Below are 144179 nucleotides of genomic sequence, written 5' to 3' on the forward strand. Positions count from 1 at the left end.
CAGGCTGAAGGGACTGCTTCAGGTTATATCTATCTTTTGTAGCTTTAACTGCACACGAGTGGCAAAGCCTGCATTAGCCTAGCATATAAGCCTCTTCTCCGTTGTTATCCAAACTGAGTTACACAAGTGGCTTTTCTACCCAGCCTGACTCTGAATAAAATTAGTTGCACTGTCAAAAGGATTTCAGTGGAGCATTTTACTCAGAGGGAGAATCTAGCACTAGTGCAGCACGCTCCCTATATTATCACCCACATATGTAACATATGTTATCCTATATATTATGCCGAGTGCTCTGCACTTATGCCAGGCTTCAGTTTCCAATCTGAAAGGCGAGGGGTTGAACTAGGTTATTTCACCTTACTATGCATCTTAAAGTTTTTTTTTCTAAACACATATCTATAAAACTATTAAAAACAGGAAGACAAATATGAGCAAATTTGCATATTACAAGGATGAATTTTCAAGGATTTCATAGTTAGATGGACATAAGACTAGAGGTCAGAAGACCACTTCAGAATCCCCCCCCCAAAAAAAAGAGATAAAATATGAGGTATTACTTTCAACCATTCAACCAGGGTGCAGAAGAGGGGTGTGACCAGGAGAAAGTCAGGAGAAAGATAATAAGCATATCTTGGTGCATGGAATACAGAAGATAAAACTGAGTAAGAATTCTTGGTCTCCAGCTCTTGGTTCCACCATGCCATAGGAAATAATGAAGGGAATGTATATGCTACAGCCAGAGCATCCCAAATAATATAAATACATTTGAAACTATACACAAATATATTGCATCACATCTTTGCAGCAATTCCTTTCCAAATCTGTACCACTGAAAAACATACGCCTTTTACTCGTAGTGTTAAAGAATTTAGATTGTTTCAAAGAACTAGTACTAAACGTTATCAAATATTTTGCATAATTAATTGATGAAATTATCTAATTATATTTTATGAATATTCTTAAATGGATCACCTATTCTTTTGTTCCTAGGGTAAATCATATATAGTCATAAATGAATAATTTTTAATGTAATTGGATTACACTTGATAGGGGTCTAAGTGCATTCCCATTACTTTAACAAAACGCTTGAGGCTGGGTACTTTAAATGAAAAATGTTAGCCAAAGCAAATCAATTGAATCCAAAGTCTGTATGGGGTGGTTCACTTTTTTTTTTTTCTCACAATTCTTGTGGACAGAGTTTCCAAACAATATGATGTCACGATGTGGTGAAGTAGAAGGGGATCATCCACCTGCAGAAAGGGCATATGTGAAAACACATTAGCTGGAAGACTCAGAAGTTGTCACTAGATCTGATGATGAGGGAGTCAATGATCACTTTCAACACAAAAGAAAGACCAAATTGCAAAGGCAGAATGAGCAGAAGAGAGGAACAGAAATAGGAAGAGGAATAGGACACAAATTATCTCCCTTTGAAAATTGCATTGGCAAGAAGTCATACTGAGCCAGTACCTTGTGGGAATTATGAGGTTGAGAATGATTTTCTTCTAAGTTAAGAATACCTTTGTATATTTTTAGACAAAATGAGCCAAAAGTGAGAGACTGGGTGTAAGGAATGGATAGTTGATGGGAAGCTCTGGGGAAGAGGAGAAAAGATTAAACAAATGTGCAGGGAGAATGCATAGATGATGGGAATATAGCACATTATAATTGTGATAGGAAAGAACATTAGATTTTTTAAAAAAGCTAAAATTAAGGCAAATAGGAAAATAGAAACTTTCTTTTGGTTGTTAGATGGGAGAAAATCTATGAGACATGGCATCAGAAGGCATTTATATCAATAAATTACTAATGAAGTCAAAGTCTAGTTTGGACGTTTGGGGATGGGATTGGGTATTTTGTGAATTATTTGTGCTTACAGATATGATTTCTTGATATTATTCAACGTTGTTGTTATTCTGCATAATATGGTAAGAACTGGTAGGTGATCAAATGAATGTGAGTATCTAGACTGCAAGTGAAGGTGGGTTGACAGGGCCATGCCTGGATTCCAGACCATGTAGAGATGGAAGCAATGTCAAAATGGGAAATTGTACAAATGGTAGGAAATGGAAGATGTGAAAAGATTATCATCTTGTGAGCAGAAATGAGTGCTCTGCCAGGTGCAGTGGTGCATGACTATGATCCCAGTGGCTTGGGAGACTATGGCAGGAGGATTCTGAGTTTAAAAGCCAGCCTCAGCAAAAAGTGAGGCACTATGCAACTTAGTGAGACCCTGTCTCTAAGCAAAATACCCAAGATGTGGCTAAGTGGTTAAGCGCCCCTGGGTTCAATCCCTGGTACCAAAAAAAAAAAAAAAGGAAAAAAAAAGAGCTCACTGTTCACGTGCCCATTTAAAAGTGCTTAGAAATGTAAGGGTTTATTTTAATAAAGATTTTCCAAGGTATTTCTCCTTCTTTCTCCTTCTTTTCTAGCAAGAATGATAGAAAACAAAAACTGAACAAACACTAATTTTCTCTGTTTTTTGTTGACTTTTTCTTTAGTGAATAGCCTACAGAATTCCTCTTTCACCACTAGATGACCACACTGCATTTGTAATGTGCTGTATTGATTGACTTCACAGTGGCCAGCTAGAAATAATGAAACTGACATGTAATGACACTGAAAAATTCAGTATATCAGGGACTAGAATAATCTGAACACAGATTTTGAAAATTGATAGAGGTCCAACTTAATAATAATTGACCCCAGGCAAGTTACTTAACCTCTATGAGACTCAATTTTCTCAGTTGTAAGTGGGAATAATATGAACTATCCTAAGGGGCTACTGTAAGAATCAGAAAAAGATAATATATGTAAATATTTAGCCTGGCTTCTGGAACTGAGTACACATTCTCTATATCATGCCCATTGTTAATTTTGTAGTTATTGTAGAACTACTTTCTTCATTTGTTAAATACTCAGGGACCTATTATATGTGAATTACTCTTCTATTTCTTAATATACAATGATGTGGTAGAATGAATGATTGATTCCAATTCATTACCATGTTCTTTATTCATCTTTTTGCTTTCTGTTTTTCTGTGTTTTCTGCTAAAGACAAAGCGAACCACCCCATACAGACTTTGGATTCAATTGATTTGCTTTGGCTAACAATGTGGGCTGAAGTGTCTGTGATCCAATTCCAATCCTAGACCTTTAGAGCATCATATGTTCTTACCTGCTCTTTTCTGCTTTTAATATAGTCGTAAGATGAGGATGCCCTGGACCCCAGGATACATTTCCATAAGGCAGATCTGAGAGCCCTACCTCCCCCCCCCACACACCGCCCCACAGCAGTCAAGTTGAATTAGACCCACTGCTTGAGGCAGAGGTGCCAGTTCAACACAGTCTAGATCAGGGAATAGTAAACTATGGCCCACAGATCAAATCCAGCCTGGGGATTGTTTGGGTATGGCTCACTATTTAAGAATGGCTTTCACATTTTTAAAGGGTCATTTATAAAAAGAAGACTGTGTTATAGACCATAGATGTCTTACATAGCCTCACACGTACTCTAAGCCCTGGTCTAAATCACCAGTACCCACAAACCAGTAAGTGACCCCTGAGATCAGCAGAGCTGTTTGGGTCAGCTTCAAGTCATGAGAAGAGGAAATGCCTGTTGTTGTACATCACTACAATTCATGGTTTTGCTGCATTATTGTTGCAAAAGCTAAGTTCCAGGCATACGGTATGAAAACAGATATGGTTCCTACCCTGATAGAGCTCATGTTTCTGTTGGGGAGATGAAGAGCTGCTAAATATAAATATATAAATTTAAAATTTTGATAAATGCTGTTAACAGAGACATGGGAGATTTGAGGTTGAAAATGGGAATTTTTTTTTAAACATTTACTGAAGTGAATGGAAAGGGAAATGATGAGAATGTACAGTAGGACTGTTTGACAGCATTGAAGGCCCAATCATTGGTGATGGTGAATTTAGAGAGCTCCCCTGCTTTCATGCCCTACTTCCTCCATAGTGGTCAGCTGGGGATGGGAAGGTCTGGGAGGGTAGGTGCATGGAAGTGCATCATGGGTTTCATCCAGGACTGAGTTTTACAACAAAGGTCTGATAACAGAACCAGCAGGTACAGGAATTAAATGTATTGTCAAGAGTTACAGGTATGAGAATGAAATCTGAGTCCCAAGTGAAGCACAGAGGGGTGGAGAATATGTGAAAACGTCAGTGACTTAAAAATACTAAAGAGTTTGAACACAGTATGAATAAGTGTGGCTCGCAATGAAGCCAAAAGAATATGAGTTTGTCAAAGCACGTTTGAAATTGATGACTTGTGGGATATACGTTTTAGAAACTTATTCATGGACACTCTCCCCTCTCTCCCTCTGTCCTTCACTCCTTTTCTCTCCTATTCCCTGTTTCCGTCCCCCCACCTCCTTCCTTTTTGAACATTAGAGGACATATATTTCTTGGAAGATCTTTACTTTGGGGGGTTGGTGAAAGGCTAAATAATGTCTTTCTTCATATTCAATTTTGTCACCCTAAATAATGTCTTTCTTCATATTCAATTTTGTCACCCTAGGAGTTCATCCTAGTTCACAATGTAAATTAACATATTAAAATTTTTAAGTCCTGCCTAAAAAGTCTGACAAAAACATAATTTAACTCAGTATGACTATCAAAATGTTTTATTGTTTAATGCCAACTAATATCCTAAAGAGGTAAATATTTTAGTATACAATCATGATAGCTAATCAATTGTATTAAAAAGTATCAGAGGAAACTGTGTCAACAGGAGGAAAAGGTTTCTCTTGGAGTCAAAAAGAGGATCTTTGGAGCAATTTGTTCACTGGTTCATGTATTCAACGTTTTCTGAGCCCCTTGCTATATGTCCTTCACTATAGAACACAAGATAAAATACAGTATTGCTTGGATCCACAGGCTTATTAAAGAGACAGAGGCAGAAGTAAACAAAATAAAAAATTACTACAGAGAATGGAGAGTTACATGGAGGGGCCTAGGCAAAGTTCTCTGCAAGCAAGGAGAGCTAAGTCTCTATCAGACTTGGTGATTGGCACAGGGTGGGACTGAATGAAATGTAAGAAAAAGCTTTGCAGGGTGATAACACATCAACTGGGTTGCATATCTATAATTTAGTTTAAAAATGCCTGGATACACACAGGGTAATACTAATTGCTGATGGGTGTAAGTTTCAATTTTGTATGAATAAGCCTTGGTAAGTATCCTCATTTTAGAGATGGTTATTTTCTTTAAAAGAGTACAATTCAGAGGTAGCTACTAAGTTTTCTGTTACCTATGTTTTTATAAGGTCATAAGCCCTACTGCTTAGCATAGCAAATATATTTATTACTGAATTTAGTGATTCCTATTTATCAGGAGGATCATGAGAAAGAGGCTCTCAGTGAAATTAATCTATTCAAGTTTGGCTGAAACATGTTAAAGACATTTCCCAAATTTTTTTCCATGGGAACAGAAATGTTTACACTTTGGAGTCAAATTTCTGATACTTTCCTATAGAAACCCTATGTCTTATCTCACTCACCTCTTACTTCTTTCTTGGTCTACCTCCAAGAGCCTATACTAGGCAAATCACAGGGTCTCAGTGTGTAATAAACTGTAAAACTGCAGTGGCATCTTTAAGAGAATTATAAATCAGCACTATAAAGTCAGGGAACTCTAGTGGTTTCACACAGAATAGAGGTGGAAGTGAATGGAAACTGGAAGCCATGAAGGCTCTAGTACTATCTATGTCAAGTTTGGTCTTGTTGATATTTGGACATATAATATATTTTTAGAAAGGCCAAAGACACATCAAGTTATAAAAATCTGATAAAAAATTCATTTAGGCTATCTTGTGACTTCCTTTGATTTGTATTTTGGATTCTCATATGAATTGTATTGAGGTGAGCAAATGTCCTCAACAGTTAACAATGATTAAAGTCACTTTGGAGGTCATATTACTCAATAAAATGTAACGCATTGACATTCAGGTTTATGTCCAATCTCTTTGGGGTGGTTAGTATGAAAAATTTCAATGATTCTAGTTAATTCAGTCTGCAAAAAAAAAAAAAAGTTTATGAACATGTGAAGCTGAGGGTCAGAACCTTGCTTATGTAACCTGCATTGCCCTGTGAGACTCTGCTTGAGTTCAATGACATCCCTCTGCTCACCCTCAACCCTTGAGACAACAGTTGAAACAGTGGGCAATGTAGGAGCTTTTACATAGACTAGGGGATTTGGTTGGTGAAGTGTGAGAAGTTTCTGTCGTTTGTTAAACAATAAAACTCAGTCTGAGAACATTGAGGAGGAAAATAGGTGAATGAAATATTTGTTTGAAAGTACTTGAGTCCTATTTTCTTTACATATATTTAAAGTGCAGAACTGTTGCCTAAAAAGATTCATGTTTTACTGTTTTGCAATTATTTGGTCAATTATAAACACACCAACCTTCCTTTCATTTAGTTGGGAAAAATCTCATGAACACCAAGAAATCTCAGAGTTATCCTGGAAAAGGCCAAAGGAACTAGAGAAAAAAGAATCTGAGAAAAGTTCAGAGAAACAAAAGTAAACTAAGGGTACCAAAGAACATTTAAATCCATATTGATTAAAAAAAATGAATTGAAGTAAAATGTTTCAGAGGACTTGTTAGCACTACTATTATTCTAGATCTGATTTCATAATTAATCAAAATACTACTAACGCTCACAAGTTGTTCATGGACTCAGAGTGTGAGCCAAGGTCTTTTATGCAAAACTATTTTTATAATAATGTCAAAATTTATCTCTCACACCTGTCCCAGCTTGTGGAGTAATTTCTTAGTCATTAGAGATGAGGAATAACAAAACTGTACATCATAATAATCTTTTTCTGATTAAACCTTAATATATAAAGAAGGGGAAGGAAGAAGGAGAGAAAGAAGTGTCAGCTAAACAATTGAAGCAAATTTAATAAAAATTTTAGAAATTTATACAGTCTAGTGCAGAAGGCACAAAGTGTAAGCCCAAGTCTCTTTATGTAGAACTATTTTCATAATAATACTAAGATATCATTTGCCTTTTTTTGTTTCCTCCTGAGTATAAAGAAGAATTTTCCAGAAACTCTATGATGCATGATATTGCAATAGAGTGAATGCAGAAGCAGATAATAAAATGAGCTATTTTCTATTAAACCAGATAGTAAAGAGATTCAAAAAAGGTAACACAAATGCTCTTCTTTTCATGAATGTTTTTTGTTTTAGAAAAATAGTCATTTTTCCATACAAACATGTTGCCTATAGTAACCTGTAATGGGTATGTTTCTGTTCTTAGGTGAAGTGATAAATAGAAATTTTAAACATTTTTAGTTTTAATTTTTAATATGGTAATCAATAGGCATAACTCAAATAAACCAAAGCTCTTTGACCTCTTCAGTAATTTCTAAGAAGTTAAGAGGTTTTGAGAACAAAGAGGATGAGAACTTCTGACCCAGTCAAATAGGGATTTCAATATTTGACACTATCCATTTATTTTCTTCTACCTAATATAAATTAAACCATAGGGGGAAAATTCAGTTTCATGTCTGTGCCTTAGCTCTTCCAGGCCAGCAGTTGATCTAAGAGGGTCAGAAAATATTAAGGAATTTACACTTTATTTTATTTGAATGAGATGGTGTCTTAATGCCACTAGTGTCGGTGGGAAGAAAGTCTTTGTACTCTTTCTACAGTGGTAAATTTCTCTTTCTGATGACGTAGCATGTCCAACATCTATTCCACATTTCAACTGCTGAAATGTGAAGGGACTTATGTTGATTGTGACTCAGAAGTAACTTGAAAAGTCACCACACATTTACATGACTAAGAACTGAGCTTTCAGAAAACGCCCTAAGGCTCCAGATCTCTGGGTCTTAAATCTTAATGGTAAATTTCTCCACAATGGCAGACGGTAAAACAGCACAGATATAAAATATGAGATCTGCCCAGATTGAAGTCAGTTCACTGAATGTAAGGCACAGGACTCCCTGCTCTGACTTATGTGGAGATTTCATGGTCATGCATTTGTTGACTGCCATCCAGAGAGCTGACAGCTGGATGGATCTCCCTGATCTTAATAGCCCACAAGTGCAAAAGAGCTATCCTGTATATTTTATTTAAACATGGGCTATTTCAGCAGAAAATAGTATAAAGCTTGTCTCCTCTTAGGATATATTTACCATTAAAATGACACAATAGAATTACACTAAAAATTGCTTCCCACCTGCCCTAACCTGCCCCAACTGTTTAAGATAAAGAAAAATAGAAAACATTACACCTAAATGATCTTTCCTTCATTAAGTTTTAATATATAAAAAGGGAGGGGGAGAGGGAAAGGGAGAGGGAGAGGGAGAGGAAGAGGGAGAGGGAGAGGGAGAGGGAGAGGGAGAGGAAGAGAGAGAGAGAGAGAGAGAGAGAGAGAGAGAGAGAGAGAGAGAGAGAGAGAGAGAGAGGGAGAGAGAGAGAACAACTAAAACGAATTTAATGTTTTTAAAATATTTTTTCCCATAGACCAGATTGCAATTTACAATCTTGCCATTCCATCAAATGCTATGACACTTCACAAAGCAGCCTAAATGCAAAATTGGCCAGGTTTAACATAATAGCTGGCTGCGTAAAACATGAGATTGCAAATGTCATGGGAAAGAGATGATGAATGGCTGTGGGATATTTATATACTGTGTATAGATATGTTGGCTAAACTGCTTGAAGGAAATCTGTTAAAACTGATTATTTCAGTTAACAGATTTGGATCAAAAATGACTTTTTGTAATGAAGGCATCTGGGATCCTAAGGTCTCCTGATGTGGCATCATTTCTCCTGTGCCAGGTCTCCTGACCCCCTGCCTCTGCCCCATAATCATTCTGTTTGCATCACTGCTGCCGTGTGCCCGAAGCAAGACCAAGATTCACATCAGGGCAGATGAGGGCACTGCTGAGAACTTGGCCTTTTCTTCTAGGTGACCTGCTCAGAAATTCTTCCTTTCCTATCGCCTCTGGGTCTAGAAGATTGCTGGACTTGGCCAGAAATCTGATGCCTTAATCATCTGCTGACTACTAAAGCATCTTCCAAGAAGCAGAGAAGACACAATCAGGATGTGAAAGTGTCAAGTGATCGTGGCACTACATTATACACTCGATCTCTTTCATTTTTCAGTTTTTGACTTAAAGGATAATAATCAAAATAAATTATTTCAATTTTACATCTGAGAAAGTAATTGGTAACAAAAAATCACTACATTTTACCAAACTAAGAAAGTGGAACACTTTCATACAGAATTTAATATTACGACAATAACTGTTAATACTTATATCATGCTTACTATGTACCAGATATTGCTACCATTTAACCCTTATATGCTCAGGATAGCCTCATAATTATATATATTTTAAAGATCAAGAAACTGAGAAACATACAAGTTAAGTAAGTTTACCAATGCCACACACTAACAAGTACAAGATCCAGGATTCACACTCACGTTGGCAGAATGAATGCTTTTAATTATAATGCTGTACTTCCTTGCCAATAAATAGTATAATATTAATATATGGTCATATTTGTAATACCACATACAGCCACCACTCTCATTTTTTTTAACTAAAAGTTTGAATGGATGATAATGTTTTACTGAAGGATGTGAGATTAGTACAAACTGAAATGTGATCAGATATAACAGAATGGGATAGGTTATGCAAAATTCAATTATCTCAATGGCTTAAAATAAATAAAAAAGTTTGATTTTACACCCATGGTCTATGTCTAACAAAGGCTAGCTGAGACTTTGTTCCATATTGCCATTGTCCTGATATTGGAACCCAGGATCGATTATGTCTTGGCACTTGCTCCATGTAACGTGATTGAAGAAAGAAAGAATTTAATAAAACACTTGGCAATTATGAAAGCTTCTGTGTTAAGCTGGTATATGTAATTTCCCTTCACATTTTTATGGTCAAAGACAATCACATTATCCCACCTACCTTTGAGGGGGCATAGCATTTCTATCTTCTGTGCCCAGAATGAAAAGAAAGTTAGGATCTAGGTTAATAGTCCTAAGGACTATCACAGCTGAGTCACGAGGTTGAGGAGATGGTAGTTGAGACAGTCTGGATATTAAGTGTCCCCCAAAGGTCCATGTGTTGAAGAATTGGCCCTTAGCCTGTGATGCTGTTGGGAGTTGTTAGAACCTTTTGGATTAGAACCTAGTTAGAGGAGTTAGGTCATTGGGGATACGCCAATAAAGGAATATTGGACCCTGGAACCTTTCTTTCTCTTTCTTTCTTCCTCTTCCTCCCTTCCCCCTGCCCCTCTTTCTCTCTCCCTCTCTCTGCTTCCTACTTGCCATGAGACGAAAATGCTTCTTCTGCCATGTACTCTTACCATGATGTACTGTGATACCACAGGCCCAAAGCAATGGAGTAAAGAAACCATGGACTAAAACCTTTAAAACTGTGAGTCCAAGTAAACCTTTTCTCTTTTTAAGTTGATTAATATCATGTCTCTCACAGTGGTAGAAATTTGACTAAGAGATGGCAAATGACTGTTGTGTACCAAGGGATATATATATATTGATCTAAGACATCTGAGTCTCATATCTTCAACTTCATTGGGACAATTTTTAATACCACTTGAAACTATGTTAGCAGCTCTGATATACATTCTCAAATCACATGCTTCCTCTTTCATTTCATCCATTATATGTGTGGTTATAATTTCCTTCAGAGGCTTCATTCTCTGCTCTGTGGTGGCAGAGAATGAAGTTTTTTTGGCCATTACTACATTCAAACATGCTTCACCTCATCCTGATACTTCAAGATTCAAATAAGTCCAATAAATTCTTATTAACCTAGTAAATACTCCCTAAGCTAGGGAATATTTTGAGCCAGTTTCTTGTTAGTATCTTAAAAGATTAACAGACCCATGCTCTTGGTCAGTCATTCTTAAGTCTAGAATAATTTCTGAGGCAAAGAGAAGGTTCCTTCTCCCTGTTTATAAACTCTTAAGGCATCTTGAAAGACAGATCAAATTTATCATTCTGCAAATAGATCTTAAAGGCATGCAAATATCTGGGAGAATTAACTTATCACCATGAATTGCAATCAAAGTAAATCTTCTCTAGATGGACAGGGATAGAGACTTAGAAAGTCAAAGGTAGCCCTTTTACAGGGAAGAGGAGACCAATGAAAGTAAACATGAAGTAGAAAAATGAGGTTGGAGGTGGGATGACTAACCTGGAACCTACAAATGTTGCTGGAAGCCTCAGCATGTATCATTCTATTCAACCAAAGTTCTCCCATTATGTCTTGATTATTTATTTTCTGCCCGTAATATCCTTAATACCTGCATGGGAACCATGGGCACTAAACATATATCAGGACTTAAACCTAATACAAGGAAACAAAAGCATTATATCTGGCCTTCTTTAAATAGCTTTATCACCTGTTATTCCCTCCCGTCTCTGCCCCCACCAAACAATCCCTACCACCACCATAAACTGTAGAAAGAAAGGTTCAGATTCAGACTATGTTCTCCTGGGAGAAAAGAGTTAATGGATTTTGAGGCACAAAGCATAATACACTGTCTCTTTTGTTTGATCTAAAAAGCAATGCATTCTATAACATGGGTTACTATCTTACATGCAAAGGATAGGATAATTTTTAATATTTAAAATCACATTTTTAGGATAATATTAAATCATAGCACCTTCATTTTTCATTAGAATGAGTTACTTTAGAAGTCTAATAGTACTAAGTCAAAGTTAATAAGGAGGGGGAAGACTTTCTAATAAGGAAGCCTCTTCTTTAGACGAATCACACACAAAAGAATAATGTAGGAAGCTTCTAGTTTTCTTAAAGCAGCAGTCAGGCATCATAAGTATGCTTCATGTCTGATCCAAATAAAGCAGGATTATCTCAGAGGAGAAGCAAAGTAAACAGTAGAAACAGATTACACAGAAGACTGCAAAACCTTCCAAGATTGGGAAAAAAAATCATTGATAATGCTGTTTAATTCTGCCTTCTTTTTCTATTAGAGTCTGAATTGTTTAAAGAAAGAGTACTAATTTGTTAAAAACTCAGTTATAGTAGCTTAGAGGCTTTCTTTTGTTTTTCTTAATCAGCAGAATCACTTGAACCAGAAGGGAGCCTTCTTCCTTAAACACAGTCAGAAAAGTTAGATTAACTTGAAAGAGAAGAAGTGTGCCTTTTTAGCTTGGGGTTCAAAGAAATCCATAACTCAGAATTTTTTCCTAGGGAAAGAAAAGCCACCTTTAGAAAAATCTATAATTCTTTGAGCCCTGAATATAAAAATTTTCAACATTAAGTTATATTTCTACTATGTGCTATTTGATTAAACAAGGAGTGGAGGTATTTCCTCACAATGAGATGTTCTCACCATTAGTTACTAGAAACAATGCTTAATAATACAAGAAAAGTCATCGAGCTATTTGCCACTGTTAATGTTATATGGGAATCTTCTGCACCTCATGTACAGTGATATGTGAGTGGTATTAATGTCTGAAGCAGCAGAGATGAGATCTTTTTTTCAAGTATTTATTAGTACTAAAGCATTGCCTTCTACAGGTTTACAACATATAAAATGCTTAATCTGTAATTCTTTGCCCAAAGTTTTAAATTAAAATTTAGACAGCTAAATTTTGATTGATTACATTGAGATTTAATTTACTTTAAAATGAAATCATTTTTGGTGGAGCTGAAGGAACACTTGATGTAGCCTGAAAGCTAGATTCTTACTCCAGCCTTGCCAATTACCAGATATAGGACCCTAAAAAACTAAAATATCATGAATTTCAGTTTTTAATCTGTAAAATATATAATAGCAAACTCAAGGAGTTTAATTTTACATTAATTATACCCTACGTATACCTTAAGAGTTTGCAGTGGCTGAGAGACATGCATGGAGTAACATTAATAGGTTTTCCAAAGAAAGGTGTAAATGATTAGGAATTCCATTGGTCTTTAAGTTTTCTGCAAATCAGGATACATATGGTATTAGGAAGAAAAATTAAGTAGCATATAGAATAATAAGAGTGTGAGATGGAAGTAAGCTAAACACAAGCCAATTTCTTGAAACATACAGATGTTTCCTATTAGCAGAGTCTACATTTTTACATAACAAATTGAATAGTATAATAGAAAAAATAATTGAGGCAAAACTGGAAGTAGTTTTTAGATGACTTTTCTATTGATAAAAGCCAAGGATTCCATTTGAAAAACTTAGTAAAGGTCAAACTGAGTGTGATTCAACTTGCTTTTGACTTAACACATCAGACACAGTATCAAGGCTATGGTGACACAGACATTTGCTTGACTTAACAAAGAGTCCTTTCTCTTCCTGATTTAGACAGGAGCTAAATAGAGGGTAATTTTTGTTCTTTAGTGAGAACACGTTGGTCTGTATACTTTGGAAATCAAACTAGATGTCTTGATAATGTAAATATCATAATTTTGTAATGCCTCCATATATATTTGAGGGTTTTTTTTTGTTGTTGTTGTTTTGAACTTTATTTCCTCCTAACTAGTCAATATCTTTTATTTACCTTTTGGAAAATTAGGGAACTTGAAGCAGAAATGCAAAGAGAAACAAGAAGTCAGTTGTAAGATTTGTATATATGAAAGAGGAACCTTTGGATCACAGAAATACATCATTTTAAACTACTTGATTTACACAAAGAAGACATGATTTTCCAAATTGTTCTAGTTGTTTGTCTCCATATTAAAAGCCAGTGCTTGTCAAATATATCATAGAGTTTTACTATATGGCAAAGGTAGAAAAACATCATTAAGTCTTGTCACAGAGAAACTTAGAGGGATTAAAGTCCACTTATTCAGCACTAGAGATTGTAAGACATAGCAGAGAGAGGCTGCCAGTCATGTCCAAAGTCCTAGAGGAGATAAGTATTTCATAGACCCAAAGGAAAACTAAGTGACAGGGGACTTTTGTCATGTTCTGTGCTCAGCATCTAGGGATTCACTACCATTCCACCTGGCATAGTTCTACACCAAAAGACTGTGAATGGGATTGAGTGATATGGAAGTTCCTATGTAGCCCCAGATGGGTCTAGAAAGAATCTGAGAGGTGTCACTGGAGGATTCACTGTGTCTGTATATGGCACTCATGGAAGCCAGGCTCAGGGGCACGTGCAGTGCAGGCAACAAGAAGTGATGGCCAATGGCCGATGTCCTTGAAGGCTTTGAGTTCTATCAGGCCAAGATTGAACAGATGCTGGCAGAATGCAGAGAAAGACCTCACCATCACCTTGGAAGTGAGACCAGCACAAGGACCAGTACGAAATCATAGTCCCCGCTGCCAACAGCATACCTGACCCCCTTTTATTTTGCCTCCCTGATGCTTAAAAGCCTGCTTGAGGACAGGAAAAAAAAGACGAAGAGAAATAGGGCTGACACTAACTCAAGCTTTGAATTGGCAAAAGTTTGACGTAATCTAAATTGCTTTTAACCAAAAGAAGATACCATTTATTGACAATTTTAAATTAAGAATTTTACCTTACTGTGGAAACAGGTGGACTATGTTCTGGGGCTCAGGAGGAAAGCTTGCATCAGTTATGGATAAAAATAAACTTGCATTTTTCTTACAATGTCTGGGTTGTATAAATAATATTTAGAGTCAGAAAACAAAAGAAGACTAGTAGAAGCTTCTGGATTCCAGTGGCAGGCAGGCCTCTTCCTCCTCTCAGCTGAGACATTTAACCAAGTCATTTACAGGCAGCTTAGGGTCCTTCTCCAGGATAAAGTTCAGCTCAGTTTAGGCTTTCAGATACATATTTGATTGCAGCTCTAAATTTACAGCAGAGAACCCAGTAGAAATGGTTTTGGCTTAAAAGCACTTCACTCTGGGAGAACAGTCCCCCACATTGGCAGTAGAAATGCTGCAGGAGAGTTTCTACAAATGTCAGATTTAGAGCAGCATTGATTCTCTGAGTGCTTGCCAGGATCAGATAGCTGTGAAACATCTATCTCCCTGGGAAAGAGATTGAGTCCGCTCAATTGATAAGAGTTATTTGGAATGGACCAATTACTTTTGAAAGACAGTTTAGCAAAGATAATCATCTTAGTTTTGCATTAATTAAAGTTGAGGTATTATTTCTGTCTATAACTATACACTAAGACCAACTACCTCTGGGGGATGCACTTGATTTATGGCAGCATAATTTTGTCACTGGTGTAAAGGAGAACTCTTTTCTTCCCATTTTTCTGTTGTAAGACATCACACTAGACTTATAGCATTCAGTGTTATGAGTATATGATAAAGAGAAGATGGACTCATTTTAATTTAATGGAATAATATTTTAGGAAGTGTCTGTCAAGATATACTCATTTCCCCACACCTCTCACAAGTAAACAATATTTAGAAACAAATTTTTTCTGTAATATGCATACAAAGATTTAGAGTTGGACAGACTAGGAATTGAATTAAGTCCTGCACATGACATTGGTCAATTTATTTCTCTGATGTAAATATACCTATGAAATGGGGTTAATGGTCCAATATCATATACCTCATTGGGTTTTGCAAAGATCAAGCCAGAAAAAAATATATAAAATGGCTATGTGTTTGGCATGAAGTATATGATCAATAAATACTATTGTGTCTTCATTATCTACTATGATGTACTTGGTCAAAATTCTAACAACATATATGAAATTTTTTGAGTCTCTGCCCACCAATGATTTATTGCTGAAATTAAAAACATTTTTCAAAGAGCTTTGAATTTCAAAAATTCTCCTCTACTTATTATTAAACATTATTGAGCACAAAATGTGTGTGTGTGTGTGGGCTAAGTTCTGCATATAATAGACATTTATGTTTCCTTAAAAAATTAAAGAGGGCATTTTTATTTTTTCTTTCAATGAAGAGCAGAAAAACAATTTAATTTTTTTCTTAATCCTGTTTACCCTCTAAAGTCCAGTCTTTATTTGAGCAGCTTGGAATAATGACAACAAAACAATAAAAGAATTCAGATAATGGTATCAGAGTAGCATTTCTTATAAATTAATATGATTATTAGTCAGATAAATATGTTTAGGGGCTAACTCTTATGCCTTCATTTAACCAGCACGATGTATAGGCTCTGCTCTCTAGACTAGGAAATGAGTGATGCATTTTCTTTCTTTTTCTATAAGCTTATGGCTCAACCCTGATACTCTGATTATCTGGGCTTCTTTGCTCCTCTTTGACAACAGGCATCAAGAAATTTTTTCTACTTACATATTTAACTCAGTAACTTCACTAACTTGGCTACACTAGCTGTGGATATTGGCAAATTCATTTAGCCTTTTTGGATCATTTTTTAATTCCTTTATAGAAAACAAAATGCCAGATTACATAGGTTTCAATGTCTCTTCCACATCTAAAATTTTATGAATCTCCATAGACTTGTGTATTGAAAGAAGTGGTCTAAGTTGGCAACCAACATAGATCAAAAAGGACATGAATTGAAGATGGCTCCAACTTGGCTAAACTTTGAATACCAGAGCAGTGCTTGCCTTACTTGCTCTGATTTAAATGTGTGATGTGTGTCAAACATTTGCCAAACTCTAGGAATCCAAGGCAGTCTTCACCCTCGTGGGCTTTGCTGTATAGTTGAGAGAGGCAGATATGAAACTAATAAATACCCTAAGGTATGAATATTATTTGGTTAAAGCACAGAAAGAAGTTGAGAATCATATTAGGGTTTTCACCAGGAGGTAAATAAAGTTAGAATTTCTGCATGTCAAGGAGTGTTTCTGGAAGGGAGCATTCTCTTTTCAGAGCTGATAATAGCGTTTTCAGGTTAGACCCACGTCCAGTGAACAGAGGGTAGATAAATCTGAGGCTTCTGTTCAATATGCTGTTGTGTAATGGGTCACGCTCAGTTTCTAATGATCATCAACTGAAAACCAACTTCATTAACCACTGAGTAATTACTAACACTCTCATGAATAATGGTCATGGTAATTTTAGAAACAGCCATTTAGCTGACACATCAAAGGTGACCAAACATGTCTCACAAAGTAATGACTCCGACCAGTGAAAAATTAAACCACATCCCGTCATCAATTTGTTTTCAAACAAATTAATGGAGTCTTCTACAGAATAGGTTTTATTTTTACTTTTCTGGCTCCATTTATCTGACCTTTACTGGGATAGAGGAAATATTTACAGATGAAGGATTGGCAATGATGCCATCAGTAAGTCTCACATTTGTTATTCTAGTGACCTTGTGAAAGTTCACCATGATCTCCAAAGCTTTAGATCACTGTTTCCTGGACAAGAGGAGATGTCTGTGATTTGGAAAGCAGGAATTTTGTATCTTTTTCTTGCTTCAAAGACTGAGGAAATGATTTTGTTTCCACTTGAAAAATGGCTATTGGGATTGGTAGAAAAGAAAGGTGAATGTTAGAGGTCACCACTTACATGAGATAGGAGGTCAACTGACAAAGTCAAGAGATGGAAAACCAGAGAATATGGCAACACTGCTGGTATTGACTCAATTTAAAGGAAAATGAAAGAACCCCTTACAAATGATCTACTCTTCTCAATTTTCTAGTCTTAGTTTCACTGTACTCAATTATATTATAGAAATGAATCCATTACTATAAACAAAACCCAGTTATTTTCTTGACACTAAACAGTATTAACAATATTTCTGCCGTTAGTCTGCTAAATTACATGAATCAAAACCATTACAATATTATGATCTTGGAATATTGACTTAGAAATACCTTTATCTTCCTTCTCAAATATAGTTACCAGCTAAAATCTAAGTTCTTGATTAGTCAAACTTATCTGCCTATTCCATGACTGTTCCAGAAAACTACACTGTCATAATTCATATTGATGACTCAAAATCCCCAAATGACAATTCACGATACAATTCATTCTCTATTATATTAGTTTCATCTCTCTAAAACCTTCTCTCTCCTCAAACTTCCATCACTCTCCTTCCCTTCACTCTTAACTAGTGATCTCAGCTAACATGCTTCATTAATAACACAAACAAAACAAATAGGAACTTTATAATTTTCTACCAAAATCAAAGTCTATTTTCATACGGACTAGGATCTTTATTTTTTCTTACAGTGAATTGTGTTCCAGTTTTTATCAAAGGTTGACACTTCTACTTGTGTACTAGAGTCCACCACCACCTCTTTCTCTAGCACTTTGTTTAAAAAAAATTACTATTTATGTATAAAAATTTTGCCCGCTTTTAAATCATTACCACTAACATACATGAATTCTTATTTTTCATCAGAAAAGCCCCTCTTGTGGCTAGAAGCAACTATACTGCAATAGTAATGGGCATAGCTAAGGCCAGATATAAGTTCCTAAATACTGTTTTTCAACTAAAAGAAAGGGGACCCCTTAGACAATAGATTGATTCCAGGGTTGAGTTAGGAGAATTATATGTTGAGAACTGTACGGTGCTGCAAAGTAAGAAAATGTACCCATATACATGCACAGAAAAAATAAATGAAAAATTGTAAGGTCAGAGGAGGCAACTGAAAGAGCTTCCAATGCCAAACTTAAAACACACTATGCAAGAGAATAAGCGATGATACTATAGATTATAAACAAAAGAGTACAAGAGAAACCCAAAATTTATTCTGATAAAAATAAGTAAGTGAAAAATTGAAAAAATAATTTAACTAAAAAAATGAGGGAGAAGTGACACCTTTTCTTTATGGAAGAATTGTCAATAATAAAAGTGGAATGAACGAACGAGGGAAATGAAAATGAGCAGTAGAATACTAGATGAATATTTTTTCCCAGTCAAGGTTCACCAAGGAAGCTAAAATTTATGGCCAAAAGTATAAGGAGAAACAGTTATCCTCACATGGTCTCAAAGTTTCGACTTCAAAGCATACATTAATTACAATAGAAGCCATAATAACTTTACAGTGGAGAATCATGACAGCAATCATGGTCAACATCATTAATCATGGACCCCTGACAGGAAGCACCGAGAAGGGAAGATCATCTTTACAGTACCCTTTTTGTTAATACATATCCTGTGTATAATCAAGAAAAATCATCAGACAAACCAAACCTGAGAGATACTCCACCAAATAACTCTTTTGTATTTTCAAAAGTGTGAAAGTTATGAAAGGCAAGGAAAGACTGAAGAACTGTCACAGACTTGAGGAGATTAGGATTTATGACAATTAAATAAAATGTGGGATCCTAAGTTCATTCCTGGAATAGAAAAAGAAAAAAAAATGAGTGGAAACTACAAAATAAGTTAATTACTATGTTTAAATAAGTTAGTTAGTAGTCTTGTACCCAAATCAATTTTTTTCTTTTGATAAATGTTCTATGGTTATATAAGATATTAGCATAGGGAGATTATGGGAGGAGAAATACAGAAAATCTGTGAGCGATTTTTGTAATTCTTCTGCACATCAAAGATTATCCCAAAATGTTAAAAAACAAAACAAAGCAAAACAAAAACAAAACAAAACAAAAACAAAAGCAAACAAAAACACTTGAACTCCTTTCTACTTCTGGCTATTATGTAGCAAAGCTTCTTGAGAATATTGTCTGTGGCTTCTCCTTCTCGCTCCTCACCTTACATTTTCCTTAGCACTTTGGTCTGGCTGTGGATACACTCTTTCCCTAAAACTGTCACCATCAGTTCCAAGTTGGCAATGCTGATGGTTCCTTCCTTATCCTAATCTACCTCCATCTTTCAGTAGTTTGCAAAGTTGGTAGCTCCCTTCTCCTGGAAACATTATCTTATCTCGGTTTCCCTGCAAAACACATTCCTGGTTTTGTATGTGATCTACTCTGTGCCCCTTCTTCTTCTCCTGTGATGCATTCTCCTCAGTAAAATCTGAGTTTCCAAAAAATCTAGTCTTTGGTTCTCTCTGTATGTGCTACCACTGTTCCCGTATCCATTTCCAGGACTTTAAAAGCTATATAGGTGTTTATATAGACAGCTCTGAGCTTTCCTCTTTATACCTGACAGTGACAATCTGATTGCTGGGAGGATTCTGCTTTTCTTCAACAATGAGGATAGGAAAAGGACAGAGGAGGACGTGATATTTGTGACTATATTTCTTTAATATGCACCATGTTGCCTTTTAGTTGAAGAGGAAAGATTGACTTGATTATCTCAGTATTTTCTAGAGTACATAGCCACTGTGAAATCTTAATTACAGTATCTGCCAAATCCAATAGATCTTTCACACACTAAATCCTATTATTGCTTCCTGTCACTGCATTTATAATTCAAAGAAATATATTCTTTCTTAATATATTTAGAATCCAAACCTACTAAAAGCACAAATTTGTAAAAAGTTGTATACAATTGAGTATGTATTTTAAGGATGAGATCATTTTTATTTTATTACCCAAGTGATCATTGATAGATATAATATAGACTGTACTGGAACCAACCCTTTAGAAAGCATCTCCTGCTTCCATAAGAAAGAAGAAATGTTACATGGTGCTATGGTTTAGCTATGATGTCCCTCCAAAACTCACTTGTAGACAACACAAGAAGGTTTTAAGGAGAAATGATTGGATTATAGTCTTGAGCCAATCAGATAATTAATTCCTGATGGGATTAACTGGATGGGAACTGGAGGCAGGTAGAAGTGGTTCATTGAGAGTGTGGCTATGGGATATATATTTTGTATCTCTCTCTCTCTCCTTCCTGATTATCGTGCTAGCTGCTTCCCTCTGCCACACTCTTCCTCCAGATTTTATCAGGTAATATACGATGTAGCTATTAGTTCATGTTTCATGCTAAGATTCTCTGAGGTGAATGGGGAGGGAGATATCTCTTTTTTTCTAGATCCTGGACAACTTGGGATCCTTCTTTAAGGACCTTTGAGCAGAACTTCAAGACATAGCCTTATTGTGATGTAAAGAGTAGTTACTCATCAAGTAAATATTCAGAAATTTTCTTAATTCTTGGTGAATATTGCCTGCATAGAACATATCACCAGTAACTGCTTGCCATGTTTAGGAACTTAAGGACCAAACTAATGGAACTGAGAAAGCCACACCAGTGTTGTAGTCTTCTGCTCCCATTCTATTAACCTTGCTTGTACTAAGTTCTATAGTCTCTGGCTCAAAAAATCAGAATTTTGATGTGAATGTTAGACTAATGGTATAAGTTGCACCTTGATGGTACTTTATTCTTTATGCCATTCTTTCTTTTTCTACACAATATCAAAACTTTAACCAGTAATAAGGATAAAAAGCAATCAGGAATCAAGAAATTGGTGATTTCTGTACTTTTACTCCCCCCCAGGAGTTCTTGTAAAAAATAGAACATTAAAAAAATTGAAGAATAGAGAGCAGTCTCTAAATGTTGCTATTTACTTATAATGTGTCATTAGAGTATACAGTATCTGTCACTAACATGGAGTCAAATAATCAAATTTCATGGCAGAATTCCTGAGACTAATGTTTGTGTCATTTCATTTTGTAGCTGTATTGCGGGTAAGTGAAAGCCAATTTTACCAATTATATTGCCATCATTTAGTACATTGCACATAAACAACTATATCAGTGTCATCAAGTAGTTAGCATTTGATGGGTGCATACACATGAAGGTAGAGAATCGAATATAACAATAATACATTATATAAATACACACATATCTTTGTATATGTGTGTGTGTATATATGTATATGTGTGTGTGTGTGTGTGTGTGTACCCTAGAGATACACTCATTTTACATGATTTACTTTATATTTGAGAAACTGAGAGAAGTATGTTATATGAGTTGATATAACATCATATTGGTCAAATAATAAACACTTAGAAAAAACAAAAATAAACCATGCTATGAACTGTCTTAGTTATCCACAGAACCTCACCATAAATTTCATTAATATAAATCTCCAACTTGGTGAAATATATTTATTGCTAACCTACCAATGATCTTAGCTCTTGTCTGAATTTAATCTACCACTTGTCTTATGGGCAAAGGACTTGTATATTTTAGCAGAAAAGGATGACATTCTGAAACTAGTTTTTCATTGTTTCTTATGAATGGAGCCTAGATTTCCTTCATTAGTAAGATTATTTTCAAGTCCGCTTTCAGCTTTCACTTAAAGAGCAAGTGCTTCAAATTTAAGTGGTTTGCAGGGCAGGCACTGGAGCAATTCTGCTTACACACAATGTGCTTTGAGTGAATTGCGTTCAGTCCTAGACCACTGGAGGCAATTCAGTTGATGTAAAATTTGAATACTTTCCTTCTCCCTTTAAATGAAGTGAAACCTTATAGTTTCATAATAGGAGAAGTGTTTTAAGTCACTGCCTGGAGAAGGAATAGTATTGACTCCTTTAGGTTTTGCTTGATTTACCATTTACAAATGTAAAGGGATCTACTCAAGCAACTCTTTGTCATCAGATTAGTTTTATCTCCATCTAGAGATACACACAAGAACTTTGGAAGGGTACAGAGTTTTAAAGTTTGGTTGAAAATGTTGGTTCTATTTCCTCACTGTCCTTAATTTAAAGGAAATAGTGAGTTTCAGGGAGCTTGAAATCACCAGCATCTATTATTTAAAAATATACACATAACAATTGCCCCTAAAATGTTGAATAGTATTAAATACTCACTGTATTTAATTAGATACCATCTACTTATTTATTTATTTTTTTCTCTTAACTTTGACTTAACATTTATTGAGATGGGAAACCATTCCCTGCCCCTGCATTAGAGCACAGGCTATTCTGTGACATTTCTGCTCTCTGTTAATTACTAAAAAGCTCACTCTAAGTGGTAAAACACAAACTCAATTCCATGATCAGAATGCCTAATTCCATATAAATTTCAAAAAACTTATATTTTATTCAGAATTGCTGCAGTTTCCACTTGCAATAGTGTTTCCTGCTGCAGGATAGAACCTGGGGTTGGTTAGGTGGAGGCATGGGGCAGGATAGTCCTTGTTTCACAGCTCCTCAGCCATCCTGCAGGGAGTTCTGCTGTTCTGTGGCCAGACATCTGGTTGGGAGGTGGTGGAGGGGTGGGGGAAAAGTAGGGAGGCTATAATCTGGCTGGCTTCCTGAACTGTGGGCCAGACTGGTACTTGGAGCTGCCTGGCTTTCTGGTGGGAGTCTCTATGAGTTTTACTTGATCAGTGTAAATGGATCCTATCCCATTGCAGGAATCTAATGACCCATGTGCAGTTCATTTTCTTTCAAGAACTGCAAACCACTAGGAGGCCTTATTTGATAAGGTTCTAACTTTCTCCTCAGTTGGCTTTCTCTGGTGGCTTGCCTGCAGCTGCTCCTAGGGATTTTGCTTCCACACATACTGGGGAAACAAGCTGATTTTAGTGTCAGGCAACTCTCCTCACTCTTTCCTCTGCACCATCTTGCTTATCTCTCTGCCTTTCAATTCCATTTAGGAGTCAGCTGGAGCTCAGTGTGCTCCCTCGTTGCTGAGTTCAGGGCTCAAAATCTCCTCCAAGCAGCCCAGTTGAAGGTCCTTCTTGTCTTTGGGAGTGCCACACCCTCCCTCAAGGACTTCACTCCTGACAGTAGTAGGTCGATACCCAAATCACCCTCATTCTCTTCTCTCAACTTGCATCATTTTATGTCCTTATTATCCACTTTGGGCAGATGAGAGGCTTTTCATAGTTTCTTTATAAATTCAGCAATAATCTCCCTCCATTCTAGAATTCATGTATTGATGCATGAGGCAACATTTCTAATTTAACACCCCATTACAACAATATTAATTTAAATCATGTAACACTGGTCAATGGCAACATTTTCCCCCTAAGAATTTTTATTAAACATCAAATTGGTTCATAGATTCATAGAATGTGTTTTGTTTTGAAGTTATATCTAATAAAGTAAACATTAGTTTTCTTATTATAATGAAGAACTTATTAAGTCTGTGAGTAATTAGTATTTAAATTAAGTATATAATGAGTTACTTACTAATATATATTTTATGATGTGCTTGTAAAGGTATTAATTATTTGGCTAGGTAGTGAAAGGATTAGTTGTAGTAACAGCTTGTAGAATTTCCCAATGAAAATTTAGCACTAACTTTGATTAAGATGACAAAACATCAATCACATTACTTAATTTTTAAATGGTTCATATTAAGTGTATATACTATTTAAATTCTATTAACTTTGTAAACATAGGGAAATATCTAGTAAAAAGAAATATTCCTTTGACTTCACAGTGGTGCTATGATTGTTTTTATTATTATTTAATATTCACCAAACAGCCATGCTGAGCACAGCTCTATTTCAATGTTTATCAAGTGTTTTAAAGTGTTTAAAGGGACCAATCTAGTAATATTGTATTTAGAAATTCAGGATACTATTCAGCAAAATGTTTGCTGAACATTGAGCTTTGTTTTTATGTTAATTTTTTATTCTTTTTTTTTTTTTTTTGGTAGAGGACTACCAGGGATTGAACTCAGGTGCACTCAGACACTGGGCCACATCCTCAGCCCTATTTAGAGACAGGATCTCACTGAGTTGCTTAGCACCTCCCTGTTGCTGAGGTTGGCTTAGAATTTACAATCCTCCTGCCTCAGTCTCCCAAGCCACTGGGATTATGGGCCTGCACCACTGTACCCAGCTTTTTTATTCTTTTAAAAGTTTGAAATATTATGAATATCATCCATTAGCTTTTTCTTTAGTTCATTGATTATTCATGATAAGAATTTTAATATTGATTACATTATAGTAATGAGCATGAATTCATGATGAAGAATTCTAAAGCCAAGGGCATCATTTTGGATTTTAGGCTTGTAAAGATCTGTTTTATAGTACTGGGGCTGAACTCAGATGCTAACCAAGTGCTCCACCACCAAGCTTCAGCCCTGTAAAGACCATTTTAATGTCATGCAAAATTGTCTCCTGCTTTTAGCACTATACATAAGCAATTCTGTTATTGCTCTGAGGATTGTAAGACAGAGAGCACTTTTAACTAATCTAAGCCAAGTTTATATGTTGTTTTCCATTTTACTTAGGTAGCTGTGAAGGTCTTTAAATAGTAAATACAATCAAGTGACCCAAGTTTGTGTTTCCACTCTGACATTTGCAAGTTAGCTGACACCTGAATATCTGTTTCTTTGGGTGAGGCTAAAAAGCAAACATTCAGAGAAATAAAGTGATTTTTGAGAAAACTCCATTGTATACCAAGGTTATGTATTGTTTCTTTCAAACACATAGCACCATACTATCTTCCTTGAACCCCACTTTTATGTATAACTATAAAATGGCAAATAAATACAAGGGGATTCAAGCAAGGGGATCAGGGGAGGGAGGAGGAGAGGAAGAGGGCAAGCACTAGGGATTGAAATTGAAAGTTATATCAGATGCATTTATGAATACATCCAAATGAATCCCATTATTATTTGCAACTATAATACACTAATAAATATATTTTAAGAGATAACAAGATAATTAGAGCATTTGGTCTTTTTAAATCTCAGTTTTATTTCACTCAAAATGAATGCTGTAGCTATAACAAAAAAACAAAGCAGTCCCTTAAAGACAGATAACAAAACTTTTATGTCTTCTCATTTTCCTTTGACCTAAAATTTACATCACAGTAGTTACATATTTATTTTTCTAAATCCACAGCCACTTTTATTTATACCTAAAATTTAAATTTTAGATCAATTTTTTAAATCAAAAAATAATTTACTGAATATAAATTGCCAAAGACATAATAGCCTCTTTTTATTCACTTCCTTCCAACATACTCTGTCCTTGTGTTTATATCATTAAAAAATGGACATAGACCTCAAGAAGCATTTATATATTACAAACAGGCTTAAAGATAGAATGGAATGTAAATGCCATAGTGACTAGAAATGAAATGTACCAATAAATGGATCACATATTTGTCATATCCAGATGCAACTTGAAAGATGTTAACACAAGTCTCTGATGGTTGTCTCCTAGGAGATGGATACCAGTGTTAAAAAAACAACTTCAACAACTGCTAACTGGGGTCTCTCTAATTTGTGTCACAGATGGGATTGGCAGAAAATATTGGTGGGTGTTTTAAAAACATGACCCAGTCTTTCCCTAGTTGAGGAGGTTTCTAATTGTGTAATAATTGGTTTTCACAGTTGAATGTCACAGCATTAAAGACGTTTGCCAAAGTATTAACTCTAACACCAAGGAAAGCGTACACTTTTCTCAAATGCATCTTTATACATTTTTCCAAAGTACGTTTTATAATAATGGTCACAATTATAGAAGGTCATATTAACTGAATATTGACTATGTTGCATACACTGAAATGACTGCTTATATCATTTCATTCACTCAGCAACTTATATGGTTCCATTATCCTTTTCCATGTAAGAATGAACAAATTGGGGCTTAGAGAAGTTAATTACTCATGATATCCTATATCTCATCCTGTGTATCTAACTGAAACACTCAAGACTATAAACTCTATCATATATAAACTGCCAGGTCAAAATACTGTATTATTCTTCTATGGATAAGTTTATAAGGAGCCAATAAGATGAAAGATTGTAAATAATCATTACTAACAGTAAAAATATTTTAGAAATATAAAAGGTATGTGTGTGTTCATGTGCGTGTGTGTGTGTTTAAAAGAAGAAATAATTCTGGAAAGAGCTAAGTAACATTTGGTGAGTACTAAATAAATGCTTTACAACACATCATATCCTTTTCTCTTCATAATAACACTATCAAGTATATATTCTTAGCCTGATTGACAGATATGAAATCCAAGGCTTAAAGGGTGGTGTCACTTACATACTTTGGCATAGCTTTTACAAGCTATTCTAGCATTAAAACCTGGGTCTGTTTGTCTGCAGTACTTTTATTCTCAACTAGCCTAGTCAACTGTATTTCCTTAAAAGGAGAAGAACATGGATCATTACAGATGTGCTGTGGAGGACAGGGAGCAAAAAAGCTTTATAAATGCTGGCATATTTAATTCAGGAAACTGGTTTTAAATAGAAAAAAGTAAATTACAAAATCAGCTGATTTAGACCCATGAGACTTAATTTCTTAATTTGATTTTTTTAATTGCCTATCTGTACATCAAAATTACTGGAGCTGTGCTCTGTGAGGAAGTTGCCTTGTCATGGGGAATTTGTCTGAAATTTAATTCATAAAACTTTTAAGTATTTGCACAAATTACTTAAATTGGTTTTTTTATAGCCTACTATATCCTGCTATGCTTTCTGGCTGCATCATTAATTTGCTTAGAAATCAAATGTAAAATCCACATCCTTTCTGTTACAGAAGACAGTGAGCATATTTAATGCATAAATATTTTAAAACCTTGGTGTTTAAATAACATCTTTAAGGTTGACTAGGATACAGCTTGAAAATCTATGATAGATCTATTTTCTTTCTTTAATCACTATTAAACATTTATTAAAATAATTGAGTGGATTAATTAAAACATAACTAAAATTATCCTTGCTGAATTTTAACAAGATATTTATTTTAAGGTAATAAACACATTATCTAGATTTAATTCAGGTTATAAATTTATTCTAGATGATGAATTTGATTAATTTGAGCATAAGTAAAAGAAAAATTCTAAAAATGAACGAGAGATACTTAAGTTTAGGGATAAAATGAATGGTTGTAAAAAAAATGGGTATTTTGAAGCAGAATAGAATAAAGGCAACAAGGCAGATGCTGTGTAATCTGAGAGCCAGTGATAACTTGGTCATGGAGTCCTTGTTTAACTTGGAGAAGTGATACCAGTTTTTCCGAGTGTCAGTACTCCCATCATTGCACAAGAGTAGTACTGAACATCATAATCTCTAAACTCTGAATGAACATTTAACATCTGTAACTGGACAAAAATTGAGCAATGACATATTAAATTACTATATATTTTTTTCTGAATCTCTACTAAGTGCCCAACATGTGCTACGTAATAAAAAATGTAGAAATTTAAGGTATGATCCTTGCCTTACCATTCATTCCAGGGGAAATTAATTTCCTGGAAAAGCCTGACACAGATTATGTAAAAGTATTTTTATTAAGCTTGATGCCATAAAACAAGAAATGACTTCCCTTAAAAAATGGAAATACTATAAAAAAGCAGAAATAAAATATGAACAATTGAGTATGAAAATATGCAATTAAATATTTTTGAAAGAGAAAAATATGCTCACTGAATAAAAAGGAACTAATTTTGGATTAAGTCTAGTTTAACTGAGCTGGTGAGAAAATTAATATATCAAAACCTCATACTGAAGAACTAATTCAGAAGGCAGTGCCTAAAGATACTATCATTAACATTGCACTAAAAAGCAATTAAGGGAAACAGTTTTTTCAAAGACAAAAAGTGAGTTCCCCATGAAGATAACAAAGGCCACAGCAGAGAAAATAATATCTGAAGAGTTGGAATTTAAAATCTTCCAAATGGGTATGGCCAGTTGTTTTTTAAGCATTAGGTGGATGCTATACCTAAACATAGCATAATGGCTTTTGGATTGAAACAAAAAAATAAATAAATCACTAACTAAATAAAAAAAATAGTTCTAAGATAGAAAGGACAAAGTGTTTGCAGAGACCATAATTAGACTGAGAACAGAATTTTTTTTCATATGCAACAACTGATGCTAGAAGAAAACAGTAATAGCTTCATTCTTTAAGTAAATATAGATGTTTGTAACCCATATAAACTCTGCTTAAGACAAAGTCAAAATAAAGGAAACCTTAGAAAGGCAGTACTATCTTACAGATGCTTTCTAAAAACAAAAATATTAATAAAAAGATGAACATACAAGCTCAATTTGCTAAATTAAATTAATTATTGTCTATAAAGTGATGGGAAACAGATGACAGTAGATAAGTTTTTGAAGTAGGTCAATCTATAGCTACAAAGACAAAAAATAAGATCAGATTAGGCTCACATTTGAAAGCAGAAATTATGAATAGATAAATAAGTGAGATATTATTCTGCATATACTGTTTAGAAGATACATATATTAAAAAAAGGTATATGAAAATACCAAAAGTAACTAAAAAGATTTACAAGAGAAATACTTAAGAGTAACAACAATATATAATGACCAGATGAAGCCATGTTATTCTCAGCTAACACAGAATTTCAGCAAGAAGTACCAATGGAGATAAAAAGACACATCATACAGGAATAAAAGGAAATATTCACCAGGCACATATGATAATAAAAGAATTTGCATGTAACTCTACAAATTGATGAGAAAGAGAGAGGCTGAGGGTGGGAGAAAAAAAGTAGGAAGGAACAGTCCAGCAGTTTTGACAAACCAATTGGCTAATTTCATAGTGAGAGTGTCAGAAACTGATAAATTAAGCACACACAACAGAGGAAAAACATATGGATTTGAATAACAAACTTGGTTAATACCTAGGGAAGTAGACATATACATATTGTAGGTGCACTGTGCCCTGCCAAGTAAAAATATATATTTTTATAAGTATAAATAAAACATTCACTTAGACCTCACATTTGAAATTAGAGATTATGAATAGATAGCAACACAGTTCATGGAGAAAAGAAACACTTATGGGGTTATATAACTGGAGGCACCAGTAATCAGATTTGACCAAGCAGAGGACTACGATGTGCTTGCGGCTATTAATTCCTTAAAATCAACCATTTTACGTGCAGAACAAGTTAAAACCAGGTCATCAGACTAACTCTCTAGTACCTGTTATGATTTCCATGACCTGGGTTTCCTCTTCCACCAGCTCTGATCTCCATTGAGTACCTTTTTTTTTTTAACCCTATGATTATCTTTATTTATTTTTTTGTATTGTAAGATTTTCTTTTTTTAATTAGTTGTTCAAAACATTACAAAGCTCTTGACATATCATATTTCATACATTTGATTCAAATGGATTATGAACTCCCATTTTTACCCCGTATACATATTGCAGATTCACATCGGTTATACATCCACTTTTTTACATATTGCCATATTAGTGTATATTGTATTCTGCTGCCTTTCCTATCTTCTACTATCCCCCTTCTCCTCCCTTCCCTTCCACTCCCATCTTCTCTCTCTACCCCATCTACTGTAATTCATTTCTATCTCTTGTTTTTTTCCCCTTTCTCCTCACTTCCTCTTATATGTAATTTTGTATAACAATGAGGGTCTCTTTCCTTTACCATGCAATTTCCCTTCTCTCTCTCTTTCCCTTCCCCCTCTTGTCCCTGTTTAATGGTGATCTTCTTCTCATGCTTTTCCTCCCTATTCTGTTCTTAGTTGCTCTCCTTATATCAAAGATGACATTTGACATTTGTTTTTTAGGGATTGGCTAGCTTCACTTAGCATAATCTGCTCTAATGCCATCCATTTCCCTGCAAATTCCATGATCAACTATCTTATATTTGATAAAGGGGCTAAAAGCATGCAATGGAGGAAGGATAGCATCTTCAACAAATGGTGCTGGGAAAACTGGAAATCCATATGCAACAAAATGAAACTGAATCCCCTTCTCTCGCCATTCACGAACGTTAACTCAAAATGGATCAAGGAGCTTGATATCAAATCAGAGATTCTGTGTGTGATAGAAGAAAAAGTTGGCTCCGATCTACATATTGTGGGGTCGGGCTCCAAATTCCTTAATAGGACACCCATAGCACAAGAGTTAAATACAAGAATCAACAAATGGGACTTACTTAAACTAAAAAGTTTTTTCTCAGCAAGAGAAACAATGAGAGAGGAAAATAGGGAGCCTACATCCTGGAAACAATTTTTTACTCCTCACACTTCAGATAGAGCCCTAATATCCAGAATATACAAAGAACTCAAAAAATTAAACAATAAGATAACAAATAACCCAATCAACAAATGGGCCAAGGACCTGAACAGACACTTCTCAGAGGAGGACATATAATCAACAAATACATAAAAAAATGCTCACCATCTCTAGCAGTCAGAGAAATGCAAATCAAAACCACCCTAAGATACCATCTCACTCCAGTAAGATTGGCAGCCATTATGAAGTCAAATAACAACAAGTGCTGGCGAGGATGTGGGGAAAAGGGTACACTTGTACATTGCTGGTGGGGCTGCAAATTGGTGTGGCCAATTTGGAAAGCAGTATGGAGATTCCTGGGAAAGCTGGGAATGGAACCACCATTTGACCCAGCTATTCCCCTTCTTGGACTATTCCCTAAAGACCTTAAAATAGCGTATTATAGGGATACTGCTACAACGATATTCATAGCAGCACAATTTACAATAGCTAGACTGTGGAACCAACCCAGATGCCCTTCAATAGACGAGTGGATAAAAAAAAATGTGGCATCTATACACAATGGAGTATTACTCTGCACTAAAAAATGACAAAACCATTGAGTACTTTCTGAGACATAATATATTGACAGGAAGGAAGCCCCAGTCCACTCAGCCAGTTCATGAATGGGGAGAATAGCACAGGGTTGAAAAGTAGAAACCTTGCTGTATTTTTTTTTCACTCTGAAGGAACCAATTGGTCCTTCCACCTTGTCACAAGGTAGCAGCTTCAACAGTTGTTGAAGCAGAGGTGGCTTGTCCAAGCCACAATTTTTCTCATGAAGTTGAAGTTTCAAGTCAACAAATATCACCCAGATTTCTGTCTGGGTGGACTTTGCTTTCAGTCATGCTTAGTTGCTTTTGTTTTTTCTTTCTGTTTGTTTCTTTGCCACATGGACCCCCACAGAGGAAGATATTTCATAGAAACAGAGAAAGAAGAAGAAGAGGAGGAGAAGGAGGAAGAGAAGGAGGAGGAGGAGAAGGAGGAAGAGGAGGAGGAGGAGGAGGAGGAACCAAATATCCTGAAAAGCAGCAAAGAAAGCTGCAAGAGATGTGATCATATGCAATTCCAGCCTGTGTTTGAAGCTAAGCAGCATTAAGCCCTTGAAGTGCATGAAACAGCCTTGCATCCTTATGACGAATTCTCCTTTTGGGTTAGCTAGTTCATGTATTTTTCTGATAGTAGCAATTGGGAGAATTCTAAACTAATTTAGATAGGTTCAAAAAGAACAAAAGTGAATGGGGTAGACGTGGTTGGAAAGGGTCAGGAGGTAGCCAAGGGCAAAGGCACTAGCACATCTGGAAGCATACTGACACAGCAGCACTTGGGTGTCCAGCTAGCAGCAGGAGGTCACTGAGGAAGCCTAACATGAACCCACATAAGGGAGCTGGGAAGGACACTGGAGGCTGTGATTTCTACTCTAGGAATTTTGCCCAGGGCTGGCCTGCTGAAGGTGCAAACAAATAAGCCACACATGAGAAAGACTCAGTTGCAAAGAATTTCAGAACAGAAAGAAGAAGCCTCCCTCAAGAGAAAACATGTCATATGTATATTTTTGCAATGCTTTTTCGTTTCCCTGTTCCCCATGTGTTTCTTGCGTTCAATAGTCATTACTTGGGAGTTTGAATTTTTTATTGAGAGATTTCTAGTTCAGTGGCTCTCTTCTGCTTGTGAAGTCCTGTGTTGCCCTCTTGCTGCATCTCTCCACAGAAGGGCTGTCTCCCCAGTTCTGCTCCCTGACCTGCCATGACCAGCTATGACCAGCGACCAGCGCAGCCCATCAGCAGTTTCTCATCAGCATCTTATGCCTTACCAGGAAAGTAAAACCATGACTTATTTTTTCCTTAAATCAGAACCGTTGCTTCATGCCTGAGGGAAGCAGTCAGAAGGAAGGGAGGGAATTCACAGTGTTGTCTGCCTGAACTGCTCCCGATTCCTCTTTACTAGGCCAGAAAAATAAACTTGTAGGCTGCTGTCAGTGAAGTGGGTTGAGCTCCAGGCGGCTCCCAGCAAAAATTGAACTTTCATCAGAAGCAAACTTACATGGCAATTATTTCAGGTCACTGGTGTTATCATTGTACTCTTCAGTGTAAACAGACACATGGAAGTGACAGTCAGGCTAATGAAGTATTGGTTTTAGAGCATTTAAACTGCAAAAAATCCAGTATTTCTTAAGGGCAACCTGGTGATTCATGTACTGTAATTTCAAAAGATTTCCAATTAAAGGAAGTCATTGGCTTTGTTTACTCTTTCATCCCACTAAAGGAATGTTTCAGAAACTCCACACTGCAACTGACATTCTGAAACATAATTGTCAGGTTTTAAAGGCCAGTGGTATAGTTGAAAAAGAAAACTACTGACTTGGGTACTGAACTACAAGTAAACAAGTAAATTGAACTACAAATGTAGAATTGCAATGTGATTTCATTAGGGAACCAACCCACCCAGTCTTTTGTCAGAGCCTCTTATAAACCCAGCAGTATGCTAACTGCTGTCCTAGATAAAGAATGGTTTGGGTGTGATCCCTTGCCCTAAGACAGCTTAAAATCTATTTGGAAAGAGATAATTAGTACAGGTAAAGCCTTAGAGAAAAAATAAGCCAAATGTCACAGGTAACATTTCCTGAAAGCTATCTATCCGGGCTTGGCAAAAAGAGAAAGTTCCATGAGGAAGGTGACCATAAAGGAGCAATTGGAAGGAACGAGACAAAGGGAGAAAGCAGGAGACTCTGCTGAAGTGATAATGTCAATGATCTCCAAGAATGTATCTTATGTATTCCAAAGTTTGCATCCTTGGACAAAATACTAAGGTGTCCTGAAATCGAAACCAACTGTCATTCTCAGACACATCTATCAACATTTGACATCACAGGCACCTAGTAAACAATATTGATACCTACAAAGCATTGGACTAATTTCAACTTGTCAAAGTACTAGAGAAATCAAAAACATGCATGCACCCCAGGAGCACTGACAGTTATTTATGCAAGGGTAATTATAATGATTCCTGCAAAGGACTGAAATGTTTGCATCTCCCCCAATGCATGTGTTGAAATCCTAGCCCTTGAGATGCTAGTCTTAGGAAGAGGAGTCTTTGAGAGGTAATTAGGTAGTAGGGGATTAAAATCTTTAAAAGAGAACCCAGAGAGCTTCCTCATCCCTTCCCCCATGTGAGGACACAGAAGATGGCTTACTATGAACCAGACGTGGCACTGAATCTGCCTGTACCCTGATCTCTGGCTTTTTAGCCTTCAGAACCATGAATAACAGGATTTGATGATTTGAACCACCCCGTCTATTGCAGTTTGTTAGGGCAGCCTGAACAGATAAGACAATCTGTAAATAAATACTGGGCATCTATGTGAATGCTGGGCTAAGTACTTCATATCCATTATCTGTATTTTACACCCTGAGCTAGGCACCCTTATTAGTTTCACTTACAGACAAAAATCCTGAGGTGCCAATTGGTATCACACAGACACTGAGAAATGGAAAAGGATATAAATCTTAGCCACCTCTCAGCTCCCTGAAGGAATATCAATTAATTAGCAGGAGCTTTTAAGCTGATTTTTTTTTGGGTGACATGAGCCACACGGTGAGATAGGAGGCCCCCAAGCATCCTCCTCCCTCAGACACCTGGAGTAAACACGTGGATCAGTTCTCTCCAAGAGAGAACTTTAATTCAGTAAAAAGACACCAACTCATCCAGCAACTGAGAAAACACCCATACCAAAACAGATAGTGATCCAGGCATGGTGGAGAATGTAATCTCAACGGGTCTGGAGGCTAGGCAGGAGCCAGTTCAAAGCCAGCCTCAGCAAAGGCACTAAGCAATTTAGCAAGACCTTGTCTCTAAATAAAATTTTTTAAAAAGGGGTAGGGTGGGGATGAGTGCTCCTGGACTAAATCCCCAGTACACACATACACACACACACAAAACAAACAAACAAACAAACAAACAAACAAACAAAAAACAGAGGAAGTGAGATAAACTCATGCACTAATCCCACCCTGAGCACAGCAGTTTATTATCAGAAAGGAAATCCCAACTGCAGCAGCTGCAGGCCTGGGGCCAGCCTACCTTCCAACACTCTGGAAGCAGTTTGGCCACTAGCTTTCCCAGTAGCTCCTTGACTTCTGACCTCCAACAAGTGAGTATCTGGGAGCCTATTTAGAAAATAACGAATGAACTCCCTGAAGCTCATGGGAAGCATTCCACCTGCTTTCTTTTTTCTCTGGCTTGCTTGGGCCACAATTCCAGCTCTATATTTTCTCTGAGAGAAGGGGTTGGAAGTCTTTGTCAGCAAGAATGGGAGGAATGGGACTCTTTAGACCTCTCCGCCATCTTTTTTCAGAGATAAATTTCTGCAATTCCTCATTAGAGGGAGGCTAGCACCCTCTCTGTGCTTGAAGGGCAAAACAGGCACTCCTGTACCTCCTTCTCTGGTTTGTTCCAGATGGAACTACAGACCAGAAGGCTCCCTCAGCAAAGAAGGTCCAAGACTTCTCCTGGCTTGAACAGGAGAGCGGGCACTTCTGTGGCTCCTTCCCACATTGCTACAGCCATAGTTCCAGCATTGCAATCTGTCCATGGAAAGAGGTTCCAAGCCTCTGCCATCCAAGTCAGAATAGACAACATTCCCTGCACCCTCTTCCACAGCTTTCCTAGGCATGAAGTCCTAGGAAAGGACTTCACTGGAAGGAAGCAATATGCTTGGAAGTGGAAGTGGGCACTCCTGTGCTTTTCTCCCTGGCTTGCTTTAGCCACAACTCCAGAGCACAGTCTCTCTAGCAGAAAACTGCTAGACCCTTGCCCAGCAGAAAACTGGATACACCCCTCAACTTTGTTCCTGGCTTGCTCCAGAAATTAATAACTCCAGATGTCCAGTCTCTCCTTTGAAGTTGTTTCTGCACATAGCCAGCGTCACAGGTTTTGCAGGTTTTCACACGTGGAACTGGCTCCTGAATCTCCAGGTTGTGGGAGTGGATGGAGATTTACTTTTGTAAACCTCTAAGAACACAAAGAATAGAAAGGTAACTTTTAAACTTGCAAACATTCAGTACCTCTGTCCTGAGATTCAAAGTGTGCAGATTGGATCAAGAATGCAGGCAACTTCTTCAGACCTTTACCTTCCTGTAAAGGAGACTATGTGGGTAATAACTATGGCTTTCAGTTTCTTTGTAAGGAAAGAAGCTAGAACACACCCCTAATACACCAACCTCTCCCTAAGTATACCTCAAAGGGACTGACTTCTATCTTTCTTCTTTCTTGGTGATAGCATTACTTGATACTGTCTACTTTTGCAGGGGGCAGTATAAACAAAGATGGTCAAATAGACAAGCATGGCATTCAGTGGCTCCTAGCATCTGTGGCCAGACTAATTGAGGAGGAATATTTCATACAGGAAATCAATAAAACTGGAATAGGGGGTTCTTTCATCCAATGCATGGAAAAACAGAGAAAGTCAAGGGAAATTAAAAAAAAACAAAACAGAAAAATACATTCAAAATAAGCAAGCATAATAAATCTCCAAAAACCAAGCCTAATGAAAAGGAAAAGATAACTTATCTGCCCCAGGATTCAAAAAGATAGGCATAAAGGTATTCCCTGAGGTAAGAGGTGTGACCCATAAGAAAAGTGAGAACTTCAGCAAAGAGACAGAAAATATCAGTGAGCAGTGGGACCAACAATTGGACTAAAAAATCCAACCGAGGGGTTCAACCAAAAACTAGGTCAGGCAGAAGAAAGCATTAACAAAATGGAGCAGAAAAAAAGATTGGCAAACATAAAGACATGTCATTGAAGAGGTAATTTATTTTAATTAACAAATAATAATTGTGCATATTTAGGATGTACAATGTGATATTTTGTATATGTGATACAAAGAGTCTATCAAGCTAATTGAAACTTATTACCTCACCAAATTATTTTGTGTGTGTGTTGAGAATGTTAAAAATCTATTCTTTTAGCCATTTTGAATTATATATACATTATTACAAACTGTGGTCATCTTTCAGTTCAATAGAATTTATTCCTTTGGCCTAACTGAAATTTTGTCCATTTGGATTAACATTTTACATTTCCCCACTAATGCTTTCCCCCATCTCCAGCTCCTGTTTTCCATCATTTTTCTCTCTTATGAGATTAACTTTTATGGATTCCACATATGAGATCAGACAGTATTTGTTTTTCTGTGCCTGGTTTATTTCACTTGTCATAATGTCCTCCAGTTCCATCCATGTTATCACAAATGACACAATTTCCTTCTATTTAAGGCCGTCTAGTATTCCATGTGTATATATACCACATTTTCTTTATCTATTCATTTTTAATGGGCATTTAGTAAACAGTTAACAAAGTGATAATAGTAACATTTTACCTATCAGTAATTACTTTGGATGCAAACTTGTAGGGATGGTTCCGGATTCAAGGCAGCACTTCTTCGTTGGTGCTCAGACCATTGCTCTCTTCTCTTTTCAGTGCTGGGCCTAGAACCTAGGGCCACCCACATGCTAGGCAAGCGCTCACCACTAAGCCCCACTCCCAGCCCCCTTTCCCATCTTGACAGGAAGTTGCATCACTGCCCAGGGACCCACAGTCCCAGTCCCCCCAGGGCAGAGACTGAGGAAGCGCATTATTAAAGGGTTGTGTCTCTTACCAGCAAGAAAATACAACAGTCAGCAGATCCTGGATATTGTCTTGATACCGAGCATCCTCTGGCTCCTAAGGGTCATCATCAGCATTCAGAGGTAAGGGGGCCGTGGCATGAGGTGGCTGCACTTGGGTGGTTCCCCAGGTCAAGCCGATGGAAAGCCGTCTTACGTGGGAGTTTCAAACACTCCCAACCTGGAACCAGGGATATAACTCATGTGAAGGGTGTGGGTTTCTCTGGGAACTGAGGAGGAGGGAAGCAGAGAGGAGCCAGAGGCTGGGTTAAGAGCACTCGGCTGTCAGCTTCCTGGGGACTCATGAGCCACTTTCATCCCTGAGCCTAGCCCTGCATGTGACAGCGTGAGAGTCGTCCTGCTGGTGGCTAATGCTAACCCAAGTGTGTTAACCATTCCTTATTAAATCCCACCCACAATCCTTGATGTAGGAGCTTTCTCTATCCCTAATTTATAGGTGGTGAGTTGAAGCATAGAGAAGTTAAGTCACTCTTCCAGTGATGCACAACCAAGGTGCATACCCAGGAGTTGGACCCCAAAGCCCTAGATAAACCCCAACCTCAGTTATTATTATTATTTTTTATACTGGGGGTGGAACCCAGAGCCCTACACATGTTACACTAAGTTACATCCACACCCCCTTTTTAAAAATGCTATTTTTAAAAAACTTTTTCTTAGTTGTAGAAGGACAATATTTAGTATTTAGTATTTTTTATCAGGTTCTGGGAATGAACCCAGTGCCTCATGTGTGCTAAGCAAACAGTCTACCACTGAGCCCCAACCCCAGCCCTAAAATGCGATTTTTAATAACATTTCAGTAAGGGGCTTTCTAAATTTCCCAGGCTGGCCTCAAACTTGTGATCCTCCTGCCTCAGCCTCCTGAGTAGCTGGGATTCCAGGCCTGTACCAGCACACCTGGCCTAGCCTCACTTTTTGATTTAGGGCAGCTGGCCTTCTGGGGATGCCTGGCAGCCACCTCTGTCCAGGACTGGCCTGCTCCTCCAGGACAGCTTTAAATGGGGTCAACTTTGGTGGAGAAAAGCAGATGAGGCCAAGCAGCTCTCTATTCCTCGTCCACCTGAGTCTCACTGGAGTTCTAGGTTATTATTGCTGCGGGAAGCTGCTCGTGACACCCATTCTGAGAACAGTTGCTGGCTTTGGTACACTAAAATAATTGATGTTTATTTGCTTTACAAATATTGAAAAACTATTCTGAAGTTTTCACCCGTGTGACATCTGTTCCCCTGCACTGAGTTAAGTTTATTCTTGACAGTGGTGGAATTGCTTGTTTCCTGGGAAACATTTTGAGTGTTGCCTTCACACCTGTGTGACAGGATTCACAAGGACTGGGTAGTGGGTGATAGCTCTTTCCCTTTTCTACAGGGGCATCCTCCATGTCTTTGTGTGGAACTGCTGTGTCCGGTAGTCGCCAGGGCTCAGGAGGGGCTGTGCCTGTGTGACTTGTGTCACTGACTTGCCTTGCAGCCTGGAGCTCCTCCCTGATCCCAGGAGTTGCAGTTTTCTGAATGTTCCTAAGGTCACTCTAGGAATTTACGTCCCAGGACAGTTTTCCTCCACAGGAAAGGTTGGAAGATGTGTTCTCTGTTCCCATGTTCAAACTGTACGGCCAACTGTTTTTCAGATGAATTTCCTCTGCTGACAACCAAACGTGTGTTCTGGAAGGGTGTTTTGGAGGAGTTGCCGTGGTTTATCAAGGTAAAGAAGCTGCTTCTGTTGAAAGTTGACGGTCTGTTTTCAACATAGAGAGGGTTTTTAAGAGTCCGATCATGTAACTCTTCGGCCCACAGCCCTTAGACATTATCCCTAGTAGTTCTCATTTTACTCAGTAAAAAGCAGAGTCCTTATCAGAGCGCCTTCCAGCTCTGGGAAATCTGCATCTCTGTACCATCCATCCTAACCCTCTTGCTTATCTTTGAGCACACTAGGACATTCCCACAGAGGCCTCTGGGACTTGCTTCCCACCCTCTAGAACCTTCTCCTCCACCCCCGTGGAGTGTGACTCCTTCACCTCCTTAAGTCTTTGCTCAGTGAGTCTCAGCCTCCCAGTCAAAGACTATAATTCTCCCCTGACTCCTGTATTTTTCTCGAGAGGGAACATCTGATGTGTAATGCCACAGTCTTTCCTCTCCACCCTGCCCCCATTGTGGGTAGGGGGATAACAGACAAATAAATAAGCTCCACAAGAGCAAAGAATTAGTCACTTTTTTGCTGTTGTTCCCCCAGGACCTGGAGCATAGACTGCCATGTGCTAGTCACTCAACATGTTTTGAATGCTGAAGAGAGCAAAAGGTAGTAGGTAGTTTGGAAAAGAGCTCGAGAGCCATGAGATGGGTGGCAGTGACACCAGGCTCCTCCTTGTATAGTGTCCTGGTCCAGAACCAGTGATATTCTGTCTAGTACTGACCAGAACCCTCTGAAGAGATGGGCTTGGTTCTAGGACAAGCTAGACATTTGGATCCCATCTATAAAGCTCTTGATGTGGCTTATATGATCTTGGGCCATCCAGGCAGACCTAGAAAGGGTTGACATTTGGCTTCAGTTCAGTCTTTCTCAGTTCTGTGTTCTTGGGGTGGGTTCTGTGTTGGTTTTTAAATGTCAGTGAACTTCTAAAATGCAACTTCAGAAATCTCAGGTCTTTTTTTTTTTTTTTAAACAGTACCGAGAATTGAACTCAGGGGCAGTCTACTACTGAACAACACCCCCAGCCCTATAGGAAAAGATTGGAGAGATGGATCCAAAGAAGGGGTCAGACCACCCTATCACCACCCTCCAAAAGTTAGGACTGGGTCCAGTCTGCTTACAGATAGTTCAGGCTTCACATGGACAGGATCAAGTGCCCGCCCTCCAGCGTGTCAGCATGGGCTAGAGGCTGAGTAGTGGGTGACTTTGGGGGCCTCAACCCAGATGGCTCAGAATTCACTTGTGTGCCTGTTATACTCTCATCTCTTTAGGGATCCACAAATGCGAAAGAACTGTCTTCCAAGGGAGTGAAAATCTGGGATGCCAATGGATCTCGAGGCTTTTTGGATGGCCTGGGATTATCCACCAGACAAGAAGGGGACCTGGGCCCAGTCTATGGCTTCCAGTGGAGACATTTTGGGGCAGAATACAAAGATATGGATTCAGGTGAGGAGACAGAGCAATTCCTCAGATTTCTCAAATGTTCTTCCTAGCGTGAGTTTGCTCCATTGTTTTGGATAAAGTCTAGGGCATAATGAATCAGCGTCAGCGTCGGGGCCGGGGTGTAGCTCTGTGGTAGAGTGCTTGCTTAGCATGTGTGAGGTCCTGGGTTCTGTCCCAGGAGCTGATATAGAACTTTGACATTTTGAGAGACAGTGCCCCATGAAGGTCAGATCACACTCTTGGTGATTTGCATTTATGGGGTTCTTATGAATTCTTGGAATTTTCCTTATCTGTGCCATCCTGTGTCGTTTGTTGGCAGATAGCTGCAGGATTGTTGTCCATGTTGGGGAATAGGGTAGGAAGAAAGTTCATCTGTGGGAGCTTATTTCTTCAGCTAGAGACTAAACCTCTAGCGTGCAGTAGGTGGTGTTGGTGTGATCCAGCATAGCATTGGGGTCCCCCTCCCCCACACTCTGCTGGAATAGAGGAAGGATGAAACATTTCACTCCAGGATTTCCTGTCCTGTTAGTGGCACCATTTGCTTGAGTCACAGAGCCCAACCCCCCTCCCACTCCTGCCTTTGGCTCTTTCTTTCTAGCTCACCTGTTCTTAGGATAGGGGTGGCCAAAGCAAACACCACCTGAGGGTGTATTTGTGTGTGTGTGTGCACACATGCAGGAGTAACAATTTCCTGGCTGGAGGGATTTGGGTCTGGTGTTAATTCCTCAGTGAAAGACTAAGTCTGCATTTATGTGCAGTCATAAGGCCTTTTTTGATGTTGGCAGTTTCAAGAATTAAAAAAAAATGCTGGAGGACTAGGAATGGGTGAATTTGAAGAGGGAGAAGGTAGAATGGTGGCTTGGGTTGTGGGGAAAATGGGAAGTTAGTGTTTGGGTATGCAATTTTAGTTTGGAAAGATGAAAATGTTCTAGAAGTGGATACTGTGTGGTTGTACAACAATAGGAATTACTTAATGCTGATGAATTGCATACTTAAAAATGGTTACAACAAGGGCTTGTCTAGCATGCGCAAGGCCAGACTTTCTGCAGGTGAATTATCAGTGGCTTCTTGGTATGTGATTGCTGACCTAGGGCTCCTTCCTGAAGATGTCAGGCTTCTCCCCTGGCTAGGGGTTTTACATCCTGCCTGGTGTTTCTTGTTGCTTAAGGGGCCAAGTCATAAAAGTATTGACTTAGTTGGATGAGTACAGGCTGCTAGATGTCAGCAGAGGAGTTTGTCATCTTTGATTCTGAGTTTTCATTTTGAAATAATTAGATTCACAGAAAATTGGGGGAAAAAAAGGTAGAGAGAATTCCTCTGTACCCTTCACCCTGTCCCCGCCCATAGTGATAGCTGCTGTTAATACTCTTACTTAAATTAACATTAGTACAATCCAGAGTTGATCAGTTAGAGGCCTTTATCCCACAAGATGTCAGAACTGTTGGTCTGGAACATTTCTCATCTGTTGGAATTTTAACTAGAGGACAGTCCGAAGCTCTCTGTCTCCATTAACAAATCACTTCTCAGCTTCCAGTTCCATCTCAGAAAGAAAGCAGGGAATCAAACTCCAGAAAACAGGATTGGGAGAAAAGAAAGATGATGTAATCATTATAGAGTTTTCCTATATTTATAGGAAATACCTGTTTAGCTGCTCAGTCTCGAGTATAGTTTGGGGTAGAAATGTGGCTAAGTTAGTGTCAAGGTCGTGGAAAGGAATCCATAGTCCCTTTGTAGTTGGAATGTGTATGCAATGCTATATTCTACTTCAGACTCAATATGTTCTGTGGGACAAGGATAAACCAGGTTGTGTCAGTTAAAGTGTGACAAGAAGGGTTGGTGGGTTAGAAGCTGAGTCCATGGGAAACATTGGAAAAATCTAAGATTACTGAGATAAGTGTATATGTCTTTGAGGGTTTTGTTTGTTTGTTTTTGTTTTAACTATGAACAACACACCCCAAAATGGATAATATTATAAAGGTTTATTTAGCTCCTGGTCCTGGAGGCTCAAGGACCCACATCTGGTGATGGCCTTCGTACAGTCTGAGTTCTGAGGTAGCTGGGAATTGCATGGCAAGAGATGAGAAGAGCACATACGTGTCCCTTTTGGTTTCTCTCCCTCTTATAAAATAAGCCACCAAGATTTAATCGTGGGGACTGTGCCCTGTGACATTTTAGTTTTCGGTGGACACATCTTCATTTTTTATGTGGTACTGAGGATCAAACCCAGCGCTCCGCGAATGCCCAGCAAGCTCGCCACTGCTCGAGCCACATCCCCAGCCCAACACATGAACCTTTGAGTGACACACTCAAACCATGTTTAAACCATAGCACTTAGCAGTGGAGGAAGGGAGGAGGAGGAGGAGGAGGTGACACTGTGATAGGACAAATATTTAAGGAATTCATGTATAGAAAACAGACTTTACTATGACTCCAGAGGACTAGAAGCTTAAGACCTCAAACTCGACCCAGAGAGAGATGAGAAATTTGCACAGAGTTCTGTGACCATGGGTCAAGAAGGGACATTGAGTGAAGGGTGTAATAGATGATGGCAGGGCCATCCCATGAGAGGCTCTGATTAATTTGTGTATGTGTCTTTAACAATTCTATAGATTATTCTGGTCAAGGAGTAGACCAACTGCAAAAAGTGCTTGACACCATCAAAACCAACCCTGATGACAGAAGGATCATCATGTGTGCCTGGAACCCAAAAGGTGAAACCATCCTGGTCATCCTCTTTTCTGTTAAGTGTATGGTCAGCACAAAACAAAGACATGTGACACTGCTGAGGCACCACGGGGAGGTGGGACCCGGAGAGGTGGGACCCTGGGAGCTCGTCCCAACCATGGGGTTTGTTGTTAACCTCAGCAAATCACAATTCATTTTCATTCTCGGATCATCAGGTTGAAAGCAGAGCATCTTAATTTGTGCATTTATACTTGTACTTTTTTCAAAAAAAGAGTTTTAAATTGCCTATGAAAATACACATAAAATCTTAACGTTTTATTTGGAGCAGATGACATTTCCGGTCACCACTACTCCACTCTCACTAATAATTTTACAACACAATTGTTAAAAATAAAGTCTACCCAGAATGGGATTTTGGATCTATAATGAAGACAGTAGGGTCTGCTGAAGGCACCAATATCCTGTGGTCCCTGCAAATGAAGTAATTCATTCCTCCTGTATTTGCAGTCTGGTGCCATAAAAATAGCATAGATCCTTAATTTCAGCTCGAATAGGAGAACATTGCTTCAGCATAGATAAATCTGCACAAATCTTCAGCTTCAGGCCACTGCTGCAAGGGGTAGGACAATGGTCTGATTTTTGTATGATGAAAAGGTCTGGGTTGCAGACTTCCCTGGGGCCTGATGGCTTTTTTCATGATCTCCAATGGTTTAACATGCTTTTAGCTGTGCTCTTTAAAACCATATACCCCTCCTTGTTCTCCTCTGCGCTGGTTCCTCAGATCTTCCTCTGATGGCACTGCCTCCATGCCATGCCCTCTGCCAGTTCTACGTGGTGAATGGGGAGCTGTCCTGCCAGCTGTACCAGAGATCAGGTGACATGGGCCTGGGCATGCCCTTCAACATCGCCAGCTATTCCCTGCTTACCTACATGATTGCACACATCACGGGCCTGCAGGTGAGCTGCCCTAGGAAAGCGCTCTTATAGCCAGCCTATTGCACTGAGCTCTTTGATTCTTTAATTTGGAAAAACTAGCAGGAGAATTCAGTCTCTGATTAGTATTAAAATCTGATATACGTAAGACAGATATAAACTGGCTTGCCTCGTGAGCCTTCATCGGGCTTTCCTGCCTTTGTTGTCTATGTAAACTTAAGTTCACGCAGGTTGTCTATATTGTAACTTTCCTAAATTAACTTTTCTCAAAAGCTGTACTGGTTAAATTCTTTATTTTTTTCAAAAGCCTTGGGATAGCTACATATTCTATAATGTGTTTTTAAGTGATGTGTTTAAAGGAATTGAAATAAAATCATTGATTGTTCTGAGGGATTTATTTAGCCAGGTGACTTTGTACATACTTTGGGAGATGCACATATTTACCTGAATCACATTGAGCCACTGAAAATTCAGGTAAGAATTATATCTAGTATACTTTTCAAAACTTGGTACTCAAAGGTTGATTTGTGGAGCATTCCTATATGACAGGCCCTCTGTGTGATGTCATGCTGAAGTAAAGAGGACATGCTCCAGTGTTTATGTGGGCAGGGATGATGTGATACTTGATGTGATAGGAGCTGTGAGGCACTAAGCACCTGTAACAGAAAGGAAGAGCCACACTCTGGGCAGGGAATTTGGGGCCTTCTTAACTCATTTTTTTAGTTTTCGATGGACCTTTATTTTATTTATTTATATGCAATGCTGAGACTCGAACCCAGTGCTTCACACATGCTAGGCAAGTGTTGTACACTGAGCCACAATCCCAACCTCCCCAATTCATTTTTACTTGAAGGGGAATTGAAGTGCATGTTTTCTCTTTATTTTATGCTAAATATAATGCTTAGATCTGAACTCTCAAAAGCCTAGTCTGTTCAAATCCCTATTACTGACCAACAGATGACTTGAAATGGAATAAAAATGTGACTGTGCCTTCATGAGCCCCAAGAAAAAAATAATTTTAGAACCCAAAACTTTTACTCTTATCCTATTCTAGATTAGATTGTAAGTTACTGCTTTTTCGGATCTTGGCCTAAATAGAGGGTGACCACAGGTTTATTCAGCTGCTTCTCTCTGCTGTCTGCACTTGTGTTGGACACAGATACTAAAGGTCATGACCTCTACATCCTCACTGCCACAAGTACTCATACTGGAGTCTGTGCTTGCCTTTTTCTGTAACTTGTCAAGAGATGCCATCTTTTGTTCCCCTTTCTGCCAGGGACATTTGGGTTAGGGACAGTGAAACTCAAGAAACTATACTGCATGTTACTATGAGGTATAGATGGAAAAGTAAAATAAAAGACTATGTCATAGTGTTAATAATTACCATGAATTACCATAACTCACACCTGATGGGCTACCAGGCACCTGGTGCTTTGTATTGGTACAAGATACCCTTTACACTTGATCTGTGCAACAGAAACAATTGGGCATGTTGAAGTAGTAGTGTATAACCAGGGTTAGGGCACCCACAGTACTAGACACTTGTAAAATAATATTTTGTTGATAAAAAAAAAAGAACACAGTATTTAAAGTATTTATTTATTTTTTAAGTTGTAGTTGGACACAATATCTTTATTTTATTTATTTATTTTATGTGGTGCTGAGGATCAAACCCAGGGCCTCGCACATGCTAGAAAAGCGCTGTACCACTGAGCCACAATCCCAGCCCAAATACTGTGTTCTTGTTCCATGGGAAGCAGAATTAAAAGCAGGTTGCACAAATATGGCAAAATAATGATCTGATTTTTTTTTTTAGCTTCAGCGAGAACCAAGACCTTTCCCAAAGCTCAAAATCCTTCGAAAGGTTGAGAAAATCGATGACTTCAAAGTTGAAGACTTTCAAATTGAGGGGTACAATCCACATCCAACTATTAAAATAGAAATGGCTGTTTAGAGTGCTTTCAAAGGAGTTGGAAAGGTTTTGTCACTTGTAGGGGTAGGCTGAATGCTCAGGTGAAAATTGTTTTTTTTTCTAAAGAAAAAGAAACTAGGTCAAAAAAATCAGTTACTATTCATTAGCTTTCAAGTATGTTTCCATTGGCAGATATAACTGTGCTGTATGTTTTAGCAGTCACATTTTGTTGACTGAGGGAGCACAAAATGCTGAGCAAAGAAAGTGGGAGTTTATATACTTTTAGCAAAAATACATAGCATTTCAGTCTCTTGGCTTCATTAAGACTTGTGAATTTCATTGTTTGTACAAGCTATTTATTCCCTTCAATTTTGAAGTAACCCATCCATCATAATATATGTGCATTATGAATGCTTATTTGTTTTATGTTTTTATAATAAAGAACTGTTTGCATTTGTCCATTTTTTTTTCATTCTGTATTGTCATTTATCTGCTCAGTGCCTGCCTAAAAGAGATTCACCCAAACAAACCCACCTAAGCCAAGCAAGCATGTGCTGGATTCTGGTTTAGATGCTGCTTAGAGGGTGAGAATATATATTAGAAATTCTGACTAAACTATATTTTGCCCTTTTTTTTCATGATTCATCTCATCCTAGACGCATTTTACATTAAAAGATAATTACCACTTAGGGGGCTGGGGCTGTAACTCAGTGGCAGAGTGTTTGACATCACATAACAAATAAAGGCATGCTGTCCAAAATAAATAAATAAAAAGATAAACACCACTTAGGACAGAGGTTTTTTTTTTTAAGGATTACAAAAATAATTCATGAAATACCATTTTGCTCCCATTTATGTTAGTGTGGTATGGATTCTCTAATATGTTTACTGATCAGGAAAAGGCTAGATCACATCAGGGCTAATAGTTTTTCCTTTGATGCAATAACAGATCCCCTGGAGTCCTGGAGAACTATTTTTATTCTGCTAGTTTATGACAAGTGTTAGAACAAATAAGGGATTGTTCCAACAAATTATGCAATGTGTTGCTTATTTTCAAAGTATGATTTAATGTCTGCAGACTGGCGCTTGATGGAAATTTTGGTAAGAATATCTTCCTGGGCTTTGGGTTAGGTAAATATAAATCTACTTAAGGATTAAATAGAATATATATTGGCTTGTTAAAATAATCAAATTGAAATGATGACTGGGCTAATTCTTGAGTGAAACTTGTCTTGATTAGTAGGATAAGATTTTTTTTCTTCTCTATTTTTATAAAACTACCCAGGAAATTTTAAGTCTTTTCACTTAAGAAAAAATGGTGTTAGGGCTAAATGAACACTTAGTTTTCTTGAGCAGCGAGGAGCTTCTTCCAGACATCGCCATCTGGATATTGGTGTTTCCTTACAGAGTCCTCCTTCATTTCTGTTGAGTAGCCAGTGTCCTAGCAAAGACGACAGAGTCACTTGTGTGGATAACCACCAGGAACAAAAATATATATGTTACTTATGCCTACTGTTCCTAATAGTGCCAGTAAGTCAGAAGCAATTCAATATTTTAAAAAGTTTTCAGACTGGGGGTTGGGGGGCATACTTTATTGGGTACTCAGTAGGATTAGTTACAGAAACTAATCAAATTTCCTTTGATAGCACAACCCCTATTGGTGAAAATAAGCCACAATCTGAACCTGACCAGGACAAATGGCCCAGGTAATACCATCGTAGTCAGAAACTTTTAGGTCACTAACTTGTAGATGGTACCAATTTTTGTTTTTTTAAAGAATCCTTGTCAAGCTATTTAACCTCCATGCTGACCTTCCGGTCTTAGGAATTTGATTCTGACCTCTTAAGGAGCCATTTGTTTCTAGATATGAAAATAAACTCTGGGGAGTTAGAGCTTTGTGCCCTATGTTCGTGGGCACATTAGTGGCTAGCAGCATCTAAGGTGTCCCAAGTCCCAGCTTACCTTAGGAGGCATGTAGAAAGCCTGCTTGATTACCACAGGATACTTGAAATGTTAATGCAGATGGTCCACATATTCACACATCCTAGAAGAGGGAATCAAATTGGGACAATAATGCCAGAAATCAGATAATGCTTTTCTTTTCTTTTTTTTTTTAAAGAGAGAGTGAGAAAGGAGAGAGAGAAGAATGTTTTAATATTTAGTTTTTAGTTCTTGGCAGACACAACATCTTTGTTGGTATGTGGTGCTGAGGATCGAACCCAGGCCGCATGCATGCCAGGCAAGCGCGCTACCGCTTAAGCCACATCCCCAGCCCCATATAATGCTTTTCTTAAGGCAGAGGGGGGACTTCCCTTAAAAAATGGACTCCATCATGGCTTAGCTGATTTCAAAGGCTTCTATGCAAAGCCCTTCTGTGCCCTGGATGCTTTTTATCTGTAAAACAGCCTTTTATCTGTAAAATGTAGGGGCTGAGGTGAATCACAAAGCCCCTGGTAACTAAAAGTTCTGTGATGCCCTAAAAGCATCAGTTTAGATTCCATGAAGTATCTGGAATCACCTGGGTGCCTATATCCCAAAGTTAGATGAATAGATTAAATCACCAAGTGAGTCTCTTTCCAGCTATGTAACTACTTTAGAAGAGTATAGGTGTGGGTCAGTCTGTCAGGCACTTTCTAGTTTTGTGGTGGGAGGGTGGGATGTGTTTAGTTTGGGGTGGAGGGGGATAGGTAACCTAAGCTGCTTTAGTCTCCTGATCATTAATAGCTGTGGCAGGCAGGCAGTGTGCAGCCTGGTGCTGGGACTGCATAAAGAAATTAGCAAATGAGTCTCATGATTTTGGTGGACACAAGCACTAAGCCACTGACTGTGCTGTGTCATGTGTTAAGAACAGGTTGTGGAGGAAGACAGCCACATGAGACAGCACAGTTGGGCCTTGAAAGATAAGCAGGGAATAGTTGTTCCCTGCAAAGAAGGACAAAGCATGTGGGGTTGTCGGGCACTGTCGGTGTGGTAGTGTATGGACATTCCCTCCAGCACTGCCAGTATTTCACCAGGAACTTCCTGCACTGAGGCACTGGTGGCACTCATTCTATCCCTCAAGACCCCTGGGACTTCTCATGGTTGGTCTGGACCGCCCTTGTTCCCAAGGGCAGGAACTGAAATGAGAGCAGCAAAAGCAACATAACCTAGAAGGTGGTTTTTCTGCATGCTAGAATCAGCCTATTCATTGGAGTGGGGATGACCTGGTGTCAACCTCCATCTTCCAGATGAACAGATGGGTTTAGTATAAAATTGTTTAGGCATATTAATAGGAAGTACCTGTGTACTCATTACTTTATTACTTATTTCTTTGGGAAATGCACTGAGCGATACTGAGGTGTCCCAAGTCAGCTACCAAGAGCTTACCTGAGTCACACTGAGCCACTGAAAATTCAGGTAAGAATGATATCTAGTATCCCTTTTTAAGCTTGGTACTCTCTTGATAAAGGTTGATGGTGGAGCATTCCTATGTGACAGACAGGCCCTCTGTGTAATGCCATGTTGGAGTAGAGAGGATATGCTCCAGTGTTTAGGGAAGGGTTCTGGGCAGGTGGGTGGGGATGAGTATATAAGTATATAAATTCCCACTTTCTTTGCTCAGCATTTTGTGCTCCCTCAGTCAACAAAATGTGACCACTAAAACAAACAGCACAGTTATATCTGCCAATGGAAACTTACTTAAAAGCTAATGAATAGTAACTGACTTTTTTGACCTAGTTCCTTTTTCTTAAGAAAAAAACAATTTTCACCTGGGTATTCGGCCTAACAATATAAGTGACAAAACCTTTGGAACTCACTCTAAATATTAAAGAAAGAAACCATTACAATTATAAAGGACCCCTGCTATGTGCCCAGATAGATCCCTTTATTTGGCTGGGAGGGTTACTGAGGATTGGGTGCCGCTGAGCCACATCCCCAGCCCTATTTTGTATTTTATTTAAATGAGTCGGGGTCTCACAGAGTTGCTTAGTGCCTCGCCATTGCTGAGGGTGGCTTTGAAACTCTGAACCTCCTGCCTCAGCCTCCTGAGCTGCTGGGATTACAGGCGTGCACTACTGTGCTGGCTCCATTTTGGTGTTTACCTTTCCAATGCCTGTTTTCATGCCCTCTCTGTGCATCATGTTAATTGAGCTTTCTTAAGACACCTTTAACTCTAGGAGACCAAAAAGCACAGTAAGCAAAGCTTTATGGATGCAGTTACTGGAAGGATCCTATCCCAGTTTCACCTGGGGGCTGAGGTTACAGTGGAGCACTTGTCTGGCAGGTGCAAAGCTTGGGGTTTGATACTCACCATGGCAAGATGATTAAGTTCCCCTGGGCATGCCGAGAAGATGAACTAACTACACAAAGCTGCAGCCAGGTGGTACAGGACTCCAGGGTCAGAAGAGGAGACTGGATGGAAGTGGAGAGTGCATGTGTGCTGAGAGCTGGCTTCAGAAAAAGGAGCTGGTTTTGAGAGAGGAGGTCTGGATTCAAACTCCACTCCCAACACACTTAGCAAAGTGAGTCAGCTACCAAGAGCTTACCTTTCAAGAAGGAACAATGACTCTGCACTGGTGGGTCTCCATTGTTATTGCCCCATGTGGAAAGTCAAGCAAGACTAAAAGCCTTTGTGTTATAGTTTGTGTTCAGTTTATGAACACAAAAAGTAAATGCTACTATGTTTGTTCACTTTGGAAGCTGGCTTTCTTAAAGCCATTTTAGGCCCTTGTAACACTGCACCAGGTTCTGAGTATTTCTGGTCTTGAGAGCAGAATCATAGAAGATGTGGCTTGAACCAAGGGGCACTACTCAGGGGCAAAGTGAGTTAATGGCACATTACTGACCTGTTTTTAAGGCTTGCAGAGACTGATATGTAGTCAAATATAATCAGGTGCTGCACCAGTTCACAGAGGCCAACTCCACCCGCATGGGGGCAAACAGGAACTAGAAGAAATTTCTATTTAATGCCAAAGGTAGCACAGAGAAAGGAAGGAATGAAAGAGAACCCTGTGGTTTTTATTAATACCCAAAGGTGATTAAACCATTCATTAATACTGAATGAAATTCCAGGATGAAAATCATTAAAGATTCCTTGATTAGGGCTAAATCAAGAGTTAGAAAGAAACCAACAAGGTAAACTACAGGCTTATGTGAATTGCAAAGACCCCCAAGAGAACCATGGGGTCTGATGGCAGGAGAAACAGGTCTGGCCTGCAGCCTCTGCAGGGCCCTTACTTCCAAACTTCTTGGCCATCAGTAATACTGAGAGGTTTTCATTGACACTTCCCAGTCTGCAGCTATCAATCTGGAGAAACTGCAGGGCATTCGCTTGTAGGAGTTGCTTAAATATCACTCTATTGTGGCACTGGAAATAGAATTAAAAATAACACAAAGAGTCAGCCTTAGCCCTCAGGATCCCTAAGCCTGGCAACGTGGTGATTCCATGCCAGCTGTGACTCATCAGAGGTCTTCAGCAAGCCTGGGCTGTATTATTCTCACTTGGCATGTGGTGGCCCTGACAGTGCAGGCAGGGACTTTGGGCTCACTTCTTTACAAATCTGCGAATGTGACAGTGTGAGTCAGGTACAGATCGCATCAGCCCGCCATTTATTAAGGAATAACTGCTGTGTCGATTGGCAAGTAGAAGTGAAGTGGAGCATCAGGATGAAGTACAGTAATAGCGATGAGCAGGTGGCACAATGACAAAATGGAACCATGGCAGAGCAGAATTGCTACTTTGCTGGGAGAACTGAGAATCTGTTCCTCACACTGCTTGGCTCGTGGGCTGGCTGCAGCAGGTGTTGGCAGGCACTTGAGCTTAGTTTATAAGCACAGAAAGCAAATACCATCATGTTTCTTCAATTTGGAAGCTGGCTTTCTTGAAGCCATTGTTTGCCCTTGTGATCATAACTTTAAATTGCTGCCTTGTCCATTCTGATGTGGAAAAAAATCAATGACCTTAGTCCCATGAATTATAGAAAAAGCTGCAACCTTTTGACTACATCTGACTGCAGACACTAAGGAACTGTTGATTTTTAAAATAACAAAAATTCCCAGCTCACAATGCAATAGGTATGGGAGCCTAATGTACAATGGGGTCCTCAGTCCGTGGTCAAGGACATGTCACTCACCTGCTCTCCAGTGGCGACGCCAATTCCTAATGGAACCAGTGCCTACAAGAGAAGCCAGTCTTGTGTCATTTTCATAAGATTTGAAACAACTCCTTGTGTTTAAAATATTTATAGCTGAAGAAGGAGACATCCTTGGGGTTGGACCATGGGAAGTTTAAAGACTGGCAGGAAGATATCCAGGGGAATGTGTGTGTGGAGGGACCAACGCATGTCCAGAGAGCAAAGGCAAGCACTGCTCACAGTTGCTATCAGTTCCCTTCCTGGCTCTCCTGCTCCAAGGCCTGTGCTGTGGTGTGGAACTGGGAGAAGACCTGGTCACTCAGCAGTGGCTCTTCATGGACACACAGGGTCCAACCTCTGCTTCCTGCAGGTTACCTCTCCCTTTCTCCTTTTTTCAGTGGTTATTCTAGAACCCTCTTGTGCCGCTGTCAATTCCAAAATCCTCTCCCTTCCAGGTATGTGGATGACTGAGATCCTACTTCACAGATAAGGCTGAGACCATTGCTCACCTGCGAACTCTTCACTTGGTGAGTTGCTGGAATCTTCCAAGACATGATGCTGCTACTCTATCCTCTTGCCTGGCCCTGGAAAGCTACCTCACTCACCAGCCACCGGGCCCTAAGCTGCTCCTCTGCACTGAACTAAGATTCTACAGTTGCCCACCTCAGACATCTTTGGCTCCTGTCCGGTCCCATCTCTTGATCACTGACACCCAGAGTCCATACTTTCTGAGCTCTTACTGCCTGTCAGGCACCATGTAAAATACTGACGTCAATCACTCCTAGTCACAACCCAGCGGGAGAGGAGCCATCAGTAGCCCCATTTTACAGGTGAAGAAAAAGAGGTGCAAGGTAAGAACTGTGCCCCAATCACAAAACTAGAATGATACAGCTGGTTTGAACTTTAGGCCAATTCCAGAGTCAGAGGAGGCTCTTTCTACTGCATTTGGCCTGAGATCTCACCCAACTTTACTTTATGTGTGAATCACTAGATTAAGCCAACTTCTCAGAAGAAATAGCCCTTATTTTAGAAGGCAGTGTCCCTTACTCTAGCACTTGTCCTGCCTTAAGCAGGATGTGTGAACTTGGCCAAGTTATGCACAAGTCACCTGAAGCTTTGGCTTCCTAATTGTAGCAGGTCTCAGTTTCAACAGATGGGTTCTCAAGAGCCTTTTCACACAATATTTTATGCTTCCTGAAGTTTCTAATTTAAGATTGCTTGGTTCTTTTATCTTAGAAGAGAGGGAGAAAAGGAAAGGTAAGGAGAGAAAACCATTTGAGTTACTCATTCTACCACTCTAAGACGGTCTATGTGTGGCACTGACTATGTACCAAGTTTTTGTACCTCTTTGTCACTAATTCCTGAGTCTGCTCTCTTCAACCTGCCCTACTCTACATCTCCCCTGGATGTAGCAAGAGCCTCCCAGTTCCCATCCTATTTCTTTTTTCCCATCCTTCGCCTTCCACAAATCCACCCCCAATTCACTTCTGTTGCCATACCAGTCCACTCGCCCTTTCCTCCAGCCATCACCGTGATCCTCCAGTGGCTCCCTCTGGCTGCATTCTCTGAGCAATGGACCCCATTGTCTGGCCCCAGCTACTGCATTCCCAGCACCTCCCCAGCATGCATCCTGCAATCCCTTAGGTATCTCCATACCACCCCTCCCTTGTAGCTGGCTCATTTGCCCCCTTCCTCTGATGCCTACTGAGGAAATGACATCCCCACACCTGTGTAGGCAAAACCTGGGAGGATCAAATTCCAGAAGAGCTTCTAAGGAGACCCTCCAGGTGGGCAGAGGTGGGGGCTGGAGGGCTGGGGCATACAGCATACATTAGGGTGCAGCAACCCTTAAAGAACTCTAAGAAGCAAAGGCAAGTGGGACTCAGGTGAAAAGTCTTGCTGTCCCATGACCTCTCATCCAGAGCTGCCCATTTCAGAACTATTCCTTGGAAAGTTTGGGTTTTCTTTAAACAAAGAGGCCCCAGTTGCTCCATGACTCTTGCTCTCATTCCCTCCCCTGTAGTGTGGTGTTCCCTACATTATCACTTCTGCTACCCACCCCAGCTGGTGAGTTGATTTTCTTTTATCCTCTTTCACATAAGACCACACTCATCATCCTTCTCCCACTTCTTTCTACTGCACTCGGCCCAGGATCCCATCCAACTTTACTTCATGTCTCAGGTTTTTCTCTTTCATGAGGCTCTAAGTAAGGAAAGGAGAGAATTCCTGAAACAGGTTTCTGATGAGTGTCCCACTTAAAGTAGATCATATGCTGATTTAGTGAGAAAACTGGAAGAACAGGTCTCTGAGCCTCTGACTTCATACACTTGTAAAACCTGTGAGTTTAGGTAGAAGTGTTCCTCCCAGAACCTGGAACTAAGACTACTCCATCACAGTTAGCTTTTTGCAGGGGGCAGAGGTTACTGGGGATTGAACACAGGGGGCACTCGACTACTGAGCCACACCTCCAGCCCTATTTTTGTATTTTATTTAGAGAGAGGGTCTCACTAAGTTGCTTAGCACCTCACTTTTTCTGAGGATGGCTTTGAATTTGTGATCCTCCTGCCTCAGCCTCCCGAACCACTGAGATTACATGTGTGCGCCACTGCACCTGGCTCAGAATTAACTTTTAATGATCAAATCCTAATAGGGGAGAGCAGAGTTATGCAAAGTCACCTCAGGGAGAAAAATGATTCCTAAGGGGGCAAGACTTGGCTGGAAACCAAATGAATGTAATAACTCAATAGCACAGGGTGCAGGGGAAAAGGGTTATTCGATGAAAACACAAGTCAGAGGCAAATGTTCCCAGGGGAAGAGACAAGGCTTGAGTCTCAATGTCTCTGCTGCCAGAAGCAAGTATATCAGCTTGGTGATAGCCATGCTGGGCCATTGTGGTCTGAAGCCAGCACATCTACAAATTCCACAGCCAGTCCTAGCCAGTATTCCATACTCATCCTGCAGCTCCGGCTTAATACAGCTTCTGACAGAGTTTGTGCTGGTTTGAGGATGAAAAACCTAAGAGTTCTAGTTCTCTTTATGAATTAACCAACTGGCATTCTCGCAAAGGTCAATGCTATAAATCTGAGCAAGCCCTCCAAAACAGACAAAACTTCTCGGATATCCTTATGTATGAGTTGTTGTTTCTTTCTTTTCTTTTAATATATGAGGTTCTTTCAGAACCTGAAAGGGAGTGGGGCTGGCTCCCAATTAGAGTGGATTTCTCTCAGGGGCTCTTGGAAAACACAGGAAACCTTCTCAGGGAGGCTTGACATTGACATTAACAAAGCACACCTTTCCTTCTGAGACATCCAGAGAAGTCTACACTTTTTGTTTCATTCTGGGTGAATGAGTGAGGATGCTCCTCACTTACAATAAGGATAATGAAAAACCCCATTGTAAGTGGAGAGGATACTAAGTAGAAAACTCATCAAACACCACCCATGGAACATACTAGCTTGGCAGCTCGGCACACTGCAGAGCACTGGTTATTTCCCCTAGTGATCGTGTGGATGAGTGGGAGCTGCTACTTGATTCTGCTTGCTCCTGCTCAGCATCGCAGGAGTGTTGTACTGCATATTGGAACCCTGGGAAAGGATGCAAATTCAAAACTTGAAGTCTAGTTTCTACTAAATGCCTATCACTTTTGCACCATCATAAAGTGGGGAAATCATATGTTGAGCCATTTTAAATCAATGACCATCTATATCTAAATATCAGTCATATTTCTATATTTATAAAGTATGAGAACCATATCTATTAATCTTCAGATGGCAGGTAGCCTTTCAACTTTCAGCAACTTTTTTTCTCAAACAAATGGAATTACAGTCTGCAGCTCCCATACTTACTTGTCACATGTTACAATTATTTCAAATATTCCATGAGGAAATGTAAAAGAGAAAATGCAAAGAAATTTTGGCATCTTCCATGACCCTTCTGGAAAACCAAACAAAAAAACTAAATGGCCAATGCGGCAGAAGCATCAGATTACCCACCCTGGAAGTGGCTGCGTGCCCCAGGATGTCATCAGGGGACGTTGGCTCTTCAATCCACAATGGCTTGAACTCAGCCAGCTTCGACATCCACTCCACTGCCTCAGGCACATCCCAACGCTGGTTGGCATCCATCTTCTGTAAGGAAAGGGCATTCATTCTGCTGCAGGAGTGACTCCCAACAAGGAGACATTGTCACTCAGTACCACCAACTGCTGAGGAAGATTCACCTGACATTTCCTTTTTTGAGGATAAGCACATGCAGCCCAAACAAAAAGAACCAAAGAGTAGCCACTGAAATTAGAACTCTGGCTCTAGATACTGTCTTATTTGAGGAGATGCAAATTGTTCATGAAGACCCTGGAATGTCTGAAAGTGCCCTGGGCTGGGTCACAAGAAGTACTTGCTAGACCCTGAAGCTCAGGCCCAGTTTACATTGAGATGCCCCCACACCCCCACAAATAGGTGTGTTTTGCAGTGTTGGTTAGATTGTTGGAACCATTTTATCATTCTGAATCATATGCACAGTCAATATTGAGTTTGCTCAAGAGTTATTTATTGACTACTACCAACCATGTGTCTGGCACATTAATAAATAACTACTTAATGAAATACCTGCTTCCCTGGGCACTTCATGGATTTTGTTTCATTTAATCCTTATAAAAACCCTACAAGGCAGTTCATATTAACCTATTATAAATAGAGAACTGAAATGCAGAGAAGTAACTTACTCAAGAACAGTAAGGTAAGTCAAGGGTGAATTCAGATCCAGGCCTCACTTTCCCAGCCCTGGATCTCTGTAGTGTGTGCTGCCACCCTGCCTGGAAGCCAGGGGCTGGGTGTGCAGCACTTGAGCAAGATCCTTCCACCCCAACTATCACCAGCCTTCCCATGCTTGGAGAAGACAGAAAAGGAAATCTATCTATAGAACATGCTAAGTGTGTGAGCTCCCTCACAACAAGGAGAGAAGCAGAAGACAGTACACTCAGGATCAATTTTCATCATAAATTATTTGGACGAGATTGACCTCATGAAACAAAAGCAGCTAAATTAACTCATGTATAAATAATGGGACTTCTGATTCTGCTGCCACTTCAAGGAATCCAAACTTCAATTTTAATGTATGAAACAAGCCTTTTAACTTTATAAAAAAAAGATTCGAGGTGGCTGGGGAGTGGCTCAGCGGAAGAGCACTTGCCTCCCATTTGTGAGGCACTGAGTTTGATCCTCAGCACCATATAAAGTAAATAAACAAAATAAAGATACTGTGTCCATGTATAACTAAAAAAAAAATTTAAAAAGAGATTCAATGGTGACCTCCTTTCATGAAAATATTTTACACATGATAACTGTTTCATAACAATAAGCAGTCAGGAATGACCAATCCTCACATTTATTTCTGCCAGAGTTTCAATACTTCTTCACACTAGTTCCCTGAGAGCCACCTAGCTGATGAGCTACGTAGGGAATTAATGACTGACACATCAGGGCACCAATGGGAGACCCATTTGCTTGAGTTTATTCATATTAGCAAGATGACCAATCTATCACCCTGGTATTATTTAGCTTGTTCCGCAGAATTCAAAAACGAAAAAGTATCAGCCTCCATTTTTTAAAAAGAGTTCACCTACTACATGGCCACAGAATCATAATTCCTCTGACAGTAAGTTTTAAAATTCCCACTGTTTTTAATTCTTGCTTGAAACGAGTTCTTGCTTGAAATGTGTTTTGGCCCTGAACAAAGTGGCAAGGTGGCCACTTCTTAGTGGTGTAAGAGGATATTTACAAAGTCTTCTCTGGTCCAATCATGTCTCTGATGAGGCGGCATCCACGCATGTCATCCTGGAGATTAGCCCCAACCTTTACTTTAAACCTATAAGTACATTTGGTTGGGTAGTTTGGATCTGTCTTCTGACTTGGCAAAAGCTCCTGGATTTTCTACAGAAGTGACTCTCTATGTCAATAATCCACAGACCACATTTTCCAGTAACCTCTTGGTATTTTCTAGTCAAACTTTAGACAAGCGGCTTGAAAATAAAACTGCAAACTGCATCTCTCAGTATCCAGGATCAGGGCAATGATTTTCAGTTACCTGCAGTTAAGGAACTGGAGAGAGAAGTTAAATCTCTAATATAATTAACTGAGTTTTTACTGTGTCATGAAAAGAAATTAAGAGCAAAAAGGAACAAAACTGGGTGTGTGTATGTGCTAAAGGCCGGGCCCCAGCCCCAGCCCTACTCTCTCATTCCACTCCCTAACTTTACCGCCACTACTACCTCCCTCCTCCCGGCTACCTTGTTGACCCAACACCACACCTCCTGACCTACCCAGCCTCACTTTCACTCTCAACCCTTCCCCTAGAACTACAAAATGTCACAGTCGGAATTGAAGAGGACAGTGGGGCTGATATGGTTTGCTAAGACAACCACCCTGAGAAATCACAAATCAAGAGTCTGATTTATAAAGCACCTACATTTGCTTGGCCCTTCCCACAGAGGGTCTTATCTTAAGAGAGGAAGGCCTTCGGGCTAGTCTGTTCCCTCTGGTGCAGGGGCCTAAGCCCCAGAGGGGAAAAAGGACTAGGCCACAGCACTGAGGAGCAGCAGAGTGTGGCCTCAGGCTCCCTGCAGAGATCTCCTTCACACCACATCTGACATTTGCAGGGAGCTCCCTAATCTGTCTTGAGGTTCAATTATGCTCTTGAAATAAAAGCCTCTACATTTGTTCCCTATGACTTTGCTGTCAGAAAAGTGTCATTGACCGGAATGTGGGCACTATCATATGGAGGAGGGGACATATTGCCAGGCCACTGGCAAGCTCTCTCGCTTATCAGCCTCTGCTTCCTGTGCAATCCTGGCATCAAGGCTGCACTCAGGGCCAGCAATGGCTGCTGGATGTTGCTCCAGACCGAGCCTGGACTGCCCAAGCTCCTTCCTCTGCTTCCCTAAGTGCCTACAAAAATCCCCAGCTCACACGCACCCATGCACTTATTGCCTTTTTCTTCCTGAGCGCAGTACTATACTCTCTAAAGACATTTCTACACACGTTGGAGCTTGACTACATGATCTGTGGTGCTTGAGAGAGGGCTGCTAGCCACAGCCTCTGCATGTCAGGCTTCTTGTGTTGGAAGGCCCATGAAATTTTCCTGGAGCCTGGCTGACTCACCAGATTCACTGCTCTGGACTCCTGAGTCTGGAGGAGGGCAGGAAGCCTGCATTGAGCACCTGCTCTGAATCTACCTTATGCTGTTCCTTGTCACATATGGCAACTTTGAGAACCATCAATTAATATTATTTCCATTTTATACAGAGAGAAAATGCAGTGGAGCAAGAGTAAGCAATTTGCTCAGAATCACACAGGTTTGTAGGGAATGAGGGGAAAAGGCAAGATTTGATTCCAGTTCTATCATATGCCAAAGTCTCTTTCTATTGCTTTATGCTGACTCCTTTATATCTTTAGCTGAGAAGTTAAAAAGAATCCATATTAGTGTGCACATCAATCACTTAGGGATCTTGTTATAATGCATTTTCAATGTAGCAGGACTGGGGAGAGGCCGGGACTCTGCATTTCTGACAAGCTCCCAAGCTCCCAGGTGCTCATGCACCATGAACCACACTTTGAGAATCTGCAGAGTTGGTAGCCACATCAATCACAAGCCAGGTAAAAGGTGCCACCTTGATCTACACTCATGGGCTTATAGTGGCTGGATCAAGAGGGAAGACAGTCTCTGCTTCCTACTCTATGTGAGGATTTGGAGTTATTTACAACCACAATTCATTCAGAGGAAGATCATAGGAGTCTCAGGGGTCCATAGTCATATATGAAGGAGGGAGAAGTGCAGGTGTTCCATCTGATCAGGAGGCAGTCTGGGGAAGGGAGGTTGTCACTCCAGTGGAAGAGGAGAAGCCTGTCTCCTGGAAACTCCATGAAGAACCAGGACCAGTGGCAGAAAGTTAGTTGGAAGTGAAGGGTTGCCAATATTCAAGACCTTTCTAATACTTAATGGCCTCAAGCAATGGAAAAGTGCTTTGTAAAGTTAAGCTGACTGCCTTGGGAGCTGTCCAGAAATGCTGAATCAAGTCTTGTGATTCAACTAATAGAATGGATTTCTATTCTCAATAGCTGCTTATAGTGGACAGTCTCCAAGTTCTATTTTATTCATGTGATGTTCTAACATTCTAACCGGGACTTATCTTTGGAGAATGAGCCTGGTCTACATTGGAGCTTTGGTGTGCCTATGTGCCATATTGCTTTTGGCCTTGTTGGTGCTGTTTAGTCCCTGGCTCTTCTCCAATGAGTCTCTTCCTGCTGATGAAAAGGTCAAGTCCACTACCACACAAATAACTTACCTGGTCTAGCCGTCCTTCAGCGCTGCGGCACAGAGCTATGGGGAAAGAGGAGTACCTGTTGGTACTGGCTCCTGGAAATGCCATGAAGAACCAGGACCTGGGCTGGGTTGTGGCTCAGCAGTAGAGCGCTCACCTTGCACGTGTGAGACCCTGGGTTCGATCCCCAGCACCACATACAAAAATAAACAAGTGAAATAAAGGTGTTGCTTCCAACTACAACTAAAAAAATAAATATTAAAAAAAAAAGAACCAAGACCAGTGGCAGAAAGTTAGTTGGGATGGAATAAGGTACTGAGCTCCCCTCACCTGACATTAGGCACCTCAGTCATTTCTGATCTGAGTTTCATAAACTTAACAGTCATAGCATAAATCAGAAAAACAATTATGTATTGTTAAAATTAAAAGGAGATGCAGTTTGGCCAACAGAGCATCATTCTTTCTAGTGGTAGTGATCCTTGTCTCTATTTCTCAAGCTGTCACAGCAATCCTGGAAGGGGAATATAGTATGAATGACCCTCTTTTTAGCCAGGATTTTCTGTTACGGCCATCGAACTAATGGATAAAAAGAGCAACAAACAAAAGCAGGCTCTGTCTCTTTCTCTCTCTCTCGACTCTAGGTGAGTACAATGTAATAAGAAAGAGTAGGGGCTGGGTTGTAGCTCAGCAGTGGAGCGTTTGACTCACACTTGTGAGGTACTGGTTCCATCCTCAGCACTATGTAATAAATAAATAAATAAAATATATTGTGTCCATCTTTTAAAAAACAAAAGAGTAATAAATGAATAATGTGCTATCTGTTTACCACACGTCAGCCATTGGATGCTAACCTACAGCTTTCCTCAAAACTGCCCCACTGAGACACAGGCTGTTATTTCCCTGTTTCACAGTGAGAAAACTGAGGCTCAGCAATAGGTAAGTCACCTGCACAATGGTACATGGTTCTATTAGTCTCTATTATCAATATTAGTCTCTCACCTTTTAGAATTTGAGCTAGGATGATTATGTCAGAGTCCCAGGGTCTGCAAGGTGAATGGCTTGACTTTCATTCATATTTAAGTACTTTCTGAAGGAAGCCTTGGATTGAGGATTTGGAAAACCTAATGATAAAATTGTAAATCTCTCCCAGGGAAGCCTGTGTGATTTGGTATCTGGCTCTTCCACTTCCCTGCCCCATTTTTCGAGCATACAGCTCCCCCAAACACAAGGGATCTCTTTAGTAGTGTCTTTTGTATGCTAATGACATGAACATCAGAGCTGATCACCAGAAAGACCAGGCCCTAATAAGGTGTTAGAACTTCCAACCCCCACCCTAGACCTCTAGAGAGGGGAAGGGATGAAAGTTGAGTTTACTGCCAATAGCCAATTATGTAATCAACATGCCTACTAAGTGAAGCCTCTAGAAGAACCCAAAAGGAAAGGGTCCAGAGAGCTTCAGAGTTGGTCTGGGTGCCCCTGACACATATTCTGCTCTGTATATCTCCTCTGCCTGGCTGTTCCTGCATTATATCTTTTATAATAAACCAGTAAATGTACGCAAATGTTTCCCTAAGTTCTGTGAGCCATTCTAGCAAATAATAAAATTCAAAGGCAGTGGAAGTAGGAGGTGGGTTGGTTGGGTTGTATAGAAACCTCCATTTTCTAGATGGTTGGTCAAAAGCTCAAGTGACAACTAGACTTGCATGACTGGCATCTGAAGTAGGGAAGTCCTGTGAGCCTGAGCCAATAACCTGTGGATTCTGATGCCAACTCCAGAGTTAGAATTAAGTTGTAGGCCACCCATGGTGCCCACGAGATTAGAGAATTGCTTGGTATAGAAGAAAACTGTCCACATCTGGTGTCAGAGGTGATGTATGACTGCAGAGGTGCGAGTGGAGACGGAAAGCCAGTTTACTTTTCCCCCTTCAGCTTGCCTGCAAAACCAGGTTAAAAAGCCCACCTGCTTTAGTGTGTCATCTGAGTACCCCAGCCAAGCGCATGATGTGGTGTAGGCAGGGTAGCCATGCATCAGCATTTGCTCTTCTGGAAAACACAACACTTGTCAACATCTTGCACCTTCAGGGAACTTTGGGTTCAAATTGTCTGCAGCTAAACTGTTGCCCAGAGAGTCCAGCTCTTCTGAGTGCCCTTCACATGCACCCTGCCACAAGTTCAGCCAATTGGGGTATCAATTCCAGGTGATCAAAATACCCTCTCTGAATGCCCTACTCCCCAAGGGTCCCCCTAACCTACAGTAGAACCCTAAAGTCAAACTTTCTGTGAGCAGTGGCTGAAGTGAACCCTGCAGCCAGAGGTCATACCTATGTGGCTTCTTCACCTAGACCCACAATTCTGATTGGGGCCTTGGTTGCTAGGCACAGTGCATCTGGCTGGCCTAGAGTTTGTGATCCTCATGCCTTAATCCCCCGAGTCACCCAGGTTGGCACAGTGCATCTGAGGATAATGTGTACCCATAGAAGACAGGGACACTCAAAAGTGAACAATGATAGAACAAGCAAGGAAGGAAATTTTCTTATAACCTACCTCTTTTTTTTTTTTTTACCAATTTGACCTTTCTTCAGTATTTCTGCAAAAAATAAAAATCATCACTCACTCCTTCATCCATCCAACAGGGCCTATGGCTGCTGTGTACACATTTCAGTAAACCAGGAAGCTTCCAGGCTCACTCCTTGCACATGACTCACCATAGGCATCCTCCTCAGTCAGGACATCAGTGATATACCTTAAATCAATGCAGGATAACAACGCCCTGGGATCCTGGCAGTGGGACAGGAAGAGGAAGGCCTCAATCAATTCACAGGCAGATTATGTTTCTAAGACGCTGCTTATTCTGATCTATCGGGCTCATCCTTTCCAGGAAGGGACCTTTGGGATTTGTGTAAAGTTGGTCCTGTCACTCCTTATGTGGAGTCCTTCAGAGGCTCACTGCTGGCCCTGGCAAGCCCTCAATCCCTCACGCCCTGATCCTTCCTTCCCTGCTTCTGCCTTGTTCTTTCCAAAAAACATGGCTTCCCAGCAAGAGGCCCTGGCACAAAATAAACACTTGGCACAACATAAACAAACAGACGGTACCTGACATCCCTCTATATACCTGTTCAACCCCTAGGCTGACTCTGCTGAGGGGATGAAGGTGGTCCTGGAGCAGGTTGGTATGGAGGAAAGAAAGCTGCTCTGAGAGCTGGGTCTCCAAAGGTCATCCGAGGCCCACTGCTCCTGCAGCCTTGGCAATCTCCTCTCCTGCCAAGTGGAGATAATTTTCTTCCCTGACAGCAAGACCTTCCTGGACAATGGCCAACTGTGCTCCAGATCAGCTTTTCTTCCTCTTCCGGCTCAGCGTTCTGGCCGCAGGTCAACTTAGGCCTCACACTGGGTCTTCTCCCGACCCCACCGAACAGTCAGGGGAAAAGGAACTAGCAGCTCTGTTCCCACTAATGTCATACAGTAATCATAATAATCCTCCAGAGCTGCTAAAAATCTAAAGCTCTTTCCCTGAGATTCTCTTTTGAACAGAGAAGTAGCATTGAAAAGGAGAACAGGTTCCAAAAAATGGAAAGTTCTCAGGTGGGATCTCAGGCACTTTTCTGGTACTCCTCAGATCCTTCTGTTTTGGTGGTCACTAAATACACCCTGGATGAAAGGCTGACCCTTGAGAGGGCCCCCATGCCACCCTTGACCATATCAGACGAATGTGACAGCCGCCTCTCTTCACCTGCCTCCAGAGGGAAACAAAGTCTCCTGGCCCAAATGTCTTCAAGGCCATTGTGTTCTTTGCTTTTCATTAATTTTCCTGCTAAATAATAATTTGTGGACCACCAGACATCACACTAAGGCAGCTGCAGCTCACAGTGGCTAATTAATACACTCAGGGTCACTCAGCTAGTTAGTAGTGAAAAACACACTCAGAGCTAGGTCTGCCTGGGTCAGAGGTTCACTCCCCTTTAACCTGCATGGAGTTTTCCTTCTCGGCAGCCAGGTGTTCACCCTGCTATAAACAGGTCAAGGAGAAAGAAAACACCAAGTGTGTAACTTCAGAATCAGTGTGAAGGTCCTTCCCTGCTGGAAATGCACAGCACAGGTTGCCATGATCTTGCTTTTGGGGTCAAAGTGACCAGATGATGTCTTAACAGTAGTACCTGGCTTTCAGGAGTTTAGGAGGTGCTCTTCTCATTTGGTCTTTAACTCAGGGACTTTGCAGAGGCTCTATGATCTTCTTCTCATAGTCCTCACAGGCAGTGGAGGTGGAGAGGATTTGCATCCCGTGTTATATGTCCCCAGCAGGGGAATACCTTAACTCCCTGCCTCCTGACGTACCACCCCACCTACATAAGCAGAACTGCTACTTCACATATCAGAAAGGGAATATTATATTTTACTGGTTTTTGCTTTATCATCAGTAATCTATAGACTATAGATCCATAGTTTTGAACATACTTACTGATTATCAAAAGGCAAATAATCCACAAAATCTATTTCATTTAGAAATGATTACAACATTAAAGAAACTACTTACCATATCCACAAGTAACTTCCACAGAGGCTTGAAGAAAAAAAAGAAAAGATATGTAAATCACATTCATAAAGTACCCATTTTTGTCCCATGTGCTTGTGGCAAACTCCCACTATCAGAGCTTCGGTTCCCCCAGCCACCGACTCACCTCTAATGCTACCCTTATCTCCTGCTGCCTCTTAACCTGTTCTCTTTGCTGTGCCTTTCCATCTTTCTTGGCCCTTTATAATCTAATCATATAATTTCCTAACTATTGCCAATATCACTCAGGGAAGAAAATAATCAAGTATCTCAGTATTTCCTTTTGGACACCTGTGTTGCACTTGACTTTGGTCTTCTGACGCTGCTTATAGAGAAAGTCACATGTCCTCCTGTGCCACAGAGTTACACATGTGCTTCGGAGATGACTTACCTTTCCTTCCTGCTTCGCGCACAGGTCCCACACCGCGTTCAGAATGGCTGCTGTTGCCAGGTGCACCACCCCTTTCTCTGGACCAATCTGGGAAGGAAAACATGGCAGCATTTCCTAGACATGAAAAAGACACTTAGGTCCTTTGGCCAGGGACACATTTCAAGAATGAAAAGACAGCAATGGAAATTCATTTAAAGGTTATGCTTTATAGAAAACAATTTTTCTTAGTATTGATTTTTTAGTTGTAGTTGGACATAATACCTTTATTATTTATTTTTATGTGGTGCTGAGGATCAAACCCAGGGCCTCACATGCGCAAGGAGAGTGCTATACTGCTGAACCAAATCCCCAGCCCCAAAAGAAATTTTTAACCAACAGAAAATTCGTGAAAGTATAAAAACTTGTCTTTTCATCTCTCTCTTTACTAAACCATTTGAGAGTAAAGTTTCAGATAGCTTGTTCTTTTACTCCTAAATACTTTGGTGTATAGTTCCAAAAAAACAAGGACATTCTTCTTTATAACCACAGCACAAGGGTCATATTCAGGAAATAAAATATTGATGGGATATTGGTATTTAAAAGATAGTCCATAATCATAATTCATAATCCATAATCAAATATCATCAATTTTCCCAATAGTACCTTATTTTACCTTGATCCATATCCAATCCTGGACCACGTATTGTATTCAGTTGTCATGGCTCTTTAATGTCTTTTTGTCTGGAACATTTTTTTTTTCTTTTGATGATATTGACATTTTAGAGTAGAGGCCATTTGATATTATCAAGTACCCCGCTATATGTGTCAGTCTGTAGTAACTTCATGATTAATTCAGTTTATTCTTTTTTTTTGGCGTAAATGCTGCATAAGTAATTATGTCATTTTGTTTTATTATTAGGGTTATTAACTTTCACCACTTGAGTAAGATAGTGTTCATTTGGTTTCTCTACTCTGAAGATACCAGTTTCCTTTTCTAAATAAGAAGATTACTATTGACCCCAAATTTAAGCATACACTTGTGACTCTTGCTTCAATTAACTGTGGGTATGATGGTTGAAATATGGTGATTTTCTAATGTTATCATTCATCTCACACTCGTTAGTTTATACTCTAATGATAAGTTTTCCTTTGCTTATTATCTGAATAGATTCATAGATTCTTATTTCACTCAGTGAGTTTAAATGACATTGCTATAGTATTTATTCTAATGTTACAGTTGTCCCACATTTGGCCAGTGGGAGCTTCTTCAAGATGACACCTTTCAAGGCAAGATACACTTGCTTTGCAGAAAGTAAAACATGAAACCCAAGGCAATATGGAAAGTGCATTCTCTTGTGCCCTTCTTGGTGCATGGATGGGAGACTAGCAGAGTTTGAACAAGACAAACCAGTCATCAGGAGACAAGGGCAAAGTCTAGATTACTGGCTTTATCTTACTGTGTTAAAAATCCTTACTCTAAAGCCAGACTCAGAAGGCAAAGAGTTGTATGTTTTCTCTTCTATGTGGAAGTTAGAGAGGAAAAAGGAAGAGAAAGGTATGGGGGAGAGGTGGGATCTCATAAAAATCGAAGGGAGAGGAAAGGGACCAGAAAGTGGGAGAAAGGGAAAGAGGTGGGAATTGCTGGGGAATGATTACTGGCCAAATTATAGTTATATCATATGCCTGAATGAATATGAAACAACAAATTCCATCACAACTATAATGTACCAATAAGAAGTGTCGAAACAGTAAAAAAAAAAAACAAAAAAACAAAACAAAAACAAAACAAAACAAAAAAAAAAACCTTCCTCTAGAAACTTAGTTTTTCATGCTTCAACAGCATTAAGCAGGCTAGGTACTATGGTATTCTTTATTTCTCTCTCTCTCCTCTCTTTTTCTTTTTTTTTTTTTTTTTTTTTTTTTTGGTACTGGGGATTGAACTCAGAAGCACTCAGCCACTGAGCCACATCCCTGGCCCTATTTTGTATTTTACAGACAGGGTCTGTAAATAAAAATGGACTGAGGCCCAGCCCATTTTTATTTTTTATTTTGAGATAGGGTTTCATTAAATTGCTTAGTGCCTTACTAAATTGCTAAGGCTTAGATTACAGGCGTGCACCACCACACCCTATTTTTTTTAACTTTGCTCTTATTTTACTTCTTAATAACCTCTGCCACAATACCAGAACTGTTCACATTCTCTCTTCCAAAAAAAAGGTTGCCCATTCAGCTCTTTATCCTCTAGACCACTGTTTCCAATCTAGGGCGTGGAAACTGAGGTAGATAAGAGCCAAAAAGCTTTAAGCCTTACAGAAAGGAACTGATTGCCTCAAAATACTGATTATCTAAATGACTGAAGCCCTAATTTATTTGAATGAAATGCTTTACTTAGAAATTGTACAGCCATTACTATTTTCACATTTGCTGCAATCAAAGGACATCTTAGACCATAGTAACTTATTTATAAAAGCTTTTTACAAAATTGGTCTCTTACCCATCTGAGCTGCCCATCACTGATGAGCTGCCTGTAGAAGCCTCTGAAGTCACTGACAATGTCCTGGAGGTACTTGTGAAGCACATGGTGGGCAAGGGCATTCACAGCACAGACAACTATTTTGAAAGAATTCCATTTTTATTGATGTTTATTAAAACATATTAGTGTATCCAATAAATTGAGAGGAAAATACCACAAACTAATGTAGACATTTTATGAAAAAAATTTAAAGTACCAAAGGTAAATGTTTTGTAAAATTGCTCCAAAAATGTGCATGTCTTATTCTGTGCTTGTCATAACTAATATTCCCCCAAAGCAAAATAGTTGAATCTACATATTGAGTTAAATTTCCTGAATACAGTAAATATGTTTGATTGATTGACATGGGCAAAAAAACCCCACAGATCTGTAATATTAAATGATGTTCTAAAAATTATTTTCCTATTCACTTTGTAAGGTGTTCAATCAGATTCAAAACCAAACCCTAGTACTTTATTGTTCCTAAGGAATAAGAACACCCTAATTTACAGAAATAAAAGAGAAAAAAAAAAGGAAATGCCTCTTCATTATTGACAAGTTTTGAAAATATCTTCAATTTATAAAATCATAATACACTACTAAAAATTAAATGAGGGCTGGGGTTGTGGCTCAGTGGTAGAGTACTTGCCTGGCATGTGTGAGGCACTGGGTTCGATCCCCAGCACCACATAAAAAAAAACTAAATAAACAAAATAAAGGTATTGTGTCCATCTACAACTAAAAATATTTTTTAAAAATTAAATGAATTTTTAACTAGTAAAATATTTATACATACATAAACACTGAATTTCTTATATTGGCTTATTTAGAATATACTATATTTTTCATACACAGTTTGAAGGTTAGACTTAATTTGGGTCAATAGTATCATCAATTATTTACTCTTGGTGCTTTAAAAAGCTTTGTTGTGGGGTTGGGGTTGTGGCTCAATGGTACAGTGTTCGCCTAGCACGTGAGGCACTGGGTTTGATCCTCAGCACCACATAAAAATAAAAATAGAGGGCTGGGGATGTGGCTCAAGCGGCTGGCATGCGTGCAGCCTGGGTTCGATCCTCAGCACCACATACAAACAAAGATGTTGTGTCCGCTGAAAACTAAAAAAAAAAATATATTAAAATTCTCTCTCTCTCTCTTTAAAAAAATAAAAATAGAGATATTGTGTCTACTTTTAAGAAACTAAAAAATAAATATTGAAAAAAGCTTTGTTATGTTATTTAAGCTGAAGAGGGGTTTCATACAAAGTAGATAAGTGGTATAGGGCCTGCCTAGCATGTGTGAGGCCTTGTATTTGATTACTAGCATCACCAAAAAAAGAAAAGATGAATAAATAACAAATTGTATAAGAAAAACCTTTCTTATCCTCTACTCATTCTATAAAACATAGTTTATATGTACATAACCAAGATAATCAACTCAAGTCATCAACTTAGCCCCAAAGCTATTAATTTATTACAGAACATTTTGACCAGTTAGTTTGGTATTGCTCTGCTTCCAATGGGAAAAAAAAAATTAGGTCATTTAATAGGATAGTTGAAGGGATGTGGGTTTACTATCAATCAGATCTTATGAGAAAGACATTCTGAAAGTAGTACCACATGCTCTTAGGATGTGCCTGGCCTGTGTGAGACAGCTCTCAGATGACTGCACATTGCTAATGGATATAGCATTTAGGGCTGAACTAGCCGTTCTGGGTTCTCTAGGGCTTTTGTTAATGGGATCCACAATCATTCCAGTTCAGATATTCCTTCCCTAGAATTGTAAGAAGACAGAATCTTCCTCATTCCTTGATGGATGAGGTTCTCGGATTTTTAAAAAATCTGAAGAGTAAGACAGTGACTCATAGTGAGGTATATTATTATCTACCTCAAACCTTGGCCTCATGTTTTTTATTGTTGCTATAATTCACTGACTAAAGGAGCCTGTGGTTTGCATCAAAACAGAAGATGCATATAACAAAAGCTAAGGATGAGCTCATCCTTTATGGTTCTAAAAGATGAGGCCACACTGAAATATTCAGCTATCTATGTGGATTTTTCTTGTTTGACATAAAGGCACTGTAAGAAGTTAACTCAAACTTGCTGCATTCAGTAGAAATTTGGGTTGTGATATTGCTGCTGGCTCCCTGACAGTGCAATGTCGCAGGAGACGGCAAACTTTGGAGAGGAGTGCTGCTAGAAGCAGCCTGCAAGAGCCAACAGCAGCCTAGTTGCCATCTGCCCTCTCCACACACCTCAAGAAAGGGCCTAAACACCAGGAGAGGGATTCCTTCTGGCCAAAGCAACCAGCTCAAAGTGTATCAAGTCTATACTAGCTCAAGGGAAGAATCTCTATCTACACTAGGTCAAGAGGAGCCAGTCCCCATCTATACTGGCTTGAGGCAAGTATCTCAACTGAACAGGAGAGGGGAGGCACAGTGGTCCAGGCCTTGCAGAGGACAGCTGCTGGGCTCCTGCCTTTGCCCTGAAGCTTCTCTCCTTTTTACCTCTCTTTAATCTGCCTTAAAAAAATCTCTGAAATGTCAATTTTACTATACAATTTGTAAGAAACATAAATTTATCAAGAAGCATCTTTGCTGTTCTAGAAGTATGGGAGAAAGGACAGAGAAGAGCAGGGCAGGAAGAAGTGTCCTAGGGAAAGTCTCTGATGGGGCTAGGGCTGTAGCTCAGTGGTAGAGCACTGAGCTACATGTGAGAGGCACTAGGTTCAATCTTCAGCACCACATATAAATAAATAAAGATATTGTGTCCATCTACAACTAAAAAAAAAGTCTCTGATGCCTCTCCCAGGTGGGGGCAGAGGAGACTTCTAGTGGATCCAGATGTGCTCCTGTCTAGAACCTGTGCAGAGAAGCCTGAGCCAGTTTGCACACCACACTCCTGCAGCTGTTTAGTCCACACAGATGCCAATGCCATGATGTCAGGATCACAGAGCACAGGGTCTTCTGGCTGTCTGTTGGCTTTGTCTATCTCAGCTCTCCATTTTCACTGGAGCCCACTCTGTTCCTGAATCTAGCCCATTTCTGCCCTTCTTACATTGGAACCACTTTTTTTCTGAATGCTGGCCCACAAGGCAGTTGCTGAGTGCAGGTGCAGTTCTTGTTGTTATAAGATTGCCCTGTGACCCACCTACTAAGTATCACCCAGGGGTTAGGCATGTGGCACACAGGGTCGCCCAGGGAGGCTGTGCTGGGAGAGGAGGTCTTTGCATATAGGAAGCAGGCATGCTGGCTTTCCCATTGCCCTACTGCCCTGCCTTCTTGGCCTGCGTAGGCAGCTGCTGCTCACAGGTAAGTTGAAGGTGGAAGGGCAGGCTGACTGGCATTCTTCTTTGGAAAGACACTGGAAGAAAAGTTCCCTGAGGCCCAGGCAAGGCCCAATCCTGTTGATGCACAGGCTTCACCAGGAACATGCAGCCTGCGCCCTGGGTTATCTGGTGCTGGAGTATCAGGTAGGAAGCTATCACCTCATCGTATTTTCAATTTTCCAGGGACACTCAGGTATTTTATGGGTCATAATCCATGTCAAAACTGATGATTACAATTGCAGAGTCTGGGTGTTAGGGGATTGGCTCACTAGAACAACTAGATGAATATTCTTCACCCTGGCTCAGTCATTGGTGCCCCATTATTTGCTCTACGGTGGGCCTCTGCATGGAGTCCACTGTCAGTATTTGTTGACAAGGCTCCATGCTCCTGTGGAAATATGCTGGGGAATGGTGCACCTTACATGCATGATTACCTCCTTCAGCTGCTTAGCAGTAGCTCCATACATAAATGGGCACATTGCTGGCACCATCAAGTACAAAAGACACCCAGGCTACAGATGTCCACCAGGGGGCCCCCATATTTTTTTCCCTCTAGATGACTTCAGCGGCAAGGTATTAGAGAGTGACCCAGAACTTGTTCAGCTTCTGCCCCATCATGAATCTGGTGCTCAGGCTGAAGTTCAAGAGTTTGCTGTTGCCTCTGGCGCCCACCAGCATGTTCTCTGCATTCAGATCTAGGTGCTCAATGCCCTTCTCAATCTCTCACAATCTGCCTGAATGGTCTCTTGGCCTCCTCCTGCATGCCATCAACATCCAGGATGAGGTGTATGCCATAGCTGTATGCCATAGCTGGATATTTTCAATGGTCTCAATGATCTGAAAGAGGTGGATCACACTTCGGCATTCCATGGCCATCAGCATATATAGTTTGGATGGGATGTTTTGCTCTAACTTTGGCAGAACTTTCACCGTCACCTCTGTCCTGGTGAGGAAGTGGTGGACTAGTTTCATTTGGGCAAAGCCACCCTGCCCGATGTCCATCAGGACCTGATAATAGTCTATGAAGGTGGTTTTATAGCAGGAGCTGGACCCCGGTAGTACTACACTACTCTGACTGCTCTCACTACACATCCCAAACAGGAACACCAACTAATGATACTAGCTGAAACAAAACAAAACCAAGCCAAAAAATAAACAAAAAACTACCAAAACAAAAAATCTCTCTCTCTCTCTCTCTCTCTCTCTCTCTCTCTCTCTCTCTCTCTCTCTCTCTCTTTATATATATATCTCAAAAGACCACAACCACCCATCACAAACCATCAAAGGTACTATCTGGGAGTCCAACAGATTACCACCAAAAACTTTCTGTACTTGTGGACAAAAACCCACCACAGTCAGCCTCTTATATAACTGATGCTTGAAATTCCCTTAAAATGGCTCCTTGGGTAGTCAGGACAAGAAATGGTGCAGTCACAATTGAACATAACTGCCAGTGGGCATCTCACTTTTTGACCTCCAGGACATTTTTGACTTTCATAAGAAGTATAAGAAAAGAGTCTGGAAGCTTTTTGTATCTGTGGGTTATGAAGACGGATATTTACTTGCTTAGAAATTAAAATCTGTGGGCTGGGGTTGTAGCTCAGTGGTAGAGCACTTGCCTAGTACGTGTGAGGCCCTGGGTTTGATCCTCAGCACCACATAAAAATAAATAAATAAAATAAAGGTGTTATATTCAACTACAACTAAAAAATAAATATTAAAAAATAAATAAATAAAATAGAGGTCCATCAACAACTAAATTTTTTAAAAAGTGTATGTATATAATAACAGAAAAAAGAAAATGAACAAAAAAGAAATTAAAATTTGTAGGATTAAAAAAAACTATAGTTTTATGAAGCATCAGTAGTGACTGATACTGATGTACTCAGGCAAAAACACTAATAAAAGGCAAGAGGAGGAAAAAAAGAAACTTGGATTGTAGTGGTCTGACTTCAGCATGGAGAAATTCAAGTTTGTGTGTCTAATGGGAAGGGTGGAAATTCATCTGGAAAAATTGGCCTTTGAAAGGCAGCTTCTTGCTGACTAAACCCAAGGGTTTTCTCCTAGACCTTGATTCTGTGGCAACCTCCAGCACTGGAAGTTCACTCAGCAAAGCTTGTGGATGACCATGGATGTCTGAGCCCAAGTGGTAGCATGACTGTATTTTTGTTTATTTACACTTTCCTGCTTTGGGCTGGGGCTCGGTGGTAGAGCACACGCAGGGCACGCGTGAGACACTAGTTCAATCCTCAGCACCACATAAAAATAAAATAAAGGTATTGTGTCCACATACAACTAAAAAATACATATTAAAAAAATTTCCTCCTTTTTAACCTCTCTTTCCTTTCCTATTTTTTTAATAGCTTGGTATTACATTATACACATCATTACACACTTATCTAAACCCACAGAATGTGCAATACCCAGTGTGAACCCCAATGTAAACTATATTCTTTTGGGGATCATGATGTGTCAATGTGGGTTCACTAATCATAACAAAGGTACCAATAACTCCAGCAGCACACAATGATAAGAGGGAGGCTGTGGGTGTGTGGGGCGGGTACACACAGCTTGATTTTGCTGTGAACCTAAGACCACTCTAAAAAAATTGTCATTTAAAAAAAAAAATATATATATATATAAAGAAAGCAGGAGACATTAATAATAATTAAGTAAATTTGATAAAAATATGAGTTAAAAACCACCCAAGAAAAACAACACTGATCTATTCTATACATTATAATACAACCTTTCCTCCCTACCTCTCACACACATGAACACTCTTTATGGGAACAAGAAAAATACTATTTTTTCCTTTTTGCTCTATTCTAAAAGAATGATTAGGCTGACTGACAGAGGCTGTGGGGAACGGAGATGAGCTAATGGAATTTTGCATCTTTAGTGCAAGGCCATGTAGCTTTTCGAATGAGACTGCAGTCAGTCATGTGAAATATATAGCAAGGTCAAAGTTAAAATGGGTTCTGTCCGGCTGTGGTCTGAAAAAGGGGGAAGCCAACAACATTAGCACATAAGAGCCATGCCATAAAGACAGGAGAGTTGACTCGCCGCTGCCCAAGATGTCCCTCAGGACAGCGGGTGGGGCTGAGAGTATGGGGGGATGTCAGGGAACAAACACTGAGCTCAGCAACACCCGAAAAGAGCTTCTTATTATCCCTGTGCTCACGGTCCTTCCATTGTGCACCTACCCACAGTAGCAAAACTCAAAGTCTTAGCTGTTAACAGAGAATGGTTCCAGGGGCCTGTCCCTATTTTGTAAGTTTACTGTGCATTTTACAAAACCTTCAGGGGCCATGCTTTGTAGTTTGTAGTATGAAGAATGACAGTAGCTTCATAAAGCGCTCAATGTACAGATAGCGATGATTAAAGTTTCAGAGGAGTAAAAATACAGCTTATAAATCTACCCTGAAACTGGGTTTGGTGGCACACACCTGTAATTCTAACAACTCAGGAGGCTGAGGCAGGAGGATTGTAAGTTCAAAGCCAGCCTCAGCAACTTAGTGAGGCCCTAAGCCTCAAAATAAAATAAAAAAGGGCTGGGGATGTGGCTCAGTTAAGCACTCTTGGGTTCAATCCCTGTTACGAAAAACCAACCAACCAATCAAAAAACCACCCTGGTCAGTGGTCACTGTCTTGGGGAAAACTTTTACACTAAATTGTTAATGGTGTGTGTGGAGGGAGGCAGATCATTGCCTGGTCTCTTCCATCTGCCTAGTAAGTGCCTATTTATTCTCAGAGCCTTTCCTCAAAGCATCACCTCTGCTCTGAAGCTTGCCCAAAGCCACCTGAGCAGAGCAAAGTAACCCCTTCACTTTGCAACAATCCTCACTCTGTACCATGATCCTATTTTTTTTTTTTTGTAGTACTGGGGAATAAAACCGGAGCACTCTTACCCATAAGCTACATCCCCAGCTCTTTTTATTTTGAGACAAGGTCTCACTAAGTTGCCTGAGCTGCCCTTGAATTTATGATCTTTTGTCTCAGTCTCCTGAGTAGATGGGATCACAGGTCTGTACCACTGCACCCAGCTGGATTTTGTCTTTTGTGACGGTTTCCTCAATAAATCTGTACACTTCTTGTCATTCACACACACACACACACACACACACTTCCTTCATCTGCTTGACAATATTAAAATCTTTCCGTAGGGCAAGACTTTTATCCTACAGCTACCTAGAATGCTAATGGTGTAAATAATCATGAGGGAAGAGTCATATTGCCACAAAAGTTAGATAACCTGTTTTACCCCTTTCCCTGATAGTTTCTCTTCACCCTATCATGATTTGGCTTCAGCCTCTAATGATCCACTGAAAATGATCTGGCAAAGGTCACCATTTTGTACTTCTTGAATTTTATAGCATGTGCATGTACGCATACAAAAAAGTTGCATTTAAATGTTCTAGAAAACAAGTGCTTTAGGAAGCAGCTGAGTAGCTCTCTGGGCCTCGGTTTCCTCATCTCTTAAAAAAAATAAGGGGGCTCAACATTGTCTCTAAGATCTTGGCCTGCTGAGAAAAGTTACATTATGTTCAGTGCCTTCAGTTTAGGAAAATGGGGAAGGGGAGAAGAATCACTTAAACATGGCTCAATATGCCCCACAAAGAACTGGCCCCTCAAAGCAACTTTGGGTAAAATATTTTGAAAACTAGGTAGTCTCACAGTGCACACCACAATAAACCTAGCTGTGTGAACTTACATCTGCTCCCTCCACCACCCTTGGTCACTTTCCTAGTATAGGTCCTCAAAGATCTACAGAAGCCAAAATTAAGAGCAGATGAATAGCATTCTGGTAGTCACCATTCAATACAGAGAAACAGATCCAGAGTCAAGGGTTTTTCCACAGTCTATAGATGGCTGTAAGAGGAGAGGCCAAATGCTGCACCTTTTAATTTCTCCCAGCAAAATAAGTATTGTTTTTAATCCCTTTAAGAAGTGTAAATACAGAAAAAAAAATAGGTCAGAACTGGAGTCTAAGTGAAAAACGAAGCATTCTAGAATCTCAAGAGAATCATCAACTCACCAACTTCAGTGCCTTTTCCCAGAGTGAAGGTAACTCCATATCCCTTGAGTCCATCTCCCGAATCAGTCTCCAGGACAACATAGGCAGCCAAGTAGTCAGGGTCTGTATGCTGCAGGAAAGGTGACCCATACCCCCCAAATGCAAATGTAAGAAACCCAGAAATAACCATGACAATGACACCTGAAACAGAAAATGCAATAAGGGACATGTCAAGAAGAGATCCAATCTGATGGAAGAGTTGACGAACCCCAAAGAAAATGCAGGAGATCTGAATGGACCAAAGGAAAGTCCTGAATGGTTCGAATCCGTTCAACAAATACAATGTATATTTTTTTCCTTTGGTGCTGGGGATAGAATACAGGTCCTGGAGCATACTAAAGCATACCCTGTACCACTGAGCTACACCTCTAGCCCCAGATGTACACATTTTTTAATGCCAATTTGCAATATAAAAAAATTGGTGTTCAGCTGGGTGTGATGATGCATGCCTGTAATCCCAGTGGCTCGGGAGGCTGAGGCAGAAAGATCGTAGGTCAGCCTCAGCAACTTGGCAAGGCTCTGAGTAACTTAATGAGACCCTGTCTCAAAATAAAAAAAAAAAGGTTAAATAAAGGGCTGGAGACATGGCTCAATGGTTGTGTGCCCTTGGGTTCAACGCCGGGTACAAGAAAAAAAAAAGTCATCTGCTCAATTTCATATTATTATCATTGACATTACCGTTATTTTCATTTGTGGTGCTGGTGATCAAACCCAGGGCTTCATACATGCTACCAAAGTGCTCTACCACTGTGCAATGTCTCCAGGTCTCAGTTCAATTTTAAACCCAAGAATTTCCAATCACAGCTCACTGAACAGAGTTATGTTGGCAAGTAGCTTAAAATTGAACAAGCCAAGGTTTCAGAAAGCTCCTACATAAAATTGGACTGATCTTCACTGCAATAGTTTATAGCAGGGATAATAAATATAACAGTGCAAGTTCAGAGACCACTGGCAGAAAAAGAAGTAAAGCTTCAAGACAAATTAACCCATTTTGTTGTTGTTGTTTTCTATTGTTTTTATTTTTTATGGTACTGGGGATTGAACCAGGGGTGTTTTATCTCTGAACTACATACCCAGCCCTTTTATTCTTTTATTTTGAGACAAAGTCTCACTAAGTCACCAAAGCTGGTCTTGAATTTGCAATTGATCCTCCTGCCTGGGCCTCCCAAGTCACTGGGATTACAAGTGGGTGCCATCAAGCCTAGCTAGAGAAGAGTCTTAATGGGAGTGTGCAGTGAGATGGGAAAGCCTTGGAGAGGGAAGAAGGGGGCCAGTGCAGGAAGAAGGAGTAGTCAGAAAGGCTGAGGCTGGGAGCTAGACAGATTCACAAGGAAGAGACAGCAGATGGTATGAAATGCATGGAGCATAAAGGTCACTGGAAGGAGAAAAAAACTGAAGGCAATTCCAAGAGAAGGAAAGAAAGAGTAGTCAATTTCAGATTAAGAAGGAAGGAGATGTAAAGGATAAGGCAACATACCTAGAGCAGGAAGTTTGGGGATGAGAGGAAGAAACCAAAAGGAGCTAGAAAGGTGTGAGGATCAAATTCAGACTCTTCTAAAGGGAAAGCTCTGTCCATGTGGGATGGAAGAGAACCAAAGGAAATAAGGAAGTACTGAAGGAAAAAGGGATATAAGTGGGAGCCTTGAGAATAAATAAGGGAAGGAGAATGGATTAGCTTTGGAGCAGGACATGATAAAGAATAAAGGGAAAGAGGAGAAGAGGTTGGTTTAGACACAGGTGTGCAGAGATGGGGCCAAGCGTATGACTGTCTTCAGTCTTCTCAGTGATGCAGTAGGCAACATCTTCTAACTGCTGGGAGGACAGGACTAGGGATTAAGGGAGCTCACAGATAAGGAGCAAATAAGAGGGAAAATACTGCAAGGAGGTGGCCAGTGGGCAGCTGAGCTGAGATGCAAGCTCACAGCTGTGGGGCTTTCTGGGTGCTTGATGAGTGTTGGGAAGCAAGAAATTAGTAAATACATGCAGGCTGAGTGCTCCATGTTTCCAATAAGGGCAGAAAGAAATGATCAGGAACTTCAGCTTTAACAGATTTTGAAGAGAGTTTCAGGACTTCTTTATAAAAATATCAGATTTCTCATCAGGATGTTTTGCTCTGCTAAATGCTGAAAAGAAGCTGAAGTGCTGAGTTCAGCATGGCCAGAGGGCAAATGAAGCAATCACGGTGGAGAACTGCAAAGCAGCGTGTTCTGCTAAACACTTGAGAGTCAGCACATAACATACACTCTATCTCCTGAGGAGAAATGCTTATGTGTTTATGAAATTGCAATACAGGTATCAGATAATTATTCCTCACCTAGGGGTCATACACCACTCAGTCCCAGAAACAAATGCTATTTCTTAAACCCTCCTATAATAAAATAGTTTATCATAACACTTCACAAATTCAAAGCTCAGGGCTAGGACAGAGTTCTTTCTGCTTTCAGTTTCCTCTTATGTAAATAGTAATTATAGCCAATTCTTATTGAGGACCTTCTCTCTGTCAGCTCTTTTCAGGTATCTCACTTTACATGCATGAAGTAGACACCACTGTACTCATTTTATAGATGAGAAAGCCTAGGCTTAGAATGTGTGGTTTACCCACAGCTGTCAAGCTTCAGAGGGGCAAATGCAGTAGCACTCAATTAAGTGTTTGCACTTTTACAAATCAGTAAAATTTCAAATATTTATTTGGAGGTCCACAGGGGATCATCAACTAGATTTACAAAAAGTCATTTATCATAATATCATTTGTGCACTTATTGCATAATAAGCACTCTCCCCTTTCCAAGAAAACGTGAATCAAAAAAGTAAAACCAAGACATTTCAAACGCAGGCAAATAAAATACGATAAATAAAGGGGGAAAAAAATAATCCGGAAAGGTGGAGAGTTTCTGGCTGCTTCCTCAGAGATAGAAAAAGCGTCCACCTTCCCCGCGCTTCCAGTTCCCACTGTACTGAAGCCAGGTAAAGCCCGCGACTCGCGGGCCTGGGTGTTGTCCCGGCGGTGCCTGAGGGCGGTCGGTCACGCTTACCTTGGCGTCTGAGCCTTGGCCCCCAGAGCGACGTGGGGAAGCGCATGTCCCGGACCGAGAGGCGGGAGATCCTGCCGCGCGCCATGTTGCCGGCGCCAGGGAGCCTTCCGCTGCGGTCGCGAAGCCGAGAGTCGCAGAAGAGCGGCGGGGCGAGGCAGCCTCGCGGAGAGGCGAGCGCTGATTGGTCACCCGTGGGGGGGGTGCGGCCGCGCACGTGGACTTGGCCTCGCGGGCGCTGCAATCAGCTCCCCCGGATTCGCCCGCTTTTCTTGGAGTTTGCGGTTCAGGCTGGCCTGCGCGGCCTATGCCGGGGTTCCCTCCCAGTCTAGATGGCGCCTGGGGGAGAAGGAGGTGCGTGTCCCACGGGCAGCCCAGCGCACACCTGCCCCGCCTGGACTGGAAGGGAAGGGACTTGCCAGGAGCCGCGCCCGAGAGGGAGAAACCAAGTGCGACCTGGAAGCAGGTGTGGGCCAGTGGCTCGGCCCCGCTCCAGACAGCACGTCCCCAGAAGGGTAGTGGACTAGAAAATACTATTTATTTATATGTGGTGCTGAGGATCGAACCCAGGGCCTTGAATGGGTGCTCTACCGCTGAGCCATATAACCCCAGTCCTCTTAGATCTCGTTAAACGCCCTCAGTCTTTTTGCCACCGGACAAATTAGAAGTTAGTAGGGATTACCTATTCCATTTACAGCTAGTGAAAGAAAGGCACCTGGTATTGGTTGTAAATATATATTGCCAACTCCAGGGCAGCTACTTAAAAAAGTGGGGAAGAAAAGTATAACTGGTATGTTAAGAGAATACAATCATGTAAAATCCTCAGTTCACAAAGGGCGGGAAAAGAATGGAAAGCAAAAATAGGAACAAAGAACAGAGAAAGGAATAAAAATAGTGACACATGTAGTAGATATTAATAAAAACTGAATATAAGTGGTCTACATGCACCAATTAAAAGACAGAAATGGCTATGTTAAAACAAATATAGATTACAAGTAAATGGTCTGTGTCCCCCCACCATGTTGAAATTTACTGATATGATAGTATTAAGACATGGGATTAGGAGGTTGTTAAAATCATGAGGGCTCTGCCTTCATGAGTAGAATTAGTAACCTTGTAAAAGGATGGGAAGGAATAGCATTCACAGCTTCTTGTGAGGGCAGTGTTCAAGAAGCTCTCTTGGGGCTGGGGATGTGGATCAAGCTGTAGCGCGCTCACTGGGCATGCATGCGGCCAGGTTTTAAAAATAAATAAATAAATAAAGAAGCTATCTTGGAAATAGAAACCATCATCCTCTCCAGATACCAAACTGACTAGTGCTTTTGTCTTGGATTTCCTAGCTCCCAGAACTGTGAGGAGATAAATTGTGTTCTTTGTAAATTATCCAATGTATGATATTTTGTAATAGCAACATAAACAGACTGAGACAGGTAGACAAAAAAAAAAAAAACATATTGGGCTGGGGCTGTGGCTCAGTGGTAGCACCACTTGCCTGGCATGTGTGAGGCACTGGGTTCGATTCTCAGCACCACATATAAATAAATAAATAACAGTCTATCAAAAACTTAAAAAAAACATTAAAAAATTTAACAAGTTACACCATATTAACTCTAATCAAAAGAAAGCAAGTAAGGCTATATTAATTTCAGTTAGAGTAGACTTCAAAGCAAAGAAAGATAGTCAAGGATAAAGCTTGAGGCCAGCCTCTGCAATTTAGGGACACCCTGTCTCAAAATAATAAAAAGGGATGGGGATATAGCACAGTGGTAAAATGGTCCTGGATTTAATCCCTAATCCCTAAAAATAAAATTAAACACTCCAACAATGAACAAAAGGAATTACAGACCTCAACCAAGTAGGCTTTATTCCAGGTGTGCAAGGCTAGTTCAATACTGGAAATCAATCCATCATTTAACAGGCTAAAGAAAAAAATCATGTGATAATAAATGTAGAATAAGCATTTGACAAATCTAATTTGACACTCATTCATAACAAAAACTCAGTAAACTAGGATTAGAGGTGAACTTCCATAAGTTGATACGGAATATCTACAAAAGCTCCTATAGCTAAAATCATATTTAGTGTTGAGAAGTTTTACCACCAAGATCAGGAAGGAGCAAGGCAAAAATGTCCCTTCTCATTGCTGCTTTCCAGCATAGTACTGGAAGACCTAGATAATCTAATAAGACATAAAAAGGAAATAGCAGGTATATGTGTTGGGAAGGAAGAAATAGAACTGTCTTTGTTCCACTGATGATGATTATCTATAGAAAAATTTGAGTCAAAAAACTACTGGAACTAATAAATGATTATTTTACATTTTAATGTCATATAAAGTTCACATATAAAGTCACTTTCTTATACACTTGTCCCAATGAACAAATGGAATGTGAAAATAAATACAACACAATTTACATTAGCACCTGAAAATTGAAATATGGAATGTTTTAATTTCCCTTAAAATCCTCTGTATTCTGCCTATTTATCCCTCCCTCTCTGCTAACCCCTGGCAACCACTGAACTTTGTCTTTTGTTATGTCTTTTCCAGGTCATATGGTCGAACATCCAGTACCTAGTCTCTTTCAGATTGGCTTCTTTCCTTAGTAATATACATCTGCATTCACTCTGTATTTGTTCCTGGCTTAATATTTCTCTTCTTTGATTTTTAATTTTTTTGGTGGTCGGGATTCAACAAAGGCCCTTATGCAGGCTAAGTGTGCATTCTGCCACTGAGCTATATTCCTGGTCCACTCATTTTTTTAATACTGATTAATAATTATCTGGATGTACAATGGTTTATCCATTCACCTACTGAAGGACATTGTGGTTGCTTCCAAGATTTGGTAATTATGAATAATGATACTACTTTAATCTGAACATGTACCTTCCAAAATTCAGATGTTGAAACTTAATGGCCAATGTGATGACCCCCAAGAGGTGGAGCCTCTAAGAGGTGATGAAGGTAATGAGGGCTCCTCTCTCATGAATGCAATTAAGGCTCTTAACAAAGAGGTTTCATGCAGCATTAGCCTGTCATACCTTTCTGCCTTTCACCATGTGGGGACACAGCCCTCCTCCCCTCTGGAGCATGCAGCAACAAAGCACCATCAGGGAAGCATCGAGCAGCCCTCATCAATGCTTTGGTCTTGGACTCTCAGCTTTTAAAACTGTGAGGAAGTACATTTTTGTTCTTTATAAATTACCCAGTCTGTGGTATTTTGTTATAGCCCCACAAATGGACTAGTACAACTGCTGTAAACATTCATGTGTCTGTGTTTGTGTGGATGAATATACATTTTCAACTCATATGGGCTTCTCAGTATTCACCAAGAAGCAAGATTTTTAGAGTACATGGAAAAAGTATGTTTCATTTGCAAGAAACCACCAAACTGTCAACTTGATTCTACCATTTTATATCCCATAAGCAATGAATGAAAATTCCTGTTGTTTTACATCTTCACCATCATTTGGTTGTATCAGTGTTTGGGGTTTTGGCCATTCCAATAGATATGTAGTGGTAACTTGTTTTATATTTCTCTGATCAGATATGTAGTGAAGCATTTTTTGCTATGCTTACCTATCATCTGTATATCTTCTTTAGTGAGCTATCTATTAAGGTCTTTTGCCATTTCTTAATATGGTTGGTTGTTTTCTTATTGTTGAATTTTAAGAGTTCTTTGTATATTTTGAATAACAAGCCTTTTATTAGATGTGTCTTTTGCAAATATTTTCTCCAAGTCAGTGACTTGTCTTTTTGTTTTCTTGGCAGTGTTTTTTGCAGAACAGAGATTTTACATTTTAATGTCATATATGGTTACAAATCCATAGAAAGTACAACACTAAAACTGAATCCTAACGTAAACTGTGGAAAATACAAGAGGAGGGACATCTCATTTTAAAAAAGAGGTTAAAAGACAATACTTTCAGGGATCATTTCAGTTTGTTTCTAGAGAAATTTGAATGTGTAGAGTATGGGAAATGACAAGAAAGAGATGAAGTGTCCTTTCCTGAGTGTGAAGCTGGCCCTTGCTTTATTCCAGCTGCTATTTGCCACTGCTGACCATTGTTCTCCCTTTGGGGGAATAACAGGAAGAGGACACCATCTGAGTGGTTTCTGTTATGATTTTGGTAAAAAGAAAAAAAACAAAGTAAAAAGAAGGTAGTATATTACCCTGATACTAAAACAAAGGTTACAAATAAAGCTACTAGAACTAATATTACGTTTAACAAGTTCACAAGATACAGGGTCTATTTATTTAGGGTTAGGGATTGAACTTAGGGCTTTTCCAATTAATATTTGATACACTAGTTATCAAGAATTGGAAATTGAAATAAGAACTTAATACATCAAGTCAGGTGTGGTGGGGTGTGTCTGCTGTTCTAGCTACTTGAGGGTCGGAGATAGAAGGATCACTTGAGTTCAAGGAGTTCAAGGCTAGCCTGGGCAACGTATTGAGACCCTGTCTTAAAAACAAAATCAAAACAGACGAAAACCAATGCCTCTTACAAGTGCATAAAAACTATGAAATACTTGGGACAAATTTAACAAAAAAATATGCAAGATCTGTATACTGGGCTGGGGATGTGGCTCAAGCGGTAGCATACTCGCCTGGCATGCATGCGGCCCGGGTTCGATCCTCAGCACCACATACAAACAACGATGTTGTGTCCGACAAAAAATGAAAAATAAATATTAAAATTCTCTCTCTCTCAAAAAAAATGTGTTCCTTCCTTTTTCTCTTCTCTACTTTCTTCCTTAAGAAAAAAAAAAGATCTGTATACTGAAAACTTTTTTTGCTGAGCAAAAAGAAGACCTAAACATGTGGAGAAATTTCATATTATTGGAAAATTCAGTATAGATTTAATGATATGATGCAATGTAATTGAATCTCCAGAAAAATTTTTGTTTGTTTTGGTGGTACTGGGGATTGAACTCTGGGGCTCAGGCATGCTGGGCAGGCCCTCTACCACTGATCTATATCCTCATCCCCTACTCAGGAGGGGTTTTAAACAAAAGTTGACATTTTAGTTAATTCTAAAATGTATATGGACAAAAATATGTGTGGAAATTTAAATAGCCAGTTTTCAAGAGGAACAAAGCTGAAGAACTTAAGCTATTTGATTTCAAGACTTACATGAAAAAATTTCTAAAAATGGAATACAAACTAAATCTCAGAGTTAAAATGATAAGACTTGTAGAGAAAGCATAAGAGAAAATCTGTGAATTTTTGTAATCCACGTTTTTTTTTTTTTTTTTTTGGTACCGGGGATTGATCCCAGGTGCACTCAACCACTGAGCCACATCCCCAGCCCTATTTTGTATTTTATTTAGAGACAGAGTCTCACTGAGTTGCTTAGCACCTCACTTTTGCTGAGACTGGCTTTGAACTCTTGATCCTCCTGCATCAGCCTCCTGAGTGGCTGGGATTACAGGTTGCACCACAGTGCCCCATTAAGCCACATTTTCTTTTCTTTCTTTTTTTTCTTTTTAATATTTTTTTGTAGTGCAAGGTGAGCACTCTACCGCTGAGCCATAACCCCAGCCCCAAGCCATATTTTCTTATGATACAAAAAGCATAACAGGAAAAATATGATAAATTAGACTTCATCAAAATTGTTTTCTTGTGTAAAAGTCAGGGTAAAATCAAGCTGCAGATTGGGATAAAAAGATTTGTAAAACATAATGTGATGAAGGACTTGTACCCAGAATGCTGAAATGACAACTCACTACCAAAAAATGGGTAAAATGTTTTAGAGACACCCCATCAAAAAAGATACATGAATTTGGGCTGGGGTTATGGCTCAGTGGTAGAGCACTTGCCTAGCACCTGTGAGGCACTGGGTTCAGTCCTCAGCACTGCATGTAAATGAATAAATAAAATAAAGGTCCATCCAACAACTAATAGAAATATTTTTTAAAAAGATACATGAATTCAAAATATGCTTAAGACTCTTAATATGTTAATCATTAGGAAAATTCACACTAAAACCACCATAACAATACTATCTCTACCAGAATGGTAACAATTAAAATGGCTAGCAAAAGCAGGTATTGACAAGCATGGGCTCTTATACATTTCTGATAGGAGTACAAAATGGCAGACTCTTCAGAACACAGGTTGGCAGTTTCTTACAAAAGTTAAAGTTAATTGCACCATACAACTTGGTAATCTTACTCCAAAGTATTCAAGAGAATTTAAAGCCTACATTTACAGTAAAAACTTACACTTGAATATCCATAGCAGCTTTATTCATGATAGCCTTAAACTGGTGAAACATTCACCGAGCATATGGATGAACCTCAAAAGTATTATGCTAAGTGAAAGACATCAGACATAGTGATTACATATTATTCCATTTGTATCCATAGTGACAAAGTACTCAGTGGTTGCCAGGGTTCAGAGGTGAATGGAGAAGACTCTAAAGCGACATGATGGAATTTTCTGCTATGACTGAAATGTTTTATATCACAATTGAATGGTAGTGGTTTTGTGACTGAAATATTTGTCAACTTATCTAAATGTGCACTTAAAATGATAAGTTTGGGGCTGGGGTTATGGCTCAGCAGTAGAGCGCTTGCCTCCCACATTCAAGGTCCTGGGTTCAATCCTCAGCACCATATAAAAACAAATAAATAAAAGTTATAAAAATGGTAAATTTTATCATATATAAATTATAAAAAAAATTTAAAGTTCTCTTAAGGATCCCTCAACCTCTTTGAATTTGCTCATTCTAAGTTTGAAATCTCTGGAATTGTACTTGAAGAATTTCCTCTTGTATTTTCTTAATACCTTTTTTTTTTTTTTTTTTAGGTTCTGGGGATTGAACCCAGGGTTACTTTACCACTGAGGCACATCCTCAACCCTTTTTGAGACAGTGTGTAACTAAGTTGCTGAGGCTGGCTTTTTGATCTTTCTGCCTCAGCCTCCTGGCAAGCCATTCCAGGCAAGCATCACTGCACCTGGCTTGTATTTTCTCTGGACTAGGTTTCTTTAGGCTCTAAGAGTTTCTTAAAATTTCTACCAGGCTGGTTCTACCCTTTTCTAATTTCTAGCAAGTTAATAACTACAGAAATAACCAATTATTACAGTTCAGATACGAAATGTCCTCCAAGGGCTCATGTGTTGAAAGTTTGCTTCCCACTCCACTACAGTGGTGGAACTTTTCAGAAGTGATTGGATCACAAGAGCTCTAATCTCATCAATAGATTAATCCATAGCTGAATGGACTACTGGGAGGTGGTGGAACCTGTAGGAGTGGGAAATAGTTGAACAGAATGGATCCTTGGGAGTGTGCCCTTGTGTTCTACATCTTTGCCCCAGTCCCTTCCTCCCTCTGCTTCCTGTCATTGAGGTGAGCAGCTTTGCTCCAGCATACTCTCTTTACCATGATGTTCTGCTTCACTGTAAGCCCACAGAGATGGGGCCAACAACTGTGGACTGAATCTCTGAAACCATGTGCAAAAATACATCTTTCCTTAAAATTGTTTTTCTTAGGTATTTTGTCACAGCAAGGCATATATTCACCTGCCATCTAGTTCCATAGTATATTCCCTAGTTTTAGGAGACTAAAGCTTCCTTGAAAATAGTACAATTATTAGTAAATGGAATTTGATAATCTTTAAGGAACACATCACTTTAAATATTAATTTTTATTAGGGTCACTGTCAATCATTTTGGCTGCCAACTTTTACCTCTTATTTCTGCCATCCCTATTATCAAAAATTGTCTAGAGGCACTTTTTTCCTTTGCATTTTCTAAGTCCTCTAGCTTCCTCAAATTAACTTGACCTTTAAGGTTTAAGTGAAGCTCTTCCATGTATGAGTGTTATCCAGTGTCCCATTAAGGATCTCTGAAAAGTACTTAATGAATTTCTTTTTCTCATACTCAATCAGCTTTTTTCTTTGCTGAATTGTTTATTTCTTCACTGCTTTTAAACTACGGCATGAAATCTACCCTTTCTTGTACTTAGTAATTCCGTTCCTGACCCATAACTTGTGTAGCCAATTTGAAGGAAGGAGTAAGGAAGACCCAGCATGCACCTTAAAATTGAATATTCAGCATCTCTTTCTTAGAGATCTGGGCCCCCTTTTTTTTGACCAATTTTAAGGGGCCCATTCTTGCGAATAATTTTTACACACCAAGATATATTTTTTCTTTTTATACCATTTCCTTTTCTTATCACCTCTACTTCCTATTCCTATTGTTTTCATCCATGAATTGAATAATTCATTCATTCTTTAATTGGAGTGGTACAGCTAATCAAATACTCTAATGGAGTTTTACCAGATTAAAAAATATATAAATGTAATTGAAAAATACTTTTTTGCTATTGTACTGAAAAATTTGCTGTTTTGTTTAATTTGCCACTTTTATAAAAATTAAGTTTCCTATTTTCTACTGATACCTGTGACAAATACCAGTCACGGATTGACTGGAATAGATGGCACACTCAAACTAAGGTAAATCAAAGATATTTATAAAGAGGTGGGCAGAATAGAGGAACAAGGACTCATGCAGTAAGTATAGTTAGTAGCAAAAACACTGTCAGATACAGAATTGTAGCTACCAGTCTCCAAAAGGAGACTGTATGGGGGAGGATGTATTGAGAGGAATCTTCGGCATCAGCCCAAATTTACAGGAAGGGAACCAGAGGAAAAAATACCTTGACCTTTCTTTCTAGCTTCCTCTTACCTTCCTCTTGTTGACTTGGCACAATAGGAATCCAGAGAGCAAGGAAATAGCCTAATAAGTACTGATCAGCCTTCCAGAAGTAGGGCAGTCCAAATGGTGAGGGAAAAGGGATGAATTTGACACACGTTGCAAATTTTTTTCCCTTGCTTTTAGTACAGGGGATTGAACCCTGGGGCACTTTTTACCACTGAGCTACATCCCATCTTTTCTTATTTTGAGATAAAGTTGTTGAAAGTCTCACTAAACTGCTGAGGTTGGCTTTGAACTTGTCATCCTTCTACCTGAGCCTCTGGTTGCTTATTTTAATCATGAGTATCTTTCTCTACTAATAATTTGAATCAGGACTATGGTTGCCAGTGACAAAAACTCAACTTGATGTAACAAAACAAAACAAAACACAAAAAAAGAGGAGAGTATATACTCTGGAGGAAGGGCAGAGAGGAGCTGATTTTGAGGAAATAAATACTATTGGGCCTTATGCACCGTCTCTGCATGTTGGTTTCTTTTGTAACAAGATAGGGATCTGGCTTTAGAGCAATTGGGTCAGACACTGGATGAGATTCTTCTTCTAATTCCTGAAAGAAAACTTGTAGGACTTAACTATAAGTGAAGATTCACATAAATGGGTTGGAAAGACTGAGCTGGAGGAGGCCAATTCTTATTAAACTAGTTTATAAACAATGTAATCCCAACCAATATCTCACCTGAATATTTTTGGAATGTGAATAAATGAAGTCTATGCTTTATCAAGAATTTATCAGGAAACCAAGATTAGAAAAAAAAAGAAAAATGAATACAAAAGGGAAGCTGCCTTACTGATTATTCAAATGTACTACCCAGTGAAAGGATTTAGAGGTTATGTGAATGGCAGTAATATTAAGTTAATTTGATAAAACAGATGTTTTAAATATGTATATATTCAAGGAAGGAACTCAAATGAGGTGTGAATAGATGAACCAATAGATTGGTGCTTGAAAAATTAATCATATGGGGAAAAGTTATTAAATCATAAAGACACATTTTTAAACTTAAATAACTTCCACAAGAATTGAAATTTAAAAAACAAAATCATAAATTGTAATATAAATGACATGAACATTTAAGTTGGGGTGGATTAAGTGTTTTCTAGCATAATAAATAGCTTTGACAACATACAAATGTACAACTTAAATGTCAGAAAGTACATTAAAATTAAAAGGCAAACAGCAAACTAGAAAACATCCTTAAGCTGAGGAACTATTACATATTACAAAAATAATGAATGTTTACTGAAGGAAGCATGTGTGCTGATTTAATGTTATTTTTTGAAAATCAGGAAAAAGGCCAATAACAATTTTAGATGACATGATAGTAATGGTAATTAACACAATTACAATACTGAAAAAACATAAATGCATTTGATTGGCCATTTACAATTATATAATTTTATTTTTGTTAAACCTGTAATAAAATAATTGCAAAATACACATGAATATACAGATTTTACATTTTTAAAAAATTAAGACCTTTACTGGTCAAAAGTGGTCATTCTGTACCCTTCACATAAGTTGTGAATAGCTTTACTCAAATTACTTAACATTTTTCTATGTAATACACTAACTGGGGATTGAATCCAGAGGTGCTTTACCACTGAGTTACATTCCCCAGCCCTTTTTATTTTTTATTTTGAGAAGGGATTTTGCTCTAAGTTGCTGAGGCTGGTCTTGAACATGCAATTCTCCTGCCTCAGCCCCCTAGGGTTGGTGGGATTTACAGGTGTTCCCCGTGCTGGTACAATTTTAAAACAAGAAAATATTTGTAAAAATGTCCCTCACCTGACATGGAAAACTAACCACATAGAATAGGTTCAGTAGTATTCTAAACTTAACAAAGAACTGATTTAACTCTGTTCAGGAATTACAAGTAATTGAACATTTTTCCCCAATGGAAGAATAAATTCAGAACATATCAATTTTTAAAAAATTAATGAGAAATATGAACAGCAATCGAAAAGATATGTAGGTGCATTCAACAAGAATTTTTATTTCATTTATCCACAAAACAATATTACAATACTTTATAAAAATATTAAGTTTTAGGCTACTATTCATTAAAAAGTGTTTGTTTTAGAAGGCTGTTTTTGCCAACTCCTTTTTTTTTTGGTAAGGGTTATATTAAGACATTGAAGATGAAAGCTGTTGGAAAAAAAAATTTTCAAGTTTACAAAACTGTTTTTCTTGGTAATTTAAAAATACATAACAATTTAAACTGAATACACATTAAGTTAGTGTTTTATCCTTACTATATAACTGTTATCATTAGGAACTATTTCATTTAGTTAAAATCTAATGAATACCATCAACTTCCTGGCTTATTTTTCTGATCAGAATTAGTACATGATTTTTGTTACCCTTTTTTAAAATACTTAGAAAAATTTCATCATAGTTCACATAAAGCCCTTTAAAAAACAAGTCACAGGTTGTTGATTTTAAGGATAATAATGAGGGCACTCTTCGCAGGAATGCCCTCTAGACACAGGGATTAATACTAAATAGGTTATGTAAAAAAAAACACAACCATAATTTTTAGTACCAGAATTATTGCCAACTTTCATGAAATTCGTTTGTCACATTTTAAAATGATTTGAATTTGAACATATAAACCATGGCACAGAATTTTAAATTTAATGATTAAATCAGGTTAAGTGATGATAGTTAAAACTGAAAATATGGGAACCTGATACAGTGTTTTAAAGTGAAACTATAGTATTTAAAGTGAAAATATAGTACAGTATTTCAAAATACAGATACTAGACTTCTACTTATCAGATTCAGTTTTTCCTTTGTTAGACTCTTTAGCCAGTAATGCTGCTATTGAAATTCATTCTTGGGAATTTTTTACAAGTTAAAAAAAAATCAGCTTTATTTTGTATTTTCACTTCTGCACTTTAAATGGGCAAAACTGTCCCCTTTTAATGATTGTTATTGTGCAGAATAAATTTTCCTCCCCAAATCAACTATATTCTAAAAGGAAAAATTGATAATCATTAAGTATAATTAAAAAGTGGAGATTTAAACATGGATTTGAAAACTCTAAAATTGCTCTGCATAAAAATTATGTCACTAGAATTAGTGTGAAGCCTTAACTTCATTATTTTGAGGATATAACTAACACTCACTTAATGTGTATGTTAAGAAAATTAGTTTTACAGTCATACTTTATAACTCTTGAAGTCTCAGAAACAGCTAAGTGAGGAGCTTTGAGTGCCAGCAAAGCCATTTTGCTACTCCATACAACAGCATTAAATATCACATTCCACCCCTCTTCCTGTAAAACTTTCACATTTTCTTTTCTCATATTTCTTTTAAATACATTTTCCTCTCTTAGTCTATATTCAATACAAGCAAAAGTGCGTTCAAGTCCCTGATCTAGTGATATTTTCTATTTGTGGCACCCATCACCATAAGAACATATTAGCAAATCTTACAGTACCAAGTCTATTTTTAAAAATGGACTGCTTAAATTCTGGGTCTCACTTTTCATGCTAAAGATTAAAAGATTTCCCCTTCGATTGGATAATAAAATTTCAATTACATATTGCCTTTGGGAAAAAAATGTAACCTTACAAAAGATGAGTTTACAGTTACTTTCATTTTCCTAAATGTGAATTATTTCAAAAATGAAGTGAGAAATTTCTTTTTCTACTTTCAAGTTCCATGAATCTGAGTATGAAAATAGTGCATTAATACTTTCAAATTCCACTGCTGAGGTCTAACATTTAATTAAGTTTTAGGTGTTAACCTTTTTGCTTTTGAAAATTATGGTCTATTTCCAAGCAAAAGGAGGCATATGTTAAGACTTATATCGACTGTTTCACATAGGAAGAAAAAAAAAAACCTTTGAGAATAATAAACACAAGAAAGTCTTCAAAACTGGAATGGAATCATTTGGTCCCACGACATTCCTTAATTTTAGATTTTAGTATGGTACAAGATTTTACCTCTCAATTTTTGTCTATAACAATAAATAATTTTCTCTTTTAACAATCTGAGTTTGGCGAAGAAAAGAGTAGCCTTGTTGTGCTTCCTTACCATGCTATTACCCATACTGTTCAGTATATTATCCCTAGATTTTCTTTGGACCCTGAAATAAGTTGGAAAATTTATCATTGGTACTTTAGAGTTTAACACTCAGGGGAAAAAAAAGTGGTTTTGTGCAACCATATCTGGAATTCCAGCTTACCATTAAAACATGCAGAGTGAAGATTTTCTTCTTTTGATTCCTGTACATAAAGTGAGGAATTCTACACAAGTCTTTACATTTTGGCAGACTTATGAATATAAAATAGGCTACTAGGATTATAATCCCCAGATTACAATCCAGATTATAAGTTTTCTCCTGGCTGGTACTGTGGCTCTGCAGCAGTGAAGTAGTCTTCCAGGAAAGACTGGATATATTCAAATTTTGGTCTTTCATCATGGTCCATCTTCCAGCAAAGATTCATCAATTCATGCAGAGATTCTGGACAGCCTTGAGGGCAGGGCATCCTATATCCTCGTTCCATCTGTTCCAGCTCTTCACGGTTTACCATACCTAACACACAACAATCAAAAGTTAAAGAAAAAAAATCCTGAAAAAAATGATCCTAACCATCACTAGCAAAACAGAATAAATCCCCTAACCACTAGCTGTATATCAAGGTATGTTAAGTTTATTTAGTAAAAGATTCTTTTAATAAAAAATACAATTTAGACATCAGAGTATATCCAGAGAAACTTAGAAAATGCTAACCTATATTTAAACATGTTCAATTTTTAATTCTGCCTAAAATTTTATTTTCAACACTAATTTCTTCAAAAGCCAATCCCATTTGGTTAATGAGAATTCAGGGTACCATTTTGAAGTAAGATAATTTCTGATATTAATGTTTAACAATGCCTAACTTGGGCACACTTGAAGAATGGAGGCCAGATGGTGTCTGAAAGAACTTTCAAATAGGAATTCCAAGAATTTCAGTCCTGGTTTTGCTAAATATACTAACTATATAATTATATTGAGTCACCTCCCTGAAACAGTTTCCCTTATCTCATATATCTGTTTGACTTTCTTCTTGTCATTACACACAGTTCCTTTCTTCTACTCCTTTGTAAACTTCCCTCTTCCACAACTGGCAACTCACCCCGTATTGGCAGAGGCTTGGCTGTCTCACCATGTCAGCAAACCCATCATTTCTCCTATCTCCCATATCACCCCCTCTTTTCTTCCTGTCCACAAGACAAGCTATTCCTCATATCTTCTGCAATATTAAACTGACTGTTAGCAATGAGATTTTTCATAGACTATGATTCCCTTAAAACAATGTAATGAGATTAAATTATTATCTCTATTTCTATTTTTAGTTATAATTTGAGGAACAAGTGATTCTTTAAAAAACTTTAAAAAAATATTAAAAGAAACTGCATAACTATTACTTTGGGGTCCAACACTTGAAAAAGAAGTTTTCTGTGATTTTCATATAAGTAAGCAGATTTTAATAACTGAAATCCACTATATTTTACCCAACACAGAAATATAAGCAGAAGTTCTTTGGGAGGAGGAGAAAAGGAGCAGGTACTTAACATTCAATGAGGGCTTACTTATAATTGGTGAACTTTCCCCCACTTCTAATCCTTTTTAAAAATTTTATGCTTAACAGATTGTTAAGATTAATCAATCTAAATAAGCCTGAACCTATACAAAAGTAACCTTCCATTACCAATAATTCTTTTTTTGTCAGGTGCTAAAGAATAAACCCTGGACCCTGCTCCTGCTAAGCATGTACTCTTAACATTAAGTTATATCCCCAGCCCTAATTATCAATAAACTCTTTCATTCAAAACTTTACCCTTCAGAATTTTCTGACAATCACAACTAATGAATTATTTTATGACAACAGTTACATAAGTACAATATGGCAGAAATGGCCTCTGGTAGAAATACTATCATCTTCAGGGGCCTGGGATTGTGGCTCAGAGGTAGAGTGCTCACCTAGCATGAATGGGGGTTCCATCCTCAGCACCACATAAATATAAAATAAAGACATTGTGTCCACCTATAACTAAAAAATAAATATAAAAAAATACTATCTTCAGCATGAGAATTATTTCCTGTAAAGGAATTTCTGAATTTCACAATGAAATACAACTCCCTGAACATAGCACAGAGTTCTTTCTCCCCAATATCTCAGTAAAAAAAGGAGATAGGAAGATTCTAAGATTGTTAATATTTAAAAGGAAATATTTAGCACTCTGTCAATAAATTTAAATATTTCATACTTGTTTGCCTTTGCCACAGTTTATTACAATCCTACAACAAGACTAGCAAACAAGCTGTCACTTTACAATGAACAGTCTGCTTTGAGAAGATCCTGCAGTGGATCGGTCTGTGTTACACGTGAATCCTCTTCAAATCATCCAAGACAATGATGCTTATATAGTGTCTTTTGCTTCTTTTTAAAGGCTGGCAGGCTGAGAATTGGGGTGTAGCTCAGTGGTAGAGAAAGTCCTCAGCATGCACAAGACCCTACGCTGATCCGAAGAAACATCAAAAAAAAAAAAAAAAAGACAATCTACAAATTGTATTTGGATTTTTGTCTGAACATTTAATTTAACCAGGATATCCCAACCATATTAATTTTTTATTATGTATTTTGTAGCTATGTAGTCAGCTGCAAACTCATTTTGGATTTTTATTCTTCCCTGTTGACCCTTTTCTCATCATGAATGCCCCTTTCTATCTCTACTAATATTTCTTGCCTTAAAGTCTACTGCTACACAGGCTATCTTTTGCTTAGCATTTATTTGCACAGTATAACTTTTTCTGTCCTTTAAAATCCAGACTTATCTGTCATTTAATTAAAATGTTTAGTGTACTTACACATTATGTAATTATGGACATAGGTAGTTTTAATTTTACCATTCTGTTATTTATTTACTTTTTTCCCATCTCTTTTTGTCTCTCTTGCTTTATATTTTGAGCAAGCAAGCAGTTTTCATATTTTCTTTTTACCCTCTTCTTTTAGCTTTTGTTTGGAGCTAGGAATTGAACCCAAGGCCTGGTGCATGCTAAATAGTACTCCATTACACCCTAGTCCTTTTCCTAGCTTTTTCCTTTACCTTTTCTTATTATATTAGTTGTCACTGTCAAGATAACATTTCTTTGGTTTATTATTCTTCATTCTAAATAAATACTCCGATGCTTTCCAAACAATGAAAGAAACTTAGAAGAGTCACCTGTTATTCCTTTACCTCTGCCCTGCCCCCTGTCCTCTGTGTGGTCATAGAATGTATTTTTTCATGCATTATAAAATCAGAAAGATACTTTTATTGTTGGTGTTTTATATCAGCAGTTTTCAAATACTTTGAAGCCATCATTTCATTCTTTCCTGGTTTCCATATCCTGACAGAGTTAGCTGCTGTGTAGATAATATACCACACATCTCTATGACTGTTTGGCTTTGATTTTAAAATTTGATCATGATATAATTATTTGAAGTTTACTGAGTTTATTTTAATTTATCCTGCTTAAGAATGACTAAGTTTATTAAATTTGTGGGTTGTGTCACCTACCTGCACTATCAGATTTATAAAGTTTTTGGCTATTATTTTTTCAAATATTGTTCTTCCACTTTTTCTCTCATCTCCTTCTGGGACTCCAATTACATATAAATTAGACCTGAAATTTCACTATGCCCCACTTTATTTCATTCACTTTGTTCTATTTTTTCCAAGCAGTTTATCTATGCATTACTTTGGATATTTTATATTAATGTACCTCCAAATCTACTAATCTTGTCTTCTATGTCCATCTAATGTGTTTTTAATTTCATAGATACAGTACTGAAATTTCCATTTGAATCTATAAGAATTCCAAATGAAACTACTTAACATGCTGTATTTTTTCCTCCAACCATATTGCATGTAGAGAAAGCAGAGCTAGATTTTATCTAGTGTTATGATTTTACCAACAATACTGAGAAAAGGCAAAGGAAAAAAATTGTAAATGTAAGGCAGAGATTATAATGCTTGACCATGAAATTTAAGGGGTATAAGGGATAGCTACCTGTGGTAGACTCAATGAATTGAATATCCTGGTAGTATGAAGAAATTTCTATGGTTGAGGTAGAGACAGCTGGCAAGATGTAAGTTGACAGTAGACACATTAAACTTCAATTGAGAGGTGAGCAGTTACTGGTTATGTTAAAACTTTAAGGTATGAATAGTGAGAAGATTACAGAGGAGGAGGAGGAGGAGTAGGAGGAGGAGAGTTTAAGCTGCAAGACACTAGGGCAACTGACATATGTATTAAGATGGCCATGAATTAAAGTATGAATGGAGTTTTAATAGAAAGAGTGATGGGGAGTCAGTATTAAGTGAGGAGAACTTGAATGGTATCAGCAAATAATAGCAAAAGGGGAAAAGTGGGAGATAAAATTTGATGGCATTAGCTCTAAAGTTGAAGATATTAGAAAAGAAGGATATATATGTAAAACCATAGGAGTAGCATAGCTATTTTTCCTGAAGATTGGATTTTATATACTTTCACTCTCAACTATTAGAATATTTCAGTAGAAAAGTTTAAGAGGCAACAGAATAAACAAATATTCAATTGTCACTGAATTTCAAATAAGATAAAATTTCCTCTTACCCCAAAAGCTTATTTTTAAGAGACAGCCATTTTAATTTTTTCTCCTTTAGTAATGACAGATACATTTATTGTCAAAAAAGTCTATTGAAGAAAATAGGGCAAATATATACAAAAATACATCAATCACACTAATAGAAAAGAACAATTACCTGGGGTACAGCAGGATATTTGTGATATGCTTCTGATCTGAGATAATGGTATGGATAAAAGGCACTTGTGGAAAACATTCTAAGGAGAAAGCTAAGATGGACCTCAGGCACACCTCCCCTGCCCTATCTCAGGATTGTGACTCTTATGGTTGCTGTCCATCCAATGCCAAAATAAACAGACGGGGACTTGGAAAAGGAGAAATAAAGATCCTCCTTTTATGTTTTAGCTCCTAACATACTCCTATTAAAGTTGTGATGGGCTGGGTGTGGTGGTGCATGCCTATAATCCAAGAGGCTTGGGAGGCTGAGGCACTAAGCAACTTAGCAAGATCCTATCTCAAAAAATAAAAAGGGCTGGGGATGTGGTTCAGTGGTTAAGCACTTCCAGGTTCAATCTCTAGTTTAAAAAAAAGTCACTGATGGGATAACCAAGAGCAAATGAGATGCAAACTTACCTGGATATGGCACTCTCCCCTTTGTTACCAATTCTGTCTGTAGAATTTCAAATGACCACACGTCAGACTTTATTGTAAATTGACCATACAGTGCAGCTTCAGGAGCCGTCCATTTGATTGGAAATTTTGCACCTAAAAACATATTGGCAATCTTGTTTAACTGTTTATTAAAAGTCTATCTTTGTGGGCTGGGGATACAGCTCAGTTAGCAGAGTGCTTGCCTTGCATGCACAAAGCCATGAGTTCAATCCCTAGCACAAAAACAAACAAACAAATAAATAATTTTTTAAAAATCTACTTTTATAACTATAGTAAAAGCAGTGCTAATCCTTTGTCAATATCCTTACTATATACATCATCAGTGTCAAATTCTAACAATAGAAGAGACATGAGGAAAACTCTTTAATTTTTGAAATTTATATTAAAATGAATCACATTTCTTCCTTATAGTACTGATTTAAAAAAAGGAAGTTAGTGGAAGGAACAGAACATCGTTTAAGAAAATACAGGTAGAGGCTCTAGTAAGTAAAAAATATGAATCATAAAATCTGTAACTTATAAGTTCAGTCTGGCACCCAGCAGTTCTTCTAATTATGTGCTGATAAAGGAATATTTTATTAGATTCTAATGGCTACTGATTTTCAACCATAGTTTCTTTTCAATTTTATAATATATTTCTGGAAAATTTTATTGTGCCATCACTTTTAAAAGCTCACATTAATTTATTCCAATATTTAGTGCATACTTTTATGCACAGGCATTATACTAATCATTATGGGTACATAAAAACATGAATTTATACACTTATAATGTTAATAAGTTTATGGGTATCTTGAAGTTACTTATACATGTATGCATAGCAGTATAAAATAAGTTCTTTAGATTGTTTGGCAAACAGAAGATCAGTTTTCACTAGTACAATCACAAAGGTCTTATTAAAAGATGCTATTGGGGGTCCTGTACAGTACAAGATGTTTAGAGGCCTGGCCTCTACTCACTAGATGCCAATAGCAGCCTCCACATTGTAATAGCCAAAAATGTCTACAGACATTGTTGGATGTCTCTTGGGGCTGGAGAGTGACTGTCCCTTGATTGAGAACCATTAAGCTAAGGTAAGAGTTTCAAAATTCATGAAGTTTGTTAAAGAAAAGAAAGAAATTTTTTAAAAAAATTTATTTGTTGATATGCTAAAATAAATGTAAAGAAGCTATTATTAATTATACTTCAAATGCAAAGAACACCTAGCCAAATCCTTGCAGGAAATAACTATCAAAAAATCACAGCAGTAGGGCTGGGGATGTGGCTCAAGCGGTAGCGTGCTCTCCTGGCATGCTCGCGGCCTGGGTTCGATCCTCAGCACCACATACAAACAAAACTGTTGTGTCTGCTGAAAACTGAAAAATAAATATTAAAAAAATTCTCTCTCTTAAAAAAACCACAGCAGTATTCATTATATATAATTTTATGAATAAAATCAATGTTTCTGTGACTCTTCTGAGAGGACCTGTAATTATTCTTACTCTATAAAACTGCATATTGAAAAGAGTTTTAAGTGAGAAAAAAACAAAGGACAATAGATTACAAGCATTTAAATAAAAGTACTCTTACCTTGTCTTGCCGTGTATTCATTGTCTTCAATTAATCTTGCTAAACCAAAATCTGCTATTTTACACACAAGATTTTCTCCTACAAGAATATTAGCAGCTCGAAGATCTCGGTGAATATAGTTTATTCTTTCAATATATGCCATACCATCAGCAATCTTGGAAAGGAAAAAACAGATACATACAAAACATGATGCAGAAGGAACCAGGGAGAAGATAATTTTGGTTAATGTTTAATAGATCACTGGAAAATCATATATCTCAAAAGGAGATGATAGTAACAGGCATATTACTTAGGAGCTAGTAGGTAAAATAGAAAACACTATAATAAAAATGCAGGCTAAATCCAGCTTTTAAAAATTGGACACATCCCCAGCACAACCACCCAAAATCTAACACCTTTTTTGAGGGTACCACTCAGTGTATCTAGTAACCATTACCAGCTCAATGTCCCAATGTCTTCCTGTGTCAGTGGTTGGGAGAAAAGATAAGTCACAGGGTTATTTAGAACTTCTGGAAAAAAGTCTATCAAAGTTCGCATCAGGCACAGCCTAAGATGTCCTGTAAGCACAGGTGGAAAACAGTAAATGAGCTTGCAGCCTAACGTGGCCTGCAAACTGTTTTTATATTGCCCGAGAACTAAAAATGGTTTTTCTATTTTTAAAGAGTTGTAAGGAGGAGGAGGATGGGGTCTGACAGAGATTGTATATGGCTCCTAAAACCTAAAACATGTACCTGACTTAAAAAAAAAAAAAGGTTCAGATACCCTAACACAGAGTATCTAGAATTTTGACCTCAAGGCCTGGCATATGCCAGTTTTATATGTATAGTTCCTCTGTATAAAGTTCCTCTAAACTGCCAGATTCTGTGGCCATGTGGAAGCTCACTGAGAAGTAAAAGCTGCATTACCAGTTATGTCAACTGAGTTCAATAAAGGCCCTTTGAACACCTATAATATATCTGAATAGAAACATTACACTTTAATAAAACAAAAAATTCAGAAGAATTAAAAAAGATTTTTTTTTTTGGGGGGGGGGGTTCCAGGGACTGAATCCAGGAGTGCATATTAACCATTGAGCTACAATCCCTAGACCCTTTTATTTTGAGATTGGGTTTCCCTAAGCTTTTGAGGTTGGCTTTAAACTTGTGATCTTCCTGCCTTGGCCTCCTGATTCAATGGGATTATGTGTGTACTACTCTGTCTAGTCTGTCTAGCCTAAAGAGACTCATTCTTTTTTTTTTTAATATATATTTTTTTGGTAAGGAGCATGATATTTAGATGTTTTTTTTACTTTTTTTTTAAGTTGTAGATGGACACAGTACCTTTATTTATTTATTTTTATGTGGTGCTTAGGATTGAACCCAGGGCCTTGCACGTGTGATCCTCAGCACCACATAAAAACAAAATAATGTTTATAGTTACGTCTGATTTTCTTCTGAGAGAAGAGAACTATTTCAGGTCTTATATCACCAAATTGCTTTGTATAAGATTTGTAATGGTTGACATTCCCTCATATACAAGAATGCGCATATTTATATAAAAAGATGAAATATATGCAGTGAAAATGACTGAAAGGAAATATGCCAAAAGTTAAACAATTATATTGTTCCAATTTAATTTAGGTGTTGATAATTTTCTCTCCTTTATACTTGTCAATATTTCTAAGCAATATTGTAAATAAGAGTTGCTTTTATAATCATTAAAAACTACAGACATTACTTTACAAAAAAAATAATAATAATGTGTCCACCTAAAACTAAAAGATACATAAATAAATAAATAAATATTCTTTTTAAAAAATAAGGACATATGTTACTCCATTTGATGCTGGTAGCTGTTTATGCCTAAGGATAAACAGGAAACAGATGAAATAAACCCAAATCCTGTTGATATCATGGAACTGCCACACAAATGAATCTTGAAGTTCATCTTCTTTGCTTTAGCTACCTGTGCTTTCTTATTTCAAGGGAAAAGCATCCTGATGCGGGAGCCCTCATGTAATGTAAGAGCTCATTTTCTCTTTTTCAAGTTTTTAAAATCTACTTTTTTAGGGCATTCTGTATCCATGGAAGATTGTCAACTATCTCTTCTTGCTGTTCTCTGAAAAGATATGATAATGTAAAAATGGGAGTCCTGCAGTATGACACTGAATCCAAGCTCTTATGCTTATAATCTCTGGGGGAAAAATTTTTCTGAGCTTCAGGATTTTTCTTTTATAAATCATAGTATCTGATAGAAATACTGCATTATCGTGACTGTAATGCCAAATAATTAACACTTATTAAGTAACTACTGGATTACTTTAATACTAGTTAGCACTTTCTAATCCTGAGAAGTTATAAGATTTTTGGAAGAGGAATGTATGTTTTTAATCTTCATTTTCCCAGTGCCTGCCACATATTAATTGCTTAATAATTACTGGTAAATTAATGAAATAATTAAAAGTATAACCCTATCAAACTGTCACCAAATTTCCCAGAACCATATATATATATTGACTTTAATTTTTATGTTAGATATTGAATTTTCACATATACAATTTTTAAAAGTCCTCCAGTAAGATATTTTTCTTAGCAAATAGACCATAAGTATGTACTGCCCAAGGTTATGTTCTCAAACAGGCAACATAATTATCCATTTAAATTTCACCTGTTAAACCAGTAGGATATGAACTTGGCACCACTGAGAATGAGGAAGATGCTCCTCCAAAAGGAGTCACCCCTGAGGATCCTCCAAATGGTGTTATGGAAAGATTGCTAAAATTAACCAAAGTTCCTTTTGCTGAAGATGATGGTGCCACTGCAGTGTGCTCTGCTCCATAATGGCTGACACTTGTACTGACAGGCTCTGGAGTGTTTTCAGTTCTATATTTAATAGCTGGACTTTTGTTTTCTTTACTTTTAATGCAGCCCATTATCAAATCTACAGAGGAAACAGGCAAGTATTTTGAGAAATAGTTAATATACATCATACTTTAAAAAAATACAATGGAAAATATGACTTTAAATAAAGCATCCTCCCAGCCTTGCTACCCAGAAAAAAAGCAGTATTAAATTATGTCCCATTATCCTATATATGACAACTATAAAAACTTAAATTGAGCAGCAAATAAACTACAAATAGTAACTTTAAAGGTAATTCTTTTTTAAAAACAGTAATTCTTAGTTGTAGTTTTTCCCATCCTATAACATTCAGAAGAAAGCAGGTGAATGATGACTGCCTGGTAAATTCTGAAAGAGTGAACATTCATAACTTCAGTTATGTAATATTAATTCAAAATATAGCTGTAAATATTAAAATATAAGCAGTCTCAGAAACTCACAGTTGAAGGGTTTTCAGACCACTACTTTAAGTGGACACATTCTAAAGATGTGACAATTGAATACACACATCAAAACAAGATGGGTCTGGAAATTTAAGTATATACTGAATTTAAATATATACTGAAAACTATGAAGGAATTATAAACTAAACAATAAAAGGCAATTGCTGGGGCTAGCATTGTAGCTCAGTAGTAGAGTGTGCGCCTATCACATGTGAGGCACTTCTTCCAATCCTCAGCACCACATAAAAATGAAATAAAGATATTGTGTCCACCTACAACTTAAAAAAAAAAAAAGGCAATTGCTGCCGGGCAAGTGGTGCACATCTGTAATCCCAGTGGCTTACAAGGGTGAGGTAAGAAGATCATGAGTTAAAAGCCAGCCTCAGCAATAGGCACTAAGTAACTCAGTGAGACCCTGTCTCTAAATTCTAAATACAACAGTTACTAATATGACATTATGTAAAAATGTGGATGTGTAACCGATGTGATTCTGCAATCTTTGTAATGTTTTGAACAACCAATAAAAAAATAAAAATAAAAATACAGGGCTGGGGATGTGGCTCAGCGGTTGAGTGCTCCCGAGTACCCCCCCCACACACAAAAAAAGGCAACTGCTACTAAAATAAAAGTATTAGGAAACATCATCATTTAATGACCCATATGAGAAAAAAGCAAAATAAGAAACATGGAGCAGTAAATTATGAAAGGAAAAATGAGTTAGTTGATATGCAGAATAAATAAGTGTAGATGATAAGCTGAATATGGGGAGAGAAAACACAAAGAAAAAAGTGGTCATTTATTCATCTTAGTATTTATAGTATTTATTGACACTTAGTTTTTATACATGTGTAATGAATGACTTCAAAGTTTGTAGTTTCAATCAAGTGGAAGGAAAGAAAAACCATAGCTGAAAGGAAACAAGTAGAGAGGGATAAGTTGTTTTTTTTTTTTTTTTTGACCAATGAGTTTAATTCCAGATGTATATTGTAGGTTGCTGTGAAGCTTAGTGAAGGATAATATAAAGCTCAGAAAAAGGTGGGGAACTAGAGAAAAAAATAAACAAAATATTTTCACAGTTTAACTCTTTTGGAGATAATAAAACTCACCCAAGGTACAGATTTAAAGGAAAATGAAAAATTAACACAATGCTGGAGGATACCTACATATAAGAGATAAGCAGCAATTACAGCTGTTAATATTTCCATATTGAAAAAGATAATCATAAGCTTAAGACAATGACATGAGTTGGGTGGGAAAGAGCTTCAACTATAACATTTTTATCCTAAAATAAACATAAACAAATAGTGAAAAATGTTAATGTATTAAATGTAGGTAATTATGTAACTATTTTCAGGTGAAGTACATTGTAATTTTTTAACAAGTGCTAATAAGTAGAATAGTATAGAGGGAATAAAGACACAGACTCTCCAGATAAAAATGACTAACAGTGTTTAAAGACCAAAATGAAGTGACATTTAAACTGATTTTTAAAGGTTAGCTGATTAGAAATTAGAAGCCTGATAGGGGCTTTAGTGTTTCTTTTCAAAGAGCTGAGAATCAAATTCAGGACCCTCCAGTTTAGCTGGCCAGGTAAGTATTCTACCACTGAACCATACTCCCAGTCTCAGGAATCTCTGCCAATCCCTCCCCACCAACGGAGATAGAACCTGGTGCCAGAAAGTTGACCACTGACTTATATCTCCAGTACTTTCTTATTTTGAGACAGTCTCACTAAGTTACCTAGGTTGGTCTTGAACTTATGATACTCTTGCTTTAGCATCCTCTTGCCTTGGCTGAGATTACCAGGCCTGTGGCACTGTACCCAGCTGGAACATTTCTTAATGTCATGAAGACATAGGATAGATTACAGTATACTGAAGAATACAATAATGACTAGGTCATAAAAATATGGATAATTATTGGACTACATCTTCATCAGCTGAGAACATACATTTACTATCAAGATGGCTTCTATAATTTCTTTGTATAATTTACTGAGCCTCTCCTTCACAGTCTTAATGTAATCTGATACAACAGACATTTGGTTACTTAACAATCATTCTCCCAGTTTTCGGATAGAAGAACCCTGACTTTATTTACCCTCCTTTCATTTGCCAAGTCATTCAGAGGAGGCTTGACACCTTTCTAGCCCTAATGATTGACTTAAGCCACTCAGGAAGTCTCGTTCCCTTGACAGTTTGCTTGTTGAGCCATGAACACAGGTTTCTAGAAAGTTTTCCTTACTTTCCATTTTTCTTGCACAGATGTTATATTCACAAATATGAATGCCCATATCTGGGGCTGCTATCCAGAGACCTCAAGTACCTAGCAGAGGTAACATACCAATATATTGAGAATGGAAGGGCAGGAAGACATAAGGCACTTGGGTCCTAGATAGTGTTACTCAAATATTGTATAAACCTAAAGTCTCTTTTCAACATATCATAAGGACATATCAGCTCTTCTCTTGCCTTCCTTGTGCTTGAGGTCAAATCCAGAACAATCCTGTGCGTACTAGGCAAGCACACTATCTTTCAGCTATATTCCCAGGCTCCAGATATCAGGATTCAATAGCATAACAACGAAGATTTCAAACTTCCCTCAAAGTGTTTATATAATCATAAAATATTCTTTTCTTTTTAAGTTTTTTAGTTGTTGATGGACTTTTACTGTATTTGCTTATTTATATGTGGTGCTGGGAATCGAACCCAGTGCCTCACACATACAAGGCAATTGCTCTACCACTGCGCTACAACTCCAGCCCTCCATAAAATATTAAGTTGTAAAATTTAAACCTTAAAATCATAGGCAAACTATTTTATTCTGATATGTGTATGAATATTTGCTGGAAAACAATGTTTTAACTCTCAATCTTATTTATTACTGCTATTCTGAAGATTTTTTTAAACATGAACTTATTTAAAAATCATGGAAATCTGTCCTGACACTGTCATAAAGTTTTTATCTAAAATTCTTTAAAAAATAAAAAAAATCAACTTTGAAGATATAATTTACATACAATAACAGTCAAGCATTTTAAGCATAAGGTTCAATGAGTTTGGCAAATGTGTAAAATTATATACTATATTCACAATACAGAATATTCTGATCATCCCAAAAGGTTCAGTTGTACCCTTCTCCACGCAAATCCTAACTTCAATCCATAACCTCAGCCCTAGGCAATCATGATCTGTTTTTTCTAACTATAGATTTATCTTTTCTAGGGTCTTACCTAAATAAAATCATATGTATTTTGTATTTAGCTTTTTCATTAAATCCTGTCTGAGATACTTCCATATCATTGCAATGTATCATTAGTTTGTTAATTTTTATTGCTATGTAGAATCCCATCACTTGCCTATAACCACATTCACTTGTTGATAGGTTTTTCGAGATGTTCCAGTCTGAGGCTATTACAAATGAAGCTACTATAAACATTCCAGTAAGTCTTCAGGGGTGGGGTGAACATGAGTCATTCTCTTCACCACCACCACCAGCAATATCTAGGAATAGAACTGTTTGATCATGTAATATAAAGTTATGCCTACTTTTACCACAAAAAGCTATTAAACTATTTTCCATATTGTCTATACTATTTTGCATCCCACCAGTAATCAATGTGAATTTCACTTGCTTTACGTCCTCAACAATACTTCTTTTTTTCTGTCAAAAACTTGTCATATACCTACATGGATTTGGATAGAATCCAAATATTCTGTATAGCTATGTTTTACATTTCCAAGCTCTGGCAATGGAAATCTATTGATATCAAAAGGTATATGACATCATAAAATGCATCTTGCTGAACTGATATTATAAAAATCATATGAACTACATATTAACGCTAACCAATTCACTGATACAAATTACAGTCAGGTACTGAATAATGGCACATCATCTTTAATCTCTCTTTATTTGCCAAAGTCAGCAAAAAGCAGTTAAACAACATCCTATCTTCTAAAATATACTATTTCTTCACTTAGGTTAGTTTCAATGGTAAACTAAGTAAGCATGCACATTAATTACTAAGATATGATGAGGAATCTCTTACATTTGCAATGCTTCAAGGATCAGTTTCTCACTTTCTAAAAATCCTATTTAAAAACCAGGATTTAACTTACATAATTTAAAGTCACCCTTATTAATATACAGGTTATTCAGGTATGCACTTTTTTTTTTTTTTTTTTTTTTTGGTGGTGGTCCTGGAGACTAAACCCAGGGCCTCGCACATGCTTGACAAGTGTTTTCCCACTGTTACAACCCCCAGCCATTTAAAAAAATTGAGTTAGGGTCTCATTAAATTGCTCAGGTTGGCCTCAAACTTGCAATCCTCATGCCTCAACCTCTCAAGTAGTTGGGATTATAGATGTGTGCCACCATGTCTGGCTCAGGTCTGCAAGTTTTGACAGATGCATACAATTGTACATTGGCTACATCAATGTCAATAAAGAGCAATTGCATCACCTCCCAGGATTCTCCTATTCTCCTCTGTACTCTCCTTACAAGCCCAGAGAACCACTGATCTATTTCCTGTTCTTATAGCTGTATCTTTTCCAGATACCATACAAATAGAATCATATGATATTCAGCTTTTTGATTCTGGTTTCCTTCACCTAGCTTAATGTATCTGAGATGCAGGCATGTTTCTGCAAATGTCAACAGTTCATTCCTTTACGAATGAGTACTATGCCACTGTATGCACATACTACTGTATGCACATACTACTGTATGCACATACTACTGTTTATTCATTCCCCAATAGAGAGACATTTGAGTTGTTTCCAATTTTTGAAAATCACACATAGAGCCACTATCAGCATATGCCTGCAGGGTTTTCTGTGAACATAATAAGCTTTCATTTCATCTGAGTAATTACCAAGGTGTGGAACTGCTGGCCTGTATGGAAGTACAATCTTAGGAGAAATGACAAACTGTTTCCAAAGTGGCCTTAACATTTTGCATTCTCACCAACAAAATGAGAATTCCAGTTGTTCCACATTTTTTTTTGAGAGAGAGAGAGAGAGAGAGAGAGAGAGAGAGAGAGAGAGAGAATATTTTAATATTTATTTTTTAGTTTTTCGGCAGACACAACATCTTTGTTTGTATGTGTTGCTGAGGATTGAACCCGGGCCACATGCATGCCAGGCGAGCATGCTACCGCTTGAGCCACATCCCCAGCCCCTGTTCCACATTCTTAACACTTGTTTATGTCAAAAATTTTAAATTATTCTAATAAGTGTGAATCGAGATCTCTTGATCTCTCTATGGTTTTAATTCACTTTCCCCTAATGACTAAGCACCTGATATTGAGCATGTTTTCATGCTTATTTTCTACTTTGCTAACCATATCTACTTTGGTAACATATATATTTAAACTGGTCCTTTAATTGGGTTGTGTACTGGAAACAAAAATATTTGCTATTATAACACTCTATAGTCTTTATATATTCTGGAATCATGTTCTTTGTCATATATACATATATTATTCTATTTCCTCTCAGAATACATGTTGCCTTTGCATTATTCTAATGGTATCCTTGTACGTGTTTTTTTAAAATTTTTTTGGTAGTTGTAGATGGACAGAATGTCTTTATTTTATTTACTTTTATGTGGTGCTGAGGATCAAACCCAGTGCCTCACACATGCTAGGCAAGCATTCTACGACTGAGCTATAGCCACAGGCCCTTGTATGTGTTTTTTAAATTTTGATAAAATCCAATTAAGAATTTTTAATTTTATGGTTTGTGGTTTATACGTCCTGAGAATTCTTTAGTAGAAGATTTTCTCTTATGTTTTCACTAGAATTCTAGCCTCTTACATCAAGACTATTAGGTTATTTTAAGCTAACTTTTGATTATTCTGTAAAGTCAAGTATGAGTTTCAATTTCTCCAAATTTGACATCCAGTGTTCCTAACTACTATTTGTGAAAAAAATTAACTATATCCCACTGAATTACCTTGGTACCTTTGTCAAAATCAATTTACCACATTTGTTTAAGACTATTTCTATGGTCTGTTTCCCTGTTCTATGCCTATGATCAATTATTTCACTCTTTTCTTTACTGTAGCTTTAGAGTAAGTCTTGAAATTAAATAAGCCCTCCATTTTTTTTGTTTTTCAAATTTGCTTTGGATACTCTAGGCCAGGGGTCTGCAAATTTTTGCTGTAAAAGGCCGGATAGTGTTTTAAGTTTTGTAGACCATGTTGGTCTCTGTAACAACTACTTGACTCTGCCACGTTATTGCAAAAGCATCTATGCACAATACACAAATACATTAAGTGTGGCAGTGTTGCAATGACACAATTTCCAAAAAATAGACAGTGAGCCAGTTTGGCTTGCAAGTAGTAGTCTGCCAAACCATGAAGTAGAGTCTATGTATTACTATACAAATTTTACTATCGAAGTGTCAATTTCTTAAAAAAAAAAAGGCTGCTGGGACTAACTCTACAGATCAATTTGATATCCTGCCGATCATGGTGGTGCACAATAGAATTCCAGTGCTTTGGGAGGTTAAAGCAGAAGGATCACAAGTTTGAGACCAGCCTTAGCAATTCAGTGAGATCCTCAGAAACTTAGTGAGACCCTGTCTCAAAATTTAAAAATAAATAAATAAAATAATGAGGACTGAGGATGTAGCTCAGTGGTAAAGCATCTCTGGGTTCAATCCCCAGTGCCAAGAGGTGGGGGGGGGAGGTTGACTTTTTAAATTTGTTTTAATTAGTTACACATCACAGTAGAATACACTTTGATATATCATACACAGATAGGATATAATTTCACATTGGTCATGCAGTCTGTTTCATTCAACTATTTGTCTTATCCCCACATCCTCTCCCCTTCCCTCTATCTAATCTGAGGTAACTCTATCCTCTTGTCTATGTTTCACCCCCCCCACACACACACACCCCTGTGAATTAGGATCCACACATTAGAAAAAACATTCGCCCTTTGGTTTTTTGGGATTGACTTATTTTATTTAATGTGATATTCTCCAACTCCATCCATTTACCCACAAATGCCATAATTTCATTCTTCTTTAAAACTGAGTAATATTCCATTGAATATATAAACCACATTATTTTTATCCATTCATCTACTGAAAGACACCTAAGTGTAGTACTGTATTTATTTAGGATTTTCAAGTTTTTTCTCAAAAATATTTTGTAGTTTTTAATGTTATAGGTCTTGTCCAATTTTTGTTAAGTAAACCTCTAAGCATTTCTTGGTTTTCTAAATACTATTATAAATGATATTGCTTTATTTCTATTTTCAATTGTTCATGAGACAGATACTTCCTGGGCACACACCTGGAATCCCAATGACTCAGGAGAGGGAGGGAAAAGGACCTCAAGTTTGGGATCCTCAGCAAGACTTTGTCTCAAATTTTAAGATAAAGGATTGGGTATGTCACTCAGTGGTAAAAAAAAAAAAATAACTCTGGGTCTAATTCCCAATCTAATAATAATGATAATAAAATAATTTTTAAAAAGATACTTCTATACTGATGTGTGTATTAACTTGTTATGTTCCTGCTAGCCTCTCTGTTATCAGTTCTACTAGTTTTTTTAAAATAGGTTCCATAGAATTATCTACATCCAGAAAGACCACAAACCAGTTATATTTTCCTTTCCAATGTATGCCTTTGCCTGCCTGGCTTACTGCACTGGCTTGCTCCTTTACAGTACAATGTTGATAGAAGTGAAGAGAGAAAACATCTTTGCGATGGCTCCTAATATTAAGTGAAAAACATTCAATCTATACCTTTAAGTTGTCTGAAGGATTTTTTGGTAGTTTACTGTCCTCAGGCTGAGGAAATTTCCCTTGAAATTATTTGTTTGCCTGAGAGTTTTAAATCATTAATGGGGATGTTGAATTTCTTCCAGTTTCTCTATTTGTACTTATACAATCATATAGGTGTTTTTAATTCAACTTATAAGGTGAATTACATTGATTTTTCAATGTTAAATCAAACTTGGAACCTTTGAATTCTTGGGATGAAGAACATTTGGTCACAGTATATCACCCTTTTAATATATTCCTGAAAGTTAATATTTTGTAAACTATTTTTGGGTCTGTGGTCAAGAGACATTATTTTTTAATTTTCTTGTGAATTTTGTGTTGCTTCTGGTATTAGACTAATCATGTTGGCCTCATGGAATGAGTTGGGAAGAATTCCCCATACGTGTGTGTATTTGTATGTGTGTGTATTTTTAAAGAATTTAAGACAGGTATTACTTGTTCCTTAAATGTTGAAAAGAATTCACCAGAGAAGCTATTAGGGCCTGGAGTTTTCAATTATAAATTAAGTATCTTTAATATATAGCACTATTTATATTCTTGATTTTGTTTCTTGCATTAACTTCCAAGGATTTCTTAAACTCATCCCAGTTGTTAAATTAATATCAGCATAAAATCATTTACAACATTCTATTATTACTCTAGTTTAGCCCCACCCTCCCCCAGCAAGGCCCAAGGCTCTTTGGGAGTTTTCAATAAATGCCCTGAGTGATCAACAAGAACTTTTCCCCTCTGGTTAGTAAAAGCTCAAATACCTACCACTCATCTATGACCCCCAATGTACATCAGGTCACATTAATTTGGCCACTCTTTGTGCGGTTTTATAGTCTCACTCTATGCCTACATTAAGAAAAAGTAAAAAGACTTCTATGCACACACACACTTTTAACATTATTTGTCTACATTGTGTCGGCTGGAACTTTTCTTTTCCTCTGCAAACTCCAGCTACCTCCGTTTCCATAAATTCTGAAGTCTGTCTCTTCAACTTGTTAAGGCCATCATTCTCTACCTTTGCTGAGGGGGTTAGGTAACTGAAAACTGCACCTGATTTTTAGTCTTTCAGGGACCACTGTGTGTAGTGCTGTTATCCACTGTCTAAAAAAAAAATCACTGCTTCAATTTATTTTGTCCAGGTTTCACGCTTTTGGGGAAGGAGGCTGGGGATGGATTAAATTCATCATGACCACTTAATTTGTTCTTAAAAGTTTAAATCCAGAAAAATATTTCATTCCTTGATTTTAATATCATCAAAGTGCAGAGGGTATTACTTTCTAAATAAATCTGTACTTCAGGGCTGGGGTGTTGGCTCAGTGGCAGAGCATTTGCCTTGTACATGTGAGGCACTGGGTTTGATCCTCAGCACCACATAAAAATAAATAGATTGTGTCCATGTGTAACTAAAAATATTAATAAATCTGTACTTCAGTTTGTATAACAGAATTTATCCCTTAATAATAAATCACCTTCAAATAAATTTTAGGTGTTTCACTATAATCTGTTAAAAGTACTCTGTGGCATTTTTCTTTTGTACAAGTTGAAGAAAGGAAACATTTTTAAGTACTCATTTATGTATCTGATTAGTTTAAATTTTATACTCAGCTTCAGATAGGCTCTTTTAGATGGGAAGAGGGGTTCTTATAAAGATAAGCATAATCAAAGAAAGAATATATAAAAATCAGAAGCTATAGAATAATCTGATTATAATGATTGCAGTCTTACTACTATAATCACTGTTTTATTGTCAGGAGTTTATTGCTTCCCTTCCATTATGTGGACATAGCATCTCTATTTTTGTACTTTTCTTTTTTGCAGTGCTGGAGATCGAAGCTAGCACCTCTTACAAGCTACACAAGTACTCTGCCACCAGACTACACCTCTGGTCCTTGTTCTTCTGATGTTTTAAAACCAACTACTTCACTTTCTACTGACACAGCGATTCCCTATCTATCTCACAATTTCTACATACTTTATTCATTTGTGACGGACTCAAGGGTCTCTCAATATTCCACAATTATATGATTTGCCTATTTTGGGACTTTGCATTTGAATGAGCAAAATTAAAAGAATATGAAGTACTACCCAATTGCCTTAACCTTGTAACCAGTTATGAATTGGCTGTTGGTTCATCCCATGGTTTCTTCATGAGCCTGGAAGGAACCAGGATGACTGATCAGTATTCAGTGTAAACTCTTTAACAAAGTCTCCTGGATTGTTCTTGCTTTAATAGCAAGTGTTGACACATGTTTTAGCAAAATGCACTAAAAAGTAAAAACTTCTCAGACTGAAGCAAATCACCACATTACATTATTTTTCTTTAATGGAGATGACTTCAGAGATCTGGAAGATTAATGTTTGAATGCTGATCCAGTTCCACCACAAAGTCACTTTATTTTTACTGGACAGAAGATCAGGATTTACCTTGTTCTCTCATCACACCTGAACTACTTTTTCATCTTTGATAATGAGTAAGAAAAGGAAGAGTAAAACTAAAAGGGCTTTGCTGATAGAGCAAATTCTCAGGAGCAGAGAAGTAAAACAGTTCCTTTCCCATTTCTTATATAGCCATCTTGTCACCCTTCAAAAGAAAATAAATCACTGAACTAAAATATCTGCCCTATCACCTTTGTCTTTTGTTTCAAAATTCGGTAGGAAATAAAAGATAAGATAATGACAGCACCAAAAATTGTTATTAGTTATTTAAGATGGTCAGGTATTCTTTTTTTCAAATCTCTGATTTTTTTAATCCTGCCCACTATATTTTTCCGCTTTTCTTTCCACATACCCTATTCTTTCAGCAAACTTCATTCCAACATTCCTGTTTCTCACACTTGCTTAAAATATAATCTGAATTTTCTTTCTGACTGTGTTTGCTGCTTTCACTATATTAAAACTTCCCAACAGGTCCCCAAATAACTCCACACTGCTAAATCCAATGACCAACTTTCAGTCCTCTCATCTTACTTGACCATTAGCCATCAGCCACATTTGACACAGGTTTTCTACTACCAACAAAATAAAATCTGAACTCCCTTAGCCCCAGTACTTCAGGCTAATTTCCCTAATTCCTTTTCCCATTCTGCTTTCCCTATCACCTACTAATCTAAAACTCAGCCTCAGAGTTAGGGAAGACAAAAAAGGATAATCAATATTAATTAAGAAAACCAGGAGGCGGAGACAGTCTACCAGGAGGCAAAGACAGCCTTTTAAGCAGAGCGAGCATGCTGTGCAAATCAGAGACATGAAAAATTGTACTCTATTTGTATAATATGAATTAAATTACATTCTGCTATCATATGTAATAAATTTAGAATAAATAAAACAAACAAAAATAAAGATCCCTATTAAACTAAAAAAAAAAAGCCTACTACAAACCCAAGAATGAAGTGAGTTTTAAGAATGTTAAGTAGTTCAATGCTGAAGTACAACATACAAATAAAAAGGGAAAGATGAGAACAGAAGAGATAGTAATAGGAAACAGTCTATCTCAGAGAGATTTTGTTCTTTCTACTTGACACAAGCTGCATTTTATACACTGGCATTCATTTAATTTTCACTGAAATAAATTACTGAATTAAAATTTGATGCTGATGAATTCTATACAACTACCTAATATTTATATCCCCTGCAAAGAGCCAAGCATACCAAAAGGTCTAGAAATACTTAAGTTTTCCAGCAAGTTTCTAACACATCAATTCCCTAAGGCAGATTAAAGTTTTTCAGCTTTATCTTAGGTGGGTATATGTCAGAATTACCTACACTATATAAGAATCTATAACACTGTATTCAGTGAATTGGGGACAAATTTGAAATGTTTTTAATGCAATTGGCTTAATCACTAGCAGATAACATTATTACACTGTATAGTGTTAAGTATCTTTTAAATAATATTTTCCACTTTGACAATGTTTTCTGTCTCTGAAATATTTATTATTTAATTTGACCCCATAATAATCCTAATGTACTACCAGGAGAAGTAGGCATAATTTCTACATATTATAGAACCTCAAGCCCAGGGAAGCTGTCTTGTTCAGGAGTTGAGGCTAAAAGGAAACACAACCAGGGAACTATATTTTCTAACTTCCAAGTTGCATTCTTTTCACTACTCAACATAACCTCTAAGAAAATTGTGTATGACATTTTCTGTTCATTGATAAGTCACTAAATACTAACTCTTTAGAAAACATTACAAACATAACAACATTATTGGCAGCCAGCTTCACTGCACAACTAACACCAATCTATTAACTTTGAAAACAGTCTTCCATCCTTCACTCTAACCATGTTGCATTACTGGTAGTAACAGTGAATAAAAATTCTCAAGTAATATAACACATTTTACATTTTCATTTTTTTTGAGACAGGATCTCACTATGTGGACTATGCTGGCCTTGAATTTAGAATACTCTTATGTCCACCTCCTAAAGTAGCTAGGATTACAGGCACACATCACCTACCTGGCTAATTTAACACATTTTTGAACTTTAAGAAAGAGTTAAATGTACTAACTTTAGCAATCTAACCAACTGTGGCATTCATTATATGCTATATCCAGTTTGGGGGAAGGGCCAGAGTCCTACTTTGGCATTTTGCCCAGATGGTTCCAATTTACCACAGAGTTTTAAGAAATCTTAGATAAATTATAAATTTAATTTCATAAGGTATGAAATGAACAATTTCATTTGACTGTGAAATCAAGAAGCCTTACAGGTCATAAACATAAGTCAGTGACTTTTATCTTTCATTTTTAAATCTTCCCCTTTAATATAAAGCACAAAGGACAGCAGGATCATAAAAAAAAAAACAGAAAACATAAGCAAAGAGAAGGAAGAAGCAGATTGCTTAAAGGGCGTGAACTCCTGTCTTGTAAAAGCAAATAAATAACTTAATTTTCCAAGAGTGAAAGAAATAGAAAATGTAAGCAATGAAAAACTGAGGCTTGTAGAGTTCTCTAATGGTGGCAATTTTCTACCACTGCAATCTTTTTTCTTTCTTTTTTTTTACACTTTTAACAATTGACCTTAAAAAATAAGCAACTCATTCCAAATCCCTGGAGCCTCATGGTTTAAGTCTGACAAGGGTCTGAAGTAAAAAAATGAATCCTTCATTGTTTCTTTTTCTTTTTTTTTTGCTATGGATTATAGTAATAAAAATAACTTACAAATCAATGTTAAACCACAGATTTAAAAAGTGAATTAAATTCAACATAGATCAGATCCAAGTGTAAGAATGAATTACTTTTAGCTACTTTCAACAACTGTTAAAAACAATTTGTTGGTAGAAAAGCACCTATAAAGAACTATTAGGCATTATTCCCTTCTCAAATTCTGCCAACTCTTGAAAAAGTAAGCTGATTTTATCCCTTAAGAATTTTTAACCTCTCAGATTTTCACATCTTTTGTCAATATCCTCCACCAACACCACCACCACCACCCCGCCCCAAGATATTCCAAGCCCTTTTTTTTTTTTTTTTTGAGGCAGGGTCTCCCTAATCTGCTGCAGCTGGCCTTCAATTTGTGATCCTCCTGTTTTAACGTCCCAAGTAGTTGGGATTACAGGTGTGTGCCACCATGTCTGACTTTTGTTAAGATTTTTTAGGAGCAAATTGCTGTATCAGATACTGCTTTAACCTTTGTTGGTCAGTTAAATGCTCCTCATATGCTACATGGACTCTTCTTTAAACAATTATTTGTGTAACAACATTGTATCTCCCTTCTGTTTTTTTTCTTTAAGTAAGACTAAACTAAAGAAATGGGATTTAGTTATTGACTGGAACTCTTTACTTTTCCCCAAATTCTTGGGATATTTACTTATTACTATCTTGAATTTCAATGTATGTTTTAATCAACAGATTTAAAACCAAAAGTTTGATATATAAGTCAAATGTACACAACTATAAGTATGACAATAATACAGCAGACCCAAGGAAAGGGAGTTTTCAGCAATGAAGCAACAAAAGCAAGGAATAGCCAAGTGATTTAAGAAAACAAAATGAATCACATGATGACAAGCATGGCTGGAGATGAGTTGAAGAGGCAAAGCAAGAAACCACAATCAATAAGTTTTAAGACCATGGAGCTTTTGTTACAGATGTTGTATTTTTGTTAAACCACTAATCTTCTCTTAGAAATTAGCAGAAGCCATAACAGTGCCTATCAAACTCAAGGTAATATATCTGGTAATGGAAGTAATTAAAAAATAAGTTGTGAAAAATAAGTTGAGACTGGTATACCAGAATTTCATTTTAACTTGTACATATAAACTACATTTAAAACCATTGCATTTTTTCCATTGTTAAAAACAAAAAACTCCATGGTACCAAAATATAATATTCATTATACCGAAATAATTTTACATATTTGTAATTGGTTTCTCTTAAATTAGGCATGATGGTGCATGCCTGTGACTTTCTACTTGGGAGGCCAAGGTTGGAGGATCATAGCATGAGCAATTTTGTGAGACTCTATATCAAAATAAAATAAAAAGGGCTGAAGATGTAGCTCAGGGGTAGCATACCCCTGGCTTTAATCCTCAGTACTACAAAAAAATAATAAATACAATCACTGTCCTTGAGAGGTGATTAATAAACCTTTCCTTCTCAACCATGATATATTACTTCATGAAGTAAACAGTTTATTTTGGTTTTGTTAGAAATCAGTAAAATTTTGACATTTGCTTCAAATTTTTAAATCTCCAAACACATTAAAAAATTTTTAATTTTTAAATTCCATTAAGAAAGTTCTGTCTTGTAATTAATATATTAAACAAAAAACTAAGGTTTGGGCATATAATAGGTGTTTAATAAGTGCTTATTACTCAGTTTTCTTAGCTTTTGTCTCATTCAAAATCAAGCTAATATAATTCCATGGATACCCTCTAGGTAAAAAGATCTATAAAATATCAATTTTGCCTTTTTTTTGGTACCATGGATAGAACCTAGGGGTACTTAAGCACTAAGCCACATCCCTGGCCCTTTAGATATTTTATTTTGAGACAGGGTCTAGCTAAGTTGCTTAGGGCTTGCTAAATTGCTGAGGCTAACTTTGAACTTTCAATCTTCCTGCCTCAATCTCCCAGGCCACTGGTATTACAGGAGTACACCAGTGCAGTGGCCTCTGTTCTACTTTTTAAACAGGAATTTTCCCAAAAATATGTCTGAGAAATAATGACAATTACACAGAAGAATAGTAAAGACAAGCAATGATTTTCCTAGCAATTTTTTGGGCGGAGGGTGTGGGGAAAGAACATGACCTTACTTTTTAAATGAATAGAAAATATCTCTCAGATCATCTAAAATAGCAAAATGTATTAGATACCTAAAGTCATTCTTTTCCTGAAACTTATAGAATAAAATAAAAGATTAGGTCTCATTTTGTCAAAATACTCTTCACAGAAAGCTCATTTAGTGGATATAGCTGTGTATTATAGGCACCTGTTAGAATATCTTCCAGGAATCTCAAATTTACCTTATCCAAAATGGGACCTGTCATCTTTCCCATCACAATCTATTACTCCTTCCTCTTGTCACTCATGTCTCTGTGAACGGTAAGCACAGTGCTCCCATCCACACTTCACTAGAAGCCTGAGAGTCATGTTTAACTTCTACTTCTCCCATGTTCCATATGATTAGTAACCAATACCTGATCATAATAGCCCATAATCTATAAAAATTTTTTCACTTCTTCAGCTAATTACTACTTCCCTTAATTACCTATTATTCATTACCTAGATTATTGCAAAAGCTTCCTTGACTAGCTTGTCTCTGTGTTAGTTCTCTTATCACTCTGATTATACAGTATGTTTGCATGTTCTCAAAAAACAAAACAAAACAAAACAAACAAAAAACCATATGCAGTGATGGTGCACACCTGTAATCCCAGTGGCTCAGGAGACCAAGGCAGGAGGATCACAAGTTGAAAGCAAGCTTAGCAATTCAGTGAGGCTCTGAGTAACTTAGTGAGACCCTATCTCCAATCAAGCAATCAATCAATCAATAAAAATAGTATGCTGGTTGGAAATGTGGCTCAGTGGTTAAACATCTCTGGGTTCAATCCCTGGTATGTATTTATGTATGTATGTATGTATCTATAAATAAATGAATTAATGAATAAATAAATAAATCTGATTATGAGCCTTGATTAGCCTGACTCCCACTTCCTTTCTCCCAGTATAAAGTCTGCACTCCTTAACATGCAACAGAAGGCCCTGTATAATTTGCTTTATTTACCTCTCCTGGATCTTTCCATCCCTCTTCCTATATCCAGTGCTTCTTGGCATACTGAATTTATTTTAGAAATACTGCTTTCATAAATGTTTGATACATCCACCTACCTCTTTCTTTACGCTTGGATTATGACTACTCAGCCTTCTCAAGTCTTATCTTATATGTTCAAGGAATCTTCCCTGATTTCTCAAAGCACATTTTATTCATAAATATGCTAATATTTTATTCCTAAATAAGGCAAGTCACTTTACTGAATTGCTACTGCCTGTTTTTCACTATGTTCCTCTGAACTGTAAGCTTTGGGGCAACAATTTTTAAATAATTTTTTAAAAAAATCTTTCCAGTGTTTGTTCTATAGCTAATACCCAATAAATATTTTTAGAGTGACTTTGGAGTTAGACCTACATTTCAATTATGATTTCATTACATATTATTGTGATCCCTGGTTAAAATACTTAATCTCTCCCAAGCCCGAGTTTCCTAATTTTTATTCAGAAGAAAAATACCTATCTTTCAAGGTTCTAAGAATTAACTGATATCATATGTAAAGCAACCAGTACATACCCTAAGAAAAGCAAGTGTTTGCTTTGATTAAGACTTCTGGCTTAAGCAAAAAGAAAATTTTTATAAAGGTTACTGAAAGGTTACAAGGAACTTGAAATTATAAAAGAAAACTAGAAAAAGGAATCTAAGTCCTAGAAATTTAGTTTGTTACCTTCTCTTTCTCCTGGTCCCTCTATCATACCCATTTTTTCCTCATCTCAGCTCCCCTCTTACAAGTTTGTCTCAGTCTCTATCCATCTTGAACTCTGCCCCTCTATATATCTGCTTCATTCTGCTCTCCTGTGGCAGAATGGCCTTTTCAGCCCTTTGCTTCACAAGGTAAAACATATTATAGTCTTAATTTTACAGTTAAGACAGAGATTTTAAGAATCAACTTTGAATTCCTAAAGCACTCTGAACTTCCCTCTGGGTGAGTCTTTTCTAGACAAAGGTTGGATTGCTGCTGGAACACAGCAGGTCTCATTTTAACTTTGAGATGGTGAAATGGGTCTTAAGAAGTCTGGGCAATCAAAATATTATTGCACGTAATAAGTAAAAGGCAGCAGCATTTCAGGAGAACTAAAAACTTAAGTTAACCAACTACAATAAAAATGTAGTAGTTATCAGTCACAAGTTTAAAGTTACATTTCTATGACCTATGAGTGGAAAATGTATATCAATATAAAACATGTTAAAGGATTAGTTTTTTCCTGTTTTAAATTCTTTTACTAAATTTCTTATCTCAATAGCTAAATGTTGCAAAATAGACTACAAAGGTAAACATTTCTTTTTAAAAGGATAAGGATTAAGGATATTCTTTTAAAACTTTTATTAAATTAGATAGCAAACGAACAAATAAATGTACAGCATATTTTAAAGATGAAAAGGGAAGGTTAGGAAAAGACCTCAAAAGTACATTTTAAAATTTAACCTAGCAGGGCTGGGATTGTGGCTCAGCAGTAGAGCACTCGCCTAGCATGGGCGGGACCCAGGTTCAATTCTCAGCACCACATAAAAATAAAGGCATTGTGTTGTGTCCATCTACCCCCCCAAAAAAAATGATATTAAAAAACAATTTAAACTAGCATAGTCTTGTTCTAAACTGAAATAAAAACACTTCTTTTTTTTTTTTTTTTTTTTGCACGGGTTAGCACCTCAATTTTGCTGAGGCTCTCTTTGATCTCTCGATCCTCCTGCCTTAGCCTTCTGAGCCACTGGGATTACAGGCATGATTACACCATGCCTGGCATGAAAACACTTCCTAAAGTAGAAAAACCATGTGGGAAAAACCATCACATAACCTTTTATGGCATTCTAGCAAAAAATGGTTGCAATATTGTACCAAAATTGAACCTGAAAGCTTGATTTAGTTGAATTGGAAAAACCAGGATAAAATGGTGCTCTGTGAGTGAACTCATAACATATCTGCCTCCCACATGCCGACACAACAGATTTTTCTAAGCTTCTATTGTATCACAGTCTGAGTACTTTTTCACCTGGCATTAATATTTATAACATACAATTAACACTGTATAAATAAAACTTAGTAACTTAATAAGAGTTACTTAGTTTTCTTTTTTAAGTATAAGAAGATCCATTTTCATACCTTAAACAACAGGAATGATATTGATGGAATCTTTCCAAATTTCATATTGGCAAAAAAATGCGCATTTTAAGAAACATTCTTTGTAATTATTAATGTCCAGAAGATATTTGCTAAGTGTCTAATTTCTTTTGTATTGAGCATTTTTCTTTTAATTTCATATTTCTGAATACACTCACAATATTACCATTTAAACAACAGATATATGTAAGTGTATGCAATGGAAGCACCAGGGGACTGAAACCAGGGCACCTTACCACTGAGCTACATCCCCAACTCTTTTTATTTTAAATTTTGAGACAGGGTCTTACTAAAATTTCTTCAGGCCTCACTAAGGTGCTGAGGCAGGCCTCAAACTTGCAATCTTCCCAGGTTACCAAGATTACAGGCAAGCATCACCACATCCTGCAATATATGTGCTATTATTATCTCTTTTACAGATGGAGAAACTGAGGCCTGAGCAGTGAAGCTGTATGTCACTAAAGTAGTGACAGAATTAAAAGTTGATTGAAGACTCAGTGCCATTTCTATTTCTGCTATAATAAATTACCACAAATTTGGTGGCTTAAAACAATGCAAACTTAATACTTTGGAAGTCAGATAGCAGTCTCATTGGGCTAAAACTCAAAGGTGTCAGCATGGCTGTATTTCAAAGAGACTCAACGCATTCTCAAGACAAAATGGGTTTTCTTGACTTTTCCAGCTTCTAGGTGATGCTTGCATTCCTTAACTTACAGATTTCTTCCTCAATCTTTTAAGGCAGCAACACTTTTATTTATTTATTTTTTTACTCTTCTACCTTCTTCCATTCTTAAAAACCTTTGTTACTGAAGCTGGGGATGTAGCTTAGTGATGGAACAACTTTCCTTGCATGAATGACACCCTGGGTTCAAGCCCCAGCACCATAAAACAAACAAACAAAACTCTTTGTTACTGGATTGGGCCCACCCGGATACTCCAGTATGTGCTCCCTTTTTAAAAATCAGTTTAATAGTAACCTTAACTCCATTTGCAACTGTAATTTCCCCTTTATCAAGTACTATGGTTTGAATGTCTGCTCCCCAAATTCATGTTGCTGTTTAATTGCCATTGTGAGGCATAAAGAGGTGAGATGGAGCAGGTGGGACCTTTAAAAGGGGAGCAGGTCATGAAGGGTTTTCTCTCATGAAAGAATTAATCTATTCATGGCTTAATGGGTTGTCTTGAGAATGGGTTTGTAATCAAAGCCAGTCTGACTGTCTCTTGTATGGACCCCTCTCACCCTGTGGACCTCAGGTCCCACCAGCAAGGCCCACATAAAAGACATCTCCTTAGCCTCGAATTTCCCAGCCTCAAGATTGAGCTGAATAAACCTTTATTCTTTAAAAATTATAGAGTCTGTTATTCAGTTATAGCAACAGAAAACAGACCAAGCCATCTCATATAACTTGATATATTCACAGGCCATGGACATCGTAGGGAGCCATGATTTTGTCTCTCACAGGACCCATACTTGGAATCAGCATACAGTCATCCTTTGGTATCTATGGGGGATTGGTTCTAATATCCAATATCCCTCACCTCAACAGGATATAAAAAAATCACAGATGCCAATTCATGGTAGCATCAATTTACAACAAAGTTTATCAGTTCATTCTGACAATGACAATCGATAAAAATCTATTTTTTGCATTACGGATTATTTAGAAATTGCTGCTATTTCAATGTAGAAATAGGTAGAAATCTTAAAGGCACCTGAATTAATGAAAGTAAAAAATTATGAGAAAATAGGATCTGGTATTTATCAAATTATATATAGCTGAGCTCTAAGGGCTATATTACAAAGGCAAAAACAGATATATAATATATGCTCTGAAGGACTTCAATCAATTTATATTTTGAATTTCAAATGCATTTACATTTTGAATCTCCAAAAAAATATCAATTTGTCTGTTTTGCTTTTTGAACAAAATACAGGAGTCAAGAAATGAATGTGGAAACAGCATGGATGGTTTTATTCTAGTCTGATGAAATTGTCACATTAAAAGGAGATAAACAAGTTTTTCATCACATAAAAGCTGATGCTTTATAGGGAGCATTTTACCATACGCTATATAATTGATCATTTATACTCAGTATCTAGTTTCTTAAAGATGACCAAAGAAAGCCAGAAACAATCTTGGTTTAATATTTCTGAAATATTCTTTACTTCTGTGCTGTACTATTTCAAGCCTGAAATAATTTTTAAAAACATGTACATAATAAGTATGTGTATGAATGTCAACATTTTAAAAGTCTTATTAAAAATGAAAAACATTTTGATTTTCCAAATTATCACATAAAAGTGTGAAAGTTTCCAATTTAGAAATGCACAAAGTTCTATGAAAAACTATATTAGAATTCAACATGTTAACAACATTTGAAATCTTGATACTATTTTATACCCTTACCAGACTGTTATAATACTACTAGCAGTTTTTGATTGCTCAGAGCAAGTATATAAAAGTTTTTTGAACTGAATTGTAGGAACATTTGTCATACAATTGTCCATATTTTATATTGTTTGTTTTAGGAATGGGTGTTTAAAATTTCATGTCTACATGCTGAAATTAATTCTGACTGGAAACAATTTCCTCATAGTGTTGATTAGCATTTTTTTTGAGTAATAAAAACAGAATATAGACCAGAAGTCCTAAAAAAATTGTACATCTGTTTTTTCAAACTTTCCTAAGTGAGATGAAAAATTTTCATGATCCAATGCTCTTATGTCAAACAAGAAACAAAAACTACAATTATAAAATAACAACTTTATACATCAATGAGCTATAGCAAAAGCTGTAGTCAGAAAAAATTCAAAGCCATGTAACTTTACTAAAGACAAAATAATATAAGCAAATGAATTAAATATTTAGAATTTAGAGAAAAATAACAACAACAAAAAAGGGGGTTTTATTTGTAAACATACTGGAATTTCCCACTTGTATTTCTAATTTATTACCTTTTCTCTTAATTTTATTGTTATAATAAAAATTCCTATATAATTTGCAAATAAAAATCAGTTCAATAGGGCTAGGGATGTGGCTCAAGTGGTAGTGTGCTCGCCTGGCAAGCGTGCGGCCCAGGTTCAATCCTCAGCACCATATACAAACAAAGATGTTGTGTCTGCCGTATGGCTCTAGAGCAGGATTGTCCAACAGAAATACAATGAGAGCCACATAAGTTACACATGTAATTTTAAATTTTCTGGTATCTGGGCTGGGATGTAACTCAGGGGTACAGAACTCAAATATCATGTGCAAGGGCCCAAGGTTCAATCTTCACTACTGCTCCCCCGCACCCCCTCAAAAAAACAAAACAAAAAACTAGTAGAAACATTTAGGGTAAAAGTTAAAACAGCTTAAGATTAACAAAATATCTAATTTAACCTAATATACACAAAATGTAATCAACATTTTAAAACCAAGTTATTTTACGTTATTTTTTACTATATTAAGTCTTTAAAATCTCACGTGTATTTTACACTTATAGCACATCTTAGTTTGGTCTGGCTACGCTTTAAGTGCTCAACTGTTTCTCCTAGCTGGTAGATACTACACTGGAAAATGCTCATAATCCCTGTTCTATCCTTCTCCACTGGGAGAAAAAAAAATTATTCTCAGAATGTAAGAATGGTTTACTAATCATTAGTCTGCTCATCAACACGTTAAAAAACAAGAAAAGGCATTTCTTTCAATAAAAGCCAAGAAAATTATTTAAGTCAACATCTACTGCTACATTTAATAAAATAAAAACTCATGAAATAGAAGAATCTTCTGTATATTATATATCTATATTTAAAGCTCAAACTCTGGCATCATAGTTGGAACAGTAAATACTAGAAATAGTCTAATTAAAATGTGTAACAATTTTTTTATTTTGAAAACATTTTTAAATAAGATGGGTAAATACTGGCAATAAACTAGGATTATAATCATTATTTCTGCATAATATAATTATTTAAAGTTTTACTGACTGATTGGTAGAACTGGCGATTGAACCCAGGGGTACTTTACCACTAAGCTATATCCCTAGTCCTTTTTTAAAAAACTTGAGATATAGAGTCTCACTAAGTCACTAAGGCTCTCTCTAAATTGCTGCAGCTGGCCTTGAACTTGTGATCTTCCTCCATCAGCCTCCCAAATCACTGGGATTATAGGTGTGTACCATAATATAATATATTAATTTAAAAATGAACCATTTGAAAACCATTCACACCTGCTAAAAGGAACCAATACTCCTTGAATAAGTGGCAGATTTCAAAGTTACAGCAAGGCAAACATGAGATGCACCTGGGACATCATATACCAAAAATAAATGAAGTACTACTCAAAAAATATTGGGTGTCTATCAAAAGTACACAGGAGACAGCTTAAAGAGGCTCTTGCTATCCAAAACTAGAATAAATTTGAGAACCAAAATGCATAGTCATACTATACATAAATTATAACATGCTAACTAAAAATAACTCCATAAATTCTTCTGATAATAAATAAATATTCTCTTACAGAATCCCAACTAATAAATCTAAAAGAACACAGGCCAGCAGCAGTAGCACATGCCTGTAATCCCAGTGGCTCAGGATGCAGAGTTCAAAGCCAGCCTCAAGGCACTAAGAACTCAGTAATACCCTGTCTCTGTATAAAGTACAAAACAGGGCTACAGATGTGGCTCAGTGATTGAGTGCTCTGAGTTCAACCCCAGGTACCTGCCGCCCCAAAGAAAAAGAATACAGAGTTAGAAAAGTATTATTCTGTAACCATCATTGCAATAATTAACTCAGGTGAATTAAGGCAAGAATCATCAGAGGAGGCTAAAACTTTACCCACATATAATTGACTAATTAAAGAGAAAAATGCTAAATTTACACTGAAGAAACCTGACAAATATCACTGTAACTAAGCAATCAAGTTAATATTGCCAATAATTGGACAGGTTAACATAGTGTGCCTCTTAATGTGTTATATGAGGAAGGATACAATACCCCTTATGCTGTATTCCTGCCCCAAATTTGTAAACTTAATCTACTCATGAGAAAACATCAGACAAATCTTGATACACACTGTACAAAACAAGTAGTCTGATTTAAAAAACATCAATGTTTGGAGAAATAAAGAAAGATTTGAAGAACTGTTCAGGTTAAAGAAGACTAAAGAAATATAACTAAATACATGTGCTCCTAGATTGGATTCTAGATTTTTGTTATAAAAGGAATTATGACAATTGGAAATTTGTGACTATGGTCTGTTATAATATTTCCTAAGGCTGCTATTAAAAAAAAAGCTTAAAACAGAAATGTGTTCTCTCATATTTCTGGAGGTAAGAACTCCAAACTCAAGGTGTGAGCAGGGCCATGCTCCCTCTAAAACTCTGGGTAAAATCGTTTTGTGCTTCCTTCTACCTTCTGACTGTGGCTGGAAATCCTTGGTGTTCCCTGGTTTATAGCTGCATCACATTAATCTCTGCCTGTTGTCATATGGCATTCTCCCTTGATGTCTTTGTCTTCACATGGTGTATTCCTTTTGTAAGAATGCCAGTCATAGTGAATCAAGGGCCCACCCTAATTCAGGATGATTTCAACTTAACTTCATGATATCCACAAAGACCCAATTTCCAAATATGACAAGGTCACATTCACATTCACAGGTGGGTGAATAAATAAGGACATTTTGAGGAATAGAATTTAATAACCACAACTAGAAATTAGGTAATGATATTATAGCGATACTAAAAACTTAACTGAATTTGATAATTGTATATTGTGGTTATATAAAAAAAATGTCCTTATTTTTAGGAAATACACCTTGAATATTCAAGGGTATTAAGACAGTATGATTGCAACTAACTCTCAAATGGTGTAGGGGGATACACATATACATACACCTGTATCTAAGTAGGGGATCACAGAATACATAGACAAAAAGTTAACATCTGGTAGATATGGGTGAAGGTATCCAGTTCTTTGAAACTCTTTTGCAACTTTGAAATTATTTCTAAACTAACATTTTTTTAAGTACACATACAAATATCTATAAATAAGTGTAACAAAAAAATGCTCAAAAATGTGGTATATATACACAATGGAATATTACTCAGACATAAAGAAGAATAAAAGTATGGTACTTGCCAGTAAACAGACAGAACTGGAAACAATCAATGTTAAGTGAAATGAACCAATCTCCAAAAAATCCAAAGGCCAAATGTTCTCTCTGATATATGAATACTAACACACTAACACACAAGGGGGTGAGGGGCAGAAGTTCATTGGATTAGACAAAGGGAAATGAAGGGAAGGGAGAGGAATTGGAAGAGGAAAGAAGGTAGAAAGAATCAGTCATAACTTTCATATGTTCATATATGAGTACATGATCAGTATAACTCCACATCATGTTCAACCACAAAAATAGAACTCTAATTAGAATAAGTTATACTTCATGTATGTATGTCAAAAAATATTATACTGTCAGGTATATCTAAAAAGAAAGAAAATAATAATATGTACTTAGGAAACTATGAATGCAAACACTAGTGAAAAGTGTATTCTTAAAGTTTCTTTTGTTAAAAACTGACGAGAGAGAGAGAGAGAGACACACACACACACACACGCACACACACACACACACACACACACAGACCAACCAACATGGGTTATAGAATAATCTGGTAACTTGAGTAAATTAAATCTCTTGAAGCTTTTTTTACCTGAAGAAATAAAGATATTAAAAGCACATAACTCATAAGAGCTTTGCAAGAAATAATCAGCTAAACTACATCAAAGCATTTATCACTGGGACTGACACATGTCAACGCTCAATACATTTTATTCCCTGCTGCTACTGTTATCATGGTCAGAGTTCTCAGCATCAAGCCATGTGGTACTGGCATAGGAATAAACATTGAAGTTCCTGGAAAAGAAAAGGGCGAGGTGTGGGGGGTAAGTCTAGAACCAGACCCAAGGGTATTTAAAAAACAAAAATGTAAATGCCACGGGTGTGAAAAAGCTTTTAATAACTAGCACTGGAAAGCTTTATCATCTGAAGGGAAAAAAAACCGGATTCTTACTTCATAACATACATAAATTCCAGAGTAAAGAGCTAAATAATTAACATTGTGAAACAAAATACAAACCTATAATAGAATTTTTTTAATGATTCTTATGTATAAGATATTTTTATCTTATCTGATAGATAAAAAGACAGATAAAAATTTTGAGAGAAAGTATTCTTGAAACAGAAAATCCATAATCATAGAGGAAAATTATTTTAACATACTTTAAAAAAAAAAAGATATAAGGAAAGCCCGGCACGGTAGCTATGCCTGTAATCCCAGTAGTTCTAAAGGCTAAGACAGGAGGATCTTGAGTTCAAGGGCAGACTCAGCAATGGTGAGGCGCCAAGCAACTCAGTGAGACCCTGTCTCTAAATAAATACAAAATAGGGCTGGGGATGTGGCTTAGTGGTTGAGTGCCCCTGAGTTGAATCCCTGGTGCCAAAAAATAAAAAAAAGATATAAGAATTAGATGAAGAAATGACAAGCACAGATATGGAGAAAGTGCAACCTAAAGACATAGAAAGAATCAATATCCACAATAAATTAAGAGCTTCTAAAAATCAATCAAAAAAATTGGCAAAGGTTACTGACAAAGCAATTCACCATTTGGAAAAATGTAGAGTAGGCTTCAATTGGAAAGTCAAATTAAAGTAACTTTAAGGGGCTGGGTACAGTGGTGCACACTGGAGTTCTAGTTCCTTGAGAGGCTAAGGCAGAGAGAGGATGGCTTAAACCCATAAGTTTGAGACCTGTCTGACCCTACCTCAAAAGAAAAGTAAGGTATCTTTATTCACATACTAGCAAAAGTAAAACAATTTTACAGATATTATTAATAAATAAGCAGGCTTATATATTATTCCAATTCAATCTTCCTAAAAGAGCAAAACAAAACACCTGGAAAGATATAAAATGAGCCTTAAAGCCCTTAATATTCCAGGCTCTAATATCACCAAAAAAGATAAATCAATTTATCATGTCATTAGAATAATTATGGATGTGGGAAAAATAAAAAGAGAGCCAGCACACCCTTCCCAAAAGATAAAAAAAGGAATCACTAGATCTTATTGTCAGAAGGGAACCTCTCAGGTTTGACCACTGAATGGCACAGGAAAGTACTACTGACAGATGATCTTGTAGGCAGCATTTACTCAACTCTATAGAGATAGAGGTTCAGTGAGTCAATAAAGCATTGCTGGACAAGTAACTATTTAAAAAATGTAATTCTATAGGGGCTGGGATTGTGGCTCAATGGAAGAGCACTTGCCAAGTGTGTGGGAGGCCCTGGGTTCAATTCTCAGCACCACATATGAATAAATAAATAAAGGTTCAACAACAACTAATAAAAAATTCTTAAAAATACGTCTATAATCTCCTAATTGCTTAAAAACTATCACAAACATCTGTTTAATAAACAGTTCTAGAATTTTATCAAGAATTAAAGGCAACTTCAGTGTCTGCACTTATTAAAATTTACCCTTTAATCATTTTACTTTTTTCTGAAATGTCTACCTATCTCCATGATTTCTCTACTACTGGTGTGGCTCTGGGAATATAAAAAAAGTCTTTCAGAAACTTAAGATAATTCTTTAGAACCGAGAGACTTGAAATAACTTAAAGCTAAATGCTCTCTTATTAACTATTTTCTTATCTTTGTTTTAACTTTTTTTATTTAAAGAGCAACCTCTTGATACAAATGTTAAATGATTTTAATCGTTACAGTACAAGGTATTCTCTGTCGTCTATTATTTCTATTATCCTACGCTGTGGATCTATGATGTTTCTCTTATTATTAGTTTTTCCTTCTCCTAAACAGCAGTCATTCTAAAAATCCTATTTGTACTGTAAGAATATACTAACAGGGGGCTGGGTTGTGGCTCAATGGTAGAGTACTCGCCTAGCATGAGTTAGGCGCTGTGTTAAATCCTCAGCACCACATAAAAATAAATAAATAAAATAAAGGTGGTGTGTCCAACTACAACTACAAATATATCTAAAAATATATACTAACAGGTTCATGACCCTCTCTTCTACTTGACTTTATTATGAGTTCCTCCTCCTATTTACATTCATCAAAAACACAACAGAGCAAGCCCCAGGAGGAGTAGCTAATGGAGTAGTGAAAGGAAAGGTGAGCAAGTAACATGGTGGGGGAGAGGGAATGTCAGCTTCACTATTAATTTATACCTGCTACCACCCCCATCAAATTCTTTGATATGACTACTTAATGTCTTTCCTCAATTACCAGAAGTGCTGAGTAAATATAGAAACAGTCCTAGTCTAACTCTGAACTCCCTCTCCCACCAGAGTGCTTGTACTTTACCTATAAAATGTTTGGAGCATTTTTAGACTTTTCATTCCTTTGGGTGGTACATTATTAGAATCTTACATCATATTCTTACTGCTTTTCTCATGATTCCTGAAATCTAAGGCACACATAGTATATAGAGAATTCTCTTCCCTGATACTTTTAATAAAAATAATGATGACATTGCCCCTTATCTCCAAAGATTCTTTCTAGAATTTAGATATCACTAGCTTATTTTTTCTATTGGTTCTAATTAAGTTAAAATAAGAACAACTAATATCTTTCTAGATCCTTTTCCCACCTAAAAATACAAAATTAAATTTATCAGACACTCTGCTTTAGAAAACAAACTTCAAGAAGGTCTGAGCTATGAAGTCTTCTATCATACATAGTTTGCTTCTTTAGAAATACTGAAGCCTGAAATAAGGAAGTTCACTTATGGCCAACTTTTTTTAAAAAAAATACCCTGTTTATAAAATTAGTGTATTTTCATACAGATGGCTAACTGTAACTGATAGGTTATTTCCTGTCCCAACCTGTGGCAGACACAGCTAACTGTCCACCAAAAATCCATCTTCTCCCTTCTTGGGTGTGAAGTTGTTTTGGGGAGCTAGATTGTCCTGCCAGGGACTAGCTCTCCTTATGAACAGATAGCCATATAAATTGCTCACATACTGTAATTATAAGAGGTACTGAGTGCTTAAGAAGCATAATTCTAGACATATATTTACAGAATAAGAAACTTAAAAAATAAACATAACCCACTTATTGTAAATGGATAATTGTCCTTAGGAATAATATAAGTTCTACTTCTCTTAATATTTACAAGTCACTGCCAAATCAAACCACAGTTTCTATATCAGATTCCAGTAGATTGCTTATTTAAATTTACTTGATTATTAATGCTACTAGCTTAGTACTAGGTCTGCCACTCCAAAGTTAAAAAAATATGATTATTGCCTGAGTTTAGTGAGGAGTTATTTGTTGATATGCTGATGGTAGGAAGACACTACTAGCTGACTGTTACACTTTCCTGCATTCAAAAACACTTCAAAAGTGTCACCATCAGAGAGATCCAAGATGGTGGACTTAGAGAGAGGCTACATTCCTTGTCACTCCATGACTCTGGATTCAACCAGAGGAAATACTGTTCCTCTGAAAGGCAGCCTTACTGCCCACTGATCCCTGGCTACCCCTCATTTGCCCTCTGTGATCACCTGCCATCTACCAGCAAATCCCTCACCTTTTGAGCACAGATCATTAGATGACTTTTACCTATCATCAGTCATTTGCCTATCTGCCCACCTCTTGCCTGCACATTGCCCACAGCCCAATGTCCACCTGCAGATCTCCTGCCTGCAGACTGCCCACAGACTGCAAGTGGATCACCCGCTGCCCACTACCCAGAAGACCACTGACAAAGTACCCACAGGTTTGATTAAACGTGGCCACCACCATTTTGGGACACCATCTAGGGCCTCCAAGTTTGCCACTGTGGCGGGGCTTCAGTTTGGAGACACCAGCCAGGGCCTGGAGATATATTGTCGGGGAACTGCAAATCTGGTTGCATCTGAGGTCTTTCTGCTGGGTGTGCTAGTGGCCGCCTTCTGGCTGCCTATTTGTAGTGTTGTTCCTTTGTGTGAGCACATTCCTGGTGTTCTCCTTGCAAGTTGAAACAGAGGAATTGAGATTGAGGGTCTGTAGCAAGGCAGAGCCTGGGGAAATCTGAAGCCCAAGTCCATCAGATTGTAGCTGGGCTTATGTGGGTCAGTCTGGGTCTAGCAAACCCATGGAACACCAGAGACTTGGGGCAGTTTGCTGCGGGGAACTCAGCTGGAGAAAACTGGGCTGTCTACAGCTTAGTGAGTCCTGAAGTGCACAGGTACAAAGGAGGCCAGCTACAATGGTGGGGAAGACTGGAAAAGGGCGTGAGGGCATCTTGCTATCGGATCACCACCCAACAGGTCCCAGAAAACTGGACCGGACCTACCATCAAACTTCAGACAACTCCACCTATCATCAAAGAAGGGAAGCTGAGAAATTTTTTGAAAGCTAATGGAAGCTATCATTCAATTTTCCATTGAGACTTTTCCTTTTATTTTTTCTTTTGCCCCCTCTCTCACATCTCTATCATCTTAGAATTTAAATATTTTTCATGCATCAATTTATTGAGAAATGGAATGGCTGAATAGTATAATACAGATTTTCTGTGTATTCTTATATATTTACTTTTTGATTATTTATATTATTCTTTAAAATCTGTATATATTTTTTTCTCTCACCTACCTGTCTCCCTGGATTCTCTTACTTCTCTCATACGAACAGCCAACCTCTATTAAATCCCCCCTTGTCCTTACTATAAATTTTTACCTTTATCTTCTCTCTTTCTCCCTCATAAATATCACATCTCACACTACTTCTGTTCCTTCACTGTCCATCATTAGAAACTGTAAACCCTTTCAGTAGACTTACTCTTTATATTGTAGACAATAATTTAACATATTATTTCTGTTTATTGTGACAAAACTGTAGAAGCCTTAATAGGGACTATTTTGTTTAAAAATGTATATTGTTTGCACTGGGTGCTGTTACTATTAGTCTCTCCCTTAAAGGTAAGGTACTAGAAGCCTTCAGGGACACTATGAGATTACAGGGTAGAAACTACTGCCTCAGATCCATACCACTAGATCAGAAGACACAACAACAACATGAAAAAACAAGGGAACAAAGCACCTCAAACAAACCAAGATGTTCCAACAATAGAATCCATAGATAACACAGTAGAAGGAATTTAAAATGTACATAGTTAAGCTAATATGAATTAAAGGTAGTACAAGGAGTAAAATCAAAGAGAAAATACAGGAAGTGAAAGATCATTTCAATAGAGTTAGATTGTGGAAAAATACAACAACCAAAATCCCTGAAATTAAGGAAACGATGAACAAAATTAAAATTTTAATGGAAGTATCATCAACCACAGACTAGACCACGTAGAAGACAGAACTTCAAGAATGAAGACAAAATATATACTCTGGAAATTAAGTCAACCGCACAAAGAAGATGGTAAGAAACCATGAACAGAACTTCCAAGAAAAATGGGATAACATAAAAGACCACATTTAAGATTTATTGGAATAGACGAAGGCACAGAGATACAAACCAAAGGAATGAACAATCTTTTCAAAATCTCTGGGACACTATGAAGGCAGTGCTAAAGGGAGAGTTCATTGCATTAAGCTCACTCATTAAAAGAATAAAAAGTCAACAAATCAATGACCTAACATTACATCTCAAAGCCCCAGAAAAAGAACAAAATCAACACCAAAAGTAGTCAAAGACAGGAAATAATAATTAAAATCAGAACTGAAATTAATGAAATTAAAACAAAAGAAACAAATGAAAAAATTGACAAAACAAAATGTTGGTTCTTTGAAAAAATAAATAAAATTGTTAACCCTCAGCCACAATAACGAAGAAAAGGGGAGAGAGAGCTCAAATCACTAAAATTCGTGAAGAAAAAGAAAATATCATGAAAAACACTACTGAAATACATATAATAAGAACCTATTTTGGGACTGGGGTTGTGGCTCAGCGGTAGACCACTCACCTAGCATGTGAGGCCCTGAGTTCGATCCTCAGCACCACATAAAAATAAGTAAATAAAGGTATTGTGTCCAACTACAACTAAAAAATATTTTTTTTAAAAAAGAACCTATTTTGAAAATTTATACTCCAATAAAACAGAATATCTTGAAGACATCAACATTTTTCTACAGACATATGAACTACCCAAATTGAATCAAGAAGACAAAGAAAATTTAAACAGATCAATTTCAAGCAATAAAATAGAAGCCTACCAACCAAGAAAGGAATAGGATCAGACAGATTCTCAGTCAAGAGCCTGCCTGTCTCCTTCCTCTGACAGATGCTGTGGCCTGAGGGATGGGGGGGATTACATCTGCAAAGTGCCACCTGGCTGTCTTCATGAAGAGTCAGGACCAGAGAGGATGTGATCCGCTGGCCTTGAGAAGTTGAGGAAGGGCTCAGAGGGGATGTGAGGTGGGGCCTGGATGGGAACAATCAAAGGTGGGGCTGCAGATGTGGGATTTGGCCACCCCCAAGGAGCTGAGGCCACACAGTTAGCTCTGCGGGCCAGCCTTGTGACTGGAGCATGATGTGAGCTCTGAGGCGCAGGCCAGCATTCTGTCAGGTTTCCACCTTAACACACTGAGGAGTCTGAAGTGCTTTCTCACACAGCCTGTATTGCCAGAGGTCCATGAGGCAAGGCCAAATCCTCTGAGTGGGGTCTCACAGGCGCCCATAAATACACAGGCTGAGCCTTGCTCCTTCCTGGAGGCCTGGGGCTGCCCCTGCAGGTGGAGGTAACAGCTTTACAACCTGCCCAGGGTCCTTGATGGGCTTGGAAAGATTCACCTCCCCTTCCCTCCTCTGCTGACATTAAGAGCCCTTGGGATTCCATGGGGCCAACCCAGGTCATCTAGGGTGACCTCCCTATTTTTAAAGTCACTTGATTAGGAACCTGAATTACATCTGTAAACTTCTCATTTGTCTGAAAAAAAAATAGATTATACACTTCCAGGGATAAGGGATAGAATTCTTGGGGCTGTAATTCTGCCCATCTTTCTCTCTCTGACCTTGACCTTGCCAGCCATCAGGACCTAGCAGATTCCTGCTGAACCATCCAGAAGGACAGTAGGTGCCTACAGGTGACAGAGCCAGTCACAGCCTCTCCAGGCCTCGCCCTTCTGTTGGAGGTGACCAGGGATTTGGTTGGTACCGGTGTCCAGCAACACTTGCCCTTGCTGGCCCTTGGTTGCATGGAAGGATTTATCATTATTTTAAATTGATAGCCAACATTAGAAGAAAAAAACTCAGGAACAGGATCATGAAAATTCAGATTCCCGCTGGTCTTGGTGGCACATGCCTATAATCCCAGCAGCTCCAAAGGTTGAGGTAGGAGAATCGCAATTTCAAAGCAACTCAGTGAGACCCTGTCTCTAAATAAAATACAAAACAGGGCTGGGGATGTGGCTCAGTTGAGTGCCCCTGAGGTCAATCCCTAGTACACTAAATAAATAAATAAATAAATTCACATTTCCATTGTCACTTGAAAATTTAGCATTTCTGGCAACCCAGAGTTCCAGGTCAGGCTGGTACTGGGAAGCCCCAGGAGAAGAAAGGAGGACCCACATATCTTTCCCTGGGGGCATCCTCCACAGGAGGCCGAGTTAAAGTCCACACCCCATCTCTGGGGGACTCCACCAGGGCAAGAGGGAACCAATATTTACCAGCGCCCAGCAGCCGCCGCCCCTGCGCATATATTAAGTCATTTAATTCTCCAAAGAAGCTCTGGAGGAAGGTTCCCTTCCTATTTTGCTGATCCCAAAGCAGGGCACACACAGTGTCACGCTGGGGTGCACAGTCTGCGCGCTGGGCCAAGGGCTGCTGACCAGGCCACCTGCGCGGTCCCGCAGCCCCGCACGAGGTCCACCCCGCTCCGCCCCACCAGCGCGTCCTGGAAGGGGCCTCCGGAGCTCCCTCCTCTGGCCAGAGCAGGTCCTTCGCCCCCGGGCCGATCCACTGTGTCACCTGGACAGCCCAGTGCAACCGGGGCCTTCCGCCAGCCTGCTGGGGGCAGAGTCCGCTGGCGCGGCCCAGACGCTGGAGCATCCCTTTCTGGTGAGCCACAGCCGCGATGGCCCGGACCGGCCCAGCCACCGGGGTGAGTCGCTTACATCTGGAGCTCCGCAATTAGCCTCTCGACCAAAAGGTAAGGGACGCAGTCCCCGGTGCCCGAGGGGCCTGGATCGCAGCGCGTCTGGTCGCCCTCCCCTCGCCAGATGCCTCCCCAGAGAAAAGCCCCCGGGAGAAAACGAACCGGCTAAAAGCCAGCACCGGCTGCTGCGAACGAAGGCCACTGTGGGGACATGGGGCAGGGAGCCCCTCTGCTTGGGGCGCTTTCTCTGTCCTCTGCGCCCTGAGGCCCTGAGAGCCCCGGCTGCTCTGGAGAGTTGCGAAGCCAAGAAGCACACAGTGGGCTGGAGGGCAGCCCTGCGAGTTGGGGGTCACTTGGAGCTGTCAAGCCTGTGCCATAGGAGAGGCCTCCCATCCGCGGGGACTGAGCTGGATTGCCTAGAGACCTGATTCCAGGTCTTGCTGGCCTGGCTCCAGAGCTGCACACTGCGCTGTGTACCAAAAGGAAAACAACCAAGGGTCCCACCGCAGGATGGGTTTTGCAGCCCTGGCTTTTCCTGAGCCTGTGGGACCCAGCTCCACAGTGAGCTCTGTGTGTTTGCTGTGACAGACAGGCTCCTCTGGATGACTTGGAGCTTCCAAGCAGCTGCTCTTAGGCTGAGTCCTTTGGAGGGATAAGAAACAGAGGGTGGAGAGAGAGGCAAGAACCCCTGTTCTGATGGAGCAGTTTCCAGATCATGGGCTGGTCTCCTCCTTGAGCCTCTGTAAGGTGGGATTGGTAAATCTCAGTCACCTTGGGGGATGACCACGCAGGTTGGGTCCAGCCCAGTGTCTGGCACACAGTGACGCTGGTCATTTCCTTCAGGCCATGCAAGTGTGTAGGAGGTCGGAGTGTTTTAGTCCCGCTTCCCATCTTTCCTGGGCTGGCCCTGCCATTCAGCTCTGGGCTGAAATGCATCTCCTGCTCCCTTGCTTCCCAGTGGGCTAGTAGCCTGCTGGAGAGAGTCCACAGGGCCCTTATGTGTGGGGTGGAACATTGGGCTTCCCATCTGGCCTGCTGTTCTCCCACAGAAGTCAGGCCCCTTCCAACAGGTGGATTCTACTAAGTCCTCTCTGTGAGTAAGTGGGTGAATGAATGAGTGATCAGGCAAAGGACAGGAGGAGAAGATGGTTTCTTGGTTCCCAGTATTGCCCTTGGTCCCAGCATCTACAAAATGCCAGGCTTCCTTGTGATCATGAGAGCCTTCAGTGGAGAGAAAATCATTTTAGCTAGAGATGCTTGATGCCCTCCCTCTGTGTGTTTCATATTTCTTTGTCTAAATAAGAGACGCATGCAAATGAATAATACTTTGAGAGATCAAGAAATACAGCTGGGCATGGTGGCACTGGCCTGAAATCATAGTAGCTGGGGAGGCTGAGGCAGAAGGATCTCAAGTTCAAAGCCAGCCTCAGCAACTTAGCAAATAGAAGAAGAACAGAAAATAAGTCAGAGTCCTGGCTGATTCCAGTGTGAGCCGTTTTGTTTAATACATGTCTACAGAAGCCAGAGATTTTGCGACTACAGGTCTTTAAGAGACCTCCTCCAGGCAGCAGGTACTAAGGGTAATGCACCTGGTACCAACAGACAGTCCTCAGTAGAGCCCCATATTTTCTGAGGTGGCAGAACATCTAGATCTGGGGAGGTGGGTGGCTAGTTTACTGGGTTAATCTTTTGTAAGTTAGCTTTGGGTCACAGAACAGGAAACTGCATAGTCCCTGAAAAATGCATCAGCATCCATCACTTTCAGAGTTGAAATAGAAATATCCCAATGCTAGGGATTCCCAACCTCACTGTTGGTCAGACTCATTGGGAAGTTTTTCGGAAGGTACTTTGTTCACCTTTGCCCCTGAGATTCTGATTTTACTGGTCAGGATGTGGCTCATGCCACCAGTAACTTCAAGGCTACTGGGGGATTCAGAGGTGCAGCCAGGGCTGAGAGCCTGTGCCCCATGCTATTTCTTGTCAACTGTCCTCTGTGGTCACCTCTTGATATTTTGTGTGCTTCTATTTGAATGTTCTCACTCTTCAACTTTTTCATGCAGGTCTGTGATTACTCTGGCTTCAAGCTCTTGGGTCCCTGGTGTTACCTTATAGCCATTTGCAGAGAAGTTCTTGTCAGGGGAAGATGGAAGTTACCAGAAGCCTGCAGAGGGCTGGCCGGGGCTCCCTGGGCTCACCAGAGAGCAGTGTGGGTTTAATCTGCAGTGCCCTCAAGAGCAACATAAAACCAGCCAGCTAGGTGGGAATGATTCAGTGACAGAGGGGACAGGGCTTGTGATGATCTGGAGGGCATGTCCCTTGCCCTAAAAAAAGCACAGTCACCTACCTCCAGCTGTGTCATGGGGTTGATCATAGATTGCAAAAATGCTCACCAAGTCTTTTGATCCTTGAATGCAGGCCCCTTTGCAAGGTGACTTTGCCATTCCTTTCCATACAGTTAGGGTCCATTTCTGCAGCCCTTGAACCTGCAGTTGGCCATGGGACTTGCTTTAGCCAATGGGACATTAGCAGATGTCCACAAGCCGAGGTGTGGGAAGCCCATGAGTGTTGGTGCTTGCTCTCTGGATGCTCTGGACGCACATGGCCAAGAGATGTGAGCAAGATCCTCCTAGAACACCCAGTGCTCATGACCTTCAGGATCAGCTAAGTGGACTCCAAAAGGACTGCCCAGCTGACCCGCAGAACCCGGGAAAATATGAAGTTCAGGTGATGAAGTATTGGGGCGAACAGCAATAACTAACCATAACACAGCCCCACTTTGCCAGATGTTATCCATCTTTTAAATAGAAATCATAATTTCAAATTTTTGTGTAAGTTCCAGTTTTGAAAAAAATTGAATTAGTAGCCAACATTGTAAACACATTCTACAGGCCAAACAAAACATACCTTTAGACTGCACTTGGCCTGTGGGTTGTTGGTTTGCAAGTGGCTATACTGAAGGACACCAGGTGTTTGTCCTAATGCCTGTTTGCGTCACTCACTCACTCACTCTTCTTGCCAGAGTGGCTGGTGCCCTCCAACTGTGGCTGCTGTCTGTACGGGATGCGCACTGTACGGGCACTGCCCCAGCTTCTCCGGGTGGTCTTTCCATGTGGAAATGTGGGATCGCTCGTCCTCCTGGAGAGACTGCAGTGTGAGATGGAGTCCAAGGAAGGATAGTGCGAGGGTAGCGCGTGAGCATGAGATCAGGCGTGGAGGGGGAGCCCGTGGAGGGCAGTGGACAAGAAATCCCATCTGTTTTTTCCAGAGAATGTTGTTCCTGGAGGGAAAGCCAGGGAGAGAACGTTGGAGAGAGGGGATTGTGGGGCCCCTAAAGGCCAAGCCAAGGATTTCCCACTTGGTTATCTGGGCAAAGGAGAGTAGCTCTAAGGGAAGAGAAGTCACTGGCAGCTTTTGCACAGGGGGCCCTGGGAAACAGGGGCCTGCTCTGTTTATCTACGTGCAGGATGAGTTTATGGCAGGAGTGGAGTCAGGCAAGACGGGGGCAAGACTGTTTGTAGTGACAGACGGAGTGTTGGCATTGGGAGGAAAAACCCGAGTGGAAGAATGTAAGTTAAGACGTGTGGGGACTTCTCTTGACCTTGAGATTCGGCTAGTTTTGCTGATTTTCTTATCTATATCATCAAGACATGTTAGTGTGTTTTCAAAGCACTTCCATCAGCAGCTTCAGATTCCCGGCTCCTGTCGCCTGCCTGCCTGACGGAATCTGGGGCTCGCGGTGGTCACTCCTAGGGCAGGGGAGACGGAAGAGGGTGTCTGCTGGGCGTTTGGAAGGAACGTCCTTGCTCTCCCCTGAGAACCTCTGGAATCATCTGTGCCTCCTTTCTGTGCTCTCCCCTCCCTTCTAAGGCTTTCAAAGTTGGGTCAGGAGGGGAGGGAGGAAACACAACTGTTCAAAATCCAGTTTTCAATCTCGAGGAGAAGAGGAAACGTCACAGCTATGAGAAGAGGAGACAAGGGAGTCGGGGAGGTGCATCCCTCACGGTGCAGTGAGAACCGACCTCAGGAGGGAAGCTGCAGGGAAAGGCCAGTGTAGACCCTGCTTCCCACTGTCACTGGACCGTCAAGTCACATTTGAACTTTAAAAACCGGATCCCAGGTCCCGCCTCCTGTGGGTTATGACATGGCTGGTGTGGGGTGTTCTTGGCACCAGGGTCTTTGAAAGTTCCCCAGGGAGTGGACCCCTGCCATGGGGACTGAGAACCCCTGTGTCCACCAGGGCCCTCTGTGGGCTGGTGCAGCCTGTAGGAGGTGCCTCCTGGGGAGCATCTGTATTTGGTGGTTGCCATTTTCATGGTGGATACTGACAGTGGTTCCCAAAGGCTATCATTTGGATCTAGAATGTTCCTCAAAGTGCCATATATTAAAGGCTCCATCCTCAGCCTGTGACTCTCTTGGGAGGTAGTGGAATGTTTAAGAGGTGGGGTCCAGTGGGGGATCTTAGGTCATTAAGGGTGTGCCTCTGAAGGGCATGTTGGGACCCTGGTCCCTTCCTGGCTTTCTCTTTCTACTTCCCAGCTGCTGTGAGGTGAGTGGGTAGCTCTGCCATGCATTGCCTGCCATATTGTGCTGCCTCACTACAGGTCTAAAGCAACAGGGTCAATCAAATGTGAACTGAATACGGAAACTGTGAGCCAAATAAACTTTTTTCTCTTTATAAATGAGCAACCTCAGGTCTTAGAGTGGCAGAAAGCCAACTAATACATCATATGAACTTGAAAAGTATAAAGTGTTGGAATGGGGTGTCTAAGATAGGTCACATTCTTGGGTTGGATGAAAAGAATTGGTTTTCTGGGAAGACACAAATGGCTTTAGTACAAGTAAGCGTGCTTACTACAGTTCATCTGCTGAGAACAACATTTCCCAAGTGAAATGGGCAGGAGAAAGAAGTTGCACAGTAACGGGAAGGAGGGAAGTAGGCCCAGAAGGCAGAGTAGAGGAGATTGCAAGTGGAGACAGATGTCAGAAATGTGCCTTCTCTTAAGGCAGGGAAAACCTCGAGAGCACTTCTGTGGGCTGTCCTGGAGCAGGCTTGGTGTTACAGAGCCTGAGCAGATCTTGACAACCAGGGGTGTCCGCATGGCCAGGAGCACTGGAGGGAAACCTGTGCTGGTCTCATTAAGGTCTGTGTCTGGGTGATGTCTCAGGGAGATAACCCCCTGGCCTGGCTCCCAGGGTTGGTGGGAGTGGTTTTCCCCATCCTCCCTCTGGAGGGCCTGTGAATGGTCTACCTCAAGCTTGTGAATGTCAAAGGGCTCCTGTCTCAGGGTCCAGTAATAAGGATGTTAACAGCTTCATTATTTAAATTTATTTTCCTGGGTGTCAATCAAATCCAGGCTTTGTACACGCTGAGCACACACTCTACACCAAACCCTGCACCATCTTCTCAAACCAGGAACAGCAGCAACTTTAAAAAGATATTGCTGTGAATACTTTTTTAAAAAGTCAGAATTCTTTGCTGCCCCAGTATGATCTTTCTGAGGTTTAATAGGACTTTATTTTTTTAAATATATATTTATTTTTTTCTTTTTCTTCTTTAGGCATAAAAGACAGTAGAATCTATTTTAACATTTATATAAGGTAAAGAATTTTCTTAAAGTTGATGTGCATGCACTGAAAAAGCTAGAAACAAATCAACTCTTATTGATACAAGATGTTTTTACCTAAAACAATTCTAAGAGTATACTGGGAAACTATTTATTGCTCAATATTAAAGGTGCTTGATGGAAAAATAATTGATATTAATAGTTTTTCTATTATTATTTTTATTAGATATGTTAAACAAAAATGTATAATGTGTCAAAAACATATATAGTGCATCTGAGGTATTGGTAATGTGCCCTGGTGAAGTGTTCTCCTGCCCTGGAATGCGTGAGACTCCAAAAGCAATCCATTCTTACAGCAGTGAAGCCATCTCTAAGGATATCGTTCTGCATCAACTTTTAATTCAAGCATTTCTTTTCTGTTTGGATAATTCTTAACAGCTTTATAGAACTATGATTGACCATCTGCATACAGTTGGGAATCTTTTGACCCTATGAATACGTGATGCATTTTTAAGATTAACTTGCCTGACCAGTAAGACACACCCATTCAAAACAGGCAGGAAGATGGCTTCTGTTTACAGTGGATAGCTCAGGCAGTCAATTAGCTTATATTTTTCTTTCTGAAGTCTATGGAAAGGGCTAAATAGCTGGTCAGTGTGTGTATGTTCTTATCTCATCGATGCAGAATCAGAATGTGAATCATCACACAGGGAGGCAGCAGTCCTGGTCCTAAGGAAAGGCAAACAAAGTCTCTAGAAGCCCCTTTGGCTGGTCGGTATTAGACACTGTTTAAAATCACATCACCCTTAGTGACAAGCAGGAGAAGTGCACGCAAGTGTGTATGTGTTTGGGCGCGCGCGCATGCTTACCTGCACAAGTCTTCTTTCCCATACCATTTGGCAGCCTGTGGGATATCTATGTCTTCTTTCATCAAGAAGTAATGCACTTTTTTAATCCTACAAAAACACTCATAGGGCCCCAAGAAATTTATGTGTGCACGTGTGATATTCTTGTGTGTGTGTGTGTGTGTGTGTGTGTATAATATACAAAAGAATGTTGAGCTGAGCACATTGGCACACGCCTGTAATCCCAGCACTTGGAGGCTGGGGTAGGAGGATTGCAAGTTCAAAGCCAGCCTCAGCAACTTAGCAAGCCCCTGTCTCAAGGTGGGGGGGGGGACTGGGGATGTTGTTGAGTGGTTAAGCTCCCTGAGTTCTGTCGTACCCACCCCCATAAAAATATGTAATGCAACTATGTTTGAATAGAAAAAAAAATGAGTACTCTCTGAATGATAAGTTGCTTGTTAAGAAGAATGCAACTCTGTGTCCTGACAAGAGGATAAAGTCCAGAATATATTGGCTGAAATGTGTCCACCATGAGTTACATGAAAGCCTTGTGACTGGTTTTCAGTTCCATGTATGTATAGAGATCTACCTTAAGTAGATTTGGAAGACATGGATAATTCACTTGTCAGATTTCGCCTCAGAAATCCCTTCAATCACCCACCAAGTGGCTTAAATATAATTTGGGGTTTCTATACTTGGGTTTGTGTGCATATTCTCATATGTATATTTGGACAGACACAACCTTTATTTATGTGTAAATATGCCACGTAAGCCATGTACATATTCTGTTCAGTGCTTTCTTATTTTCCTTCCTCAAATGAGAACCTGTATTTGAGTTCTAGAAAATGCAGTGTGCACGTGGCCAGCTCTGCTGCAGGATCCTTGGTCCCAGGGGACCTACCAGAAAAGGCACCTATGGCCCTGCTGATGGTGGCAACCTCTAGGGAGCCGGGCTGGAGGTGGAGGGGCAGGGCTCCCCTCCGTGCCTGATGCATTCCCACAAGGAAAAAGCAGTTTAGTTCCTGTGCTGACGTTTTCTCCCTTCCAGAACCTTCTCTTGGAGCTGCCTATGTTTCTGATGCCCAGTACAACAGAAACGTTTCATTCCAAACTTCCCCTCAGGCTATCAGGTAATTTATCATCTAGCTGTCCACTTGTCCACCTTAAGTTCTAGAGATTGAGACAAACCTGGAGGCATTCTTTCTACAGAAACTTTTCAGAGGGGTCTAGGTACGGCACATAATTTGGGTAAAACCCAAGAGTGTTTTGTTCTGCGGTGCTGGGAGTTGACCCAGAGACGGGCCTGTGCTAGGCAAGCGCTCCACCACGGAGCTGCAGCCCAGCCCCTGAGCCTGGTGGTTTGGGTTAAGTTCTAAGAGCACAGTGTCCCACGTGCAGGGAGCATCCGGTCGGTTAAGAGCAGATCGGGGGTAATGGACACCACCAGGGCCAGGAGATGGAGTGCCCAAGCTGGACGCACATGGCCACCTTTCTTCCTAGCCAGCGTTACCTAGACTGCAAAAGAGGGCTTCTCTTTTCCCTTCTGTCACATCCTAATGCTACCCACACATTCTCTCCTTTCCTGGGAATCCAGCCTTTTCTATCTCCCCCTAAAGTTTTAACTAAGACCAAGCCCTTGGCTAGAGTAAGGAAAAACCCTCTCTTACATCAGCGCTCGGTGTCAGGGTCTCCAAAAGCAACAAACACCTCATGTGCCCAGACTGCCAAGCAGGAGTGGGGGACTGTCCCACCCTGCAGGGATCTGGTGTGTGGAAGCCACATCTGTCCTGAGTATACCGCGTTGAGACGGGCTGTGCACATTTTCACATTGGACTCAGCTACGCCCACATGGCATTAGGTCACTGAGGGTTCACCTTGTCAGTCTCTGGTTCAGAGTGTTCTCTTATTACTGTCACAACAACTTCGTGAAGAAGGTGCTTAAGCTGGCTCGAGACTGTCCACCAAGTGTGCTTTGAGATATGATCATCGTCTTGATGTTTTCTGTTAGTGTTTTAAAGTTTGAGCTCAAGTAATATCACTCTGCTCCTGAGAACCTAAAGGGCATGTGACCCATCACGAGTCTTATTTATTTATTTGTTTATTTACCCGTTTATTTGGCAGTGCTGGGGATGGAACCCACAACCTGGTGAGTGCTGGGTACTGCTATACCACTGAGCTGCCATCCCAGCCCCAGCCCCTGTTCATCTTAGCACAGAAGTTTGAGTGTTATATAACTCCTGCTCAG

General features: G+C 38.5%; 1 protein-coding gene and 2 pseudogenes across 2 annotated transcripts; 2 read left to right on the forward strand and 1 right to left on the reverse strand.

The window, feature by feature from the left end:
* The first annotated feature begins 14173 nt into the window (after positions 1-14173).
* Positions 14174-46366, forward strand: LOC144369510 (thymidylate synthase-like). Its single transcript, XM_078029785.1, has 8 exons — positions 14174-14288; positions 37464-37484; positions 39043-39116; positions 40373-40547; positions 43154-43255; positions 44011-44186; positions 44565-44636; positions 45979-46366. The coding sequence occupies exons 1-8, from the start codon at positions 14174-14176 to the stop codon at positions 46114-46116; spliced, it is 873 nt and encodes a 290-aa protein (XP_077885911.1). The 3' UTR covers positions 46117-46366.
* Positions 45748-79549, reverse strand: LOC144369062 (mitochondrial enolase superfamily member 1-like; annotated as a pseudogene). Its single transcript, XR_013428501.1, has 16 exons — positions 79366-79549; positions 76295-76403; positions 67915-68030; positions 65442-65528; positions 65033-65059; positions 63207-63279; positions 63042-63088; positions 62462-62539; positions 60526-60560; positions 57963-58049; positions 56180-56336; positions 52188-52229; positions 51292-51421; positions 50901-51000; positions 48037-48118; positions 45748-47515 (listed from the first exon to the last, which is right to left on the reverse strand). The product of XR_013428501.1 is annotated as a mitochondrial enolase superfamily member 1-like (transcript).
* Positions 79550-83273: 3724 nt separating this feature from the next.
* Positions 83274-83474, forward strand: LOC144369636 (small nucleolar RNA U3; annotated as a pseudogene).
* The last annotated feature ends 60705 nt before the right edge of the window (positions 83475-144179 follow it).

Source organism: Ictidomys tridecemlineatus, chromosome 12, assembly GCF_052094955.1.
Source record: "Ictidomys tridecemlineatus isolate mIctTri1 chromosome 12, mIctTri1.hap1, whole genome shotgun sequence".
Taxonomy (NCBI): Eukaryota; Metazoa; Chordata; class Mammalia; order Rodentia; family Sciuridae; genus Ictidomys; species Ictidomys tridecemlineatus.

What these genes read in the sequence shown, in the direction of transcription:
- LOC144369510 (XM_078029785.1), top strand. Translation starts at nt 14,174, where the DNA reads ATGGCCGATGTCCTTGAAGGCTTTGAGTTCTATCAGGCCAAGATTGAA. An exon ending in AGTTGCCGTGGTTTATCAAG is followed by an intron (nt 39,117 to 40,372) that starts GTAAAGAAGCTG and finishes TCATCTCTTTAG; the next exon opens with GGATCCACAAATGCGAAAGA. An exon ending in CACACATCACGGGCCTGCAG is followed by an intron (nt 44,187 to 44,564) that starts GTGAGCTGCCCT and finishes GGATTTATTTAG; the next exon opens with CCAGGTGACTTTGTACATAC.